The sequence below is a fragment of the Ranitomeya variabilis genome, chromosome 1 (assembly GCF_051348905.1).
Source record: "Ranitomeya variabilis isolate aRanVar5 chromosome 1, aRanVar5.hap1, whole genome shotgun sequence".
NCBI classification, from domain to species: Eukaryota; Metazoa; Chordata; class Amphibia; order Anura; family Dendrobatidae; genus Ranitomeya; species Ranitomeya variabilis.
In genome coordinates, this window is record NC_135232.1 from 745,844,017 (window position 1) to 745,965,912 (window position 121,896).

General features: G+C 45.4%; 3 protein-coding genes across 3 annotated transcripts; 1 reads left to right on the forward strand and 2 right to left on the reverse strand.

The window, feature by feature from the left end:
* Positions 1-38,309: 38,309 nt before the first annotated feature.
* CNIH1 (cornichon family member 1) lies at positions 38,310-48,858 on the reverse strand. The gene is made up of 5 exons (XM_077269840.1): positions 48,661-48,858; positions 47,604-47,672; positions 41,407-41,519; positions 40,510-40,653; positions 38,310-39,654 (listed from the first exon to the last, which is right to left on the reverse strand). Exons 1-5 carry the CDS (start codon positions 48,739-48,741, stop codon positions 39,627-39,629), a joined length of 435 nt encoding a protein of 144 aa, XP_077125955.1. The 5' UTR covers positions 48,742-48,858; the 3' UTR covers positions 38,310-39,626.
* A 16,265-nt stretch (positions 48,859-65,123) lies between these two features.
* GMFB (glia maturation factor beta) lies at positions 65,124-92,536 on the reverse strand. Its single transcript, XM_077269866.1, has 7 exons — positions 92,187-92,536; positions 80,846-80,942; positions 73,975-74,024; positions 73,512-73,561; positions 71,417-71,499; positions 70,449-70,522; positions 65,124-68,581 (listed from the first exon to the last, which is right to left on the reverse strand). Exons 1-7 carry the CDS (start codon positions 92,187-92,189, stop codon positions 68,510-68,512), a joined length of 429 nt encoding a protein of 142 aa, XP_077125981.1. The 5' UTR covers positions 92,190-92,536; the 3' UTR covers positions 65,124-68,509.
* A 79-nt stretch (positions 92,537-92,615) lies between these two features.
* CGRRF1 (cell growth regulator with ring finger domain 1) lies at positions 92,616-118,757 on the forward strand. The gene is made up of 6 exons (XM_077269854.1): positions 92,616-92,803; positions 96,295-96,434; positions 107,530-107,707; positions 112,646-112,793; positions 114,394-114,501; positions 115,370-118,757. Exons 1-6 carry the CDS (start codon positions 92,700-92,702, stop codon positions 115,667-115,669), a joined length of 978 nt encoding a protein of 325 aa, XP_077125969.1. The 5' UTR covers positions 92,616-92,699; the 3' UTR covers positions 115,670-118,757.
* Positions 118,758-121,896: the final 3,139 nt, after the last annotated feature.

A 121,896-nucleotide genomic window follows, 5' to 3' on the forward strand; every position in this document is an offset into this window, starting at 1 on the left:
ACTCACCTGTCTTCCCCGATGCTCCTCGTGGCTCCCGATGGGCGCCGCCATCTTTTTCTGGGGAGAAAATGGCGGGCGCACTGCGCCCGCTGGCACCTAGCAGATCTTTGGGGTCTCGGCTGCTGGGGGTAGCCAAGACCCCAAAGAACATGATCAGGGTTGGTTTTTACCGACCCCTGATTTGCGATCGCCGGTAATTAACCGTTTACCGGCGAACGCAAAAAAAAGCCGCGTGTCATTCTCTGTCCTCTGATATGATTGCACATCAGAGGACAGAGAAATAGGGGGATTCCCTGAGTCCTCCTGCGCCCCCTCCTGGCAGCTGGCTTCTTCCTCCGGAAAGAAAATGTCAGGCGCATGCGCAGTGCGCCCGCCGTGATGCGCCGGCCGGCAGAGGAAGATTCTTCCTCTTGTTTTATTTTGGTCACTGAGAGATCCTATCACAGTGATCAAAATAAAAAAAAAACAGTAAATAACCCCCCTTTATCACCCCCTTAGTTAGAAAAAATGATAAAAATAAAAAAAGTATGTATTTCTATTTTCCAATTAGGGTTAGGGTTAGGGCTAGGGTTAGGACTAAGGTTAGGGTTGGTGCTGAAGTTAGGGTTAGAGTTGGGGCTAAAGTTAGGGTTAGGGCTAAAGTTAGGGTTAGGGCTAAAGTTAGGGTTAGGGTTGGGGCTAAAGTTAGGGTTAGGGTTGGTGGTAAAGCTAGGGTTAGGGCTAGGGTTGGTGCTAAAGTGAGGGTTAGGGTTGGGGCTAAAGTTAGGGTTAGGGCTAGCGTTGGGGCTAAAGTTAGGGTTAGGGTTGGGACTAAAGTTAGGGTTGGTGCTAAAGCTAGGGTTAGGGCTAGGGTTAGGGTTGGTGTTAAAGTTAGGGTTAGGGTTAGGGTTGGGGCTAAAGTTAGGGTTAGGGTTGGTGCTAAAATTAGGGTTTGGGCTAGGGTTAGGGTTGGGGCTAAAGTTAGGGTTGGGGCTAAAGTTAGGGTTAGAGTTGGGATTAGGGTTAGGGTTGGGATTAAGGTTGGTATTAGGGTTAAGGTTGGCATTAGGGTTACGTTTGGGATTAGGGTTAGGTTTGGGATTAGGGTTAAGGTTAGGGTTGGGGTTAGGTTTGAGGTTAGGGATTATAGATTATGATTAGGGGTGTGTTGGGCTTAGGGATTTGATTAGGGTTAGGGTTGGGATTAGGGTTAGGGGTGTTTTGGGGTTAGGGTTTTGATTAGGGTTATGGATTGGGTTGGGATTAGCGTTACGGGTGTGTTGGGGTTATGGTTGGAGTTAGAATTGGGGGGTTTCCACTGTTTAGGTACATCAGGGGGTCTATAAACGCGACAGCCAATTTTGCGTTCAAAAAGTCAATTGGTGCTCCCTTCTGAGCTCTGCTGTGTGCCCAAACAGTGGTTTACCCCCACATATGGGGTATCAGAGTACTCAGGACTGATTGGACAACTTTTGGGGTCCAGTTTCTCCTGTTACCCTTACGAAAATAAAAAGAATTGGGGGCTAAAAAATCATTTTTGTGGGTAAAAAAATGATTTTTTATTTTCATGGCTCTGCGTCAAACTTCTGTGAAGCACTTGGGTGTTCAAAAAGCTCACCACATATCTAGATAAGTTCCTTGGGGGGTCTAGTTTCCAAAATAGGGTCAACTGTTTAGGTACATCAGGGGCTCTGAAAATGCAACATGACACCTGCAGACCATTCCATCAAAGTCTGCATTTTAAAACATCACTACTTCCCTTCCGAGCCCTGATGTGTGCCCAAACAGTAGTCTCCCCCCACATATGGGGTATCAGCGTACTCGGAACAAATTGGACAACAAATTTTGGGGTCAAATTTCTCCTGTTGCCCTTGGGAAAATAAAAAATTGGGGGATAAAAAAATCATTTTTGTGGAAATATATATATATATATATATATATATATATATATATATATATTTTCACGACTCTGCATTATAAACTTCTGTGAAGCACTTGGGCGTTCAAAGTGCTCACCACACATATAGATAAGTTCCTTGGGGGGTTTACTTTCCAAAATGGGGTCACTTGTGGGGGTTTCCATGTTTAGGCACATTAGTGGCTCTGCAAACGCAACATAAGGCCCGCAGACCATTCCATCAAAGTCTGCATTCCAAAACGGCGCTCCTTCCCTTCCAAGCTCTGCCATGCGCCCAAACAGTGGTCCCCCCCACATAAGAGGTATGAGCGTACTCAGAATAAATTGCACAATAAATTTTGGGGTCCAATTTCTCCTGTTACCCTTGTGAAAGTAAAAATCTGGGGGTGAAAACATCATTTTTGTGGAAAAAAAAATGTTTTTTTTTATTTTCATGGCTCTACATTATAAACTTCTGTGAAGCAGTTGTGGGTTCATAGTGCTCACCACACATCTAGATAAGTTCCTTGGGGGGTCTAGTTTCCAAAACGGGGTCACTTGTTGGGGGTTTCTACTGTTTAGGTTCATCAGGAGCTCTGCAAATGCAACATGACGCCCGCAGACCATTCCATCAAAGTCTGCATTTTAAAATGTCACTACTTCCCTACCGAGCCCCAATGTGTTCCCAAACAGTGGTCTCCCCCCACATATGGGGTATCAGCGTACTCAGGACAAACTGGACAACACATTTTGGGGTCCAATTTCTCCTGTTACCCTTGAGAAAATAAAAAATTGCGAGCTAAAAAATCATTTTTGAGGAAAAAAAAGGATTTTTTATTTTCACGGCTCTACGTTATAAATTTCTGTGAAGTACTTGGGGGTTCAAAGTGCTCACCACACATCTAGATAAGTTCCTTAATGGGTTTAGTTTCCAAAATGGGGTCACTTGTGGGGGGTTTCCACTGTTTAGTCACATCAGGGGCTCTCCAAACGCGACATGTCATCTGATCTCAATTCCAGCCAATTCTGCATTGAAAAATTCAAACGGCACTCCTCTTCCAAGCTCTGCGGTGCGCCCAAACAGTGGTTTACCCCCACATATGGGGTATCGGCATTTTGTTTCCAAAATTGTGCTGATGTAAAGTAGATATGTGGGAAATGTTATTTATTAACTATTTGTGTGACATATCTCTCTGATTTAAGGGCATAAAAATTCAAATTCTGAACATTGCAACATTTTAAAAATTTTCACCATATTTCCGTTTTTTTTTCATAAATAATCGCAAGTAATATCGAAGAAATGTTACCACTAACATGAAGTACAATATGTCACGAAAAAACAATCTCAGAATCAGCGGGATCCGTTAAAGCGTTCCAGAGTTATAACCTCATAAAGTGACATTGGGCAGAATTGTAAAATTTGGCTTGATCATTAAGTACCAAATTGGCTCTGTCACTAAGGGGTTAAATTGAGGCTGACAACAATTATGTTCTGTCCATTTTGGGTGTTTTGTGTGAAATTATATCCAATTTGCTTTTTACTGTTTATTCCTGGCTGGAAAGGAAATGCACACGTGTATAACAAAACATGTGTAATTGCAAGAATTTTCTGGGAGAAATACTTCATTTTCTGGAACAATATCAAGGGTGCCAATACTTTCTGCCGTGACTGTATGTACTGTATATACATACTCAAATACACACAATTTTAAAAACAAAGAAAAAGGACCTCTAGGTGTAAACAGACCCAATCCAGAGTATCTCATAATAATAATCTTTATAATAATAATCTTTATTTATGTATCGCCAACATATTCCGCAGCGCTTTACAGTTTAACAATTTCAGACACAACAGTCATAAGTAACAATGTTAGCAGTACAATAATTAAAGCACAATAAGACGACCCTGCTTGTGAGAGCTTACAATCTACAATGAGGAGGGGGAGATACAAAGTGCAGGTATTTCCAATGATGTATTTACAATGATGGTCCAGCCATCTTCAGGGGTGGGGGATAGATATCTTATAGATATCTTATATATCTTATAAGATATCTTATAGAAAATAGTAATTTTATTAAACAATTAAAATGCAATTATCAACAGCAGAGTATAGCTAACCAAGCAGGATAGGAGAGGTACACATTCACCACATGAATCACCCTAATTTGTACACACCATAAAATACCGTACTTCTGTGTGTTGACAAATCAATAATTAAAGTATAGGCTCACTATTAGAAGCCATATCAAAATATTGCAATAGTCCAACAATTAGTAAATCTATAAGTAGTCTATAACATATTAAGACTTATTGCATAATTTATTCAATACAAGTATATAAAGTGCATCTGCATGGAGGTAGTATACAACACAGCTGTTAGCGGCCAACAGGTAACCTCATATAGCCAATATGGAAGATAGTTACTGCATAGGATGTCCACAAAATCAAAGTGCAGAGAAAAACAGGGCAGGGAAAAATGGAGAGTGCAAAGCTGCATTTCGCCGATCTTCGTCAGGAGGCGTGAAACGTGCGTTGAGGCGGCAGGCTGGGGTCCAGGTCTCTGACCACATGCAAGGTACATATTTATATATATAACCTATTCTGATCATGTAACTCTGCATCAGATATGCACTTTAGCTAAACAATGCAGCTTTGCACTCTCCATTTTCCTTTGCCCTGTACTTGGTTTTTCTCTGCACTTTGAAGTACGGTATTTTATAGTGTGTACAAATTACCGTGATTCATGTGGTGAATGTGTACCTCTCCTATCCTGCTTGGTTAGCTATACTCTGCTATTGATAATTGCATTTTAATTGTTTAATAAAAGTGATGATGGGATGTGAAAATAATATAAGTTTGTAACGTCACCTGTGATTCTCAGTCAGAGGTGACCGACGCTGCTTAAAGGGGTCCTCTGGGGGCGATGGTGCTGCAGCAAACATGGTGTCGCTTCCCACAGGTGAAGCGGGGTCCCCAGGGCTCCTGATGTGTTTGGCCAGAGTGGTGTGGTGCCAGAAATAAACGGAGGACACGCGGTTAGTCTCTTTATCTGGCTTACTGGTTGTAGTAAGCCACAGTCCAGGGTACCAGCAACAGTCCTTCCGGTTCTACTGTGAGACTTGGAGTACGACACAGCCTCGGGCTTCCGGTGCCCAGTTTCTGCGGTTCAGCTCAGAGGGTGCCTGGTCACAGTTCCCCTCCAAGTTCCTTTCTTCTCCTTTGCTTCTCCCCTCAAATGCTCACTATCACTGCAACCCTTCTGGTTCTCTTCCATCCTGGAGCTGCAGCTTTACACGTGGCTGCACGGCCCCACTCTCTGCTCTCAATCCTCTCTCCTCCAACTCCTCTCAACAACTAACTCTTCTTCCAGACCAGAATATATATATCTGGGGGAAGCTCCCCTGAATCCGGGTTCAGAGCTCCCCCTTCGGGCCTGGATTCAGAATGTGTTGCATGTAGGTGCTTTACCTGGTAAAGGAAATCCTAATTGCCTCCAAACATGACATTACCCTCCCCGAAGGGAAGGCAACATCACTGTAACAACCGGTTACTTGGGTGTTGTGAATTCCATTTCTCGGACTCCCTCCTGTGGTCATGAATGGTACTTTGGTTAGTTCTGCTCTTGGACTCCCTCTGGTGGCTTTGAGCGGAACTGCTGGTCTCTGAGGTTTGCTTTCTCAGCTGCCCTCGTTTATTGTTATGCTTGCTTCCCTATTTAACTCTACTCAGATCGTTACTTCATGCCAGCTGTCAATGTTTCAGTATTGGTTCAGATCTCTCTTGGACTTCTCTGAGGACCTGTCTACTCCAGCAGAAGCTAAGTCCCTGCTAGTTCATTTGTTGTTACTGCTGCCTGAATATATTTCTTAGTACTGCTAAATTCTAGTCCAGCTTGCTATCATGATATTTCCTTGCTAGCTGGAAGCTCTGGGGGTGCAGTGTTGCACCTCCACACCGTGAGTCGGTGTGGGGGTCTTTTTGCATACTCTGCGTGGTTTTTTGTAGTTTTTTGTGCTGACCGCATAGTTTCCTTTTCTTTCCTCTGACTATTTAGTGAAGTCTGGCCTCCTTTGCTAATACCTGTTTCAATCCTGTGTTTGTGACTTTCCTCTTAATTCACAGTCAATATATGTGGGGGGCTGCCTTTACCTTTGGGGAATTTCTCTGAGGCAAGGTTAGGCTTCTATTTCTATCTTTAGGGGTAGTTAGCTCTTAGGCTGTGAAGAGGCGTCTAGGGAGAGTTAGGTACGCTCCACGGCTATTTCTAGTGTGTGTGATAGGAGTAGGGTTTGCGGTCAGCAGAGTTCCCACTTTCCCAGAGCTTGTTCCGATTACTAGTTTACTCATCAGGTCATTCCGGGTGCTCCTAACCACCAGGTCCATAACAGTACAGCTGGCCCACAAAGTGTTAATGCATCTCAAAAAAAGGATAAGAGAAGTTCTGAACCCATTTTTTTTTCTTTGCAGTGTGTTTTGTCTCTCTTTTCCCCTTAATCTCTGGGTGGTTCAGGACTCAGGTGTAGATATGGATATTCAAGGTCTGTCCTCTTGTGTGGATCAACTCGCTGCAAGGGTCCAAAGCATTCAAGGTTATATAGTTCAGAATCCGATGTTAGAGCCTAGAATTCCAATTCCTGATTTGTTTTCTGGGGATAGATCTAAGTTTCTGAATTTCAAAAATAATTGTAGACTGTTTCTTGCTTTGAAACCCCGCTCCTCTGGTGACCCCATTCAGCAAGTAAAAATTATTATTTCTTTGTTACGTGGCGACCCTCAAGACTGGGCATTCTCCCTTGCGCCAGGAGATCCTGCATTGCTTAATGTAGATGCGTTTTTTCTGGGGCTTGGATTGCTTTATGACGAACCGAATTCAGTGGATCAGGCAGAGAAAACCTTGCTGGCTTTGTGTCAGGGTCAGGATGAAGCGGAGGTATATTGTCAGAAGTTTAGAAAGTGGTCTGTGCTTACTCAATGGAATGAGTATGCCCTGGCAGCAATTTTTAGAAAGGGTCTCTCTGAGGCCCTTAAGGATGTTATGGTGGGCTTCCCCACGCCTGCTGGTCTGAATGAATCAATGTCCTTGGCCATTCAAATTGATCGGCGTTTGCACGAGCGCAAAGTTGTGCACCATTTGGCGGTGTCCTCTGAGCAGAGGCCTGAGCTTATGCAATGTGATAGAACTTTGACCAGAACTGAACGGCAAGAACACAGACGTCAGAATCGGCTGTATTTTTACTGTGGTGACCCTACTCATGCTATCTCTGATTGTCCTAAGCGCACTAAGCGGTTTGCTAGGTCTGTCACCATTGCTACTGTACAGCCTAAATTTCTTTTGTCTGTTACTTTGATTTGCTCTCTGTCGTCCTACTCGGTTATGGCATTTGTGGATTCGGGCGCTGCCCTGAATTTGATGGACTCGGAGTTTGCCAGGCGTTGTGGTTTTTTCCTGGAGCCTTTGCAGTATCCTATTCCATTAAGGGGAATTGATGCTACGCCTTTGGCCAGGAATAAACCTCAGTACTGGACTCAGTTGACCATGTGCATGGCTCCTGCACATCAGGAAGATATTCGCTTTTTGGTGTTGCATAATTTGCATGATATGGTCGTGTTGGGTTTGCCATGGCTACAGGTTCATAATCCAGTATTGGATTGGAAATCAATGTCTGTGTCTAGTTGGGGTTGTCAAGGGGTACATGGCGATGTACCGATTATGTCAATTTCTTCATCCATTCCTTCTGATGTCCCTGAGTTTCTGTCGGATTACCGGGATGTATTTGATGAGCCCAAATCCAGTATCCTACCCCCTCATAGGGATTGTGATTGTGATTGTGCTATAAATTTGATCCCTGGTAGTAAGTTTCCTAAGGGCCGACTTTTCAATTTATCCATGCCAGAACACACCGCTATGCGGAGTTATATAAAGGAGTCCTTGGAGAAAGGGCATATTCGCCCGTCTTCATCACCGTTGGGAGCAGGGTTCTTTTTTGTGGCCAAGAAGGATGGTTCTCTGAGACCCTGTATAGACTACCGCCTTCTCAATAAAATCACGGTCAAATTTCAGTACCCTTTGCCTCTGCTGTCTGATTTGTTTGCTCGGATTAAGGGGGCTAGTTGGTTCACCAAGATAGATCTTCGAGGGGCATATAACCTTGTGCGTATTAAACAGGGCGATGAATGGAAAACAGCATTTAATACGCCCGAGGGTCATTTTGAGTACCTGGTGATGCCATTCGGGCTTTCTAACGCTCCATCTGTGTTTCAGTCCTTTATGCATGACATCTTCGAAAAGTATCTGGATAGATTCATGATTGTATATTTGGATGATATTTTGGTCTTTTCAGATGATTGGGAGTCTCATGTGAAGCAGGTCAGAATGGTATTCCAGGTCCTTCGTGCTAATTCCTTGTTTTGGAAGGGGTCTAAATGTCTCTTCGGAGTTCAGAAGGTTTCCTTTTTGGGCTTCATTTTTTCCCCTTCTACTATCGAGATGGATCCTGTTAAAGTTCAGGCCATTTATGATTGGACTCAACCTACATCTGTGAAGAGTCTTCAGAAATTCCTGGGCTTTGCTAATTTTTACCGTCGCTTCATCGCTAATTTTTCTAGTGTGGTTAAACCTTTGACTGATTTGACAAAGAAAGGTGCTGATGTGGTGAATTGGTCCTCTGCGGCCGTGGAGGCTTTTCAGGAGCTGAAACGTCGTTTTTCTTCGGCCCCTGTGTTGCGTCAGCCAGATGTTTCGCTCCCTTTTCAGGTTGAGGTTGATGCTTCTGAGATTGGAGCAGGGGCTGTTTTGTCTCAAAGAAGTTCTGATGGCTCTGTGATGAAGCCATGTGCCTTCTTTTCTAGAAAATTTTCGCCTGCTGAGCGTAATTATGATGTTGGCAATCGGGAGCTGCTGGCTATGAAGTGGGCATTCGAGGAGTGGCGACATTGGCTTGAGGGAGCCAAGCACCGCGTGGTGGTCTTGACGGATCACAAGAATTTGACTTATCTCGAGTCTGCCAAGCGGTTGAATCCTAGACAGGCTCTATGGTCACTGTTTTTCTCCCGTTTCGATTTTGTGGTTTCATACCTTCCGGGTTCTAAGAATGTGAAGGCTGATGCCCTTTCTAGGAGTTTTGTGCCTGATTCTCCGGGAGTCCCTGAGCCGGCTGGTATTCTCAAAGAGGGGATAATTCTGTCTGCCATCTCCCCTGATTTGCGGCGGGTGCTGCAGGAGTTTCAGGCTGATAGACCTGACCGTTGTCCAGCGGAGAAACTGTTTGTCCCTGATAGATGGACTAGCAGAGTTATTTCTGAGGTTCATTGCTCGGTGTTGGCTGGTCATCCTGGGATTTTTGGTACCAGGGATTTGGTGGCTAGGTCCTTTTGGTGGCCTTCCTTGTCACGGGATGTGCGTTCTTTTGTGCAGTCTTGTGGGATTTGTGCTCGGGCCAAGCCCTGCTGTTCTCGTGCCAGTGGGTTGCTTTTGCCCTTGCCGGTCCCGAAAAGGCCTTGGACGCATGTTTCCATGGATTTTATTTCAGATCTTCCTGTCTCTCAAAGAATGTCTGTCATCTGGGTGGTTTGTGATCGCTTTTCTAAGATGGTCCATTTGGTACCCTTGCCTAAATTACCTTCCTCCTCTGATTTGGTGCCATTATTCTTTCAGCATGTGGTTTGTTTGCATGGCATTCCGGAGAACATTGTGTCGGACAGAGGGTCCCAGTTTGTCTCTAGGTTTTGGCGGTCCTTTTGTGCTAAGATGGGCATTGATTTGTCTTTTTCTTCGGCTTTCCATCCTCAGACAAATGGCCAAACTGAACGAACCAACCAGACTTTGGAGGCCTATCTGAGATGCTTTGTTTCTGCTGATCAGGATGATTGGGTGACCTTTTTGCCATTGGCTGAGTTCGCCCTTAATAATCGGGCTAGTTCGGCTACTTTGGTTTCGCCTTATTTTTGCAATTCTGGTTTTCATCCTCGTTTTTCTTCAGGGCAGGTTGAGCCTTCTGACTGTCCTGGTGTGGATTCTGTGGTGGACAGATTGCAGCAAATTTGGACTCACGTAGTGGACAATCTGACGTTGTCCCAGGAGAAGGCTCAACGTTTCGCTAACCGCCGTCGTTGTGTTGGTCCTCGACTTCGTGTTGGGGATTTGGTTTGGTTATCTTCTCGTTATGTTCCTATGAAGGTTTCTTCTCCTAAGTTTAAGCCTCGTTTCATTGGTCCTTATATGATTTCTGAAATTCTCAACCCTGTGTCATTTCGTTTGGTCCTTCCAGCTTCCTTTGCCATCCATAATGTGTTCCATAGGTCGTTGTTGCGGAGGTATGTGGCGCCTATGGTTCCCTCCGTTGATCCTCCTGCTCCGGTGTTGGTTGAGGGGGAGTTGGAGTATGTGGTGGAAAAAATTTTGGATTCTCGTATTTCGAGACGGAAGCTCCAGTACCTGGTAAAGTGGAAGGGCTATGGTCAGGAGGATAATTCCTGGGTTGTTGCCTCAAATGTCCATGCTGCCGATTTAGTTCGTGCCTTTCATTTGGCTCGTCCTGATCGGCCTGGGGGCCCTGGTGAGGGTTTGGTGACCCCTCCTCAAGGGGGGGGTACTGTTGTGAATTCCATTTCTCGGACTCCCTCCTGTGGTCATGAATGGTACTTTGGTTAGTTCTGCTCTTGGACTCCCTCTGGTGGCTTTGAGCGGAACTGCTGGTCTCTGAGGTTTGCTTTCTCAGCTGCCCTCGTTTATTGTTATGCTTGCTTCCCTATTTAACTCTACTCAGATCGTTACTTCATGCCAGCTGTCAATGTTTCAGTATTGGTTCAGATCTCTCTTGGACTTCTCTGAGGACCTGTCTACTCCAGCAGAAGCTAAGTCCCTGCTAGTTCATTTGTTGTTACTGCTGCCTGAATATATTTCTTAGTACTGCTAAATTCTAGTCCAGCTTGCTATCATGATATTTCCTTGCTAGCTGGAAGCTCTGGGGGTGCAGTGTTGCACCTCCACACCGTGAGTCGGTGTGGGGGTCTTTTTGCATACTCTGCGTGGTTTTTTGTAGTTTTTTGTGCTGACCGCATAGTTTCCTTTTCTTTCCTCTGACTATTTAGTGAAGTCTGGCCTCCTTTGCTAATACCTGTTTCAATCCTGTGTTTGTGACTTTCCTCTTAATTCACAGTCAATATATGTGGGGGGCTGCCTTTACCTTTGGGGAATTTCTCTGAGGCAAGGTTAGGCTTCTATTTCTATCTTTAGGGGTAGTTAGCTCTTAGGCTGTGAAGAGGCGTCTAGGGAGAGTTAGGTACGCTCCACGGCTATTTCTAGTGTGTGTGATAGGAGTAGGGTTTGCGGTCAGCAGAGTTCCCACTTTCCCAGAGCTTGTTCCGATTACTAGTTTACTCATCAGGTCATTCCGGGTGCTCCATACATAAGCTGTAGAAAATGAAAACTAGGGCTGACCAGGACCTTAGGTCACATGGTACGGTTGCTATGGTACCTACACAAGCTGTAGAAAATGAAAACTAGCGCTGACCAGGACCTTAGGTCACATGGTACGGTTGCTATGGTATCTACACAAGCTGTAGAAAATGAAAATGTGTAGAAACGGATTATAAAGAGAACGCTAGAAGGTATGAGAGAAGTAAGTGAAAAATAGGCTCACACTTGGGTACTGCCCTTGTAAGGGCGGGAGCTGATTGCAGAGGGCACGACAGGGTAAAAGAGGCCCCCGTGTTCCCCACTCCCCCCCCCCCTATGTCGTTTAATTGGTCTTGATGTCCTTTCTCCCCATCATCTGGTCTCTTGGTATATGGAGCAGTATCTGAGGGCCAGCTAACAATTTGGGTGAGATTGTGCCATTTTTTATCTAGTGCACTGTTAATCATGAGCACTTTATGTATACAATTTTGAATTATGTTTTTATTTTTAGGTGTATTAATAAATGCTAAGTTTTACTAGGATTTAAAGGGCTGACTTTGCTGTTAATTGTTTGATATTTAGTCAGAGACATTCAGAGTAGATCTTCTGGGTGATTACATTGCTTATTCTGGTAATGTGGTGGGGGCAGGATTGTGTGTGGTAATGTGGTGGGGGGGCGGGATTATGTGTGGTAATGTGGTGGGGGGGCGAGATTGTGTGTAGTAATGTGGTGAGGGGGCGGGATTATGTGTGGTAATGTGGTGGGGGTGGGATTATGTGTGGTGATGTGGGTGGGCGGAGCTATTGTGCAGGGGGCGGGATTAGCAAGTAATCACGATGCCTCTTATATATATAGATATTATATTTTTTATTTTTTATTTTCCTGTAGGCTCAGCCTAGAACCAGTAAATTATGCCTACAAAGTAGGAATCTCCGCTCCACCAGGTATGTTCATGATGCACTGGGACTTTTTAAAAAAATACATTTGATTTTTTTTTATATATATTTTTTAATGCTTGTACAATACAGAAGGTAAAAATACAGTGTGACTTTGTATTTGTGTGCGAGTTTCAGATTTAATTATGTCTTACGCTATACTCGGGTCATCAATAGGAACTCAGGTTATGAGGCGACTGAATCCTATGTTGACATCAGTCACTAGCAGGGCCGATCTAGGTCCGGCAGCGCTGCCATTTTGGGGGTGACAAATGATCATGTGACGGCTGGGATATGGCTTTCTGTATGCTGCAAAAGACAAGACAAAAAACAATAATAAATTTCTTCTGTCTTGTCACCATTGCTCTCAACTTTTTCAGCATCCGACCATAGGTTTAAATGGATTTTTCAGGCAAAGCATGTCAATCTGCTTGCTGAATCCTGACAGTATGCAAAATTTATTTTTTTATTTCAGGGTGCAAATTTAAAAACATTCAGAGAAACCTTCTACAAAATGTAGGTAAGTATATAATGGACTATTACACAAAATATCTGTTCTATAGAAGTATATTGTTGAAAAAACTTAGAACAGGTATGGATTAAAAAAATATGCTTGATTTCACCTGCCACATCACCTCACAGATGCTATTCTGGGTACTGATCACATAGGAGACACAGACTGCTGCACATACATTACATAGGAGACACTGAGACTGCTGTATATGTCACATAGGAGACACTGAGGCTGATGTACAGTATATACATCACTTTGGAGACATAGAGGCTATTGTTTGTGGTATCACTTTATAGATACTGAAGCTGCTGTATACTCATCACATAGGAGACATTGAGACTGCTGCATATGTATCACATAGAAGACAATGAGGCTGCTGTATATACGTCACATATGAGACTGATGCTGTATATTCATCACATAGCGGACTCTGAGGCTGCTGTATATACATCACATAGGAGGCACTGAGGCTGCTGTAGGTACGTCACATAGGAGACACAGAAGCTGCTGTGTATACATCACATAGGAGCCACTGAGGCTGCTGTATGTACATCACATATGAGACACTGAGGCTGCTTTATATATGTCACTTTGGAGACAGAGGCTGCTGTATATACATCACATTGGAGACACTGAGGCTGCTGTATATAAGTCACATAAGAGACACTGAGGCTGATGTATATGTCACATAGGAGACACTGTGACTGTCTTTGGTAAGGAAGATGGGCCTCAAACTGTCCCTGGAACTCTAACTATCCTTGTCCTGAATGTACTCTTGAAGGTTGAGAGGCCCGAATCTCCGACCTTACTATGCGCCTGTTAAACCCTGATCTATTCCCTCCCCAACCCCATGAGGCATGGGACAGAAATGTAAGGTAAACAAGACACAAAGACAGAACAGTAATAACAGAAAGCAGCAAACATACAAACACTCACCAAAGGTGGAGGTATATAGGAAAGGATAGGAATGTACCAACCAAATGGGAGTAGGACAATGAGGAAAGTAAACACCCCAAAACAGCACGCAACAATCTCCAGTAGTAGGGTTGAGCGACTTTCATTTTTTTAAGATCGAGTAGGGTTTTGGGAAACCCGATTTTGTCCAGAGTCGAGTCGAGTGCAGTCGGCCGATTATCGCTAAAAGTCGGGGATCGACCGAAACACGAAACCCAATGCAAGTCAATGGGGAAGCATAGTCGGCAGTGAGTGGAGGCCAGGAAAACACCTACAGTGCCCATTTTAATGCCAAAAACATCCATTCTTGTTTCTGAAGCTTGCCAATCTTAATTAACTGTATAATAATAGTTGGGCATAGGGAATTGGGGGAAAGTTGTGGGGGGAGTAGGGCTGGCTCAAGTTTTTCGTGGGCCCAGGAAATGCGGACTACGTCACGGCGGTGTTGCAGGGAAAGGTAAGTATTTAAAAGTTGCAAGTGCTGTGATCCTGAGCAAGCAGGGGGGGGCCCACTCGTTCGCATTGCCACTGGCACAGGGCCCCTCAAAGTACGGCGGTGTGTTTGCATGGCGGGGGCGCCTCCCACCAGCAGCGACACTTTTGCGTACTCTGAGGGGCCCTGTGCCAGTGACGTCGCCAACGAGTATGCCCCCCCACCTGATGAAGGAACCTGCACTTTCATCTGCACCTTCCTCTTTGTCCCTGTGTAAGGTGGTATAACATGCGGGAAGGGGAACCTTACTTTCAGCAGGGTCAGATTCTGGCTGTGTAGAGTACAAGGGGAATGTAGTGGTCTAGGTCAATGTACCAGCAGACTCATTTAGCAGTGGCTGGGCAATGGGCAGGATGAGGAGGAAACAGATATAGGGCCAAAGAATAAAGTAGGCTACATGCAGTTCAAAATTGGTAACAGGACTAAACAGGCGGCATTGCTTTGTTCAGTGGAGTAGCAAACCCAAGAGCAGCAGACACTGTTTCAAGGGCCTAACCACACTAGTAGGCCAAATGCAGTTTAATATCTGATAGTATAGGGCGAAAGCCAGAATGTGGAAGCTCAGCTTTGTTCAGTTGAGGACAACACCAGGGAGGGGCAGACACCTTTAGTAGGCCGGAAAAGCCTATTGCATTTTTTAAAATGGTAATTTGGAGCAGAAGGTTGAAGCTCAGCTTTATTTAGTTGAGGGCAACACCAGGGAGGGGCAGAAGCCGTTAGTAGGCCCTAACCACCATTTTTTTTTTTTAAAACCACTTAATGAGAGCCGGAAGGTTGAAGCTCAGCTTTATTTAGTTGAGGACAACACCAGGCAGGGGCACACAGACAGACACCTTTAGTAGGCCGGAAAAGCCTATTGCATTTTTTAAAATGGTAATTTGGAGCAGAAGGTTGAAGCTCAGCTTTATTTAGTTGAGGGCAACACCAGGCAGGGGCACACAGACAGACACCTTTAGTAGGCCGGAAAAGCCTATTGCATTTTTTAAAATGGTAATTTGGAGCAGAAGGTTGAAGCTCAGCTTTATTTAGTTGAGGACAACACCAGGCAGGGGCACACAGACAGACACCTTTAGTAGGCCGGAAAAGCCTATTGCATTTTTTAAAATGGTAATTTGGAGCAGAAGGTTGAAGCTCAGCTTTATTTAGTTGAGGGCAACACCAGGCAGGGGCACACAGACAGACACCTTTAGTAGGCCGGAAAAGCCTATTGCATTTTTTAAAATGGTAACTTGGAGCAGAAGGTTGAAGCTCAGCTTTATTTAGTTGAGGACAACACCAGGCAGGGGCACACAGACAGACACCTTTAGTAGGCCGGAAAAGCCTATTGCATTTTTTAAAATGGTAATTTGGAGCAGAAGGTTGAAGCTCAGCTTTATTTAGTTGAGGGCAACACCAGGGAGGGGCAGAAGCCGTTAGTAGGCCCTAACCACCATTTTTTTTTTTTAAAACCACTTAATGAGAGCCGGAAGGTTGAAGCTCAGCTTTATTTAGTTGAGGACAACACCAGGCAGGGGCACACAGACAGACACCTTTAGTAGGCCGGAAAAGCCTATTGCATTTTTTAAAATGGTAATTTGGAGCAGAAGGTTGAAGCTCAGCTTTATTTAGTTGAGGGCAACACCAGGGAGGGGCAGAAGCCGTTAGTAGGCCCTAACCACCATTTTTTTTTTTTAAAACCACTTAATGAGAGCCGGAAGGTTGAAGCTCAGCTTTATTTAGTTGAGGACAACACCAGGCAGGGGCACACAGACAGACACCTTTAGTAGGCCGGAAAAGCCTATTGCATTTTTTAAAATGGTAATTTGGAGCAGAAGGTTGAAGCTCAGCTTTATTTAGTTGAGGACAACACCAGGCAGGGGCACACAGACAGACACCTTTAGTAGGCCGGAAAAGCCTATTGCATTTTTTAAAATGGTAATTTGGAGCAGAAGGTTGAAGCTCAGCTTTATTTAGTTGAGGACAACACCAGGCAGGGGCACACAGACAGACACCTTTAGTAGGCCGGAAAAGCCTATTGCATTTTTTAAAATGGTAATTTGGAGCAGAAGGTTGAAGCTCAGCTTTATTTAGTTGAGGGCAACACCAGGGAGGGGCAGAAGCCGTTAGTAGGCCCTAACCACCATTTTTTTTTTTTAAAACCACTTAATGAGAGCCGGAAGGTTGAAGCTCAGCTTTATTTAGTTGAGGACAACACCAGGCAGGGGCACACAGACAGACACCTTTAGTAGGCCGGAAAAGCCTATTGCATTTTTTAAAATGGTAATTTGGAGCAGAAGGTTGAAGCTCAGCTTTATTTAGTTGAGGGCAACACCAGGCAGGGGCACACAGACAGACACCTTTAGTAGGCCGGAAAAGCCTATTGCATTTTTTAAAATGGTAATTTGGAGCAGAAGGTTGAAGCTCAGCTTTATTTAGTTGAGGACAACACCAGGCAGGGGCACACAGACAGACACCTTTAGTAGGCCGGAAAAGCCTATTGCATTTTTTAAAATGGTAATTTGGAGCAGAAGGTTGAAGCTCAGCTTTATTTAGTTGAGGGCAACACCAGGCAGGGGCACACAGACAGACACCTTTAGTAGGCCGGAAAAGCCTATTGCATTTTTTAAAATGGTAATTTGGAGCAGAAGGTTGAAGCTCAGCTTTATTTAGTTGAGGACAACACCAGGCAGGGGCACACAGACAGACACCTTTAGTAGGCCGGAAAAGCCTATTGCATTTTTTAAAATGGTAATTTGGAGCAGAAGGTTGAAGCTCAGCTTTATTTAGTTGAGGGCAACACCAGGGAGGGGCAGAAGCCGTTAGTAGGCCCTAACCACCATTTTTTTTTTTTAAAACCACTTAATGAGAGCCGGAAGGTTGAAGCTCAGCTTTATTTAGTTGAGGACAACACCAGGCAGGGGCACACAGACAGACACCTTTAGTAGGCCGGAAAAGCCTATTGCATTTTTTAAAATGGTAATTTGGAGCAGAAGGTTGAAGCTCAGCTTTATTTAGTTGAGGGCAACACCAGGGAGGGGCAGAAGCCGTTAGTAGGCCCTAACCACCATTTTTTTTTTTTAAAACCACTTAATGAGAGCCGGAAGGTTGAAGCTCAGCTTTATTTAGTTGAGGACAACACCAGGCAGGGGCACACAGACAGACACCTTTAGTAGGCCGGAAAAGCCTATTGCATTTTTTAAAATGGTAATTTGGAGCAGAAGGTTGAAGCTCAGCTTTATTTAGTTGAGGACAACACCAGGCAGGGGCACACAGACAGACACCTTTAGTAGGCCGGAAAAGCCTATTGCATTTTTTAAAATGGTAATTTGGAGCAGAAGGTTGAAGCTCAGCTTTATTTAGTTGAGGACAACACCAGGCAGGGGCACACAGACAGACACCTTTAGTAGGCCGGAAAAGCCTATTGCATTTTTTAAAATGGTAATTTGGAGCAGAAGGTTGAAGCTCAGGTTTATTTAGTTGAGGGCAACACCAGGGAGGGGCAGAAGCCGTTAGTAGGCCCTAACCACCATTTTTTTTTTTTAAAACCACTTAATGAGAGCCGGAAGGTTGAAGCTCAGCTTTATTTAGTTGAGGACAACACCAGGCAGGGGCACACAGACAGACACCTTTAGTAGGCCGGAAAAGCCTATTGCATTTTTTAAAATGGTAATTTGGAGCAGAAGGTTGAAGCTCAGCTTTATTTAGTTGAGGGCAACACCAGGCAGGGGCACACAGACAGACACCTTTAGTAGGCCGGAAAAGCCTATTGCATTTTTTAAAATGGTAATTTGGAGCAGAAGGTTGAAGCTCAGCTTTATTTAGTTGAGGGCAACACCAGGGAGGGGCAGAAGCCGTTAGTAGGCCCTAACCACCATTTTTTTTTTTTAAAACCACTTAATGAGAGCCGGAAGGTTGAAGCTCAGCTTTATTTAGTTGAGGGCAACACCAGGGAGGGGCAGAAGCCGTTAGTAGGCCCTAACCAAAGTTGAAGGCCAAATGCAGTTTAATTTCTGATACTATAGGCCGAAAGCCAGAAGGTGGAAGCTCCGATTTAGACAGTGGAGGACAATTTGAATTAGGGACTGCAGACAGACTTAGTAGGCTGTCCCCTGTGGACCATGCATCCACCACATTAACCCATTGCGCCGTAATGGACACGTAATCTTCCGTGGCCATGCCTACAGGTCCATGCGTCTGTTGTCAGGTGCACCTTTGTACTCACAGATTGCCAGAGTGCATGGACAATGCGGTCTTCTACATGCTGGTGGAGGGTTGGGATGGCTTTTCTCGCAAAAGAAGTGTCGACTGGTTAGCTTGTAGCGTGGTACAGCGTAGTCCATCATGGCCTTATTAATAGTAAATAAAATATATAACTAGGCTCTATGAACTTTTAAATAGGTTCCAGGGGTACACGGGCAGCATTGGTGTGGTCAGTGGAGGAGTATTGCAAGTAGGGGCTGCAGACAGGCTATCAAAGGCCTAAAATAACAAACAGTAGGCAGTCATGGCAGTTTTACATCGGTTACATGAATACACAGGCAGGCACTCCAGGCAGCATTGTGGTCAGTGGAGGAGTATTGCAAGTAGGGGCCGCAGACAGGCTATCAAAGGCCTAAAATAACAAACAATAGGCTCATTGCAGTTTTACAGCGGTTACATGGATAGACGGGCAGGCAGCTTGGTGGTGAGTGGAGGAGTATTTAAAGTAGGGACCGCAGACAGGCTATCAAAGGCCTAACATAACAAACAATAGGCTCATGGCAGTTTTACAGCGGTTACATGGATACACGGGCAGCTTGGTGGTGAGTGGAGGAGTAGTGCAAGGAGTGTCTGTCCCAGTACTCCTAAAATATAAATAGATGTTAATGTCTCGCAAAACAACCAAAACAAAAAAAAAGGTGGCATACTTAGGTACAGGGGTGGGCTCATCTGCTGAGTTTCTGACATAGTAATTTGGCAGTAACTATTTAATGGTGCCAATATAGGACACAGACACAGACTACTTTAAGTTGCATCGTAGATGTCTACAAATTTGTATTGTCAGTGCCAGACATTGAATGATGTCAGCGAATAGACTAAAGATTGGTGGAGCTGTGCGACATAATTTTGCATGTGGTAGAGCACATTTTGAGCTGGGGTAGGGGGGAACTCTCTAGAGGTCGGCGGGACCGCCCCAGGGCCCCTCATGTTACAACGGTGTGTCTGACGTTGGGTGTGCACCACCACCGCCAGAGACACTACATTGTACTATGAGGGACCCAGTAGCAATGCCGTCAACCAAAAGCGAGCACACCCACCTCTTCAGACAAACAGCAGTCTCACGGGTGCTTGCGCCAAGTCGCGATACCACGGCCCCGTGTGGGGAGTTTGGCCATTTAGGGAGGTGTAAACATGTCGTATGCTGTACAATCAGCTGCAGCAAATTAGACATTAGAAAAGTAATTCACAGGCAAGAGCCTTTCATAGGAAAGCTAGGTGTCGGCCGGGCAAGGTGGGGCAAAAGATTTCGAAATCCAGTTGTGGTTCATTTTAATGAATGTTAGATCGTCAACATTTTGGGTAGCCAGACGAGTCCTTTTTTCGGTTAATATTGAACCTGCAGCACTGAATACTCTTTCTGATAGGACACTTGCTGCCGGGCAAGCAAGCTCCTGCAATGCATATTCTGCCAATTCTGGCCAGGTGTCTAATTTGGAGGCCCAGTAATCAAATGGGAATGACGGTTGAGGGAGAACATCGATAAGGGATGAAAAATAGTTAGTAACCATACTGGACAAATGTTGTCTCCTGTCACTTTCAATTGATGCAGCAGTACCTGTCCTGTCTGCGGTCATAGCAAAATCACTCCACAACCTGGTCAGAAAACCCCTCTGTCCAACGCCACTTCTGATGTGTGCACCCCTAACACTCCTAGTCTGCTGCCCCCTGGAGCTCGTGTGAGAACGATCACGTGCGCTGTGTGCTGGGAATGCCTGAAGCAAACGGTCAACAAGAGTTGATTGTTTGGTTGCTAATATTAGTTCCAAGTTCTCATGTGGCATAATATTTTGCAATTTGCCTTTATAGCGTGGATCAAGGAGGCAGGCCAACCAGTAATCGTCATCGTTCATCATTTTCGTAATGCGTGTGTCCCTTTTTAGGATACGTAAGGCATAATCCGCCATGTGGGCCAAAGTTCCAGTTGTCAAATCTCCGGTTGTGATTGGTTGAGGGGCAGTTGCAGGCAAATCTACGTCACTTGTGTCCCTCAAAAAACCAGAACCCGGCCGTGACACGCAACCAATTTCCTGTGCCCCCGGGAAAGGTTCGGCATTAAAAATATACTCATCCCCATCATCCTCCTCGTCCTCCACCTCCTCTTCGCCCGCTACCTCGTCCTGTACACTGCCCTGACCAGACAATGGCTGACTGTCATCAAGGCTTTCCTCTTCCTCTGGTGCAGACGCCTGCTCCTTTATGTGCGTCAAACTTTGCATCAGCAGACGCATTAGGGGGATGCTCATGCTTATTACGGCGTTGTCTGCACTAACCAGCCGTGTGCATTCCTCAAAACACTGAAGGACTTGACACATGTCTTGTATCTTAGACCACTGCACACCTGACAACTCCATGTCTGCCATCCTACTGCCTGCCCGTGTATCCTCCCACAAATAAATAACAGCACGCCTCTGTTCGCACAGTCTCTGAAGCATGTGCAGTGTTGAGTTCCACCTTGTTGCAATGTCTATGATTAGGCGATGCTGGGGAAGGTTCAAAGACCGCTGATAGGTCTGCATACGGCTGGCGTGTACAGGCGAACGTCGGATATGTGAGCAAAGTGCACGCACTTTGAGGAGCAGGTCGGAGAACCCAGGATAAGTTTTCAATAAGCACTGCACCACCAGGTTTAAGGTGTGAGCCAGGCAAGGAATGTGTTTCAGTTGGGAAAGGGAGATGGCAGCCATGAAATTCCTTCCGTTATCACTCACTACCTTGCCTGCCTCAAGATCTACTGTGCCCAGCCACGACTGTGTTTCTTGTTGCAAGAACTCGGACAGAACTTCCGCGGTGTGTCTGTTGTCGCCCAAGCACTTCATAGCCAATACAGCCTGCTGACGCTTGGCAGTAGCTGGCCCATAATGGGACAACTGGTGTGCAACAGTGTCATCTGCCGATGGAGTGGTTGGCAGACTGCGTTCTGTGGAAGAGCTGTAGCTTCTGCAGGAGGACGAGGAGGAGGAGGAGGAGGGGGTGCGAACGCCTACAGCCAACTGTTTCCTAGACCGTGGGCTAGGCACAACTGTCCCTAAATTGATGTCGCCTGTGGACCCTGCATCCACCACATTCACCCAGTGTGCCGTGATGGACACATAACGTCCCTGGCCATGCCTACTGGTCCATGCATCTGTAGTCAGGTGCACCTTTGTACTCACAGATTGCCTGAGTGCATGGACGATGCGCTGTTTAACATGCTGGTGCAGGGCTGGGATGGCTTTTCTGGAAAAAAAGTGTCGACTGGGTAGCTCGTATCGTGGTTCAGCGTACTCCATCAGGGCTTTGAAAGCTTCGCTTTCAACTAACCGGTAGGGCATCATCTCTAACGAGATTAGTCTAGCTATGTGGGCGTTAAAACACTGTGTACGCGGATGCGAGGATAAGTACTTCCTTTTTCTAACCAGAGTCTCATGTAGGGTGAGCTGGACTGGAGAGCTGGAGATCGTGGAACTTTCGGGTGTGCCGGTGTACATGGCAGACTGAGAGACGGTTGGAGACGGTATTGTTTCCGCCGGTGCCCTAGATGCAATATTTCCTCCTACAAAACTGGTGATTCCCTGACCCTGACTGCTTTTGGCTGGCAAAGAAACCTGCACAGATACTGCCGGTGGTGCGGAAAATGGTGGCCTTACAGTGACGGAAGGGATGTTGCGTTGCTGACTAGCTTCATTGGCCGAGGGTGCTACAACCTTGAGGGACGTTTGGTAGTTAGTCCAGGCTTGAAAATGCATGGTGGTTAAGTGTCTATGCATGCAACTAGTATTTAGACTTTTCAGATTCTGACCTCTGCTTAAGCTAGTTGAACATTTTTGACAGATGACTTTGCGCTGATCAGTTGGATGTTGTTTAAAAAAATGCCAGACTGCACTCTTCCTAGACTCGGATCCCTTTTCAGGGATTGCAGACTGAGCTTTAACCGGATGGCAACGCTGTGCTCCAACAGGTTTTGGCTTTGACACGCGTTTTGGGCCAGATACGGGCCCGGCAGATGGAACCTGTTGCGATGTTGATGCCTGCTGCGGCCCCTCCTCCACCTCCGCTTCTGAACTACTGCCGCCTGCACCCTGTTCCCCCAATGGCTGCCAATCGGGGTCAATAACTGGGTCATCTATTACCTCCTCTTCGAGCTCGTGTGCAACTTCGTCTGTGTCACTGTGTCGGTCGGTGGTATAGCGTTCGTGGCGGGGCAACATAGTCTCATCAGGGTCTGATTGTGGATCTGTACCCTGAGAGGGCAATGTGGTGGTCTGAGTCAAAGGAGCAGCATAGTACTCTGGCTGTGGCTGTGCATCAGTGCACTCCATGTCAGAATATACTTGTAATGGGCATGGCCTGTTAAATGTTTCACTTTCTAAGCCAGGGACGGTATGTGTAAAGAGCTCCATGGAGTGACCCGTTGTGTCGCCTGCTGCATCCTTCTCTCTTGTTGTAGTTTTTGCTGAGGAGGACAAGGAAGCGACTTGTCCCTGACCGTGAACATCCACAAGCGACGCGCTGCTTTTACATTTACCAGTTTCGGAAGAGGAGGCAAAAGAGCTAGAGGCTGAGTCTGCAATGTAAGCCAAAACTTGCTGTTGCTGCTCCGCCTTTAAAAGCGGTTTTCCTACTCCCAGAAAAGAGAGCGTTCGAGGCCTTGTGTAGCCTGACGACGAAACTGGCTCCACAGCTCCAGACTTAGGTGGAATATTTTTATCCCCACGACCACCTGATGCTCCACTACCACTACCATCATTACCAGCTGACAATGAACGCCCACGACGACCTCTTGCACCAGACTTCCTCATTGTTTTAAAATCTTAACCAAAGTAACTTTATTTGTTGCTGTCAAACAACTTACACGGTGAGCTATAACTTCAGTATGATTTCAATATCCCTTAACAGGTTGGTGAGACCACAAGGAAAATCAGGCACAATGTTACACACTCTGTTTTCTGTGGCACAAAATCACAGAGATGACACACACGCAGGACTGTCACTCAAGCACTAATGTCAATATTAATCTCCCACCTAATTTATTTTTTTTTTTTTCTCAGGGAGACTTTAGAAACCAAATAATATTAAAAAAAAAAAAAAAAAAAAAAAAGGCTTTCTATGGCCCACAATTAGAGGGAGAGAGGTGGCACACCCAGGAGTCAAGACTGGCGCACAAGCTGAAAGGGCAATATTACTCTCCCACTGTTTTTTTAAGTTTTTTTTTTATTTCAGGGAGACTTTAGAAACCAAATAATATTAAAAAAACCAAAAAAAAAAATAGCCTTTCTATGGCCCACTGAATGAGAGACAGAGGTGGCACACCCAGGAGTCAAGACTGGCACACAAGCTGAAAGGGCAATATTACTCTCCCACTGTTTTTTTAGGTTTTTTTTTTTTTTTTCAGGGAGACTTTAGAAACCAAATAATATTAAAAAAAAAAAAAAAAAAAAATAGGCTTGCTATAGCCCACTGAATGAGAGATAGCACACACAGCAGTGGCACACAAGCCCTGACTGAGGCCAATATTTTTCTCCCACTGATTGATGTAGTGTTTTTGTGTTGAGGTAGAATTTAGAACACAAATCACGGAAAAAATAAATAGGCTTTCTATGGCCCACTCAGTGAGAGATGGCACACACAGGGATGGCACTGTAGCAGAAATGCCAATCTTAATCTCCCACAAAAAAAACAAAAAAAAAACAGGGACTGTCCTACAATTACTATCTCCCTGCAGTAATGTAAGCCAGGTATGGCAGGCAGCAATAGGAGTGGACTGATGCACAAATTAAATAAAAAGTGTGGACAAACAAAAAAGATAGCTGTGCAGAAAGGAAGGAACAAGAGGATATGTGCTTTGAAAAAAGCAGTTGGTTTCCACAGTGGCGTACACACAGCAATACAGCTATCACGGAGCCTTCTAGGGCAGCCCAATGAGCTACAGCGCTGAGGGGAAAAAAAAAAAAAAATAGCTTCCACAGTCCCTGCACACCGAAGGTGGTGTTGGACAGTGGAAATCGCTGCAGCACAAGCGGTTTGGTGGTTAGTGGACCCTGCCTAACGCTCTCCCTGCTTCTGACGAAGCGGCAGCAACCTGTCCCTAAGCTCAGATCAGCAGCAGTAAGATGGCGGTCGGCGGGAACGCCCCTTTATAGCCCCTGTGACGCCGCAGACAGCAAGCCAATCACTGCAATGCCCTTCTCTAAGATGGTGGGGACCAGGATCTATGTCATCACGCTGCCCACACTCTGCGTTCACCTTCATTGGCTGAGAAATGGCGCTTTTCGCGTCATTGAAACGCGACTTTGGCGCGAAAGTCGCGTACCGCATGGCCGACAAGCACAGGGGTCGGATCGGGTTTCATGAGACGCCGACTTAGCCAAAAGTCGGCGACTTTTGAAAATGATCGACCCGTTTCGCTCAACCCTATCCAGTAGCAACAACGATGATCTCCAATTCATTGCAGCGCCTCCAAGGAGCTAGGAAGCAAAGCTTTCAGTTGCAAGACAGAGAAGGTCTGGCCAGGTTTTCTAGGGAGAGGTAATGACCAGATCAGAAGTAGCTGAAATGGAGCTGCAAGTTTCTAACCAGCATAGAAAGGGTCATTAGCCTCTTCAGCACCAAAGGAAACCAAATCCATTTAATATGCGACACAAACAGACAAGCAAAATGGTAGATCTGCGATTCACAAAATGTAGTGATCTAACCCCAGATATCCCAGGATGACGTGACACACTAGTGACACACTGAGGCTGCTGTATATACGTCACACAGAAAACACATCACATGGGTGACATGGAGACTTTATCAGGGGACATCAGTTCTAGATCACTCATCTATCATTGCTGCAATTAGATAGGAGCAAGATCAATGGAGATGAGACTCATCATCGTGGAACATGCAGTCTGCATCTATAGCAGCAAAACTTAAACATATAGCCAAAACCTATTTTTCCTTTTGCATACGGTATTTTATTTCTTTTCCTTCTAGAGGAAATTAAGAGGCTTGACATCAAAGACGTGTTTCTATTTTGCACTACTTCCAAGCTCACATATTTATCGCACTCCCACTCTAACACAAGAATATCACAAGCAGGGCTTTGCGGTACATCACTATCCTTTCCTTGATGGAGATGTGCCAGAACGTGACACCTGCCATCAAATATTAGAAGACCTACAGACCTGCATGGACAACAGAAGGAAGACTTTAATACAGTACGTGCCAAGAGGAAATGATGACGGACAGTCTGCTACGTCTTGTCCTACCATTTGTATGCTACAATTATGTAGAGGAAATAGAGAAATTAATACCATCATCCATGGAAATACCAAATGGTACAATATTTTTTCTACATAGACAATTTGCAAAGTTTTTTTTTTTTTTTTACTTTAAAACAAAATTGGTTACATACCCATGAATTACCTGCTGAGGACAACACCTTTTTATGATACATTCACACATGCGGGTGTCACCTATGGCAGTTGAGTTGGGGTCAGGAGACTAGCAGCCGGTCCGTACCCAGGACTGTGACACCCAGATGTGTGAATTTAGCCTTAGTCTGCACTAGTTTCTCATGCATTTCCCCAAATAAAGAACTTGATTTTTCTAATACAGGAGAGAAATTGATAGCTCACGTTTGCCCCCTGCCTGCACTTGTGAGGTCCTTTGCATTAGTAACTGTTCATTTCCTGTAATCTTGGCCCCACAGTAGAGGATAATCTGATTGAATCCAGCACAATCTGGAATGATGTTTAATTCGCTGCAATGCTTCAAGTTCTAATTTTATCTAACATCTTTCCCTAGTGAAGAATATTTTTTTTTCTTAGCCCTGTGGCCCAGAGGATCTCAATTCTGCATTATCGCCTCCTCTAGAATTATTTTGTATAAATAAAATTTTCCAGAATAATGATCATTTTGCATATTGTATAACTCTACTATAATCTTAAAGAAGCAGTGACTTCTCGTTTTCTTATTAAATATACATTGAGAAAATTTGCTAAAAAAGGTTTGCGGCTTTCAGACACTTTTTGACGTTTCTTAATCCCTATCAAAATGTGTGTAAACCATGAAGTTGTAAAATATGTCAAATGTATTAAAGGGGAAATTCAGCTACGCTGACTTTCGCATCAGGAGTAAGCAGAGCAGGGTATTTCCCCTGCACGTTCGTTGCATCTTCAGAGATCTGACAGGTTGCGTGGGCGAGCAGCAGGGATCAGCACCTGTCCTCTTCACGTGAAGATACAACCCAGCAGATTTCTGTAGACGGAACTCAATTTGCATTTTAAGAAACCATGTTTATTGGGAGATCAGCTATTGGCATCCATATGTACAGTAGATGCCTAAGTATTGGCCTATTTCTAAGTAGAAATACACTACATAATGTAAATCACACTTCTGTGAAATCAACCTGTCCAGTTATGAAGCAACACTGATTGTGTATCAGGTGAATCAATTTCTCCTGCTGTTGTGCAAATGGAACAGACAATTAAATTAGAAGACATCGCACTCTAATGGTTAAGTATGGAAAAATCAGGGTAAATTTTATTTAACATGGGAGCAAAGAACAAGTATACAAGCGATCAAGGTAATGACATTATGTCACTACCTTGATCGCTTGTATACTTGTTCTTTGCTCCCATGTTTAATAAAATTTAGCCTGATTTTTGCATACTTAAATTATTAGACACCGCACACTCTAATGGTTAATTGATTGATTGGACTTTTATAGTCCATGGCACCAGCACCTCGTTCTAAATTGACCGAGTGCACACCATTGTACCCTATTTACAAATGTAACAGACAACAGGTAGAAATTATAGACAATTAGCAAGACTACCCCTATAAAGAGGGTGACCACAGCCCATTTCTCAGTTTTCATCCTTTTTGGCTGTTGTTTTTGTTAATTTTGCATTTTATTATTGCTCTCACCCCTAGAGGAACTGTACAGTAGCAAGTTGCTCAGGTAGTGCAGCTCATCCAGGATGGCACATCAGTGCAAGCTGTGGCAAGAAGGGTAGTTGTGTCTGTCAGCAGTGTCCAGAACATGGACCAGATAGCAGGAGACGGGCCAGTACACCAAGAGATGTGGAGGAGGCTGTAGGAGGGCAACAACCCAGCAGCAGAACCACTATCTCCTCCTTTGTGCAAGGAGGAGCAGAGCCAGAGCCCTGCAGAATGACCTCAGGCAGGCCACTAACATCCATACATCTTACTCTCTCTATGGAGATATCTATCAGTTGGAGAGCACATACTTCGATTTAGAAAAATACCATGACCAAGTGCGACGACACAGCATGTTATCTTAATCTATATGTTGACTTTTCAATTTGTGTTTTTTCCATCAATTGGTCAAGAGTCTGAAATGTTGACTCCTCTGATGCAAAGTAAAGCAGCCAAGAGGAGTCTAGCAAGATCCACTAAACTTATCACATGTAAATTCTATTTTAAATACTGCAAAAACGAATTGTCCCCATCTAAGAAACATTGGTCCTCTGGTGCAATTTGTTAAAAACGTTAATCAACGTTTTCTCTGCGGCTTCTGGTGTCTGGCGGTACACGTGCAGCTGACCTCATATTGGCAGCCAGTCAGTGAGCTCTGTGGCTCAGATTGGGGCACTCAGGCTACACTGGAAGAGCAGCCGAGTAGTGATAAGCGAGCACGCTCACGTGCTAAGAGAGCATCTTCGGCACGCTCTAATACTATGCTTGAGTCGCCATGGCTGCCTGTGTCGAACAGCCACGACACATGCAGCCACGTCGACTCAAATATAGAGCATCTTTGGCACACTCTAATACTATAAAACAGCCGCGAGACATGCAGCAACAGAGACTCAAACATAGGCCGGGGTCACACTTGCGAGTGCAATGCGAGAAACTCGAATGAGTCTCTTACATCAATACCCGGCACTGCCGCCGGCACTCAGGACCAGAGTGTGCGGCTGCATGTATTTCTATGCAGCCACACACTCCGGTCCTGAGTGCTGGCGACCAGTTATTGATGGAAGAGACTCGTGCGAGTTTTTCACATTGCACTCGCAAGTGTGACCCCAGAGCATCTTCGGCACGCTCTAAGGATATGTGCACAAGCTGCGGCCTGGTGTGCGGATTTTTCCGCACTGATTTTTATAAATCCGCAGGGCAAAAACACTGCATTTTTCCTGTGGATTTATCACGGATTATCCGCGGTTTTTGTGCGAATTCTACTGCGGTTTTAGACCTGCGGTTTTTTTAATATGGAGCAGGTGTAAAACCGCTGCGGATTCCACACAAAGAATTGACATGCTGCGGAAAATAAACTGCGTTTCCGCGCGCTTTTTTCTGCAGCATGTGCACAGCGGTTTTTGTTTTCCATAGGTTTACATGGTACTGTACACCGCAAGGAAAACTGCTGCGGATCCGCAGCGTCAAAAACGCTGCAGATCCGCAGTAAAAACCGCAACATGTGCACATACCCTAAGGGTATGTGTCCACGTTCAGGATTGCTTCAGGATTTGGTCAGGATTTTATGCAGGTAAAATCCTGACCAAATCTGCACCTGAGGTCACTGGCAGGTCACCTGCGTTGTCCTTGAGTTTTTTCCTGCTATGTAAGGACATGCTGCGTTCTTAAAAGACGCGCCGCATGTGAGTTTTCTCGGGTGTGCCGCATGCGTCTTTTACTGCATAGTGGAGACAGGATTTCATGAAATCCCCTCCACTATGCTGTAACATCTGGACGCTGCGTTTTTTATGCATGCTGCTCAACGCTGCGTCAAAAACGCAGCGTTTCCTGAACGTGGACACATACCCTAATACTACCAGCAGTTGAGCATGCTCGCTCATCAATGCCGCTAACTCCCCCCCCGTGATGTCAGCAGTGGAGGAGACGCATCGGTGACTAAGGCGTATAGCACTGCTTATTTTTTAGGCACCCAGCGCCAATATTTCCTGAAGGGGAACAACCCCTTTAAATAATTAGGTCAGTAATAATATTGCCTATTGTCTAAGAATAGATGTGTATGGTGTGAATGTTTAATTGCCTGATGTTGCACACAGATGCTTCCTGTAACGCACCTGTAGGAAGCAGCATCTTATCTGTACTTTTCTCCATACTAATTATTTTATTTTTGCAGCTGTTATGGTGGTCTGGGACGTTCTTGTATTAGTAAGTGCTGCTCCAGATGATGTGGTTTCACAAAATCACATCTTTTGTTTTGCATTTTCACAAACAGGTCTTCATCATGCATAGCTCGATAGTTGACTTCTGGATGCATCAACAGACATAGGCATTGGGGAGGGTTTTGCATAAAATCGGTGGTACATGAGAATAGATGTAACTTTACTAAAAGATAAGTAGAGTAGAAGTTTAACATGTCACTGCTGGTAGAGGGTAAATATCCAGAAACCTTTTCCCCACTAAATCTACCCAGACTAATACAGTAACTGTAGATGGGGATGCAGCTGTGAGCAGAAGCCCGGACTGAGCATCATATCATAAAGACACTGGTAGAACACAAGGAAACTGAGAATTCACCCTCTGCTATAGCAAAGCTGTGATCTGGTTTGTTTTCTTGCAGTTGCAGCATATCTATTTCTTCGGATGGATGAAAAAGCAATACATTTGGTTTGGGCTGCACAGGGTCCAGGAGCCATACAAACCATTAAGGTAAACCGATTCTTTGTTGCATTGCGCCATTCTCACACTTGTTAGGTTCTGTTTGTCCTAAGGGCTCATTCAGCCATCAGTGTTTCGTGTACATGCTTTATCCCTATAGTGGGTCTACGCCGGTCTGTTTTTCTTCATGTTAATATTCACTTTTGATCCAACTTGCACATAATGTGTCAGTAAAAATCGTAGTTACTTACCGATAACGGTATTTCTCTGATCCCATGATGGCACCACGGAGAGAGGGGTCCGCCCCCAGGGACAGGAAACCTACAGGTGAAAAAGGGCGTACCTCTCTCCCACATCAGTTGGTTTACAGAGCCTTATACAGAACTTCAGCTGCAACTCAACATTTGCACAAATTAAAACTTAACCAATTTAACTTAACAGAGGCACCGTGACTAAGCTAATGACTAATACATTATAGTGTGCACACCTGTGTGTGAAAAGGGAGGGAATATACAGGTGCCATAAAGTAGGTCCAGGCCTATTCCTCTCCATACTACTCCTCCCTGGGATCTAAACCTTGTTTTAAATGCTCTAACCAAACCTCCCTTTGAGCCCCTGGCAGACGCGCCTTTAAAAATTTTATCTCTAAAAACCACGCTCCTGGTAGCCCTAACCTTGGCCCGTCGCGTTAGCGATATACAAGCGCTGTCTGCATGCCCACCCTTTACTCAGATACTCGAAGATAGTCATTCTTAGGACTGACCCAGCTTACCTCCCTAAAATTTCGTCACAATTTCATAGAACCCAAGAGATCTCTTTGCCCTCCTTTTGTCCCAGCCCCAAAAATGAGGGGGAAAAAACATTGCATACCCTAGATGTAAAAAGGTGTCTGGCCCAATATCTATCAGCCACTAGGGAGTGCAGGAAGGATAGGGCTGTTTGTCTGCTTCCAGGGTCCACGGAAGGGACAGAAAGCGTCGAAAGCCACGTTGGCGAGGTGGATAAGAGACGCCATCACACTATCCTACTCATCCTGTGGGACAACCATCCCGGAGAATATAAAAGCCCATTCAAACAGAGCAGTGGCATCATCCTGGGCGGATAGAGCTGGCGCTTCAATACAACAGATATGTAGAGCTGCCACTTGGTCTTCCCAATCTACATTTTTCAAACATTACCGCTTAGACTTGACCTCCTCAGATCTCACCTTTGGGCGAAGGGTTCTAGAGGCAGTGGTCCCTCCCTAAAAAGTTACAATCTAAGCAAATCTCTCTGTGGTGCCATCATGGGGGATAGAGAAAATCGTAGTTACTTCATTACCCCATATCCCACCGCTACACGGGAGTGGGAAGAGAGTGGCCAAGTGCCAGAATAGGCGCATCTTACAGATGTGCCTTTTCTGGGGTGGCTGGGGGCAGATGTTTGTAGCCAGGGGGGCCAATAACCATGGACCCTCCCTAGGCTATTAATATCTGCCCTCAGTCATCGGCTTTACCACTCTGGCGGAGAAAATGGCGCGGGAGCCCACGCCAATTGTTTCCGCGATTTAACCCTTTAATTTCATAGCTAGAGCCCCCAAATTTGACACACAGACACTTCTTACATTAGTAAAGAGGAATATGTAATAAAAGAAGGGATATGAGATGGTTTACTGTATGTAAACCATGTCTCGTATCCTGTCGGGTTTGTGAAGGAGAGAGCAAAAGCCGGCAATTGAATTAGCGGCGTTTATGCTATCTAGCGCTGCATTAAATATACATATATAGGCGTCTCACTGACATATATATATGTATATATACACATTCTATGTGTATATATCTATTCTATTCTAACCTGTCAGTGTGATTTTACTGTACACAGCACTGATTTGCCAGCTTTTCAAAGGACACCGGTGCGTAAAAATCGGACAGCAATACGGATGTCATACGGATGTTGCGATTTAAAAAAAAAAAAAAAAAAATCGCATGACACTCGCATGATTTTACTCCGTTTTTTCGGTCCGTTAATCGGACCGTTTTGTCTCTCGCAAGTGGAAAGGGACCCTTAGAGTGCTTGTAGCTAGACCTTTTTCCAGTCCCTTCTGCAGGAACTCAAGGATTTTCTGTATTGGGATTTCCCCAGTTGGGTCTGCGCCGGATACTGACATGAACTTTTTCCACACTTTCCCATATATTTTGGTGGTTACAAGTTTCCTATTCTGTAATAGAGTGGATACTAGATTGGGGGAGAAGCCCTTATCGCTTAGTAGCTTCCTTTCAAAAGCCAAGCTGTCATGTGTAGATTCTTTACATTGGGGTGGAAAACTGGTCCCTGGGATAAAAGGTTCGGAGTGTCTGGTAGAACCCAAGGGCTTGATATGGACATTTTTCTTAGCCACGAAAACCATATTCTGCGGGGCCAGAATGGAGCTATTACTATCACTGTTGCTCCGTCCTCCCAAATCTTCCTCAGCACTAAGGGAATGAGGGATATCGGAGGGAACGCGTAAGCGAGACGATAGTTCCAGGGAATTGTGAAGGCGTCTAGAGCTACTGGCCCCCCCCCCCCCCCCCGAGGATCGATTGCGCATAATGTCTACTTTCTGGTTTGGACTGTTTGCAAACAGGTCTATTTCTGGATGCCCCCAACGTTTTATGATCTGGTTGAACACTGATTGTTTTAGCTCCCACTCCCCTTGTTTTAAGCATGTCCCGCTCAAGAAATCTGCAGTTCGGTTTTCTGAACCTTTTATGTGGAGAGCTGTCAGGGACTTTAGATTGTGTTTTGCTATGTGGAATATGGATTGGGTTACCTCCATTAATGCTCGAGACCTGGTGCCCCCTTGGTGGTTTAGGTATGCTACCACTACCTGATTGTCTGAAAAGATTTTTACGTGATGGGAGTAAATGAGCTTTAAAAAGTGCGTTAGGACCAGTTTTACCGCTAACAGTTCTTTCATGTTTGAAGAGGCTAGCTGTTGATTTTGGCCCCAATTCCCCTGTGCCACTTGATTGTCTATGTGTGCTCCCCACCCCCAGGGGCTTGCATCCGTCGTTAGGATTTTTCCGTCGGTAGTGCCCAAGGAACCCCCTTGGTTAAATTCACTGGGTCTGCCCACCATAGTAGAGTATCGTGTTTGACAAGATACTTAATCGCCCGTCTAAATTTCCGCGCAGAGACATGCTTGAATCTAATGTTTCCCATTGCAGGTCCCGGGTATGACATCGTGCCCACTGCACTGCCGGAATACAGGCTTTCATGGATCCCAGCAGGGACATTGCTTTTCTTAGAGTAGTGACCAGGAACATTGTCATCTGTAACACTATCTGTGTCATTTTTTGGATCTTCCCCTGTGGAAGATAGCATTTCTGTGTGATCGAGTCTAGGACTATCCCTAAGTACTCCTGTACCTGGGTTGGCACTATTCTGGATTTGGGTATGTTCAGTAGCCAACCTAGACTCGTCAGTGAAGCCATGACCAACTCCAACTGTTGTTTGCAATGTTGGGATGAAGTCCCTACCAACACGAGATCGTCCAGATAGGGAACTATTAGGACATTCTGTTCCCGTATGTGGGCCATTACCTCTGACATTATTTTTGTAAATACCCGTGGTGCGATGGCTAACCCGTAGGGGAGAGCCCTGAATTGGTAGTGTTTCACTTCCCCCTGGATAGTCACTGCCAGTCTGAGGTATTTTTGATGGTTCTTGTGGATAGGCACATGGTAATACGCGTCTCGTAAATCTAGAACAGTCATGAAGCACAAGGGAAAGAGCATCTTTACACAAGATTTTATTGTCTCCATTTTGAAATGTTGAATCTCGAGGAAACTCTTTAGTCTTTTGAGATTTATGATCGCCCTGCGTGATCCGTCCGGTTTCCTGCGAAGGAAGAGAGGAGAGTAGAAGGGAGAGGAGAGTAGAAGCCCATACCTTTCTCCTGGTAGGGGACTTCTTGTAACACTCCCTTCTGAATTAAGTTCAAAATCTCTTCCTGAAGAGCTGACTGTTCGTGTGATTGTCTCTGAGGTGTTACCATGAAGGAATTGCCGGGAGGGGTGCGGAATTTCAGTTTGAGACCTTCTCTTATTATGCTTAATATCTAGGGACTGTTTGAAATTTTTTCCCAGGCTGGAAGAAAACTGGTCAATCTCCCTCCGACCCGGGGAATACCTTCATTGTGATTTTTTTTTGGTGGGGGGGTTGTTGAATATGAAGCCTTTGTTCTTATTTCTTTTGTCCTCCCATCCATCTTTGTTCCCTTTTGGGGGTTTCCTCCGCATGAACTTTCTGCTCCGAAAAGGACGCCTGTAAGAAAGATTTTTTCTTATCCCCGGCTTTGTCTAGGATGTCATCCAATGTTGACCCAAATAAGAACTCGCCTTCACATGGTATTGAGCATAATTTGGTTTTGGTTTGCAAATCCCCTGGCCAGCATTTTAGCCACAGGGCACGTCTTGCGGCGTTTGAGAAGGAGGCTGACCTAGCCGCCAATCTGGCTGAATCTACCGATGCGTCAGCCAAAAAGGCTGCCGCACCTTTCATAACAGACACTGACTTTTGAATTGTCTCTCTTGAGACCTTTTCTTTTAATTGGGAATCTAAGTGCTCGAGCCATACCATTAAGGCGCGGGCAGTACAAGTGGCCGCAATGGCCGGTTTTAATCCACCTCCTGCTGCTTCCCAGGAGTTTTTTAAGAAAGTCTCAGCTTTTTTGTCCATCGGGTCCTTTAAGGTACCCATGTCTTCGAAGGGCAGGGCAAATTTTTTAGAGGCCTTTGCTATGGCCACATCCAACTTTGGCGCCTTACTCCAAGATGAGCAGGCTGGGTCGTCGAAAGGGTATTTTCTCTTGGGAGTTAAGAGAACTTTTTTGTCCGGTTTCTTCCATTCTCTTTTAATTAGAGAGTGAATTTTTTTCATTTATTGGGAACGCTCTCCTTTTCTTTTGTTCCAGACCACTGAACATTATATCCTGCGCCGTTTTTTTTAGGGCGTTCGTCTACGACCCATTATTGCCCTGACGGCTTTTACGAGGGCGTCTGTCTCTTCGATAGGGAAGCAACTGCGTTTCCCTTCTGAAGATAGCGAAGAGGACTCGGAGGCTGATGAATCACTAGAATCGGATATTTCGCTCTCTGACTCGTCCACACTGGATTCAGGGGACCTATGGCTTGATTTGCGTTTTTTCTTTGAGGTCTTAACGCCCTTAAGGGCACTCTCAACCTGGCTCCTTATTAGTGACTTTAGGTTTGAGGCAAACGCCGGGGATTCTTCCTGAATTGTTTTTTCTATGCAACTGCTGCATAGCTTTTTCTCCCATGAGGAAGGTAACTCTTCCGGGCATATAGCACCTACCCTGTGCTTTGATTTGGTTACACATTTATTTCCCTAGAAGAGTAACGCTGTATTAAACTCAGGACTTTCACGTAGATCACTCACCCTCCTGTGGACAAGATACCGTCTCGGTCCTGGGGACTATATCCACCGCTGGATTCGTCACAGGTCGCGTTGTTTTCGCAGAGGCTCGGCTGCATTGCGACCCTGAGCATCCACTGCTGCTGCGCTGCTGAGAGGAAGTGTTTCCCTTGCGCTGATGCTGTGTATGCTGGTGCCGCTGTACCTGCGCTTGCTCAGGAGATAACTGTATAATCTCCTGCGCATCCTGCTGCTCCTGGTCGCTCATAGTGGCCTCCACACTGTGATTAGTGCAAAGGAGGTTTGAATTGTCCACATTTTCCCGCCTGGAGGCGCTCCCTTTATGCTTTGCGCCGCCGGAAGTGGTGATCTGCGCATGCGCACTGCTCGTTCACATAGGGGAAGATATAAGCGGGGACGCGCTGCCGCGCAACCTTCAGCGTTGTCTGCCGGCGCCCGCCCACACACATGCTCGGAGCCCCGGCGGCGATGGCGCCGGCGTTTCAGCGGTCCCACGTGTCCGGCGCCCACATACCGGTATCTTCTGCGCCTGGGACCCCATGGGACGGCAGCCGCCGCTACCCCCATGCACCGCTGTGCAGTGGTACGGAGGCTATCTCGGTGACCACCGCCACCTGCCTCCTTCCTTTTTTTCTTGGGGAAGGCAGACCTGATCCTCTTCACTGCCCCCCCCCCCCCTCACTCATCCTCAAGGTCCGCCGACCCCAGCGGTGGTGCTTCAGGGAAGGAAAAAAGGGGGAGAGAAAAACCGCTCGACCCAGCCGTGACAGGGTGCCCCCTGCCAGGAACCGAACTGGATCAGCCCCTGGTATCCCACGAAGGATCTTCAGGTACGTGCTGTAGGTTTCCCGTCAGGGACAGGAAACCAACTGACGTGGGAGATAGGTACGCCCCTTTTCACCTGTAGGTTTCCTGTCCCTGGGGGCGGACCCCTCTCTCCGTGGTGCCATCATGGGGATAGAGAAATAAACCGTTCATGTTCGCCTTCTCTGTAGTATCATTTTTTTTTATTCCACTGTTTTCTGGGAGACATTCAACCCTTGAAGTTATACTAGGGGTGGCATCTCAATTACCGAACATGTTCTGAAGGCCTGTGTGAATGAAGCCTGAGGGTGCGTTCAAACGACCATATTTTACTTTCCATATAGCCTGACCTGAACGTGGTTATCTGGCCTGGACCTAACAGCTTCATAGCCACATATATAATTTAAAGCTTTTTGGTTCTGGTATAGACAATTGTGGTCATGCCAGGCACTGCGGCTGTAAATTTGGAACCTAAAAGTTGAGAAGACTCCTTTCTAAAGTTTAATTTGACTTTACATATAAAAAAAAATAATAATCTCACCTGATCTGAAATTGAAAGAGTGTAAGGTAGTGGTCTAGGTCGTGTGAAATATACATTTCTTTTCCTCTTCCAGCAATACAACTTTGTATACGCAGTCTGTGAGAACACGTCCCACCGTCACCCAGCACATGCGGAATCCAGACAATCCCTGCCCAGATGAAGACGGTCTGCGCTCATCCGCTTATATCCTGAATCAGAACTGTAAACTTTTACCTTCCTGTTTTGTTTCTGATTCTTTAACAGGTGGGTGCTTTCTGGTTTCCTTTCCCATTTTTGCTAATCGGTTCTTGTGTAAATTTATATTTCTCTTTTTAAGGCCGGGATCACACATATACGCGAGATACGGCAGAGTCTCACAGGTGAAAACCCAGCTCTGGCACAGGCACTCCGGTGCGGAGCGTGCAGCTCCATGTATTGCTATGCGGCTGCACGCTCCACTCCGGAGTGCCGGCGCCAGAGGAGGGATTTCACCTGCGAGACTCGGCCGTATCTCGCGTATGTGTGATCCCGGCCTAATAAGCTTGGGAAATATAAACCTGCGGGTGTCGTTGTACAGCTGCTATTCACTTACTGAAACAGACGACGTGCCCAGAAGCAATCACACTCGGATGTCATTTTCTGGTACCCTCTATGGACTAGCAAATTGTCTTTTCAGAGAGGAAGAGGACTTGAACGCTAGCGCCACCTATTGGAAATAGCAATCCTACAAGTCAATATAGACTCTTTAATGAGCCTTGTCACATGACTTGGGATAAAAGTCCGTTTCCAGTCCTTGGATATTCAGAGGAAGAAAAGTTCTTTGGTGCAGTGCCCCATCCTGTATTCTGACTGTATACAGGGCATTGTAATGATATGCACCATTACTAAACAGACAAAAACACAGCATTTTAGCGATAAGAGCAACAAAATGTGAAGTTAGTGAGAATCAAGTCTCAGGATCCGACTGGAAATCCTGAGAGCCACCTCTTACCTGACCAGCATCCTCGGCGCATCCTGTGATGAACCAGCGTGAAGCACACGAGCCACAGATACCGACAGATAAGAAGTTGTTCACTGGGCTCCCGTCACATGGCCGCAGCTCGCCAACATGGCCACTGGGCAGAGTCTTGCAAATCCATTCACACCAACTCTAAATAACTGAAATCTGTCTAATTCTGCCACTACTGCGAGCCAATTGACAGCTGCACTAGGGCGATAATAAACTGGGCTTCACGAGGCCTTATTCATACAAGCATATTTTAACAAGTACCTATTCATTTGTGGGTATTTTCTCCCATAATGACAAATCTAAATCAAAGCCAGATACGTATACAGAGAACCTAGAAAAGATAAGACGCTCATAGAAAAGAGGACTGATCTCCTATATTCATACACCCCCTTACTAATGAACTAATATCTTATGATATTGGATCTCTAGTCTGAATCGAAATATGGAAAAATATAGCACAACACTTCTTTCTTACTGGGTCCGCTCAGAAAACTCTTATCAGCTTGTATCACACACTAAGCTCTTCCTAGGATTATGCAATCCTTCACCTGCAAAAATGTGCACACACAGTAGGTAAAGTTCTCGAACAAGGTCAATGTCCAGGTCTCTCTTTTTATTGGTATATTATATTGCATTTGTTGTATTTCTCAGTACTAGAAAAAAAAAGGCATTTTGGGGTGTTGTGACATGGAAACGTGAGGCATGCATCTAAAGATATATAACTTAAAAAGATGACTAATTAAATTAGCTATACAAATCAGAACGCATCACAGCAGCCACAAAATAAGAGTTGCTTAGGAAGGTGTAGGGAACGTTTAAAAAAAAAAAAAAGACAAAAATATCTATATCCAATCTGTTGAAACCACATATGCTTGGTAGAAAGTGAGCATTGGTTAGTTATGTACAAATAGTGACGGGAGAGAAATCACTTGTAAAAAAGATGCATCCTGAAGACAAAGCAGCTGGTAGAAGCTGCAGATAGTAATGAAGAGCCACCCATGTAATACAAGCACAGACTGGGTCCGCCAACACCACAGAAAGGGTCCGCTGCTGTGTCCTAATCCGGACTACGGCAACGTGTGTTTGGTTTTCTTCATGAGATAATCCCTCTGAGATGCAATAAATGGAGACCTGACTCGTTATCAGTAGCTAATAATCCATTTACATGTACCAACCTGCGATCTTCTATAACAATCGATTGCTGAGCTTCAGATGACAGATACGGGTCTTGAAAAGCTCTGTTTGCAGCGTGTTCCCAAATTCTTTAGGTTGGAAAAAAGTATTGTTTTTTTTTCACAGGGGATTAATCAGATCCCAAAGCAGGGTAATTACTGCCAACGTCAAATTAAGACTATCACACGACCATTAATAATGTGTTGGCCCCTTATGTGGCAAAGGCTAACAGAAAAAGCTCCGAGCTTACCAGCACCCGTCAATAGTAAAAGTCCATAAACCCATATACAGTCGGGAGTGTTTCTAAACCAAACTTTAAAAAAAAAAAAATAATAATTTTTTTTTTGCAAAAGGGGAAAATTTTTAACTGAAGAATTACATTAAGCCAATTCAGTCATTAACATCAGTGCAAGACCTTTCACACAAGCAAAAATATCAGAAAAGGCTTAAAAAAAAATACAGCAACAGCTTAAAAGGAAGAGGAGGAAAGAATGATGAATATACACAATTTCTCAGTCCTTGTAAAACGAAGAATCTTCCCTCTCCAGCACGAAATGTGACTGGCTGTTTAAAAAAAAAAAAAAAAAGTTGGGAAGCCATGTTTGTCCCTTTCAAGTATATACGCAGTGTAGGGAACGCACTGGCCGCTGCGGTAGGATCTAGCCGGATCAAATGCCTATAGTGTTTACAGCTTTGCATGCAATTATCTTCAACCAGCTTCTTGTTCAGGCTTCTCTTAGGAGCTCACCAACACGTAGATCATGCTGCAAGAGAAAGACGGAAAGCGGGGATGACGATATGGTGGGCCGCCTATTGGTGGTGCTTCAACTGGGGATGCAGGTGAGAGTTTCTCTGGTAGATCTGTAACCTGTGACTCTCCAGCTGTGACTGTAGGGACATGCTGTGAGTTGTAGTATCACAAACTGGGGGACACACAGGTTGCAGATCACTGCCTAAGGACTCAGGTTTATAAAATATACACTGCACCTTATATCATCCCTCCTTAGCTTTGCTTCTTCGATTAAGTGGTCTCGTGGACCATCCTGAAGCCTCTGCCATGTGCATTAGATCTGGAGGAGACGTCAACAGGGCGTCAAATATTGGTTTGGGACTGGAAACCCCAACCCCTGGCAGCTTGTTTTACGCAGGGCTGTAGAGTCGGAGCCCATTATGATGGAGTAGGAGTCATTGAAATTGAGGAGTTGGAGGTTTGGCTTACCGACTCCACAGCCCTGGTTATACGCAGCCATTCAAGCTCAAGGCTAACTAGGTCTTACAACGTGGCATCACATTAAAGAGCAGGGAGCCAAACTCCCCACCCCCTTGTGCATTAATAAGGAACAATGGCAGGGCTTACTGTGATTATACAATCTCTCTACGTTTCTTCCAGTAATTTCCATTTGGATCCTCTCACTAACTGTATGGGAACTCCATCTGCAAGCACAGATCCATCCATAGAGAACAAGCTCCAATGTCCGTATATTGCAGACCATAATGCCCAAACTGGCCACAGGCATCTGGACCAGGACGCGACAGTCTCATGGGCGTATATGAGGCCATGGTCATGATATACGGACTGAACTCGGGGGTCTTAGGCAAGGACCAAAAACAAAACTTACCCATAAAGATAGTAGAAAAATGAGAGCAGGTAAAAAGCTAGTTTACACCATCCCTCCTTTTGACAATATGCTAGAATGTCTGCATTCATAATAGTTGTGGGGTCGTAAAGTCCGGGGCCGCTCATTACAGGCCTGCTCATGTACCTGCAAACGAGAGAGAGGACAGTGCACAGCGTCACATTAAACTGAAAATTACCAAAATAGCGAGAATAAAACCGTAACACAACATTGCACAGGATCAGACAGAAAAAAAAAAAAAAAAAAAAAGACACTGACCTAGCAAAATGCAGCTTAAAATTTGTATAAAAAGCGCTGCAAAAAAACGCAAATTGTGAACATGGCCTTCATTACCGTATTTGTTGCATATTTTGACTTCCCTATTGAACTCTAATGGAAAAAATGAACTCAAATTAAGTGGTAGAAACTGACACATTGAAACAAATATCATCCACACTGCAGAAGTTGACCTGGAGGCGAGTGGTTTTTGTATAATAAATTTGCAATCTCATGCACTTTGTTGTTACGGTTCTGTACTTTTCCACCTAAAAATCAGGGCAGAAAATCGGCAACAAGGTGAACATTAATTCTGTCATGTATTCTACAATATTAATTCCCTTCTTTGTGACACAGAAAGTGAAGTCTAGGCCAAAATCACCAAATGACTAGAGGAATTTGTCGACTTGTGAAGAAACTCCTATCTTATTTTTGCCATTGTCAGGCCCTCAGCAGTGATGGACGAGCAGAAGACAAAAAAAAAAAAAACAGGTCACGTTTACGCAATGGTTGGTAAAAATATCTACAACGCTATTGATTTTCCACATCCTCCACAAAAACAAGCATCATATTCTATCGTAGGATTGTCAGACATGTATGCAAATCAGAATTATTATACATTACCTCCAAATGTGGTACGCTAAGAGCGGCATGTTTAATCCGAGCGTTAACCACTCTGCAGCACAAAGGAACATGACACAGAAGAAGGCATGGATGAGGTACTCAGGAAGCACAAGCTGCAAGAGAAGGAACATTTCCGTCAATGCCATACTGTGCCAGGACACTGGAGCAGACCCTCGGTGCAGACCCTCAGTGCACCGCCCCTTTCGCCATCACACACTGCACCGGCCATCGACAGGTAACTAGAATGTGCCGGAAAGTAAAACTGGAGGGTAGGGGGGTGGAAATCTACCAACGCCATCATCAAAGTGGCAGTAGTACCTCCAATGTCATTGGAGGATGTTGGAGGTTTCCTTTTTATTCCCATATTTGCAAGTTACTATATACCCACAAGATATTGGATACCTCGCAGATCTCAGGGGTCCTACTGCTTCACGCTCCTCCACTCAAGATTGGGGCTCAGAGACCCCAAATGTGAGTGCACCATCGTTCCATTGATAGCACTGTCGTCAATGGGGCCAGTGGGCCACTAAACAGTGCATAAAGTCAAGACATTACCGTGCATTTATAGCTACAGTCACAAGTGCATATTACGTGGTCTGTACTCGGACCACAATGACCAGACCGACCCTGAAATAACAAATACGAGCTGGTGAGTTCAGCTCAGGAGACCCGAGGTTGGTCCGGGCATTACGGTTCGTATACAGACTAATACATTTGTGTGAACAGCGCCTGAGGCCTATTCTGACGGAACAATCATTTACGGTCCAACGAATTCTGATTAATAGATTTACTCTGTCCCCGTACAGCATCATGTATGCAGCACATGCCGCCTTCTAATCGTCTGGACCTTTAGTCCGCTGGGGGGTAAAGTGCTTATTTAGGGGGCACACTCATCCTGTGGGGTCACAGCGAGTGAGGCGATTAGGGCTTGTGCACACGGAGGGTTTACACGCTCGCATCCTGATAACCCGCCGACACTACGTGCTGTCGCTCATTCCTGCCTGCAATACGCCGGAGCGGTGGGGAAGGATGATTTCTTACTTCTGGAGAAACAATAAGTGATGGTGCCTGAAGTGGCAGAGATCTCTACAAGAACATTATGTCACTGACCGCCGAGAAGATCTGCAACGTGTTACATTATGTGGCCTCTATAGAATCACACACATTTCTCGTCTGAAAACCAGGAGACTTACAAATCTCCAATCCACCTCCAAAGAAGGCAATATAAAAGCAGCCTTATACTGCAGAGCTGCACTCGCAATTCAGCTGGCTTTAGCACTGAAATCTCACCAGTATCTGTTCTTATTTAGTCTCTGCTTGCTCTGGCGATTTGCATTATGGAAATTGTCACTAGGCACCAAATGGCAATATGACACCTGACGAGGATGATGAGGACGCGCCATTTATAGCTGCCTCAGTGCAAAAATCCTCAAATTGTGTAACTGTGTGCAAATCTGGGGCAGATGCATCCCACATAAATCAATGGATGGGGAACATGATTGGGCCTCATTCTGCGGTCAGATTCTGCACCCGTATGCAAGGTGTACGAGTACATGGACCCAGTCACTGGTCTGAGGAGGCCTTTCTTAAAGTAAAGGGTGAGTTCACACATCTGACGTGCACCGCCTGAACTCAGTTTCATACATGTATATGGGTCAGGGGAGCAATGACAGGCCCAGACATCGAGGTTTGCAACTGGACCATCATGGTCACTTAGAAGTGAGGCCAAAACATATCTTCCTTCCATTCCAATCTAGGACATTGGTGAACAAAGTCGTTTCCACTGCATGGGGATTGTAGGGCATCAATGCACTCAAACCAGGTGGAAACCCAAGTCCTGGTGGAATACCCCTTTAAATCTAGCACCAATGTAACCTCAGATGCAGGATTATCTGGTCTTGACAAGCAAATGGTTAATGATTGCAGCAGTTCATATGGGGCCCTGTAATACAGGAACAGCTGGAGAGGCGGAAAGGGCTTAATCCGGCTGCCCAGGTCCTAATCTCTGCAGATGCAACGAATGAGCTGCCATGAACATCAGGAAAGGCATCGGCCGGGATCAAGCTCATCTAAAGAGAAGGAACCATGGAAATACTTGGCGCAATCCCCGGAGTCGTGCACATTCCTGTGTTAATATCACACACGCTTTCCATGCATGTTAATAACCTCACGGTGAATAATAAGATGGTGACGTGAATGCACAAGTGACGTCAGGTCCGCATTTATAACAGGTGTGACGATGACGAGGGATCGGGACAAACTGTGAAATGCCTTCTGTAGCAATAGTGTGTGGTGTGCGGGGGGGGGGGGGGATCAGCAGGGGGCAATTTGGTCTAAAAAACAAAAAAAAAAGATGGAAAAGTAGGTCCCGGTCTATAATCTTCGTATATGGAGACTTTCTGGCGCCGTCTACTGGACTTTGCATTGCAGTTGATCATTTTTCTAAATATATGCCTGCTGTAAGTGACAATCATTGCTCAGATTCAGGGCAAAAAAAACTAAGGTTGAGCAAAAAGATTTTTCTATCAACTCTATCCAGCATTGTTCTTTCATAGTCACATACAATCAATTACTTACAGGGACATTTATTTTTTTATTTAAATCCATGCATTTTGGGTTATATTTTGCAGTTGGGGATTAAAATGTTTGGCTTTTCCAGTGTCTTTAGCTCGCTCTCTGTGTGGAGTTTCTAATTCTTTTATCTGGCTTTCACTGAGCTCTCTGCCAATTTATGACCCTATCAAACGTGCAGATAAGGCTAGTTTCACACTAGCGTTAACTGCAATACGTCGCAAATGCGTCGTTTTTGCGAAACGCCGCATCCAGCAAAAGTTTTTGCTGGATACGTTGTTTCGTCATAGAGTAACATTAGCGACGCATTTGCGACGCATTTGCGACGCATTTCAAAACGGTGAATGCGTTTGGCGGCGTTTGGGCGTATGGTAGCGGTCCGTCAGGAGAAAAAAACGTTACATGTAACGTTTTTTGCTCCCGACGGTCCGCTTTTTCCGACCGCGCATGCGCAGTCGGAACTCCGCCCCCACCTCCCCGCACATCACAATGGGGCAGCGGATGCGTGGGAAATATGCATCCGCTGCCCCCGTTGTGCGGCGGAGAACACACTAGCGTCGGGAACGTCGGCCCGACGCGCAGCGACGGGTTGTTCCCGACGCTAGTGTGAAAGTAGCCTAAGCCAATAAGTGCAAAATGTTTAATGTAACCCAACTGCAAAATTATAGTTAGCATTTAAGTAAAATAAAAAAAGTAATAATGAGCCCTTGACGGTGGCTATATCCTTTAAACATGAGCACCACATTATCTGGATAAAGGTTTTTCTTTTTTTTTTTGCTTATTAAAGGAGAACTCCGAAGGCAGATAACAGTTTTTCTTGGACGTCAGCAGGCAAAAATCAAGTTCTTCCACGTGAGAAGATGAAGAGAATGTATGGAAATCTGAGGATGCGGATGGATCAGGCACAAAAATATATAGATATGATGGAGGCAGAGGAATATCCACACACACTGGGGCCTAGAACAATGGGGGGAGGGTGTACACACCTTCAGTGCACTTTTCACTCTTTTAATCTTTTTCAGCTTTTCAAATGTCTTTGTTTGCGACAAAGTAAAAAGCAGATTGAGAGACGTTAGTGTGAGAGATTCACAGCCAGAAAACGTACTACACATCCCAGCTTATCCGCATAATACAGGACCGTCCCACTTAGCAGGAGCTGAAGACTACAAGCACAATGTATTTATTTATTTTTAAGAGGAATATTGCAGGTTCCACTTTTCAAATGTGCAATGTGATTAAACAGCTATAGACACCGCCATCCTGGTGGGAAAGAGTTATTCCAACACCAGCAGGACACGTTGCAAGTCAGACCCTTGGGACCCCACTGATCCTCAGCAGGATTTAGTGCTGCACCTCCTTCCTACGTTTTCCCTGCATTGCTGTAGATCATGTCCCCGATGCAGCACAGCTCCAGCCATGTAATGGGGCCGGGAGCAGCACCCTGGACAGGTGGTCAGCTGGCAGCATCAACGAGCAAAGAAAGGGACAGCAGAAAATTACCAATTGTTTAGGGTTTTTTGTGTCCTATCAGTTTATTAAAAATAAAAATAAGAAATCTTGCAATTTTCACACCAGCCAGGGGGATTTATTTTTAGACACATTTCCTGTACTTTCAGGAAATGCACATGTACATTAGCCACAATGATCAGACTCTGACCCCGTATTCTGCACTGAAGCATCTAAAGAGCGGGTGCAAAAAACAAAGTGATAGAAGGTGACATCAATTATGAATGGTGGATCCTGTGTTATCTACTGTATATAGAGGTGTTATCAGTCATTGTACAGGAGGAGGAGGGGGTGAGCTGTGACATCACCTATTGTGAATGGTGGATCATGTATTATCTACTGTATATAGAGGTGTTATCAGTCATTATAGAGGAGGAGAAGGGGGTGAGCTGTGACATCACCTATTGTGAATGGTGGATCCTGTGTTATCTACTGTATATAGACGTTATCAGTCATTGTACAGGAGGAGGAGAAGGTGAGCTGTGACATCACCTATTGTGAATGGTGGATCCTGTGTTATCTACTGTATATAGAGGTGATATCAGTCATTGTACAGGAGGAGAAGGGGGTGAGCTGTGACATCACCTATTGTGAATGGTGGATCATGTATTATCTACTGTATATAGACGTTATCAGTCATTGTACAGGAGGAGGAGAAGGTGAGCTGTGACATCACCTATTGTGAATGGTGGATCCTGTGTTATCTACTGTATATAGAGGTGATATCAGTCATTGTACAGGAGGAGAAGGGGGTGAGCTGTGACATCACCTATTGTGAATGGTGGATCATGTATTATCTACTGTATATAGACGTTATCAGTCATTGTACAGGAGGAGGAGAAGGTGAGCTGTGACATCACCTATTGTGAATGGTGGATCCTGTGTTATCTACTGTATATAGAGGTGATATCAGTCATTGTACAGGAGGAGGAGGTGAGCTGTGACATCACCTATTGTGGATGGTGGATCCTGTTTATTAACTACTGTATATAGAGGTGATATCAGTCATTGTACAGGAGGAGGAGGTGAGCTGTGACATCACCTATTGTGAATGGTGGATCCTGTGTTATCTACTGTATATAGAGGTGTTATCAGTCATTGTACAGGAGGAGGAGGTAAGCTGTGATATCACCTATTGTGAATGGTGGATCCTGTTTATTATCTACTGTATATAGACGTGTTATCAGTAATTGTACAGGAGGAGGAGGTGAGCTGTGACATCACCTATTGTGAATGGTGGATCCTGTGTTATCTACTGTATATAGAGGTGTTATCAGTCATTGTACAGGAGGAGGAGGTGAGCTGTGACATCACCTATTGTGAATGGTGGATCATGTGTTATCTACTGTATATAAAGGTGTTATCAGCCATTGTACAGGAGGGGAGGAGAGCTGTGACATCCCCCTATTGTGAATGGTGAATCCTGGGTTATCAGCTGTATATAAACTTGCAATCAGTCATTGTACAGGAGGAGGAAGAAGTGATATATAGATAGATAGATAAGATAGATAGATAGATAGAGAGATAGAGAGATGGAGAGAGATGGAGAGAGAGATATCTATCTCCATCTATCTATCTATATACACACACACAAAATATTTTAAAGGACATTAAACACATAAACCTGATTTAAACAATAGGTCATTTTCTGAAGGCACAGATCTCAAGGATCCTTTGCTGTTCTCAGGATGCGGGGGTCCCAAGGGTCAGACAGCAGCCGAACAGTGAGGGCACGTCTTGGAGAGATTAGAATTCCTTTTAAGCACTAAAATGTTAGGGAACTGCAATTTCAAACCTTCTGCCATTGTTAGAGGAGATTTCCTCAGCCTTCTGGGGGTGCGACTAATGTCAGGAGAACGCGAATCCCCTCAGTCCAGAGCTCAGTGTATGTAGTACCAATAATAGGGCCGGGATAGGCAGCCCCCATAAGGGTCAGTGGGGCTCCAGGTCATCCGGCTTCTCCCTTACAGACACAATGCAGGACAGAAGCGGCAGACCATACTCCACTGCTAAGAGGGACGGCTCCTCGGTCGTGACCACAACTCCCATCACTGCAAAGTGCGACTGATGACACAGACCGTCAGGACAAGAAAGGAGAACGAGCGTCGCCCGTAACTTACAGGATTGAGCGTGTTACACTGGTCTATAGGGTTCTTGTAGTCCGTCTTCAGTTCATCAAATGCAATAATCTAGGGAAAGAAATCCAAGATTAATGTACAGGAAGAAATGTGCACCTCATGGAACACATGGCCCTGTGCGGCCCATTCACACCTGTGGATGTAGGTCGCCAGATCTGCTCCAGGTCTGTGAGTGGAGCCGCCCTGCTCCTGCTTCACACATACTAATCACATCCTGACCTACATACACCGGTGTGAATGAGGCCGTGGGGTGGGGCCGTCTGCCCGTACCTCATGCAGGTGTGCACTGTTTGGTCTTAGACCCTTTATCTTTTCATCTTACGGTTTGATCATATACACAAGTTAGAGGTACATTATACTATGTGCACCATGTCTCTGGGGGGACACATTAGTGGGTTCTGCAGGATCCGTCTGGGGGTGCCAAGTCTGGATGTAACCCGCAGTACAGATCAGTCTATATAATCAGTTATACAGGGAGGACCACAAGTGCCAGGATGCAAGTAGCTGTAAGGCAGTGCCTGCAGGTCACAACAGCTGTGGACACCGGGTTATTAACATGCACAATAGCTCTCTGCGCTGACACATTGTAACAAACTATCCTGACAGCAGGAGGAGATCACTAACAGAAAGCAGAGGGAAAGGATGGGCGAGCTGCCGATTGCCCAATAATAAACCCATCAGACCGCCTGCGGAGCAGACAATAGAACTACAAGTCCCAGAATTAAATCCTATAGCTTTATTAGGATTGAACTACAAATCCCAGGATGCCAAGCTGGCAATAGACTATGAGACCAGAGCTCCATGCCTTATATTCGTATTCCATGGTCAGAGGGTGAAGAACTACAAGTCCCAGCCAGGAGTGACCGGCAGCGACGGTCATCGTTATGTAACAAGTGGACTGCGAAGTGCAAGCTCCTAGGGCATTGCATGCTGGGAGTTGTAGTTCTGAGAGCAGCAGAGAGGAAATCGAGGTGGAAGTGTGAGGCTTGTACTGGGAAGGAGGGGAGCAGCCAGCTCAGCACCGCCGCCGGATACTTACGTGCCAGATAGCGAAGAAGATGAGCGCGGCCGTGAGCAGCAGAGCCAGCATGTAGCAGAAGGCCGCGAACGTGAACGCCATGTTCCGTCCGGGGGGCGCGGGGACTGCTGGGAATAATCATTCACCGGGTGCTCTGCTGGGCGGGACCGCGCACGTAACGCCGACGGGAGAGGCGGGGCCGAGCGCGACACCAAGAGATGAAGGCGGGGCCGCGCGCTCTGCGGTCAGCTGACTGCTCGGGCGCTACCAAGTGATGGTACTGGTGGGGGGGACAGTCAGGTGACTACATGTCCGAGTATAATAATAACAATACTGGCAGTTTTTTCATTATTGGGTGGAGTTTACAGAGAAAAGTCCAGAAGACCCAAAAAAGACGCCACAAGAAGGCTAAACAGAAATCGGAAACGTCAAAAAAAAGTCTGAGGAAACAAGCAGTCATAGCTGGAAATTGTCAGACAGGTCCCGTGGCTACACACTTTTACAATTTACTGGATATTAAAATTTGCAGCTATTCTTCATGTGTTGACACTTTGTTTACAGCTTGTTGCCTAGGAAACCGACCACCACCACTGTCTAGCTTGTAAGCGCTGCTCTGAAGCACTGCTGTGGCCGGGCTTAGTCGGTAACAGTGCTCTCCGGCACTCTTTACAGAATTCAACACTGACTTACAGGCACATTAGAAGAGACTTTGTAAGCGCTGCACATGTTCTGCGTTCTAGAGCGGTGGTCGGTCTCCCAAGACAACAAGCTGTAGCCTAAAAGTGTTAATATCTTAAAAGCGGCTGAACATTTCAATAAGCAGTAAATTGCAGAATTGCTTGTCTCTACAGGCGCTAGCCGACAATAACCATTATGAGGAATAAACCCATAAAGAAGAGAATTGTGATTTATTTATCCTCCACACTGCACTAAAAAGTGATGGAGTGGCCGCATGAAGTACTGCTCTAACTGTAGAGAACCAGGTGTGTGCACTGAAAAGTGATGGAGTGACCGCAGGTAGGACTGCTCTAACTGTAGAGAACCAGGTGTGCACTGAAAAGTGATGGAGTGACCGCAGGTAGGACTGCTCTAACTGTAGAGAACCAGCTGTGTGCACTGAAAAGTGATGGAGTGACCGCAGGTAGGACTGCTCTAACTGTAGAGAACCAGGTGTGTGCACTGAAAAGTGATGGAGTGACCGCAGGTAGGACTGCTCTAACTGTAGAGAACCAGGTGTGTGCACTGAAAAGTGGTGGAGTGACCGCAGGTAGGACTGCTCTAACTGTAGAGAACCAGGTGCGTGCACTGAAAAGTGATGGAGTGACGGCAGGTAGGACTGCTCTAACTGTAGAGAACCAGGTATGTGCACTGAAAAGTGATGGAGTGACCGCAGGTAGGACTGCTCTAACTGTAGAGAACCAGGTGTGTGCACTGAAAAGTGATGGAGTGACCGCATGTAGGACTGCTCTAACTGTAGAGAACCAGGTGCGTGCAATGAAAAGTGATGGAGTGACCGCAGGTAGGACTGCTCTAACTGTAGAGAACCAGGTGCGTGCACTGAAAAGTGATGGAGTGACCGCAGGTAGGACTGCTCTAACTGTAGAGAACCAGGTGCGTGCACTGAAAAGTGATGGAGTGACCGCAGGTAGGACTGCTCTAACTGTAGAGAACCAGGTGCGTGCACTGAAAAGTGATGGAGTGACCGCAGGTAGGACTGCTCTAACTGTAGAGAACCAGGTATGTGCACTGAAAAGTGATGGAGTGACCGCAGGTAGGACTGCTCTAACTGTAGAGAACCAGGTGTGCACTGAAAAGTGATGGAGTGACCGCAGGTAGGACTGCTCTAACTGTAGAGAACCAGCTGTGTGCACTGAAAAGTGATGGAGTGACCGCAGGTAGGACTGCTCTAACTGTAGAGAACCAGGTGTGTGCACTGAAAAGTGATGGAGTGACCGCAGGTAGGACTGCTCTAACTGTAGAGAACCAGGTGTGTGCACTGAAAAGTGATGGAGTGACCGCAGGTAGGACTGCTCTAACTGTAGAGAACCAGCTGTGTGCACTGAAAAGTGATGGACTGACCGCAGGTAGGACTGCTCTAACTGTAGAGAACCAGGTGTGTGCACTGAAAAGTGATGGAGTGACCGCAGGTAGGACTGCTCTAACTGTAGAGAACCAGGTGTGTGCACTGAAAAGTGATGGAGTGACCGCAGGTAGGACTGCTCTAACTGTAGAGAACCAGGTGTGTGCACTGAAAAGTGATGGAGTGACCGCAGGTAGGACTGCTCTAACTTTAGAGAACCAGCTGTGTGCACTGAAAAGTGATGGAGTGACCGCAGGTAGGACTGCTCTAACTGTAGAGAACCAGGTGTGTGCACTGAAAAGTGGTGGAGTGACCGCATGTAGGACTGCTCTAACTGTAGAGAACCAGGTGCGTGCACTGAAAAGTGATGGAGTGACCGCAGGTAAGACTGCTCTAACTGTAGATCATCAGGACACCCACATCTCTGACCTCCGGTTCATCGTATCCGTCTCTGCCCCCTGAGGAACCGTTTAACGGGGAAACGCGTCGGGGGCGTTCTACTTACAGCTAAGTGCTCTAATTTTTGGGGAATATTTCCCATCTTTTTGCTTCTGGCTGTTTTCTTTATCATCTATGTTTATAGTCCGCTATACTGTGCGTCAGGTGTAATTTATGGTCACCTGCTACGTTCGTTTATTGGCACCTATAGTGTGTTCTGGTTTACTGTAGGTACTTATGTAATAGTGTTTACACACCCCCCTTTCTTTCAGTCATCAGAAATAATGTGTAACATTTGCTAGATGGTGTGGGTATGCACAGTCTATTATCTGGACTGAACCAGGTCATTTATATTTTATGTTCTTCCTCCTATTGTCTTTAAAAACAAAAAGATGATTTTCTTCTTTTTCCCACTAGCTATGCACAAAGTTTGTATGCCTTATCTTCTGTTTTTGGAACTGTACTGAGGACGATTGTATCAATATTTCAAACAACCCAATTGGCTATATGTCCCCAGAATACTGCATCTAGTGGGCTCTCATTAATGGAGGTTGATATTGTTTACATCTAGTGTGCACCTTAGTTTTTCTACTCCTGCTTTCTTCATATCTTTAAACCGCTTATTGTTTTCTCACCTATAGCTGGATAGTTATTTAACAGGGCCAGCAGGTTACAGCCGCCGCGGAGTGGGGGCGCCAAATACTCTATCAGGGTGCCAACCTCCACTGCTAGGCAGGGACAGCAGGATAGTGGAGGGTCATCTACTAGGTTAGGTGCACCTAGTATCTCTATATTCCATTTTTTTTATAGTTTTTCTGTTTTCACTGGGAAGTGGTATTCTTAAGATATTCTATTAAAGTTTATAAATTTTAAGGGGAATTTATGTCACACGTAGAGGAAGAAACAGACCTGGCTTACCTCTAGGGAAATACCCCAAAAGATGATAGCAGCCCCCCACATGTAATAACGGTGAATTAAGAGGAAAAGACATACACAGTATGAAAGTAGATTTAGCAAAGAGAGGTCCACTTACTAGATAGCAGAAGGATACAAAAGAGGACTTCACGGTCAACTGAAAACCCTTTCAAAAACCATCCTGAAATTACTTTAAGACTCCTGTGTCAACTCATGACACAGGAGTGGCAATTTCAGCCCGCAAGAGCTTCCAGCTACAGAGAATTACAAAAACTGCAAACTGGACAAAAGGTACAAAACAAAAGGACAAAGTCCACTTAGCTGATCAGCAGACTAGTAGCAGGAACATGCAACCGAAGGCTCTGGTTACAATGATGACCGGCAAGGAAATGACTGGAGAGCAAGGCTAAATAGGAAACTCCCAAACACTGATGGAAGCAGGTGAACAGAAGAAGAAAAGTGCAAACAAGTCACCAGTACCACCAGCAACCACCAGGGGAGCACAAAAACGGGAATACACAACAGCGACCAATCAGAAGCTGTGACGTCATGGAAGGCCGTAAACGCGCTCATTTTAAGCAAAGAAGGCTGCCGGTTACCAGCGGCGATGTCCAGGGGCCTCCGGAGAGGTGAGTATATCAATATTTTTTATTTTAATTCTTTATTTTACACTTAAATGTGGATTCCGATACATATTTCCGATATCGCAAACATATCGGAACTCGGTATCGGAATTCCGATACCAGATTCAGAAGATCGCCGACCTCATGGCCGACCCCACACAGGGGTCGGGTCGGGTTTCATGAAACCCGACTTTGCCAAAAGTCGGCGACTTCTGAAAATGGCCGACCCCTTTCGCTCAACCCTAGTCCTGAATGCTGCAGCTGAATCATATTACTCACCAACCATTACACCGATGCCTCTAGCTTGTGCCAGACATTGCACTGGTTACCCATCCACTCCAGAATTCAATATACCGTAAACCTATTACTCTCACCCACAAAGCACTCCACGGTTCAACACCACCCTACATCTCCTCCCTTGTCTCAGTCTACCACTATTCCCGTGCGCTCTGTTCTGCTAATGACATGAGCTTAACATTCTCAATAATCAGAACCTCCCTCTCCCGTCTCCAAGGCTTCTCACGTGCTGCGCCAATTCTTTGGAATGCACTACCCAGGACAATTTGATTAATCCCCAATACCCACAGTTTTAAGCGTGGCCTTAAAAACGGATTTCTTCAGACTAGTCTACTGCCTCAACATATTTAACTATCCCTGTTTTGCCCATACAAAATTTCTTCAAAATCATGACACCCAGAGCATCTGTTCACCCCCACATGCACTTAATAGCCCTCTGTACCTGCACTGTACACACACTGGCTGGTGACCAGTTTATACAGCATTATATGAATACCTATTTATTGATGTCCAGACCTTACAATACAAGCACCTTTTACCATTTACCTTTCATGTCCCTTCTATTCCTCATAGATTGTAGCTTGTAAGCATGGTCCTCCACCCTCTTGGTATCTGTTGAATTATGTGTTTACTCTGTATTGTCTGTACGAGGTCACGCTGAATTGTAAAGTGCTGTGGAACATGTTGGCGCTATAGAAATAAAAATGATTATTATATGGCCTTTAGATGACTTGTCTTATAAATGGGGTGCACAGCTATTCCCAATCCTCATCACTCACAAGCAGACTCGACTTTCCCTGAGTTTCTCATCTGTGAGTGAAAAATAAGCTGTTTCCTAGATGAGCATCCTGGAGCCAGTAATAAGAGGTGTGTATATACACATGATGTTGTGCAGTGTCTGTGTGATGACATGGTTATTGTCACACTGGTGTTGGAACTTTGGGCGCTAACCAGGTGCACACAGACAAAACTCCAGGCAACAATTTCCAAACACCAACTTCAACCATGAACTACACCTCCAACTCCCGAACCAGGCAGTAAGAACTAACACTGGCAATCCCTAAGTACCAAAGGTCAGCTTTTATAGCAGCCAACACTGAACAGCTGAGACAATCCAAGTAGGAAAGCTCCAGGAGCTTCAACTGAACTGATTAACCCTTGCACTACTAGCAAGGAAAAAACCTACATTGTCTATTAAAATGGTGGAGAGCTTTTAACAGGTGCAGGAGTACATGAAACCAAACACTGCGGTCTTCTGGTCCCTCTCTGTCGCGGTATACCCGTGACAATTAAATTTGAATAAGTGTTGATTTTGCCTTCAAGAATAAATGTGGATTGTTGTTCATTGAAAAACACAAAAAGACATCCCCAGAATATAAGCCCCAACACAAATTTCGGAGCAAAAAATTGTATAAGACCCTGTCTTATATTCAGAAACACGCTATTTAGAATGGAGACAAAGTCTGTACAAGCTGCTGTACAGGCTACATTGTTGTATATCTAAAGGAAGACACGTCCATACATACAGCACACCAAGTAACACTTCAGCATGAAATTGGCGGCGTGCAGATATATACAGTAACGTCACCATGGTCGACCATTCAACAGACGCAGGGTAAAAGTGTGTTCTTTCAGCTCCATCTGGCTGGCATTCACTTATATAACTGTAGGAAAGCGCAGAAGATTGCATTTTTCTATACAGGAGGAGAATGCAAGATGTATACCATGCAATATTCATCTTCTTACAGTGGGTCCCGATGATGGATGGATGCTTCGGGATCCATCCTGATAGTGCACCCTGATGAGCACATACAGGGCTGCCACCAGGAATTTCAAGGCCCCAGACTGGCAACATTTTCGAGCCTGCTTGAGACTCTGTCTAGGCTCCACTAGAGCTCCTCCTCCACCCCTCAAACCTTCTATTGGCCCACTGCGCACTGTTGGAAATCACTAGTGACATTATAAACATGAGCTCTGTCAGTGTACAGGTAATCCAGTCAGTGTCAGTGTACAAGTAATACAGTGACCACCAGTGATATTATACACTGGAACTCTGTATATAGTGTCAGCGTACAAGTAATACAGTGATCACCAGTGACATTATACACAGGAGCTCTGCATATAGTGTACAGGTAATACAGTGACCATCAGTGACATTATACACAGGAGCTCTGTATATAGTGTCAGTGTACAGGTAATACAGTGTTTACCGGTGACATTATACACAGGAGCTCTGCATATAGTGTCAGTGTACAGGTAATACAGTGATCACCGGTGACATTATACATAGGAGCGCTGTAAACAGCTCTGGCAAAAATTAATAGACCACTGCAAAATGTTCAATTTGTCTGATTTTTCTCTTTATAGGTATATTTTTGAGTAAAATTTAAATTGTTCTATAAACTTCTGACATGTCTCTGAATTTCCTAGCAATAAATTTTTTATTTTTTCTGAAAAAGAAAAATGGTCAAAATAAAAAAAACAAACAAAAACAGTGCTTTCAGACCCCAAATAATGCAAAGGTAAGCTCAAAATCATTTAGAAACAAAAATACTAAATGTTTTAACTCAGGAAGAGTTTAGATATCAATATTATGTGGAATAACCATGATTTTTAATCACAGCTTTTATGCGTCTTGGCATGCTTTCCACCAGTCTTTCACACTGCTTCTGGAGCAAAAATTTAAGCAGTTCTTCTTTGTTTGATGGCTTGTGACTATCCATCATCCTCTTCATTACATTCCAGAAGTTTTCAATGGGGTTCAGGTCTGGAGATTGGGCTGCCCATGACAGGGTTTTTAATGTGGTGGTCTCTTAATTTTTGCCAGAGCGGTGTAGTGTCAATGTACAGGTAATACAGTGATCACCAGTGACATTATACACAGGAGCTCTGCATATAGTGTACAGGTAATACAGTGATCACCTGTGACATTATACACAGAAGCTCTGTATATAGTGTCAGTGTACAGGTAATACAATGATCACCAGTGACATTATACAATGGAGCTCTGTATAGTGTAGTATGCAGGTAATAGTGATCAACAGTGGCATTATACACAAGAGCTCTGTATATAGTGTCATTGTACAGGTAATACCGCATTGCCGCTGTGGCGGTGGTTGCCGCACGGCTCTGCTCCGTTAGGGCGGTAGGACCCACTACGAACTACGAGGTTTGCCGTGATGTGGCAGTGGGCTTCATACAGTCTGATCAGAATGTTAAACTGAAAACCTCATGTTCAGTTATATACATTTTTGCCTAGTGGCTTTAGATCAACGTATGATTTTTGAAGGTGCGGTTCATGCTTTTTTTTTTCTTTTTGTACAAAGCATGTGCTAGTCTTTTTCTTGGACCAGCACTCCTCCCATTTGGCACAGGTCATTTTAATTATAATTAGCAGGAGACTGCAAAGTAAGGGGTCTAGCCCATTATGGCTCTCACTGAAGAGCTGGAGGAAGGTGAGTTTCAGTGCTCCTTTCATTTTGGTGCTGGTGCTGTGTGGCAGCCATTGTTGCTGTGGCTTTGTGCTGGTGGGGCGGCACGGTCTGGAGTTCTTCTTTGTTTGATGGCTTGTGACTATCCATCATCCTCTTGATTACATTTGTTTTCATTGGGGTTCAGGTCTGGAGATTGGACTGCCCATGACAGGGTTTTGATGTGGTGGTCTCTTAATTTTTGCCAGAGCGGTGTAGTGTCAATGTACAGGTAATACAGTGATCACCAGTGACATTATACACAGGAGCTCTGCATATAATGTACAGGTAATACAGTGATCACCTGTGACATTATACACAGGAGCTTTGTATATAGTGTCAGTGTACAGGTAATACAATGATCACCAGTGACATTATACAATGGAGCTCTGTATAAAGTGTGTAGTATGCAGGTAATAGTGATCATCACCAGTGGCATTATACACAAGAGCTCTGTATATAGTGTCATTGTACAGGTAATACAGAGATCACCAGTGACATACACAGCTCTGTATATAGTGCATAGGTAATATACAAGGATCACCAGTGAAATAATACACAGGAACTCTGTATATAGTGTCCATGTACAGGTAATACACGGATCACCGGTGACATTATACGTAGCTCTATACATAGTGTCAGTGTACAGGTAATACAGAGATCACCAGTGGCATTATACACAGGAGCTCTGTATATAGTGTTCATCCTGGCACCATATGTTCTCCTATCTTGGTCCCATGTATCCATTCTAGCTCCATACATTCTCCCATGCTGGTGCCATGTGTCTCCATCCTGCCCTCAGGCCCATATGATGTCCCATCCTGCCCCCATATTACATCCCATATTGGCCCTATGTGTCTCCATCCTGGCCCCATATGATGTCCCATACTGGCCCTGTGTGTCTCCATCCTACGTCCAAGATTAATATGATGTCCTTCCATCCTGTCCCCAGGTCCCACATAATGTCCCATCCTGGGCCCATATTTCTCCATCTTACCCCCTGACTCTACATGCTGTCTGATCCTGGCCCAATATGTCTCCATCTTGCCACCGGGACCCAAATGATTTCCCATCCTGGCCCCATACAAAAAAAAAAAATGAAAAAAAAATAAATAAATTTCCTTACCTGGCCTGATGTGTGTCCATTCTGCCCCCAGGCCCCACATGATGTCAGATGTGACTCCATTCTGCCCTCATATGTTCTCTCATCTTGGTCCCAAGTGTCTCTGTAACGGGGAAGCAGGGTCAGTGGGTGCTCTCGTCCGCTGGCCCGGCTGTCTTTAGCAAGACTGCATGGACCACGGCTCATACCACTGAATGCCTGCTCTATCTCCCAGTGGGCAATACACTACACAGACAACACAGGGTTAAGGTAAAACAGGGTGGCAATACTTTTTTGAACCACAGCACACAATAGCAAACAGAACATTCCCAACATGCCTGGAATTGTATGGGTACATGAGCGCATATAAAATATTACTGTGTCTCCACGTATTTCCAGTATGACACGATATCAGAGCTCCAACGCTACTCCATCTGTGGATGAACGCACAGAGAAGGGGTAACGACAAGCATAGGGAGATGACCAAGAACTGTCCATAGAGTCCATACAAGGTCCAAAGCCAGTTGACACGATGTCAGAGCTCCCAGGGTCGCTACTCCATCTGTGGATGAACGCACAGAGAAGGGGTAACCGCAAGCATAGGGAGATGACCAAGAACTGTCCATAGAGTCCATAGCCTGTGGACTGATGCATTTCACATGAAACCTATTATACATACATATACTGCATAACATATTCTTGGTGCTGGGGGGTTCTGTAACACGGCTCCCCTTTTCAGCGACGCGATCGGCATACACAGTCTGATCCTTAACGGATCGGTTTGGGGATGACCGAAGTTTATGGGGTTGGTACAAGTTCCGTTTGTCGACTTAGTCCATCGGCGTTACCGTTTTGTTTGCCGGGTCTGTAGTGGATGGTGAAGTCCAGAGGTTGTAGGGCTAAACTCCACTGCAGTAATCTGGCGTTGTCTCCGGAGACCCGATTAAGCCAGACTAGGGGATTATGGTCCGTTAGGAGGGAAAACTGTCATCCATACAAATATGGTTGTAATTTTTTGAGTGCCCATACTATTGCCAGGCACTCCTTCTCGATGGCCGCATAGCTCACTTCACGGGGCAGTAGTTTCCGACTCAGGTAAGCTACCGGGTGTTCTTGGCCGTCCGGCCCGACTTGGCTTAGTACTGCCCCCAATCCAAACATAGAAGCGTCCGTGTGAACAAGGAAACGTTTAGTTGGATCGGGTGCGGCCAATACAGGGGTATTGGTGAGGGCGTCCTTTAGCTGGCGGAAGGCTTCCTCACACTCTGAGGTCCAGGTTACCTGGCGGGGTTGGTTCTTACAGGTCAGATCAGTGAGGGGCTTGGCTACGCTGCTGTAATTGGGAACGAATTTCCTGTAATACCCCGCTGTCCCTAGAAACGCCATGACCTGGGTTTTAGTGCGTGGGGTGGGCCATTTGGCTATGGCCTCAATCTTGGCTGGTTCTGGTCTGTTTCCCACTTCCCACCCAATGCCCTAAATACTGAACCTCTGCTTTGCCCACGTGACACTTGTTTGGGTTCAGGGTGATTCCGGCCTTGTGGATCCTGTCTAATACTGTCTCTAGGTGATTTAGATGCTCTTCCCATGTCACGCTGTAGATGGCGATGTCATCCAGGTAGGCACAAGCATAGTCCTGGAGACCATCCAGAAGCCGGTCAGCAAGCCTCTGGAAGGTCGCCGGGGCAGTCTTCATCCCGAATGGCATAACTCGAAACTGGAATAAGCCGAACGGGGTGACAAATGCAGACTTGGGAATAGCGTCAGCACTAAGGGGAATCTGCCAGTAGCCTTTGCATAGATCAATGGTGGTCAAATACTTTGCCCCTGCCAGCCGGTCTAACAACTCATCCACACGCGGCATGGGATATGCATCCGTCACTGTTTTCTCATTGAGCTTACGATAGTGTACACAAAACCGTGTAGTCCCATCCTTCTTGGGCACTAACACTACGGGGGATGCCCAGGGACTATCTGACTCTTCAATGACCCCTAAACGCAACATCTCTTGTATCTCTTGTCGCATCCCTTCTCGTACAGACTCCGGGACGCGGAAGGGGGGTTGTCGCAGGGGGGGGGTCTGATCCTGGGTCTCAACCTTGTGTTGTGCCAGGCGAGTGTACCCTGGTCTCCCTGAAAACATCCTCTGTCGCTGCCTCAACAACGCCTCCGCCTGCTGTCTCTCCCGGGGGCCTAGGTCTTAACCCAAGTGTGCCTGGTCCCATGTTTTAGACTGAGTCCTTTCCCCTAAAACATCAGGCAAGGGAAGTCCAGCTAAATCCTCTGCTTCAGGTGCACAGATGGTCACTACCTCTTCAGGGCGCTCCCGGTAAGGATTCAGCATATTCACGTGGAACATGCGGATAACCCTGGGGTCGTCACAATCGGCGACATTATAGGTGGTGTCGGCTATTTTCCCCACTACCTGGTAGGGCCCCTGCCATGCAGCTTGGAACTTGTTCTGCCTAGTGGGCTCTAACACCAGGACCTTCTGTCCTATTTCCAAGGTGCGCTCTCTGGCCCTCCGATCGTACCATACGCGCTGGCGCCGCTGAGCCACCTGCATGTTCCCACGTACAGCCTGGGTCAGCTCCTGTAGGCGGTCCCGGAATTCCAGCACATAGGGTACAATAGGTACCCCTTCTACAATGCCCTCCCCTTCCCAGTGTTCTAGCACTAAGTCTAGGGGTCCCCTTACCAGTCTCCCGTATACCAGTTCGAACGGGGAGAACCCTGTGGATTCTTGGGGCACCTCCCGATAGGCAAACAGGAGGTGAGGCAAGAATTTCTCCCAGTCCCTGTAAGTCCCAATGAGTTGTTTTAACGTCCCATTAAAGCGTTCACACAACCCATTGGTTTGCGGGTGGTACGGGGAGCTTCTAATGGACTTTACGCCGCACAGCTTCCACAGTTATTTGGTTACCTCTGCTGTAAACTGGGTACCCTGGTCCGAGATAATCTCCCAGGGAAATCCAACTAGTGAGAAAATCTGGAGCAGGGCAGCCACCACCATCTCTGCCAGTATGTTAGGTAACGCAACCGCCTCTGGATACCGTGTGGCATAATCTACCACTGTCAATATATACCTTTTCCCTGACGGACTGGGTTTGGCTAACAGCCCTATCAGATCGACCGCTACTCGGCTAAATGGTTCCTCCACAATGGGGAGGGGGTGTAATTTGGCCTTGCATCGATCTCCCCTCTTGCCAATGCGCTGGCAACTGTCACAGGTCTGGCAGTACTGACGAACATCATAGGTTACCCCCGGCCACAAGAAGTTTTGTGTCAGACGATGCCTGGTGCAACTGACGCCGAAGTGCCCGGCCAAGGGTATGTCATGAGAGATTCGCAGTAACTCCTGCCTATACTTCTTGGGAACTACCAGCTGTCGTTTTATAGTGGGGCTCGTCCCTGTGTGGTGCTGCTCTGTGATCCGGTAGAGGAGTCCCTGCTTCCATATAAACTGTTCCCCTTCCAGTACCCCTCTCGTGCCTTCCTACGATATCCCTCCAATGAAGGATCCTCAAGTAACTCCCTCTTAAATTCATCTGGTGTGGCCCAAGAAATGTGCCTGGCTATGGGAATACGTGTAGGGCTGGGATGTCTTACCTGGGCCTCCTCTGAGTGTGATTTCGCCTCCGCAGCTCGAGCTTGTCTCCGGGTGGTCACAGGATATGTCTCAGCCAGAGGGGCAACCGAGAAGGCAGACATGGGCCCCAAATCATTTCCCAGCAAGACATCTGAGGGCAAATCCTCCATCAAGCCGACCTCAACAAGGCCATCCCGACTCCCCAGTTCAGGTGAATCCGGGCAGTGGGCAGTCGATGTATGGCTCCCCCTGCTACACGGACTGCCACTGTCCGGTCCATCTTCTCTTGGTCCCGGACGAGATGAGGCTTCACAAGAGTCAAAGTTGCCCCGGAATCTCTTAGTCCCTGCATACGTTTCCCATTAACCCACACGACCTGTTGATGCGGTTGTCGATTATCTGCCCAGGCTGCCTGCACGGGGTCCACTTCATGCAGCACTTCCTCCATCTCTTCCACCCCTTGGTTAGTCGTAGCCCCCAATGTCGGGTCAACTTCGCCTTGGTAGCAGTGTACAGCGGCCCGGCTGAAGGTAGCTGTTCCCGCCTTTGGCCACTGGGTATGCGGAGTCCGGTTGGGACATTGTCTTTGCAGGTGGCCCAGCTGACGGCAGGTGTGGCATCGCGCCCCAGGGTAACTGTGGTAGGCCGGGTTTCTAGCTAGTCCCCCTACAATCTTCGGTGGTTTGGGGCCCTCCAGGTTCATGGGGGACCCCTAGTGACCATCTTTGATCCGGACAACTGAGGCCTCCTGGCATCATGATGTTCATCGGCCAGACGAGCGGCTTCCTCAAGAGTCATTGGCCACCTGTCCCGAAGCCATTCCTGTGTCTCGGGGGTTAGTCCATTAAAGAATCGTTCTAACAAGACGAGCTGGAGGACGTCCTCCTTAGTGGTTGCTTGGCTCCCTTGTACCCCACTGTAGCAGTGACCGCCGTAATTTACAGGCCCATTCAGCGTGGGTATCGATTACTCGTTTTATAAGTCCGCTGAACTTTTGGCGGTATGCCTCTGGTGTCAGCGCATACCGGGCCAAGATCACTTCTTTGATCCGCTCATAGTCCATACAGTCCTCATCAGGTACCGTGCGATAGGCGTCCGCTGCCCGGCCGGTCAGCTTGCTGGCCAGAATCTGGACCCGTTCCTCCGGCTTCACTTGATGAAGGGCACACTGCCGCTCAAAGTCCTGCAGAAAGCCATCAATGTCTTCCTCTGCCTCCCCCAACTGTCAGAAGGCATTATACTGGATCTTTTTGTGGCTTACTGTTAAACGTACCTGGTCGGAGGCCAGAGCTCCCGTGGCTCGCTGACTCTCCTCTCTCCGCTCTGCCATCTCCATCTTGACTAGCTCTATCCTGGTCCGCTCGGCCATCTTTTCCTTCAGATCAGTACGCACATCAGCCATCACCTCTCGTATGATCTCTACTGCAGGGTTTGGGCCATAGAACGCCAGTCTGTTCTTTACCTCCCTCTGGAATTCAGTCTCCTCCATGTTCACATTGGGGGGCGCTGCACTGTCGTGTTCCATGATGGCTGCTATCAAATCCGCTTTTGTTTTGTTGCTGGCGATTAATCCTCGGGCTTCCACCAGATCTTTTAATGTAGTCCTCTTGAACTTCTGGTAGTTGTTTTCCATTCATTCCTTTCCTCCTGTAGAAGGGGTCTCACATCCCGCTGTCTGCCACCAGTGTAACGGGGTCTACTGTGCTGTAGTACCTCTTTAGGTACCACCCCGTGTTTCAGGAGGTCCACTCTGCCTTGGCTGGATTCTGAATGAAGGACGCTGGCTGGAATTCCTTGGTTACATGTGTGCATATAAAATATCACTGCTTCTCCACATATTTCCAGTCTAACCACACTTTATTCACAGCACACAGAATATATAACACAGATACAGAGGGCAGGCCAATAGAAAAACAGCAGGCCAGACATACATTACAACAGCCGCAGGTGGCCGGAGCCTGCCGCTATTTACTGTGGGAATTACAAAGGTGGGGGAGGTCAGAAGGAGAATATATTGTCCAGAGGCGCAGCCTGTGGACTGATGCATTTCACATGAAACCTATTATACATACATATACTGCATAACATTCTTGGTGCTGGGGTGTTCTGTAACAGTCTCCATTCTAGCTCCATACATTGCTCATCCTGCCCTAGGCCCCATATGATGTCCCATCCTGGCCCTATGTGATGTCCTATCTTGCTCCCAGGCCCCATATGATTCTCCATTCTGGCCACATACAAAAAATAAAAAAATTCTTATCTGGCTGCAGTGATGTCATATGCCGAAGATGTGCATACCGACATCAGCTGCCGGCCTCAGATTGCTGCGGGGTTCCTGCACAGCAATAGATTTTAACTGAACATGCACATGAAACAGTCCCTTTCCCTATCACTAAGCCCTCCCCTTGTGTGCTTGTCCCAGCACTTGACTACTTCTGTCCCTACAGTCTGTTGCTGGGCAGGCTTACCCTTTCACCTACATTCTATGCAAACACTACTTTATGTCCTAACCTATACTAAAACGAAATGCTGCAGACATTGCTCCATAGAGGTTGGAAGGTGACACTGCATTATCAGCTTCTTCACCATCAAGGTCTTTTTACGGTCCCCTGATGAACCCCAGTAAAAACGGATGGTGGAGGAATTCGTCGGAACAGAACATTGAGTACTGCCTATGAAAACTGCACATTAAGATAAGTGTAAAGCTATTGAACCCAATTTTACTGGTATATTTTTGTGCTATGTTAAAGGGACTGGGTCACCAGAAATAATGCTAACCTCTGGTATACGGTTAATCTGCAGGTTAACAGTTATTATGCTACCCACTGCCTGCACGCAGAGGGGAAAAAATTAACTTTATTCTCCCCATCATTTGGTTTTAGTCACCAGGAATTTTACATACTGCATAGAATATTGTGAGGGGTAAAAAAGATTGAAAATGTCACTTCTTCAAAATGACTCCTGTACACCAGCATTTATCTGTTTATACCTTAAAAAAAACAACAACTTCAAACTGCCGGTGATGCATGCCCAGTAGCATCTGTCACATTCCCATAGATGCTACTGTGCAAGCACCGCAGGCACCATTTTGCTGCGGAAATTTTTTTTTTTTTACTCCACCAAAATCGTGCTGGCAGTGGTGCTTGCACAGTAGCATCTATCAGAGCACAATAGATGCTACAGAGCATGTGCCGCTGCCATCTTGATGTTTTTTTTTTTTGTTTGTTTTTAAACCCGGCAATTTTATAGGCATAAACCGATAAATGCCAGTGCGCAGGTGCTGCCAGCGGCGTCATTATGAATTGACTTTTGTTTTTTGTTTTAAATCCCCACAATAGTATATGCAGCATGTTAAATAGAGGGCGGGTCAGTGAGTGATCAGTGACCTGTCAGAAGCCACACTGACGAATATGTAATCAGAGCACCCCGAAGCTCTGCCCACAGGCCGTCCCGGGGCACGAGCATATCATTAACTGAAAATAAAGATTAAACAACAACCACAAGACGGATTTCATCACCAGGTATCAGTGTAATCGGCGCCATTATACTGACCTGACACTGTAGACACTGAGCACAATCTAGCTGACAGAAGCATTTTAAAAGGCAGAGAGACAACTACTGTTGCTTTCTAGTGTTTCATCTTACCCCAGAGCTGGATTCACAGCTACACTGCTGTATAATGTTTTCCATACTGCTGCTGAGCATGTGCTACATAGAAACAGGAGAGCCGAAATCCCTCATGTCTGTGTGTGCCGAATATGGTAGACATCATATCAGCTAGTTTCCACCCACTAGCTCAGAGACATCTGAAAATTACGAGCCTGGAATCGGGAAAACTGGTACCCAAAAAAAAAAATGGATATGAGTCATATAATGGCCAGAAATAGTGTGATTCCTCTTTGCTTGAAGTCCTGGGTCTCCACTGTCGTCGAGCATCAACCTTCTTTTCCGTAAGTTAAGACGCACACCATTTACCATTTTCAAAATGTTTATTTAACCAAGAGAAATGAACGCACAAAACGCTGGCACTGGTAAAACACAGAGGCGGAAGGTTCTAGAACCGTCAACAGGCAGCAGCTGAGAATCCATAGTAAACAGCAACGTGTCTCATCGTATACAAAAGGCAAAAAACAGTCACGCAGTAAAATACGTTATCCAAAAGGGAGGAAATGAAACCGTGTCTGATGTGCTTCATATACAGAAGTGACCAGCAGGTTCCAGCCGCGAGCAAGTCTAACGCTCAGTGCTGGGAGCCTGGTGCCCATGGGGCTGAGAGGTCTATGGATATGTGGCCCCGACTCTTACCGAGCTCTGGGGCCACAACATTTAGTAACTGATGTTCTTGTAGTGTGCAGAGGCCCAGATGTGAGGTGGGGGCCTCAATAATAAACCTCGGGGCCTGGTATTAAGGGGTTAACTGACCCACAGTATTTATCACCTATCCAGATGGTAACTGGTGATTGATGCACATATGATCTCTGGGACCCCCACGGACCATGAGAATGGCCAGGCCTCTGCCCCCCTGTGAGTGGAATAGGTACATGCGACCACTGTCAATGAGGAAGGTGGTCTTGCATGAATACTTTAACATAGGAGATACAGCAACCCCCTCGATTTTGGAATCATGGGGGGGGTCCCAGCTGCTAGACCCCTTCATGATCATAGATGCTATTTTGTGGTTTAACCCTTTTAATGAGAGAAAACCTGTCTGCTCTACATACTTGCATTTCCCATGAGCTTTTCTTCTTAAATCTCTGCCTTGTGCTGTTCCTCTAACTATTCATGGAAATGTAGGATCCGCTGGATGTCCCTTGTAAATAAGGCACGTGTCTTCCAACTCTGACATGGTCACCTATGATTGGATAATGTGAGTAAATTAGTGCACCCGTTAACAAGGGAAGTGGCAATGCCGAGCGGGAAAGTTATCCATCCATTTCCAGGAGGAATAACAAAAGGAATAACCACAGAGTTGTGAGAAAAGGTGCTGCAGATTACTGTAGGTATCAACGATAGGATATGCATGCGGGGACAATCAGAAGAGCGTCTAGGTACTGATGAATCATTTAGCAATTTGTAGAGATTTTTCACTGCCCGGAATAAGCGCGGGTTGTAAACCTTGTTCGCGCCAAACCCTCGTCTCCGGCACAAACGAGACACAGTGTTAATAGAAAGCCATATATAAAGAGCGCACATTATACCGGCCGATGTCACAGAACGGGACACATGCAAGGCTGCTCAGAAGCAAATCCATCACGGGCTCACAGGAACCATGCAGGAATGTAAAAAAAAACAAAATATAGAACAGATTGCAAGGAATACGACAGGCGTGACCCAAAAAGACAGCATGATTTCATGGGCTAAGAATGTATTTACCCCAGAAAGCACACGCGGACGGCCCCCTCTGGGACGGGCCCCCTCTGGGACGTGCTGCCCCGGATTTCCGGGGTCCCTGAAAATGCAGGAATGTTTGAAGTGCTGGAGCCATCACTGGTCCCTGTGGCACCATGTGAAGGGGCAGGGCAGCATCCTGACGGTGCCAATTTGTGAGCGCACGTTTAGCCTCATCATGCAAGGCCCTTGTGTCACTAATGCCGGTCAATCAGAAATACTTGCTCCCGAGGAAAACCCCCCCCCCAAAAAAAAAAACAAAACATAAAATGAGCAAATAACTGGTATTCGGTTCATATTGGAGGGTCCGGCCCTGCTTGGACCACCTGAGAATGAAGTATCCCACAGCCACCAGCAAGGTCTGTCCACATATTTACAGGAGCCACTGAGAATGATCTGTGGGGTCTGCTGAAAACTGTGGTCAGTCTGACAGATTTTCAGAAAAATGGAACAGGTTTTTTTTTTTTTAAGCTGTCATCATGGAGTTAAGCGGCCCCTGTTTTTTAGGGGCAGAATCTAGTGATGGGCGGCAGTGCTTGTTCCTCGAGTGTGCCCAGGTATGTACTGTATATTGCGGGTACTCGGGTGACATGCAGGGATTGTCAGACGTATGTTTTGTGGCTGTCTAACAGCCGTGAAATATGCAGGATGGGGACTCAAACACGTCACCCCAGCACCCGTCATACTCGGCACGTACCCGAGCACCCGATGCCAACTCGAGGAACAAGCACTGGTGCTCATCACTAGCAGAAACGCTAACGGATGTTACCATACCAAGCCCATTACCAGCTACTATTAGGGCTCAGGGGTTGTCACCCAGCTTTACTAAAGTCCTTAAGGGCACATTTGACTAATCAAAGATTAAGTAACAACTGGACGCACTTGCTCCACTCCATTCAGCCTCCAAGAGTCTGATGGAGACTGTCCATTACAAAGACTCAACCAAGCGAGTGCGGCCACAAATGGGGAACATGAGACCCCAGGTCTTGAAACTAACGGCGGCATTAAAGGTCAGACCCCAACCAATCTAGAAGTTAGCACAGACTGAGAGGTTAGAGCGGGGTTCATTATATAGGATGATGCTATTAAAAATAAGACAATTTACCAATATACTATCTGCATTAATCCTCCATAGCATTTAAGATCTCTGCTTGCCTAAAGGCTGGAGCTACAGAGGGACTTTGGCCACGACAAGGCTCGCGCAGCCATAGATCGCTATATGCCCCTGCTACATCGCATGTGAATGGGTTCGCATTATGACCCCTATGGTACAAGCTTTAAAAAAAAAAAAAAACTGGGTTCCAGTTTTTCATCACTGTACCCTAGGAGGTGACAACGCCACCCCATTTACTTGCATTAATATCTTTGCAAGGTCGTTGTATTCTAGTCCCGCTCATGTGATGGATGCAGGTACACGGCTCATTACAGTCCAGATATCGAGCCATGCTCCTCTATGCACCAACGACTCTTCCTACTGACAACAAGCAGAGATCCTGGAAACCCTGCTGAATAGATACGGAACGTATATTGCTAAAAATGGTATCACTTTCCATTAGTCAAAGACACGTAATTGCTGAAAACATGATATACAACGGCCTTAGGCCAAAGTACATGTGTATATATCTCATGTGTGCCAGGTACATAACCAAGCGGGGTGTAACGGGTTATAATAAAGCCTCATCAGAGGTAGATCTGGTTAGTAAATCCAGAATAAATGCTGGTCATCCAGTGTGGTCAGGATCAGATATTCCAGTACACGTGTCTCCCACCGCACACGGCTCAAGGCAGTGAAAGAGTTAAGCCGATTAGTGTTGCTCGATATTACTAAATATATAATAATAAAAAAAAAAGACGAAAAAAACCCCTGCACATCGCTGCAGCACAGACACTTGGAGAGTGGGCGGATGTAAGATATGCGGAGTATTGAGGGAATATACTCCAGGCGAAATTCACATAGAAAAATATAGATTAGTGAAAAAATCCCAGCTTCTCGATCAGCCATTCTTCAGTCAGGTCCTCGGTGTTTCTAATCTCAAACACCTTAAAGAAAAAATAAAATGAAAAACATCTGTTAGATTCACATTTCTTCCAATACTACAACATATAAAAAGGTGTGTATGCATGTGTGTGTAAATTTATATATACACACAGTATATACCGGAGTATAAGTCGACCCGAGTATAAGCTGAGACCCCTAATTTTGCCACAAAAAACTGGGTAAGCTTATTGACTCGAGTATAAGCCAGGTATGTATTGTCCCCTCATCCCTATCCTGCTATGCATGGCTCCCCCCGTCCCATCCTAGTATGCATGGCTCCCCCCGTCCCATCCTAGTATGCATGGCTCCCCCCGTCCCATCCTAGTATGCATGGCTCCCCCCCGTCCCATCCTAGTATGCATGGCTCCCCCCCGTCCCATCCTAGTATGCATGGCTCCCCCCCGTCCCATCCTAGTATGCATGGCTCCCCCGTCCTTGTATGCACGGCTCCTCATCCCCATCCTAGTATGCATGGCTCCCCCGTCCTTGTATGCACGGCTCCTCATCCCTATCCTTGTATGCACGGCTCCTCATCCCTATCCTTGTATGCACGGCTCCTCATCCCTATCCTTGTATGCACGGCTCCTCATCCCTATCCTTGTATGCACGGCTCCTCATCCCTATCCTTGTATGCACGGCTCCTCATCCCTATCCTTGTATGCACGGCTCCTCATCCCTATCCTTGTATGCACGGCTCCTCATCCCTATCCTTGTATGCACGGCTCCTCATCCCTATCCTTGTATGCACGGCTCCTCATCCCTATCCTTGTATGCACGGCTCCTCATCCCTATCCTTGTATGCACGGCTCCTCATCCCTATCCTTGTATGCACGGCTCCTCATCCCTATCCTTGTATGCACGGCTCCTCATCCCTATCCTTGTATGCACGGCTCCTCATCCCTATCCTTGTATGCACGGCTCCTCATCCCTATCCTTGTATGCACGGCTCCTCATCCCTATCCTTGTATGCACGGCTCCTCATCCCTATCCTTGTATGCACGGCTCCTCATCCCTATCCTTGTATGCACGGCTCCTCATCCCTATCCTTGTATGCACGGCTCCTCATCCCTATCCTTGTATGCACGGCTCCTCATCCCTATCCTTGTATGCACGGCTCCTCATCCCTATCCTTGTATGCACGGCTCCTCATCCCTATCCTTGTATGCACGGCTCCTCATCCCTATCCTTGTATGCACGGCTCCTCATCCCTATCCTTGTATGCACGGCTCCTCATCCCTATCCTTGTATGCATGGCTCCTCATCCCTATCCTTGTATGTATAGCTCCTCATCCCTATCCTTGCATGCATGGCTCCTTATCCCTTATTCTTGTATGCATGGCTCTGATTAAAAAAAAAAAAAAAAAACCCATCCTACTTACCCTTCCTGTGCGCCCTCGCTGCATCTTGTTCCAATGCCAACAGCTCTTTTGCCCGAGCGATCACGTGTCATTGCTCATTAAGGTAATGAATATTCACTCCATGCCTGTGGAAGTGGAGAGGCGTGAATATTGATTACCTTAATGAACGGAGCCACGTGATCGCTCAGCCGGAAGGAAGAGCTGCTTGCGCCAGAATGAGATGCAGTGAGGACATGAAGAGAAAGTACGTAGGAGGTGTGCTGGAAGCCGGTGGCTGCAACTGTGCGCGCTATAAGAGAAATGAGTATTAATTGCCAGCGCAGTGAATATTCAATTCTCTTTAGCCGCAGCAGCCGGCTCCTGCCTCTGTGACTGGCAAGAAGCCGAACTGGAGCAATGCTGTATATACCATGCAGAGCTATGTGTCTCCGTGGCAGTAACATTTATTATATCCAAATGTTTACCACTGTCAAAACAAACCAGTAACGTACGAACATAATTAAATAATCACCTTTGTGAGTTCGGCTTTCTGGACGAGTTTATTTTTGCTTCCAGCGTACATCATCTGCTGTTCTGGTTTACACCCTAGAAAAGCGAGTAAAATTCTGGTGATGTAAAGATGGAGAAGTAGGAAAACAACAAAATAACGGCAAAAAAAAAAAGTGGCGATGTCTGACCCTACTAAGAGAAAAAAAATGAAGAGGAATTAAAGGAGATGAGCCCATTGTAGCAGAGGAGACCCGTGCAGAGCACTGCTCCCGCTGTCGGGGGGCCCCGATACAACCATGTATTACATGATCAGGCAGTCATGTGAATGATCGCCATATAATATTACACTAGTCTCTGGGAATCGGAAAAATCTGATCGGCAACGATCAAATGATTATTCTAAAGTTGCCTATTCATTTTTAAAAAAGTTATGTCATCAAGTGGGGGGATAGTCTGGGGGTCTTTCTCTCATCGGAAGATTCAACCATGTACGAGCAAGCCTTTAGAAAAACTGGACCTGCAGTGATCAGGTGATCATTAAAGGCGTTGTCCATTACTGGAGAGCGCCTTCTTAACCACCTCCTGTGATGTCGGCGCAGACTCTCTCGTCCCGGTGGTCACTTGACATTATTATATTAAGTGACCGCTGCAGCTGATCAGTAGTTATGCGGCATAACATTGACTGCAGAGGTCTCATCACATAAGGACTCCAACATGGCAGGAACGACCCCACTGCAGGAGGAGAGTATGGAGGGATTTTATACAGGACACTGACTGGATTAAGAATTGATTATCCAGTGGCGGACAACCCCTTTAAGGCGGTGTATTCTAAAGCTGGCCATAGCTGTCAGCCAACAGTAATTCCTCCCGACCCCTCCATTTAAATAGACCCTCAACTTCGGCGAGCGGGAATGTGCTCTAAGTGGGAAGAGAGGAGCAGGCGGCTGTCAGGAAGAAGGGTATGACACCCACGAGTAAGGGCCGCACTTACCTACAGGGCTGGAGAAAATAAAGCACAATGGATAAGACACTCTCCCGTCCTCGTGCTGGTACTTATAGCTGTACACTATGAATGTAAGGTGAAGTTAAAGAAAATAACAGCTTGGCCGAGGATACACACACAATCTGGTTTCAGATGGTGCAATTACCTTTGGGCCCCCCTCACTGTTCACTTCTGCTGAGAAAGCGAGCGGCATTGGAAATGGTTGAAACGCCAGGAGTAATATTACTAGGGAGCGTGGATAGGAAGCTCCCACACCTACAGTGCTGGCAGAATGCTGAAGAGGAATCGGCTACTCTCAAAGAGATGGCAATTTACAGTGCATGAGAACTGGCACAGCTCCTGAACATACAGGTCCTTCTCAAAAAATTAGCATATAGTGTTAAATTTCATTATTTACCATAATGTAATGATTACAATTAAACTTTCATATATTATAGATTCATTATCCACCAACTGAAATTTATCAGGTCTTTTATTGTTTTAATACTGATGATTTTGGCATACAACTCCTGATAACCCAAAAAACCTGTCTCAATAAATTAGCATATTTCACCCGACCAATCAAATAAAAGTGTTTTTTAATACCAAACAAAAAAACCATCAAATAATAATGTTCAGTTATGCACTCAATACTTGGTCGGGAATCCTTTGGCAGAAATGACTGCTTCAATGCGGCGTGGCATGGAGGCAATCAGCCTGTGACACTGCTGAGATGTTATGGAGGCCCAGGATGCTTCAATAGCGGCCTTAGGCTCATCCAGAGTGTTGGGTCTTGCGTCTCTCAACTTTCTCTTCACAATATCCCACAGATTCTCTATGGGGTTCAGGTCAGGAGAGTTGGCAGGCCAATTGAGCACAGTAATACCATGGTCAGTAAACCATTTACCAGTGGTTTTGGCACTGTGAGCAGGTGCCAGGTCGTGCTGAAAAATGAAATCTTCATCTCCATAAAGCATTTCAGCCGATGGAAGCATGAAGTGCTCCAAAATCTCCTGATAGCTAGCTGCATTGACCCTGCCCTTGATGAAACACAGTGGACCAACACCAGCAGCTGACATGGCACCCCACACCATCACTGACTGTGGGTACTTGACACTGGACTTCAGGCATTTTGGCATTTCCTTCTCCCCAGTCTTCCTCCAGACTCTGGCACCTTGATTTCCGAATGACATGCAAAATTTGCTTTCATCAGAAAAAAGTACTTGGGACCACTTAGCAACAGTCCAGTGCTGCTTCTCTGTAGCCCAGGTCAGGCGCTTCTGCCGCTGTTTATGGTTCAAAAGTGGCTTTACCTGGGGAATGCGGCACCTGTAGCCCATTTCCTGCACACGCCTGTGCACGGTGGCTCTGGATGTTTCCACACCAGACTCAGTCCACTGCTTCCTCAGGTTCCCCAAGGTCTGGAATCGGTCCTTCTCCACAATCTTCCTCAGGGTCCGGTCACCTCTTCTCGTTGTACAGCGTTTTCTGCCACATTGTTTCCTTCCAACAGACTTACCATTGAGGTGCCTTGATACAGCACTCTGGGAACAGCCTATTTGTTGAGAAATTTCTTTCTGGGTCTTACCCTCTTGCTTGAGGGTGTCAATGATGGCCTTCTTGACATCTGTCAGGTCGCTAGTCTTACCCATGATGGGGGTTTTGAGTAATGAACCAGGCAGGGAGTTTTTAAAAGCCTCAGGTATCTTTTGCATGTGTTTAGAGTTAATTAGTTGATTCAGAAGATTAGGGTAATAGGTCGTTTAGAGAACCTTTTCTTGATATGCTAATTTATTGAGACAGGTTTTTTGGGTTATCAGGAGTTGTATGCCAAAATCATCAGTATTAAAACAATAAAAGACCTGACAAATTTCAGTTGGTGGATAATGAATCTATAATATATGAAAGTTTAATTGTAATCATTACATTATGGTAAATAATGAAATTTAACACTATATGCTAATTTTTTGAGAAGGACCTGTATTAGATGATTTAATGTCTTGTGGGGGACAAGATGGTGCTTTTCTGCAGGTTTTATGTGACAGCAAGAGGTGTAGCAGGCATCACTGAGTGCGCCCGTCATCAGCCATATATGAAAGGATATCTGGGCTGCCTCTCTGGAAGTTCATCCTTGAGTTCATCAGGAGAAATGCCCTGCACAGAAGAGAGAAGCAGCAATTAATAGGACAGGAGCCGTGGGAGCCATAATTGCAGAACGTGCAGAGCCATAATTGCAGAGCCGTGGGGCCGCGCCTGGCAGCGCACAAGGATTTAATCACAGTGGTAATTGCACATCACCACGGAGTGGTGAACGTTCAGTACCAGCTGCAGAGCCGCTCTGCCCACACAGGCATTATATTCTGAGGCCACAATACCCGTCTGTCATGTAATCAGTGACCTGAAACGTGGCAGCACAACTGCAGCAAGACTACTGTCGGCCGTCAGGGCTTGCTGGAACTTGTACTTCTGCAACAAACAGAAGCTGACTTTGTGATCTAATGATTGGCTCAGCTTGTGGAGTGTATGTGGGTCCAGTATATAAAGAATAAAGACCATGTTGTACTGACCTCGTGTTCCTCCTCTAGGACAACCAGACGTCTATCCTTGTCTATTTTCACTACAGAAGAAGAAAAACAAAAAAAATAGAAACAAGCAAATTAATTTACAGCTTCTGGCGCCCACATCAGTGGTCTGTGGCCGTCTGACGGGAGCCCCAAGGGCGTCACACTGGCATCGTCCCCCTCTCATATGTAATGAACTCTGGAGGCAGATTCTCGCAGAGATCTATGTCCGATCCATAGATCTTAGCAGCTCATTTACATATTCAGACATTAAGGTTTCTCTAGAATAAGATGTCGGATCGCTGATACCAAGGTGTCATTTTATTCAGCTTCCTAAGACCTGCAGCCCATGTAGACTGCTCAGAAGGGTCTGACAGATGCCCTATAAAACAGGGCTGTGAAGTCGGAGTCGTGGAGTCGGAGTCAGAGCCCATTTTGGTGGAGTCGGTATAAAATTGACCGACTCCTAAAATATATAATAAATTGGGTACAGTAGTTCAATGCAGTTTGTGGGGAATATTTTTTTCATATGAATTTCGGAAACTTAGGAAATGTCTGTCCTATTCCTGATCTAAGGTCTAAACTTTTAGCGGAGATGAATCTGTGCTGCAGTTTATGTTCATAAGTAGTGAAAAAATAAACACACAGGGAAGGAGTGTCTGCATTCATCTCAGAACTTCTGGAGTGAACAGGAACGCATGATTAAGCCAAGTATTTCTTAAATCACTAGATCACTGTTCCCAAACTACGATCCCCAAGAGACACCAACAGGTCATGTTTTCAGGATGTTCTTAGTATTACACAGGTGATAATTGCGTCACCTGCACAGGCAATAATTCCATCACCTGTGCAATACTAAGGAAATCCTGAAAACATAACCTGTTGGTGGCTCTTGAGGACCGGAGTTGGAGACCACTGCACTAGATGGAGGCCAGATGCTATCACATCGGAAGGGTGGTAATGGGGGCAGGCATGCGGCGCTGTTGTTGCCTAATGGCATCCTGTGATAATCTAATGACTTTTGCATCAGGGGACTCATGTGCTTGATGCCTACGCTTATATGCATTGTTTTTGTCCCAGCGATGCTGTTGCTCTTTAAGAGTCTCATTTGCCCTTTGTGGTCTTCGACGTTGTGCCTTTGCTGCTTTCCTTTCATTGTCATTGGCGTACATTTTATGAGGAGCCATGTTGGCGTTGATATTTGCTTTTTAACCCCTTTACCCCCAAGGGTGGTTTGCACGTTAATGACCAGGCCAATTTTTACAATTCTGACCACTGTCCCTTTATGAGGTTATAACTCTGGAACGCTTCAACGGATCCCGGTGATTCTCACATTGTTTTCTCGTGACATATTGTACTTCATGATAGTGGTAAAATTTATTTGATATTACCTGCATTTATTTGTGAAAAAAAAACTGAAATTTGGCGAAAATGTAGAAAATTTCGCAATTTTCCAACTTTGAATTTTTATGCAATTAAATCAGAGATATGTCACACAAAATACTTAACAAGTAACATTTCCCACATGTCTACTTTACATCAGCACAATTTTGGATCCAAATTTTTTATTTTGTTAGGGAGTTATAAGGGTTAAAAGTTGACCAGCAATTTCTCATTTTTACAACACCATTTTTTTTTTTTTTTTTTTTTAGGGACCACATCTCATTTGAAGTCATTTTGAGGGGTCTATATGACAGAAAATAACCAAGTGTGACACCATTCGAAAAACTGCACCCCTCAAGGTGCTCAAAACCACATTCAAGAAGTTTATTAAACCTTCAGGTGTTTCACAGGAATTTTCGGAATGTTTAAATAAAAAATAAACATTTAACTTTTTTTTTTTTTTTTTTCACAAAAATTTTTTACTTCAGCTCCAATTTGTTTTATTTTACCAAGGGTAACAGGAGAAAATGGACCCCAAAAGTTGTTTTACAATTTGTCCTGAGTACGCCGATACCCCATATGTGGGGGTAAACCACTGTTTGGGCGCATGGGAGTGCTCGGAAGGGAAGGAGCGCCGTTTGACTTTTCAATGCAAAATTGACAGGAATTGAGATGGGACGCCATGTTGCGTTTGGAGAGCCACTGATGTGCCTAAACATTGAAACCCCCCACAAGTGACACCATTTTGGAAAGTAGACCCCCTAAGGAACTCATCTAGATGTGTTGTGAGAGCTTTGAACCCCCAAGTCTTTCACTACAGTTTATAACGCAGAGCCGTGAAAATAATTTTTGTGGTTTAATAAAAAAAAAAATAAAAAAAAAAAAATTATTTTTTAGCCCCCAGTTTTGTATTTTCCCAAGGGTAACAGGAGAAATTGGACCCCAAAAGTTGTTGTCCAATGTGTCGTGAGTACGCTGATACCCCATATGTTGGGGTAAACCCGTTTGGGCGCATGGGAGAGCTGTTTTACTTTTTCAGCGCAGAATTGGCTGAAATTGAGATCGGACGCTATGTCGCGTTTGGAGAGCCCCTGATGTGCCTAAACAGTGGAAACCCCCAATTATAACTGAAACCCTATTCCAAACACACCCCTAACCCTAATCCCAACGGAAACCCTAACCACACCCCTAACCCTGACACACCCCTAACCCTAATCCCAACCCTATTCCCAACCGTAAATGTAATCCAAACCCTAGCCCTAACTTTAGCCCCAACCCTAACTGTAGCCTTAACCCTAGCCCCAACCCTAACCCCCTAGCCCTAACCCTAATGGGAAAATGGAAATAAATACATTTTTTTAATTTTTCCCTAATTAAGGGGGTGATGAAGGGGGGGTTTGATTTACTATTATAGCGGGTTTTTTAGCAGATTTTTATGATTGGCAGCCGTCACACACTGAAAGATGCTTTTTATTGCAAAAAATATTTTTTGCGTTACCACATTTTGAGAGCTATAATTTTTCCATATTTTGGTCCACAGAGTCATGTGAGGTCTTGTTTTTTGCGGGACAAGTTGACGTTTTTATTGGTAACATTTTCGGGCACGTGACATTTTTTGATCGCTTTTTATTCCGATTTTTGTGAGGCAGAATGACCAAAAACCAGCTATTCATGAATTTCTTTTGGGGGGGGCGTTTATACCGTTCCGCGTTTGGTAAAATGGATAAAGCAGTTTTATTCTTCGGGTCAGTGCGATTACAGCGATACCTCATTTAGATCATTTTTTTATGTTTTGGCGCTTTTAAACTTTTATAGAAAAAATAATTATTTTTGCATCGCTTTATTCTGAGGACTATAACTTTATTTTTTCTTTGACTCTGTATGGCGGCTCGTTTTTTGTGGGACAAGATGACGTTTTCAGTGGTACCATTGGTTATTTATATCCGTCTTTTTGATCGCGTGTTATTCCACTTTTCGTTTGGCGGTATGATAATAAAGCGTTGTTTTTTGCCTCTTTTTTTCCGGTGTTCATTAGTGGGACAGTTTTATAGGTCGGGTCGTTACGGACGCGGCGATACTAAATGTGTACTTTTATTGTTTTTTTATTATTTAGATAAAGAAATGTATTTATAAGGAACAATATATATATATATATATATATATATATATATATATATATATATATATATATATATATATATATATATATATACTCACCGGCCACTTTATTAGGTACACCTGTCCAACTTCTTGTTAACACTTAATTTCTAATCAGCCAATCACATGGCGGCAACTCAGTGCATTTAGGCATGTAGACATGGTCAAGACAATCTCCTGCAGTTCAAACCGAGCATCAGTATGGGGAAGAAAGGTGATTTGAGTGCCTTTGAACGTGGCATGGTTGTTGGTGCCAGAAGGGCTGGTCTGAGTATTTCAGAAACTGCTGATCTACTGGGATTTTCACGCACAACCATCTCTAGGGTTTACAGAGAATGGTCCGAAAAAGAAAAAAAATCCAGTGAGCGGCAGTTCTGTGGGCGGAAATGCCTTGTTGATGCCAGAGGTCAGAGGAGAATGGGCAGACTGGTTCGAGCTGATAGAAAGGCAACAGTGACTCAAATCGCCACCCGTTACAACCAAGGTAGGCCTAAGAGCATCTCTGAACGCACAGTGCATCGAACTTTGAGGCAGATGGGCTACAGCAGCAGAAGACCACACCGGGTACCACTCCTTTCAGCTAAGAACAGGAAACTGAGGCTACAATTTGTACAAGCTCATCGAAATTGGACAGTAGAAGATTGGAAAAACGTTGCTTGGTCTGATGAGTCTCGATTTCTGCTGCGACATTCGGATGGTAGGGTCAGAATTTGGCGTAAACAACATGAAAGCATGGATCCATCCTGCCTTGTATGGAGCATCTTTGGGATGTGCAGCCGACAAATCTGCGGCAACTGTGTGATGCCATCATGTCAATATGGACCAAAATCTCTGAGGAATGCTTCCAGCACCTTGTTGAATCTATGCCACGAAGAATTGAGGCAGTTCTGAAGGCAAAAGGGGGTCCAACCCGTTACTAGCATGGTGTACCTAATAAAGTGGCCAGTGAGTGAGTGAGTGAGTGAGTGAGTGAGTATGTATGTGTATATATATATATATATATATATATATATATATATATATATATATATATATATATATATATATATATATATATATATATATATATATATATATATATATATATATATATATATATATTATACATACACACACTGGGGGGGCATGATGTTATAGTGTAAGCCACCTCCCTGCAGGACCCGGATGCAGCGGCCATTTTGGATCCGGGCCTGCTGCAGGGAGGAGGAGGTAAGAGACCCTCGGAGCAACGCGATCACATTGCGTTGCTCCGGGGGTCTCAGGGAAGCAAGCAGGGAACCCCCTCCCTGCACGATGCTTCCCTATACCGCCGGAACACTGTGATCATGTTTGATCGCAGCGTGCCGGGGGTTAATGTGCCGGGGGCGGTCCGTCACCGCTCTTGGCACATAGTGCCAGATGTCAGCTGCGATAGTCAGCTGACACCCGGCCGCAATCGGCCGCGCTCCCCCCCGTGAGCGCGGCCGATCGCATATGACGTACTATCCCGTCGGTGGTCATACGGGCCCACCCCACCTCGAAAGGATAGTACGTCTAATGTCAGAAAGGGGTTTTCCCACGAACAAAAGTTAATTTTAAAAATGATCTGTGTCTGACCGTGTACTGAACATACCACACGTATCTGGGATACGGTGACATCTGGACAGGACAGGAAATGAAAACATTACAAGGCAATTATATTAAATAGATATCTAAACTTTTCAATAAACTGCATAAATCAATAGTCCAGTATATGTTGTCTCTGTATGCTTGATGTTTTAGTTTGTTTTTCCCCCTAGGTCGTGTTTGGAGAAATGAGATGCTCTGATAACTTATATACACTATACATAAAATATAAGGGGAAAAACTGTTTTCTAACATCTCAAATTCGGAAATACAGTAACAGGATCGATGAAGACATATAGTGTGTGTGTGTGTGTGTGTGTGTGTGTGTGTGTGTGTGTGTGTGTGTGTGTGTGTGTGTGTGTGTGTGTGTGTGTGTGTTCTGGAATGTGATTCAGCACAAACATGCTCCCTCCCTCCTCCCCTCTTCATAGACTGTGAAGAAATATGATGTGAAGCATTTTTACAAACTTTACTTATCATCTGTCCTATTGATTTATGCAAATATTGTTTTATTTCTATCCTAAATTATACAGTGCATGATTCCTTATTCTTACAAGAATTACAATATACCATTTTTTTAAATTTTTTACAGGACCCAGATGAAAACAAATGCTGTGATGCCAAAATCAGTGTATGCTCAGGCAGAGATAAAAAAAAGCTCCTTTAAGAGCATTGCACAGACTTGAAGTGGAAGCACTGCAAGTCTACACAATTAATTCTGTCATGGTGCGTCCTGAGTTTTTCTGTGACATTAAGGGGGCAATCTGACAAAGACTTCTCCTGTTCATATAACAAGCAGCTGGGACAACCCCTTTAAGAAAAGATAATATATGACTGCGAGATGTCCGACCACTGGGATATCCCATAATACCGAGAGCAGAGATCCCACGTCCCCTTCTCAAGTCACCGCCGCCAGGCGGTACACAGCCCACCTCCAGCCGCCACCACCGCCAGGCGGTGCACAGCCCCTCCTCCAGCCACCACAGCCGCCAGGCGGTGCACAGCCCCTCCTCCAGCCACCACCAGGCAGTGCACAGCCCCTCCTCCAGCCATCACCGCCGCCAGGCGGTGCACAGCCCCCTCCTCCAGCCGCTGCCACTAGGCGGACCACAGCCTTCCCTCTAGCCACAGCCGCCTGGCGGAGCATAGCCCCTTCTCTAGCAACAGCCGCCAGGTGGAGCACAGCCCCTCCTCTAGCCACAGCCGCCAGGTGGAGCACAGCCCCTCCTCTAGCCACAGCTGCCAGGCAGAGCACAGCCCCCTCCGCTAGTCACCCCCCACCAGGTGGTGCACAGCCCCTTCTCTAGCAACTGACGTCAGGCCGAGCATAGCCCCTTCTCTAGCCACAGCCGCCAGATGGTGCACAGCCCCTCCTCTAGCCACCAAAGCAAGGCGGAGCACAGCCCCTTCTTTAGCCACAGCTGCCAGGTGGTGCACAGCCCCTTCTCTTGCCACCGACGCCAGGCAGAGCACAGCCTCTAGACAAAGAAGCAACAAAGTATTGCAGCAATATGACACACAACCTGGGGGCAGGTGTGGCGCCATTTCTGGAAAAATGCACCCATGTTTTTGTAATTCTGGACAACTTTATAAGATAGAAGTTTAAAAAATATTTTTAAGGACAAGAAAGTTTGGGGAGCACCCAAAGACCCTCCTGTAAGTACACTAGGACACCCAACAGCAGTCAGTGATGTACAGAGTATCTCATCGCTGGCACTGACTCATTACTCACTGATAATTGCAGCATTGCTGGTCTCCTTGCGGAATCGAAACTTCTTCAGCTTATCCACCAGTTGCTCCTCCACTTCACATACAACCAGGGACTCGCTCTACAAAAGAAGAAAATTACCCAGTAAATCACCCAGAATATTACAAGTCGTCTGGAATCAGGATGGTTAATAAAGCCCCTGTTAGGGGGTCTTTTGCGGTAGTGACTTCATGGTAATTTCTCCTCACTTCCGCTTATAGAGATCTGGACTTGTACTAAATGCTATTCAGGGACCCTGCGGGGATCTTACCATTGAGGAGACGCGGATTCTCTATATATAATGTTGTCATTACTACAAGGAGCGGATTATTTCCCTAAATAATGTCATAGTAAAATGAAGCGGAACGAGAGGACATGAGATATCAATTATCTGCATCACCGGAGCTTCTGCTCTACAACCAGCCCAAGTGTCAACTGTTGTTTATAGAGTCTCATGCATGTATTTAATAAAGATATAGGTTTTTTCAAACAGGTTGATTAGAGTCATTTCCATAAATCGGTTTGTGACTTAACTCAACTATATTTCAGACCATATACAGTTATGGCTGAAAGTGTTGGCACTAAACATGCCAGTCCTCCTCTGACCAGCTACCATGGGCGACTGCACCGCTGTGCACGCTGTGGGAGCCAGGCGTCTCAGCTCCCCTGGCTGCTTGGCTCCGCTTGCCTGTGTTGCCTAACACAGGAGCTCTGCAGAGCCGACTTCTCTGCGCTCTAGCATACACCAGACTAAGGCCGGCCTCACACTAGCGAGTTTTACGGACGTAAGAGCGCAGAAATTACGTCCGTAAAACTCGCAAAATAAACGGCACAATTATTCTCAATGGGGCTGCTCCTATTAGCCGTATATTACGGTTCAGTATTATACGGCTTTCTACGGCCGTACAAAATCGCAGCATGCTGCGTTTGTCAGCGTATTGCGCAAAAAAAATCGCTAATGAAAGTCTATTGGGGCGAGAAAAATACGGATTCCACACGGACCAGCAGTGTGACTTGCGAGAAATAAGCAGCGGTGTTAGTGAAAAGTCGGTAATTCAATTGCCGGCTTTTCATTTCTCCTGCACAAACCCGACAGGATATGAGACATGGTTTACATACAGTAAACCATCTCATATCCCCTTTTTTTTTGCATATTCCACACTACTAATGTTAGTAGTGTGTATGTGCAAAATTTCAGCGCTGTAGCTGCTAAAATAAAGGGTTAAATGGCGGAAAAAATTGGCGTGGGCTCCCGCGCAATTTTCTCCGCCAGAATGGTAAAGCCAGTGACTGAGGGCAGATATTAATAGCCAGGAGAGGGTCCATGGTTATTGGCCCCCCCTGGCTACAAACATCTGCCCCCAGCCACCCCAGAAAAGGCACATCTGGAAGATGCGCCTATTCTGGCACTTGGCCACTCTCTTCCCACTCCCTGTAGCGGTGGGCTATGGGGTAATGAAGGGTTAATGCCACCTTGCTATTGGAAGGTGACATTAAGCCAGATTAATAATGGAGAGGCGTCAATTATGTCACCTATCCATTATTAATCCAATTGTTGGAAAGGGTTAAAAAACACACACACACACATGATTTAAAAGTAGTTTAATGAAATAAACACAGCGGTTGTTGTAATAATTTATTGTTCTCTCAATCCATCAGGAACACCCTCGCTTGGAAAAATAATAAACGCACAAGATACATACCTTCTGCTGAAACGTCACGTCCCACGAGGTAATCCATCTGAAGGGGTTAACTAATATTACAGGCACGAGCTGCGATAAACCACTCGCTCGTGCCTGTAATCCCCGGGTGCTGAAAGGAAAGCAGAGTGATCTGTACTTACATTGAGTCGCGGTGAGGCGCCCTCTGGTGGATGTTCTCATGAACTGCAGCCTGGGAACTTTTTCCCACGCTCCAGGTCATATGAGGACATCCACCAGGGGGCGCATCACCGCGACTGAAGGAAATTAGGTCATTGACCTACATTTCATTCATTCGCCGGGGAATTACAAGCACGAGCGAGTGCATTAGCAGGGCTCCTGCCTGTAATATTAGTTAACCCCTTCAGATGGATTACTTCGTGGGACGAGACGGTTCACCAGAAGGTATGTATCTTGTGCGTTTATTATTTTTCCAAGCGAGGGTGTTCCTGATGGATTGAGAGAACAATAAATTATTACAACAACCGCTGTGTTTATTTCATTAAACTACTTTTAAATCATGTGTGTGTGTGTTTTTTAACCCTTTCCAACAATTGGATTAATAATGGATAGGTGACATAATTGACGCCTCTCCATTATTAATCTGGCTTAATGTCACCTTCCAATAGCAAGGTGGCATTAACCCTTCATTACCCCATATCCCACCGCTACAGGGAGTGGGAAGAGAGTGGCCAAGTGCCAGAATAGGCACATCTGGAAGATGGGGTGGCTGGGGGAAGATGTTTTTAGCCACGGGGGGCCATCGGGTATTCTAGAATATGCATGTCCACGTAGTATACAGTACAGAGCCACATAGTATACAGCACAGAGCCACATAGTATACAGCACAGAGCCACATAGTATACAGCACAGAGCCACATAGTATACAGCACAGAGCCACATAGTATACAGCACAGAGCCACATAGTATACAGCACAGAGCCACATAGTATACAGCACAGAGCCACATAGTATACAGCACAGAGCCACATAGTATACAGCACAGAGCCACATAGTATGTAGTATATTGCCCAGCCACGTAGTATATTGCCCAGCCACGTAGTATATTGCACAGCCAGGTAGTATACAGCACAGAGCCACGTAGTATACAGCACAGAGCCACGTAGTATACAGCACAGAGCCACGTAGTATACAGCACAGAGCCACGTAGTATGTAGTATATTGCCCAGTGACGTAAAATAAAAAATAAACATATACTCACCTTCCGAAGGCCCCTTGAAGTCCTGTCGCCTGTGTGAGGTGCAAGCGGCAGCTTCCGGTCCCAGGGTTGGTATGAGCGCAGGACCTGTGATGACGTCGCGGTCACATGACCGTGACGTCATGGCAGGTCCTTCTCGCATAGCATCCTTGGCACCGGAACCTGCCGCTTGCACTGCCGAGGACAGCGCGCCACGTCGGAGGGTGAGAATAACTTTTTTTTTTTATTATTATTATTATTTGTAACATTAGATCTTTTTACTGCACACGCAGCATGAATAGTAAGAAGTTGGTTACACAGGGTTAATAGCTGCATTACCGGAGTGCATAACACCGCGCTCCGGTAACGCTGGCATTAACCCTGTGTGAGGGCTGACTGGAGGGGAGTACGGAGCGGGCACTGACTGCAGGGAGGAAAGAGCGGCCATTTTGCCGCCGGACTGTGCCCGTCGCTGATTGGTCGTGGCAATGGTCGTGGGCAGTTTGCCACGACCAATCAGCGACTTGGATTCCATGACAGATAGAGGCCGCAACCAATGAATATTCGTGACAGACAGAAAGAAAGACAGAAGGACAGACAAAGACGGAAGTGACCCTTAGACAATTATATAGTAGATGCCCAGTACAAACCACATTGGTTTTGATTCTGTTGGTGGTCACCACTGATCTTTAAGTAAAGATGTTGATCATTCATGCAACCACTGCAGTCAACCACTGACCTCAGAAATGAAGTTTCCTCGTATAGCAAAATACTGGACAACTCCCCATGTAAATATTCATACCAAATAACATCTGCTCCAGAGCTGCGCTCACCGTGTGCATATATTACCGATCCTTAGTTACGTCCTGTATTATACTTCAGAGCTGCACTCACTATTCTGCTGGTGCAGTAAGTGTGTACATACCGTACTTTACATTACTGATCCTGTACGGATCCCGAGTTACTTCCTGAAGTATACTCCAGAGCTGTACTCACTATTCTCCTGGTGCAGTCACTGAGTACATACATTACTGATCCTGAGTTACATCCTGTATTATACACCTGAGCTGCACTCACTATTCTGCTGGTGCAGTCACTGTGTACATACATTACATTACTGATCCTGTACTGATCCTGAGTTACCTCCTGTATTATACCCCAGAGCTGCACTCACTATTCTGCTGGTGAAGTCACTGTGTACATACATTACATTACTGACCCTGAGTTACATCCTGTATTATACTCCAGAGCTGCACTCACTATTCTGCTGGTGGAGTCGCTGTGTACATACATTACTGATCCTGAGTTACATCCTGTATTATACCCCAGAGCTGCGCTCACTATTCTGCTGGTACAGTCACTGTGTACATACATTACTGATCCCGAGTTACCTCCTGTATTATACCCTAGAGCTGCGCTCACTATTCTGCTGGAGCAGTCACTGTGTACATACATTACTGATCCGGAGTTACCTCCTGTATTATATCCTAGAGCTGCACTCACTATTCTGCTGGAGCAGTCACTGTGTACATACATTTTATTACTGATCCTGAGTTACATCCTGTATTATACCCAGAGCTGCACTCACTATTCTGCTGGTGCAGTCACTGTGTACATTGTTGTGAATCCTGCTTTTGGGCTCCCTCCGGTGGTTGTAGGTGGTAATGCAGTTGCCCCTGAGTTGCAGTCCTGGTCAGGTGTATCTGCTGATTGCAGTTCTGACTGGGGTATTTAGGCGTGCAGGATTCATTAGTCCTTGCCAGTTGTCAATTGTTGTTGGGAGGTGTTGGACCTCTGCTTGTTCCTCCTGCCTTTCTGCCAAATCAGCAAAGATAAGTGTCCGTTTTTTTTTTCCTGTGGCACACATGCTATGTGCTTCACAATTCAGTGCTATTCTTTGTGTTTTCTTGTCCAGCTTAGATTGTGTCAGTATTTTCTCAGTCTTGCTGGATTCTCTGGAGTGGCAGATATACATTCCATGTCTTTAGTTAGATTGTGGAACTTTTTGTATTATCTGCTGTGGATATTTTTGGAAGGGTTTTAATACTGACCGCCTAGTATTCTGTCCTATCCTTTCCTATTTAGCTAAAGTGGCCTCTTTTCCTAAATCCTGTTTTCTACCTGCGTGTGTCTATTCTTATCCTACTCACAGTCATTATTCGTGGGGGCTGCCTATCCTTTGGGGGTCTGCTCTGAGGCAAGGTAGCATTCCTATTTCCATCTATAGGGGTATTTAGTCCTCCGGCTGTGTCGAGGTGTCTAGGGTTTGTTAGGCACACCCCACGGCTACTTCTAGTTGCGGTGTTAGTTCAGGATTTGCGGTCAGTACAGGTTCCACCGACTCCAGAGAAAGTTTCATGCGGCTCCAAGGTCACCAGATCATAACAGTACATACATTACATTACTGATCCTGAGTTACCTCCTGTACTATACCCCAGAGCTGCGCTCACTATTCTACTGGTGCAGTCACTGTGTACATACATTACAATACTGATCCGGAGTTACATCCTGTATTATACTCCAGAGCTGCACTCACTATTCTGCTGGTGCAGTCACTGTGTACATACATTACAATACTGATTCCTGAGTTACATGCTGTATTATACCCCAGAGCTGCACTCACTATTCTGCTGGTGCAGTCACTGTGTACATACATTACTGACCCTGAGTTACATCCTGTATTATACTCCAGAGCTGCGCTCACTATTCTGCTGGTGCAGTCACTGTGTACATACATTACATTACTGATCCTGAGTTACCTCCTGTATTATACCCCAGAGCTGCACTCACTGTTCTGCTGGTGCAGTCACTGTGTACATACATTACAATACTGATTCCTGAGTTACATGCTGTATTATACCCCAGAGCTGCACTCACTATTCTGCTGGTGCAGTCACTGTGTACATACATTACTGACCCTGAGTTACATCCTGTATTATACTCCAGAGCTGCGCTCACTATTCTGCAGGTGCAGTCACTGTGTACATACATTACTGACCCTGAGTTACATCCTGTACTATACTCCAGAGCTGCGCTCACTATTCTGCTGGAGCAGTCACTGTGTACATACATTACATTACTGATCCTGAGTTACCTCCTGTATTATACCCTAGAGCTGCACTCACTATTCTGCTGGAGCAGTCACTGTGTACATACATTACATTACTGATCCTGAGTTACATCCTGTATTATACTCCAGAGCTGCACTCACTATTGTGCTGGTGCAGTCACTGTGTACATACATTACTGATCCTGAGTTACCGTACATCCTGTATTATACTCCAGAGCTGCACTCACTATTCTCCTGGTGCAGTCACTGTGTACATACATTACATTACTGGTCCTGAGATATACATCCTGTATTATACCCCAGAGCTGCACTCATTATTCTGCTGGTGGAGTCGCTGTGTACATACATTACATTACTGACCCTGAGTTACATCCTGTATTATACTCCAGAGCTGCACTCACTATTCTGCTGGGGCAGTCACTGTGTACATACATTACAATACTGATCCTGAGTTACATCCTGTATTATACTCCAGAGCTGCACTCACTATTCTGCTGGTGCAGTCACTGTGCACATACATTACTGATACTGAGTTACCTCCTGTATTATACCCCAGAGCTGCGCTCACTATTCTGCTGGTGCAGTCACTGTGTACATACATTACATTACTGATCCTGAGTTACATCCTGTATTATACCCAGAGCTGCGCTCACTATTCTGCTGGTGCAGTCACTGTGTACATACATTACATTACTGATCCTGAGTTACATCCTGTATTATACCCAGAGCTGCACTCACTATTCTGCTGGTGCAGTCACTGTGTACATACATTACATTACTGATCCTGAGTTACCTCCTGTATTATACCCCAGAGCTGCGCTCACTATTCTCCTGGTGCAGTCACTGTGTACATTCAGGATCAGTAATGTATGTATACAGTGACTGCACCAGCAGAATAGTGAGTGCAGCTCTGGAGTATAATACAGGATGTAACTCAGGATCAGTAATGTAATGTGTTACATCCTGTATTATACTCCAGAGCTGCACTCACTATTCTGCTGGTGCAGTCACTGTGTACATACATTACTGATCCGGAGTTACCTCCTGTATTATACCCCAGAGCTGCACTCACTATTCTCCTGGTGCAGTCACTGTGTTCATACATTACATTACTGATCCTAAGTTACATCCTGTATTATACACCAGAGCTGCACTCACTATTCTACTGGTACAGTCACTGTGTACATACATTACATTACTGATCCTGAGTTACCTCCTGTATTACACCCCAGAGCTGCGCTCACTATTCTGCTGGTGCAGTCAGTGTACATACATTACATAACTGATCCTGAGTTACATCCTGTATTACACCCCAGAGCTGCGCTCACTATTCTGCTGGTGCAGTCACTGTGTACATACATTACATTACTGATCCTGAGTTACATCCTGTATTACACCCCAGAGCTGCGCTCACTATTCTGCTGGTGCAGTCACTGTGTACATACATTACATTACTGATCCTGAGTTACATCCTGTATTATACCCAGAGCTGCACTCACTATTCTGCTGGTGCAGTCACTGTGTACATACATTACATTACTGATCCTGAGTTACATCCTGTATTATACCCCAGAGCTGCACTCACTATTCTGCTGGTGCAGTCACTGTGTACATACATTACATTACTGATCCTGAGTTACATCCTGTATTATACCCCAGAGCTGCACTCACTATTCTGCTGGTACAGTCACTGTGTACATACATTACATTACTGATCCTGAGTTACATCCTGTATTATACTCCAGAGCTGCGCTCACTATTCTGCTGGTGCAGTCACTGTGTACATACATTACATTACTGATCCTGAGTTACATCCTGTATTATACCCCAGAGCTGCACTCACTATTCTGCTGGTGCAGTCACTGTGTACATACATTACATTACTGATCCTGAGTTACCTCCTGTATTATACCCCAGAGCTGCGCTCACTATTCTGCTGGTGCAGTCACTGTGTACATACATTACTGATCCGGAGTTACCTCCTGTATTATACCCCAGAGCTGCACTCACTATTCTGCTGGTGCAGTCACTGTGTACACACATTACATTACTGATCCTGAGTTACATCCTGTATTATACTCCAGAGCTGCACTCACTATTCTGCTGCTGCAGTCACTGTGTACATACATTACTGATCCTGAGTTACATCCTGTATTATACTCCAGAGCTGCAGTCACTATTCTGCTGGAGCAGTCACTGTGTACATACATTACATTACTGATCCTGAGTTACATCCTGTATTATACTCCAGAGCTGCACTCACTATTCTGCTGGAGCAGTCACTGTGTACATACATTACATTACTGATCCTGAGTTACCTCCTGTATTATACCCCAGAGCTGCACTCACTATTCTGCTGGAGCAGTCACTGTGTACACACATTACATTGCTGATCCTGAGTTACCTCCTGTATTATACCCTACAGCTGCACTCACTATTCTGCTGGTACAGTCACTGTGTACATACATTACATTGCTGATCCTGAGTTACCTCCTGTATTATACTCCAGAGCTGCACTCACTATTCTGCTGGTGTAGTCACTGTGTACATACATTACATTACTGATCCTGAGTTACATCCTGTATTATACTCCAGAGCTGCACTCACTATTCTGCTGGTGTAGTCACTGTGTACATACATTACATTACTGATCCTGAGTTACATCCTGTATTATACTCCAGAGCTGCACTCACTATTCTGCTGGAGCAGTCACTGTGTACATACATTACATTACTGATCCTGGGTTACATCCTGTATTATACCCCAGAGCTGTGCTCACTATTCTGCTGGTGCAGTCACTGTGTACATACATTACATTACTGATCCTGAGTTACATCCTGTATTATACCCAGAGCTGCACTCACTATTCTGCTGGTGCAGTCACTGTGTACATACATTACATTACTGATCCTGAGTTACCTCCTGTATTATACCCCAGAGCTGCGCTCACTATTCTCCTGGTGCAGTCACTGTGTACATTCAGGATCAGTAATGTATGTATACAGTGACTGCACCAGCAGAATAGTGAGTGCAGCTCTGGAGTATAATACAGGATGTAACTCAGGATCAGTAATGTAATGTGTTACATCCTGTATTATACTCCAGAGCTGCACTCACTATTCTGCTGGTGCAGTCACTGTGTACATACATTACTGATCCGGAGTTACCTCCTGTATTATACCCCAGAGCTGCACTCACTATTCTCCTGGTGCAGTCACTGTGTTCATACATTACATTACTGATCCTAAGTTACATCCTGTATTATACACCAGAGCTGCACTCACTATTCTACTGGTACAGTCACTGTGTACATACATTACATTACTGATCCTGAGTTACCTCCTGTATTACACCCCAGAGCTGCGCTCACTATTCTGCTGGTGCAGTCAGTGTACATACATTACATAACTGATCCTGAGTTACATCCTGTATTACACCCCAGAGCTGCGCTCACTATTCTGCTGGTGCAGTCACTGTGTACATACATTACATTACTGATCCTGAGTTACATCCTGTATTACACCCCAGAGCTGCGCTCACTATTCTGCTGGTGCAGTCACTGTGTACATACATTACATTACTGATCCTGAGTTACATCCTGTATTATACCCAGAGCTGCACTCACTATTCTGCTGGTGCAGTCACTGTGTACATACATTACATTACTGATCCTGAGTTACATCCTGTATTATACCCCAGAGCTGCACTCACTATTCTGCTGGTGCAGTCACTGTGTACATACATTACATTACTGATCCTGAGTTACATCCTGTATTATACCCCAGAGCTGCACTCACTATTCTGCTGGTACAGTCACTGTGTACATACATTACATTACTGATCCTGAGTTACATCCTGTATTATACTCCAGAGCTGCGCTCACTATTCTGCTGGTGCAGTCACTGTGTACATACATTACATTACTGATCCTGAGTTACATCCTGTATTATACCCCAGAGCTGCACTCACTATTCTGCTGGTGCAGTCACTGTGTACATACATTACATTACTGATCCTGAGTTACCTCCTGTATTATACCCCAGAGCTGCGCTCACTATTCTGCTGGTGCAGTCACTGTGTACATACATTACTGATCCGGAGTTACCTCCTGTATTATACCCCAGAGCTGCACTCACTATTCTGCTGGTGCAGTCACTGTGTACACACATTACATTACTGATCCTGAGTTACATCCTGTATTATACTCCAGAGCTGCACTCACTATTCTGCTGCTGCAGTCACTGTGTACATACATTACTGATCCTGAGTTACATCCTGTATTATACTCCAGAGCTGCAGTCACTATTCTGCTGGAGCAGTCACTGTGTACATACATTACATTACTGATCCTGAGTTACATCCTGTATTATACTCCAGAGCTGCACTCACTATTCTGCTGGAGCAGTCACTGTGTACATACATTACATTACTGATCCTGAGTTACCTCCTGTATTATACCCCAGAGCTGCACTCACTATTCTGCTGGAGCAGTCACTGTGTACACACATTACATTGCTGATCCTGAGTTACCTCCTGTATTATACCCTACAGCTGCACTCACTATTCTGCTGGTACAGTCACTGTGTACATACATTACATTGCTGATCCTGAGTTACCTCCTGTATTATACTCCAGAGCTGCACTCACTATTCTGCTGGTGTAGTCACTGTGTACATACATTACATTACTGATCCTGAGTTACATCCTGTATTATACTCCAGAGCTGCACTCACTATTCTGCTGGTGTAGTCACTGTGTACATACATTACATTACTGATCCTGAGTTACATCCTGTATTATACTCCAGAGCTGCACTCACTATTCTGCTGGAGCAGTCACTGTGTACATACATTACATTACTGATCCTGGGTTACATCCTGTATTATACCCCAGAGCTGTGCTCACTATTCTGCTGGTGCAGTCACTGTGTACATACATTACATTACTGATCCTGGGTTACATCCTGTATTATACCCCAGAGCTGCGCTCACTATTCTGCTGGTGCAGTCGTCCTGTACATAGTGACAGATTACAGGGGGCAGCACAACAGCAGCTGCAGGATGATTGGTCCATAGATCTGGGGTATACTGATACATCAGTGATCAGTTTTCCACAGTGACAGCGGCGCCCCCTGCCGTCTACCCCCGGTAGCACAATGCACTGTAGCGATAACTCCCACTGGTGACGGTGCCGCCGAAACTGCAGAGGGAAAAGCTGCCGTGAAGTTTCCAGCCCTCAGGCTGCATTTCCTGTGCGGTGAGAGGGGAGTCTCCCGGGAATGAAGGGGAGGGAGGAGGCTGCCGCATCTCCCGTCAGTCACACCGGCGACCCCTCCGTTCTGTCCCCGCTGCCCACTCACCATCTCCGCGCCCCGGCTGACAACACTACGCGGTAATAGCTCCGGCTCTGTCTGGATTACTGAACCGCCACCCGGTGTATGAAGGGGGAGGGGTAAAATAAGCCAAACGTCACGTGTCTGTGGAGCAGCCCAATCAGAAAGCCAACCTTCCAACAATGGGCGTGCCCTGCGACAGAACCAAAGCGAGCTGTCATCTCCGCAGAGGACAAGCTCGTCCGTTATTGTCTCCGTTCTCCGATCTCTCGTGCTCGTTGTATCAGTCTCGCAGCGTTTACAACGTCCTCTGTTCTATAATTTATGCAAAGCGAATAAGTCCAGAGCCCAAAACAAAAATGGCCGATATCATAATCATGGCATTAGGTCATGTGATGCGTGACGTCACAAAAGTTGACCAATGAGCAATGCAGGAAGGATGACAGCTAGTGCCTACGGCACAACAGCTAGGAAAAAATTGTTCGAGAAGCGTTTTGTTTTTTTCTATTGCGGATGGAGCCAGGTTGAAGGACAGCTGCGATGCCAGCGATATTCCTGGCCACGCTATACGAATATTCTCCTCTCTTCTACATTGCAGTGGTGTCTATCTGCTTTGTAGTGACTTGTGGGATAGTACTGGGATGGTGAGTGACTTTCTGGGCATTGCTATGGGGGTCTGCCATTTGTTTCCTTTATTTCCATTCTCTTGCAGCTCTCCACAGTGGTGAGGTAAAATTGGAGCAGTTGTCTGTAGCAGCCAATCGGATTCCAGCTCTCATTTCTCTAAAGCTTTTTGGGAATTTAAAGCAGCAATCTGATTGGTTGCTAATCAGTGCAAGTGCTCCACTGTACCCTACCAACAGTAGATGTCTTGACACCGCAACGCGTTTTCATTTTTGCTCTGTTTTTTCTTCCCCTTCTTCCAAGAGCCAGAACTTTATCTGTCTCCCTACTTGTATGACAAGTTTGTTTTTTTGCTGGCTTATTAAAGATAATAATCTTTATTTATTTAGCACGAACGTATTCTGCAGAAAGTTCCGGGGCTATTCTGGATCTCCCTGTCACTGGTATATCGCATGCGGAATTGGCATGCGTATTCCCGCTAAATACTAGCGTTTTCCAAGCGATCTGTAGCATCGCTTGGAAAACTGATTGACAGGTTGGTCACACTTGTCAAACATCGTGTTTGACAAGTGTGACCAACTTTTTACTATACTATTGATGCTGCCTATGGAGCATCAATAGTAAAAAGATATAATGTTAAAAATGATAAAAAAAATAAAAAATCGTGATATTCTCACCTTCCGGCGGCCCCCGCAGCCTTCTCGCTCCTGGCGATGCTCTCGGCAGCTCCCGTTCCCAGTGATGCCTCGCGGCAATGACCCCAGATGACGTAGCATCACACGAGACCGCTACGTCATCACAGGTCATTCTCGCAATGCATTACTGGGAACGGGAGCATCACGAGGAGTGGGAAGGCTGTGGGGGCCGCCGGAAGGTGAGAATATCACGATTTTTTATTTTAATTCTTTTTTTTACAAGTATATGGTTCCCAGGGCCTGGAGGAGAGTCTCCTCTCCTCCACCCTGGATACCATCCGCACATGATCCGCTTACTAAGTAACTTAGTAAGCGGATCAATGCATTCCTATGTGTGCGGAATCCCCGCGATTCACAAAGAATAAACATGCTGCATTTTTTTCCGGAATGCGATTCCGCCGTGGAAAAAAAACGCAGCATGTGCACAAAAAATGCATTAAAAGGGATGGAATGCTTATGTAAGCGTGTTTTTAGCGTTTTTTTGGCCGAAAAAACGCTAAAAATCATGAACGTGTGCACATAGCCTTACAGTTCAACACTTCATATACAAGTCATAAGTACCAACGTCAAAGATAATACAATACTGGCGACCCTGCCCATAAGAGCTTACTATCTACAATGAGGTGGGATAGACACAAAATACAGGGGCTTATGTACAATGATGGTCCGGCCATCTTGAGAGAATGGTGGATAGATAACGGCTGCATGAGCTGGTCACCAGCCAGTATTTGTGGTGCTTTTGGGTGCGGTGGAGTTTGATGGACGGTTGTTCTCAGATAGATAGTGAATGGGCTATACAGTGGGGCAAAAAAGTATTTAGTCAGTCAGCAATAGTGCAAGTTCCACCACTTAAAAAGATGAGAGGCGTCTCTCACCACTTGATTGTTTGTTTCTGACCAAATACTTATTTTCCACCATAATATGCAAATAAAACGATAAAAAAACAGACAATGTGATTTTCTGGATTTTTTTTTCTCAGTTTGTCTCCCATAGTTGAGGTCTACCTATGATGTAAATTACAGACGCCTCTCATCTTTTTAAGTGGTGGAACTTGCACTATTGCTGACAGACTAAATACTTTTTTGCCCCACTGTATATAACAGAACTTTGATTAGGGAACGTGATCGACCGCCCTAAACCGATGTGTTTTCAGGGAGCGCCTAAAACTGTATAAGTTTGTGGTCAGTACAAATTTCTTGGGGTGGAGCATTCCAGAGGATTGGTGCAATTCGTGAGAAGTCGGGAGTGGGAGGTACGGATTAGTGTGGATATTAGTCGACAGTTGCATGCGAAGCATAACAAGCATGTAGGCCAATAAACAGAAACGAGGGAGGAAATGTAGGGGGGCTGCACTGTGGAGAGGATGGGTAGGGTGACACAGAAATGGGGAGATGTAGGGGGTACCGCACTGTGGAGAGGATGGGTAGGTGATAGACAGAAATGGGGGAGGGGGTACTATGGAGAGGACGAGTAGGGTGGCAGAAATGAGAGAAGAGATGTAGGGGGCCGCACTGTGGAGAGGACAGGTACGGTGATAGACAGAAATGAGGGAGGAGATATACTTGCGAGTGTGATGCGAGTCTCGCGCATCAATACCCGGCACAGCCGTCGGGACCAGAGCGTGCGCTGCATGTATTTCTAAGCAGCTGAATACTGCGGTCCGAGTGCCGGCGGCAGTGCCGGGTATTGATGCACAAGTTTCTCACATCACACTCGCAAGTGTGACCCCTGCCTAATGGGTTTAATTTTTACAAAATTTATTGTGTTGTAAAAATGACCTGGTAATATTATTCTCCTTGTCAGTACGATTATGGTGATACCAAATTTGTGCAATTATTATTATTATTTTTTTTAATGGCAAAAAAATGTGGAAGTTTCTAAAAAAAAAAAAAAAAAATCAATTGTGTCGCCATTAGTTTTTTCCCAGTAATGTAGTTGCGTTTTTTTTTGCCAGCAGAGTAGTTTTTATTGCCATCATTCTGGTGGTGTATGACATCTTGATTTTGAGCGGTGACCGACAAACATCTATTTTAGTGGTTTAGTTTTACATTTTTAGTCCAATATTTCTTTATTTTGATGGTTTGGACTTATGAGGGTATGTGTCCACTGTCCGGATTACATCCGGATTAGCTGCGGATTGAACGCTGCATACAACCGCAGCGTGCAATCCGCAGCGTCCAGCTGTTACCGCATAGTGGAGGGGATTTTATGAAATCCCGTCTCCACTATGCGTGCGAACACGCACCCGGCGGCCCTGCGATTCCGGACATGCGGCGCGTCTTTTAGATTGCAGCAGGTCCGTTTACCTTGCGGCGATGCTCCATTGCTGCAAGGTAAATCACAGGGCCCTATGAATGGGGTGCGGAGATTCCGGATGTGTGCAATGAACACATCCGGAATCACCGCGCGTATAGAAGGGGGCGGAGCTTTGGGCGGAGCAAGTTTTCCGCTCTGTCCAAAGCACCGGCAATCTGGAATGTGGAACCTTACCCTAAGGATGCCCCAATACTGAATGTGATTAATTTTTGTTTTCTGTATTGTTGGATGGGGCGGTGATTCAAAGTTATGTTTTTTTATTATTTTCATATTTTTAAAACATTCTTTGTTTTTTTTTAATTAGTTAAATATGGCAGATTTAATAATGCTGAGCGCTGCAATATTAATGTGAAATATTGGTGTAAAGTAAACCAATCTGTAAATGGTATAACACTAGGATGAAGCACCAAAATTATCCACTGGCGTATACCGCTGCGATAAATCCCCCGTGTGAATATGCCCTAATAATAAATGCATCACATTTTTTTTGGCTGTTGCAGGCGAGGCCTGGATGTTCCCGTTATACTGAGAAACTCAGAAGAGAGGACATCCAATACCTTCATGTGTAAGAAGCAGATGAAAGAAGTCAGGAATCCTTTTGGCTTGGAAATAGTTAATCCAGATATCGCTACAATAGAGAGTAAGTTGTTCAATTCACTGCAGGAAATCGGGGGATAAAAGTGGTCTTTCCAACAAATGGAGCATGGTCCCCCCATACATATATTTAATAGGCTGATCATTTAATTGTTGGACGTTCCAGGGGCGCTGTGTGTAGCTACCCCCCACTCCACACTTGGCAATAGGTTAGAATGCAAAGTAAAAGACCCCCAGTGGTTCCTGAAGTGGGCAACCTCCTACTGTAAATTTCCCTTATTAATAAAATATAATGAAACGCAATGTAACATTGTAACTTTTCAGTTATTGACTGTATTAAAGATCTCTGCTTGCTGTCATTTAATGAGGACATTCTTTAGGGAATTGTCCAGGACTATTTTTACTTTTTTTACTATAAGCCTAAAAATTAACAGGAGGTAGTTGCTAACTACCTGCCTGTTGTACCTGGCACTAACTGTTCCTGCTGGTGATTCATCTGCTCCATGTCAACAGTGCAGCTCTTCTTACGGGGTGCTCTGTCAACAGGACATGACTGCCGACATCAGCAGAAGTCTCTCAATCACCGGCAGGAGCGCTCTGTGCCAGCAGAGATCAGCGCCGGGCACAACAGGCAGGTAGTTGGCAACTGTCGTATCATCCATGTGTAAGAACTATGCCTTAGTCTCAAATGCTTAGGAAAAAGCTCAAACAACTTCTTTCTCACCCCACAATGGGGGTGGTCTTTGTTGTCCTTTCTCATTCTCGGGTTCTACCAGAGGCCTGGGAGTTTGAGGGTTCTGCGCAGGACCTTAGTTGTTCCCAGCATTGGACAGAGAGCTCAGATGTTGCTCCTGAGATCTGTTGTAGCCATTTTCTCAAGTTAGGGGTCACTGCTCCAAGTGCTCCTATCACTACTGGAATCACTTTTGCCTTCACCTTCCACATCTTCTCCAGTTCTCCTTTGAGGCCCTGGTATTTCTCCAGCTTCTCATATTCCTTCTTTTTGATGTCTCTGTCACTTGGCACTGCCACAGCTATTATCATTGCTGTATTCTGATCCTTATCTACTATAATAATAATCATTATTTTTATATAGCGCTAACATTTTCCGCAGCACTTTACAGTTTTGCACACATTATCCTCGCTGTCCCCGATGGGGCTCACAACTTAAATTCTCTATCAGTATGTCATTGGAATGTGGGAGGAAACCCACGCAAACACGGGGAGAACATACAAACTCCTTGCCGATGTTGTTCTTGATGGGACTTGAACTCAGGACTCCAGCGCTGCAGTGCTAACCACTGAGCCACCGTGCTGCATCTACTATCATCACAATGTCTGGTTGGTTAGCCAACACCTGCTTATCCGCCTGGATCTTGAAGTCCCACAGGATTTTATCCCTTTCATTCTCCACCACTTTTCTGGGGTCTCCCACCTGGACTTAGGGGGACTTAGCCCATATGCTGTGCAGATATTCCTGTATACAACCCCCGCTACTTGGTTGTGGCGTTTGGTATACGCTGTTCCTGCTTGCATTTTGCATCCTGCCACTTTGTGTTGGATGGTTTCTGAGCATAGTTTGCACTTGGGTCTTGCCTTGTGTGGTAGATTCCTGCTTCTATGGATCTGGTACTTAGTGCTTGCTCTTGTGCCGCTACGATTAGTGCTTCTGTGCTGTCTCGGAGTTCTGCTTTCTCCAGCCAGTGGTAGGATTTCTCCATGTCAGCCACCTCCATTATCTGTCAATGGTACGTCCCATGCAGCGGCTTGTCTTGCCATGACGCTTCATGTTCCTGTTCTTCCTTCCAGATCTGTTGTTGTTGCTGCCTTAGGCTTTCTCCCAGCATCTCATCTTTTGTTGCCATTTTTCTGATATATTCCTGTATACTCCTTGTTTCATCCGTGATGGTGGCTTGGATGCTTATCAAGCCTTGACCACTCTCCTTTCTGCTGGTATACAATCTGTGGGTGTTAAACTTAGGGTGGAGACCTCCATGCATTGTGAGGAACTTTTGTGTCTTCACATCTGCAGCTTCCATCTCTTATTTTGGCCAGCACACTATCCCAGCAGGGTATCTGATAACTGGCTTGGCATATGTATTGATGGCGCGGATTTTATTCTACCCATTGAGCTTGCTCTTCAGGACCTGTCTTACCCTTTGATGGTATTTGGATGTTGCTGCTTTCCTTGCCTCCTCATCATGGTTACCGTATCCCTGTGGGATGCTGAGGTATTTGTAGCTTGTCTGTACATCTTCTATATTCCCTGCTGGTAATTCCACTCCATCAGTCTTGACTACCTTGCCTCTCTTTATTACCAACCGGCCGCCCTTCTCCAGTCCGAAGGAGATCCCAATGTCTTCACTGTAGATCTTTGTCAGGTGGATCAGTGAGTTGATATCTCGTTCATTTTTCGCATCCAGCTTGATGTCATCCATGTAGAGAAGGTGGTTGATGGTGCTTCCACTCTTGAACTTGTATCCATAGCCAGACTCTGTAATTATCTGACTGAGGGGTTCAAGCCTATGCAGAACAGCAATGGGGACAGTGCATCACCTTGGTATATGCTGCATTTGATGGTAACTGGTGCTAATTGTTTTGAGTTGACTTCCAATGTTGTTGTCCACTGCCCCATTGAGTTTCTGAGGAAGGTTCTTAATTTCCTGTTGGCATTGTAGAGAGCCAAGCATTCACAGATCCATGTGTGCGGCATTGAGTCATAGGCTTTCCCGTAGTCCAGGCTGTGCTGAAATTGGTCTGTCTGGATCTTGAGTCTTGAGCAATTGCTCTATGTACTAGGAGCTGGTGCTTAGAGCCTCTGGTGTTGGTCCCAACTTTCTGAGCTGGATTCATGTACTGGTTCATATGGTTATGTAGCTTGGTGGTTATGATGCCTGACAGGAGTTTCCATGTTGTTGTAAGGCAGGTTATTGGGCGGTAATTGGCTGGAACTGTTCCTTTGTGAGGATCCTTCATGATTAGCACTGTTCTTCCTTGTGCTAGACAATCTGGGTGGTAGCCAGCTTCTAGCAGTTGGTTTATCTGCTTTGTCATGCGTTCATGTACCACTGTTAATTTCTTTAGCCAGTAGGTGTGGATCATGTCTGGGCCAGGTGCTGTCCAGCTCTTCATGTTCTTGACCTGCTGTTGGATGTCTGCTTCTGTAATGATTCTGAGAAGAGAGTATTGGCCTGCAGTTTGTCCAGTGGTGAGGTGCCGGTGTAACGGGCCGATAGACCACTAGTCCATTTAGTTAGAATTCACTGCATTGTAATGGTGACTGGTTCTTGCTCTAGTCAGTGTTTCATTCTCAGATCTTGCAGCCACATTGCACTGGTGTTGTTTTTTTTTTTTCAGTCTCTGCTATTGGTGGAGTTGCTGCCTTTGTGCTGTTACTCTGTAGCTGGGAGTACAACGTGGATGGTTCTTCCCTTCGTGTCACCTTGATCTTTGTCTCCATTCTTCTTTTCCAAGGGGGGCACGTACTTCTGTTGTTCTTGCTGGTTGTATAGCCAACTATTTCCATGATTGCTGAGGCAGTAACATAGATTAGTTTGAGTTATGGTGGTGGTAGGTATTAATGCAAGTGCTCTATTGGCATCTTCTAGCATACCGTCTGGTGGTGTTTCTTTGCTGAGCTTTAGCAGTTGATCTCTGGAATTGATGGTATTGAGTTTATCTAAGATCTTCTGTTTCAGAGCAGCTGCAGTGCTTTCTAGTTGTAGGATTGGATCAGGCTCTTCAGGGGGTTGCACATGTTCTTCCAGGTCTTCTTGTGGGGCGGATCTGCAGTGAAGTTGATCCATCTCAAGTTGTGATGATAGCTTTCTCTTTATGATATTGAAATATTGGGTGACTAGTTGTTACTCACTCAATGGACATGCAGGTCTTGTATCCATCCAGAGTTTCCTCATACGCTTCATATATCCTCTCTCATTTGGTCTGCTGTTACAGTAGCATTCATCAAAAAAAATGTTCTCTTGCCTTGTTCCAGTAGCCCATTTATCATCAGATTGTCCTGGTTCCTCGACATCTGACACAAACCTTGTTAATCCAGGTGACGTCCGAGCCGGCATGACTCTTTGGTTGTGACACTCTCATGTTTATTGAGGTAGGCACTATAGTGTTAGTAGTCTTGCCCAAGGACCACTACTGGTTTATTATTTGCAACAGGGCAGAGCCAGGATATGAACCCCAGTCTCCCACATTCATTTCGTCTAAATTGAAGTTAAGATCTTTCACATTATTCATCCACAAGACGGTTGGATTCTCCATGTTTTCTTCGTTTGTTACTAACAAGCAGGAACGTTTTTTCAACTTCAATTTGTGTGAGCTGGATAGTATTTTTCCTTTGTAGTTAGCAAATACCTTCCTGTTTAGTTTTTAGGTCTGTAGTAGACAAATAATACATAGTCCTGAACAACCCCTTTAATTGCACTCATTAGCTGAAAACTCTTCTCTCCTGATATTTTGCTAGAAATTAGATAAGATGTCTCAGTCTGGAGGAGTCTGTGTGGTTCGGCTCTGAGAGGTTTGGATACAATTGTTGATAAAGTTTTTCTGCCAATGGTTAGAAACGAGAATGTTTTCACGCACTGACAGCAAGCAGAGATTTTTTTAAAAAATGCTGACAAATTGCGATTAACACCTTGGAGATGGGAATAACACTTTAGGAATGGGATAATGTGGGGTCGCACTTGGCATTTACATTGAGCAGAAGAGTGGGTGTTCATGCTGCCCGATGCAAAGTGTTGGCGGCAGGGCTACAGACCATGAAGAACAGCCATGGAGCCCTAATTTAGGGAGGACGGCCACCATGACAAGATAGAGGCTGGGAGTTAGCGGGTTAACAGGGGACGCAGAAGTGTAGTGTGGCCAGTGGGGTAGGGCCAATGGATGTGTTTGGTTACAGGGTTGGGGAATTTGGGGATGGGTCAGAGGACCTTTATAAGGTGTGAGGGGATGCAATTTACCTCATCTTTGTTCTGGTCAGCGAGAAACACAAGACAGGACACAACACAGGAAGCTGTTGCAGGGTTGGGAGTAATGGCACATCTAGCAGAGCTGATGGAGCTGGTGCGGGCGGCGTTGGCGGTCCATGGATCAAACATCGTACAGGAGCAGCTATGCGCGGCCTGCAGGGACCCTCCTGGAGCTGCGGTAACTCCTGACCACCTGGCAGCGCGTGCTCGTCGGTCACAGCCACCAAAGCATTATGCACCTCAGGAAGCCCGGAGTAGCAGGAAAAGATCTAGGAGTCCCTTTTTGGGACCCTCTGGGGTTAGAGGAAATGGCCACACGCTCTCCCCCGGGCCACCGGGAGGATTCCTCCCCAGAGACTCAGCGTTTCAGAAGTGGGCGTGGCCGAGATGCGGACTATATCCGGTTCGCAGACTACAGGGATCCGGAGCAGAGGCACGGTGGCCTCCAGTGATGGACAGGCGGGGGGCCAATTGCAGCAAAAAAGCCCTCCCTTGGCCGTATTCATGTTTCCTTCAATGGCAACCAGTCGTCCTGTCCCTGCAGCTGAAAAACACCTCCATAGCATGATGCTGCTACCACCATGTTTCACTGTTGGGATTGTATTGGGCAGGTGTTGAGCAGTGCCTGGTTTTCTCCACACATACAGCCTAGAATTACCATCAAAAAGGTCCATCTTTGTCTCATCAGACCAGAGAGTCTTATTTCTCAAAGTCTAGGTGTCCTTCATGTGTTTTTTAGCAAACTATGCGGGCTTTCATATGTCTTGCACTGATGAGAAGTTTCTGTCGGGTCCTCTGCCGTAAAGACGCGACTGGTGGAGGGCTGCAGTGATAGCTGACTGTGTGGAACTTTCTCTCATCTCCCTACTGCATCTCTGGAGCTCAGCCACAGTGATCTTGGGGTTCTTTACCTCCCTCACCAAGGCTCTTCTCCCACTATTGCTCTGTTTGGCTGGATGGCCAGGTTTAGGAAGACTTCTGGTGGTCCCAAACTTATTACATTTAAGGATTATGGAAGCCACTGTGCTCCTATGAATCTTGAGTACTGCAGAAATTCTGTTGTAACCTTGGCCAGATCTGTGCGTTGCCACAATTCTGTCTCTGAGCTCCTTGGCCAGTTCCTTTGACCTCATGATTCTCATTTGGTCTGACATGCACTGTGAGCTGTGAGGTCTTATATAGACAGGTGTGTGCCTTTCCAACTCAAGTCCTATCAGTTTAATTAAACACAGCTGGACTCCAATGAAGTAGTAGAACCATCTCAATGAGGATAACAAGGAAATGAACAGCATGTGACTTAAATATGAGTGTCTGAGCAAAGGGTCTGAATACTTATGACCATGTGATATTTCAGTTTTTCATTTTTAATAAATTTGCAAAAATTTCTACATTTCTATTTTTTTTTTCAGTCAAGATGGGGTGCAGAGTGTACATTAATGAGAAAAAAATGAACTGTTTTTGAATTTACCAAATGGCTGCAAAGAAACAAAGAGTGAAAAATTGAAAGGGGTCTGAATACTTTCTGTACCCACTGTAGGCTTCCTGAGGAGAAGCTGGTGGATCTGAGGTTAACAGTTGTAGCATTGAAGCCGGCTTTGGAGTTGAATGGAGTTGAATGTGCGCGTGTGGTGGCAAAATATGTTCCTGGGGTGAATAACGAAGTAGCTGATGCACTATCCCGTTTTCAGTTCGTCAGGTTTTGGGATTTGGTTCCGTGGGCAGACATTGTGGCATTAGAGTGTCCCAATTGGTTGTGTACTCTGGTAACAGTGTAGTTTTGGACTTGATTAAATGTTCAGTGACAGCGGTGACATGGGCCCAGTATCAGTGATTATGGCAAGAGTGGGAGTGTTACAGTGTTAATTCAGGGTTGGGTCCGTCATCTGAAAATCAGTTGTTTTTGGTTTTGCTCATGATCTATCAGGATTTTGTTGAAAGAAAATTGGCTTCGGCCATAACGCAGAACTAGCGTTCTTGTTCAAACTACAGGGTGTAAGGGATGTGACAAAAGATTTTTTTGGTGAGACAGGCATTAAGGGGTTTCCAGAAGGGAGCATGTAAACGCGACTGGAGGAGGCCAGTCTCATTTAAGCTAATGGAGGGGTTTTTATCCTGTTTAAGTAATATATGTAACTGATTATGAGGTGTCGTTGTTCTGAGCTGCTTTCACTTTAGCCTTTTATGGCGAGTTTAGGATAAGCGAGTTGGTAAGTTCCTCTAGAAAAGCCCAGGAAGGTTGCAAGTCAGGGAAGTGAGTTTACTGGATAACAGAGTGGAGCTCTGATCAATTTGGGCGGGGTAAGTTGATAGTGTTATATGGTAAACGGGTCATAGGTGTTGTCCGGTAAAACTGGTGGCTAATGTTTTGCGCATAAGAGGGGGCTTCCTGGGTTCTTTGCTATGGCATGTAGATGGTTCAGCTTTATCCAGATTTCAGTTTGTTGCAATATTTCAGGAGTGTTTCACACATTTGGGAGAAAGGTCCGATGAACATGGGTGGCACTCTTTTCGAATCGGAGCGGCGACAGAGGCGTCACGCTGGAGGTTGAGTGAGGAGTTGGTGCGGCGCATTGGGTGCTGGGAGTCAACTAGGTTTAGAACTTATGTTTGTCCTTCTTTAATTACTTGGTGAAGTATAGGAGTGTGTTGTCTGTTTTATGTGCCTTCTGATGGAATTGGTTGTTTTATCGTAGGTCTGTGCCTGGTTTGGATTCTCGGTCACTTGTTTGTTTTCTGGGGGCGTTGCGAGCTGATGTTCGCCCTAACGGTCGGCAGCTCGGGTAGGTTAGATCGGCAGCGTCAATGAGGTGGTTGGGAATTCGCGGCATGACATGGGTGTTGCCTGAATTTTCGTACAGTCGGGTGGATCGGCCTCCGGAATTTTTCTTGTTGCACGTTGGTGAGAATAACATTGGCGTGAGATCTTCCCGAGAAATAATTTGAGATATTAAATTTGATATTTTGCATCTATGGTCTTCATATTCGGGGATCGTGGTGGTATTGTCAGACATTGTCTCGAGGCAAAAATGGCGATATGCAAGGTCTGTGGACAGTCTTAATAAGACTAGGATTAAGGTTAATAAATCAGTGGCTCGGTTCGTGGTTAGGAATAGTGGAATCGTGGTACGTCAATACTACAATGTCTGCCCACGGAACCAAATCCAAAAACCGGACAAACTGAAAACGGGATAATGCGTCAACTACTTCGTTATTCAACCCAAGCACATGTTTTGCCACCACATGCACACATTCAACTCCAAGCAGCGCAATACCAAATGGCGCAAGTATGCTACCACTGGCAAAGATTTTTCAGAGAGATAATTGATCGCTTGACCCACGGGCAGGTTATCGTAATGAAAACACACTTTCTTGTTCTTAAATTGCAACCCCCAAAGTTCCACCGCCACCATATTGGAAAGATTTCCAACAATGACAAATTTTTTACCAATGCCGACTCTCACCAAGTCACTGGTCAATGGCCAGCACACCGGTGACCCTGAAAAAATACCCCAAAACCAAATGCTCCCGCTGCATCAGTATACAAGGGATCTTTTCCATTTGCGAGAAACACGTCCGTGTCTCGCATGTGAAAACCAAGCTCTGGCGCTGGCACTCCAGAGCGGAGAGTGCGGCTGCATAGCAACACATGGAGCTGCACGCTCCGCTCCAAAGTGCCGGCGCCAGAGCTTGGTTTTCACATGCGAGACACGGACGTATTTCTCGCAAAAGGAAAAGAGCCCTAAGGCTGAATTCAAGACCACTTTCTCCATCTACAGAGAATCCATTGTACCTTGATAAAAAGAACTCCCCTACTGCCATGTCATCTTTTACTTCCCAACCGATTCTCACAAAATGCCCTGTGGACTCTATCCCCGCTGTTGCAACCGCCAAACGCCTAGAAAAAAATCAGCCCATGGGCATAATATGGCAAGCAAAATTGAGTTTCCCCAATAACGACTAAACCTCTCCAAACGCACTTTTTTAGCCGGCTTCAATGCTACAACCGCTAACCTGAGATCCATCAGCTTCTCCTCAGGAAGCCTACAGTGGATACGGAAAGTATTCAGATCCCCTTCAATTTTTCACTCTGTTTCATTGCAGCCATTTGGTAAATTCAAAAAAGTTCATTTTTTTCTCATTAATGTACACTCTGCACCCCATCTTGACTGAAAAAAAAAACAGAAATGTAGAAATTTTTCCAAATTTATTAAAAAAGAAAAACCAAAATATCACATGGTCATAAGTGTTCAGACCCTTTGCTCAGACACTCGTATTTATGTCACATGCTGTCCAGTTCCTTGTGATGCTCCTTGAGATGGTTCTTCTCCTTCATTGGAGTCCAGCTGTGTTTAATTAAACTGATAGGACTTGGTTTGGTAAGGCACACACCTGTCTATATAAGACCTCACAGCTCACAGTGCATGTCAGACCAAATGAGAATCATGAGGTCAAAGAACTGGCCAAGGAGCTCAGAGACAGAATTGTGGCAAGGCACAGATCTGGCCAAGGTTACAAAAATTTCTGCAGTACTCAAGGTTCCTAAGAGCAGAGTGGCCTCCATAATCCTTAAATGGAAGAAGTTTGGGACCACCAGAAGTCTTCCTAGACCTGGCCATCGAGCCAAACTGAGCAATCGTGGGAGAAGAGCCTTGGTGAGAGAGGTAAAGAAGAACCCCAAGATCACTGTGGCTGAGCTCTAGAGATGTAATAGGGAGATGGGAGAAAGTTCTACAAAGTCAACTCTCAATGCAGCCCTCCACCAGTCGGGCGTTTATGGCAGAGTGGCTCGACGGAAGCCTTTCCTCATTCCAAGACATATGAAAGCCTGCATAGAGTTTACTAAAAAATACATGAAGGGCTCCCAGTCTGTGAGAAATAAGATTCTCTGGACTGATGAGATGAAGAGAGACCTTTTTGGTGATAATTCAAAGGAGTATGTGTGGAGAAAACCAGGCACTGCTCATCACCTGCCCAATACAATGCCAACAGTGAAACATGGTGGTGGCAGCATCATGCTATAGGGGTGTTTTTCAGCTGCAGGGACAGGATGACTGGTTGTCATTGAAGGAAACATGAATGCGGCCAAATATAGAGATATCCTGGATGAAAACCTCTTCCAGAGTGCTCTGGACCTCAGACTTGGCCGATCGGTTCCCCTTCCAAGAAGACAATGACCCTAAGCACACAGCTAAAATAACAAAGGAGTGGCTTCAGAACAACTCTGTGACCATTCTTGACTGGCCCAGCCAGAGCCCTGACCTAAACCCAAGTGAGCATCTCTGGAGAGACCTGAAAATGGCTGTCCACCAACATTCACCATCCAACCAGGAGGAACAGGAGAGGATCTGCAAGGAATAATGGCAGAGGATCCCCAAATCCAGGTGTGAAAAACTTGTTCCATCATTCCCAAGAAGACTCATGGCTGTACTAGCTCAAAAGGTGCTTCTACTCACTACTGAGCAAAGGGTCTGAACACTTATGACCATGTGATATTTCTTCAGTTTTTCTTTTTTAATAAATTTGCAAAAATTTCTACATTTGTTTTTTTTCAGTCAAGATGGTGTGCAGAGTGTACAGTAATGTGAAAAATGAACTTTTTAAATTTACCAAATGGCTGCAATGAAACAAAGTGTGAAAAATGTAAAGGGGTCTGAATAATTTCCGTACCCACTGTATTAGCCTGTATGTAAATGTAAATAAATATTTACTGTATTTATTTGTTGTGAGTCACCATTTGTTGCCCGCATCCCTGTTTGGTTATGCACATATTTAATAAAAGTCCCGTAGAATGTAAGTCCACAAGGACAGGGTCCTCTTCCCTCTGTTCCAGTCTGTCATTGTAAATTTGTTTACTGTAAGTGATATCTATAACCCTGTATGTAACCCCTTCTCATGTACAGCACCATGGAATTAATGGTGCTATATAAATATTATTATTATTATTATTAATAAAAGTCTGCTGTGGCCATTTAATCCAAGCCGCAAGCAGTCCTGTGTCTTATTTCCGCGTGTAGTGGGATAGGGGGGAGCGTGTTTATGGGTGGACGGTATAATGAGGAGGACCAAATACCTCTTAACTTGTCATGCCGGTTTCCTATTAGGTACCATAGTGGGAGAGCAGCAGTGGGTCTAATCCTCTTATTTGCTTTCTTTGCACAGAGGGGGTTACATTGAGACCAAACTGTCTGGAGAAATGTATCCTGTCCTGTTTCTGGGGCTGCAGTGTACAGAAAGTGCAGGAGGCTCTGCAGAAGCATGTGTATTGCTGCCAGATACGGACCCCAGGAGTATTGGAAGACGCCCTGTATAGTGAGTACTTCTACAAGGAGCAGCATGTGTATCCTTTTCTAACTACCGCTATTAGTGAGCACAGCTCTGGAGTATAATACAGGATGTAACTCAGGATCAGTAATGTAATGTATGTACACAGTGACTGCACCAGCAGAATAGTGAGTGCAGCTCTGGAGTATAATACAGGATGTAACTCAAAATCGGTAATGTAATGTATGTACACAGTGACTGCACCAGTAGAATAGTGAGTGCAGCTCTGGGGTATAATACAGGATGTAACTCAGGATCAGTAATGTAATGTATGTGCACAGTGACTGCACCAGCAGAATAGTGAGTGCAGCTCTGGACTATAACACAGGATGTAACTCAGGATCAGTAATGTAATGTATGTACACAGTGACTGCACCAGCAGAATAGTGAGTGCAGCTCTGGAGTATAATACAGGATGTAACTCAGGATCAGTAATGTAATGTATGTACACAGTGACTGCACCAGCAGAATAGTGAGTGCAGCTCTGGAGTATAATACAGGATGTAACTCAAAATCGGTAATGTAATGTATGTACACAGTGACTGCACCAGCAGAATAGTGAGTGCAGCTCTGGGGTATAATACAGGATGTAACTCAGGATCAGTAATGTAATGTATGTGCGCAGTGACTGCACCAGCAGAATAGTGAGTGCAGCTCTGGACTATAACACAGGATGTAACTCAGGATCAGTAATGTAATGTATGTACACAGTGACTGCACCAGCAGAATAGTGAGTGCAGCTCTGGAGTATAATACAGGATGTAACTCAAAATCGGTAATGTAATGTATGTACACAGTGACTGCACCAGCAGAATAGTGAGTGCAGCTCTGGAGTATAATACAGGATGTAACTCAAAATCGGTAATGTAATGTATGTGCACAGTGACTGCACCAGCAGAATAGTGAGTGCAGCTCTGGGGTATAATACAGGATGTAACTCAGGATCAGTAATGTAATGTATGTGCACAGTGACTGCACCAGCAGAATAGTGAGTGCAGCTCTGGACTATAACACAGGATGTAACTCAGGATCAGTAATGTAATGTATGTACACAGTGACTGCACCAGCAGAATAGTGAGTGCAGCTCTGGAGTATAATACAGGATGTAACTCAGGATCAGTAATGTAATGTATGTACACAGTGACTGCACCAGCAGAATAGTGAGTGCAGCTCTGGAGTATAATACAGGATGTAACTCAAAATCGGTAATGTAATGTATGTACACAGTGACTGCACCAGCAGAATAGTGAGTGCAGCTCTGGGGTATAATACAGGATGTAACTCAGGATCAGTAATGTAATGTATGTGCGCAGTGACTGCACCAGCAGAATAGTGAGTGCAGCTCTGGACTATAACACAGGATGTAACTCAGGATCAGTAATGTAATGTATGTACACAGTGACTGCACCAGCAGAATAGTGAGTGCAGCTCTGGAGTATAATACAGGATGTAACTCAAAATCGGTAATGTAATGTATGTACACAGTGACTGCACCAGCAGAATAGTGAGTGCAGCTCTGGAGTATAATACAGGATGTAACTCAAAATCGGTAATGTAATGTATGTGCACAGTGACTGCACCAGCAGAATAGTGAGTGCAGCTCTGGGGTATAATACAGGATGTAACTCAGGATCAGTAATGTAATGTATGTGCACAGTGACTGCACCAGCAGAATAGTGAGTGCAGCTCTGGACTATAACACAGGATGTAACTCAGGATCAGTAATGTATGTATGTACACAGTGACTGCACCAACAGAATAGTGAGTGCAGCTCTGGAGTATAACACAGGATGTAACTCAGGATCAGTAATGTAATGTATGTACACAGTGACTGCAACAGCAGAATAGTGAGTGCAGCTCTGGAGTATAATACAGGATGTAACTCAGGATCAGTAATGTAATGTATGTACACAGTGACTGCACCAGCAGAATAGTTAGTGCAGCTCTGGAGTATAAAACAGGATGTAACTCAGGATCAGTACAGGATCAGTAATGTATTGTATGTACACAGTGACTGCACCAACAGAATAGTGAGTGCAGCTCTGGAGTATAATACAGGATGTAACTCACGATCAGTAATGTATGTACACAGTGACTACACCAGCCGAAAGGTGAGTGCAGCTCTGGAGTATAATACAGGATGTAACTCAAAATCGGTAATGTAATGTATGTACACAGTGACTGCACCAGCAGAATAGTGAGTGCAGCTCTGGAGTATAATACAGGATGTAACTCAAAATTGGTAATGTAATGTATGTACACAGTGACTGCACCAGCAGAATAGTGAGTGCAGCTCTGGGGTATAATACAGGATGTAACTCAGGATCAGTAATGTAATGTATGTGCACAGTGACTGCACCAGCAGAATAGTGAGTGCAGCTCTGAAGTATAACACAGGATGTAACTCAGGATCAGTAATGTATGTACACAGTGACTGCACCAGCAGAATAGTGAGTGCAGCTCTGGAGTATAAAACAGGATGTAACTCAGGATCAGTACAGGATCAGTAATGTATTGTATGTACACAGTGACTGCACCAACAGAACAGTGAGTGCAGCTCTGGAATATAATACAGGATGTAACTCAGGATCAGTAATGTAATGTATGTACACAGTGACTGCACCAACAGAATAGTGAGTGCAGCTCTGGAATATAATACAGGATGTAACTCAGGATCAGTAATGTAATGTATGTACACAGTTACTGCACCAGCAGAATAGTGAGTGCAGCTCTGGAGTATAACACAGAATGTAACTCACGATCAGTAATGTAATGTATGTGCACAGTGACTGCACCAAGCAGAATTGTGAGTGCAGCTCTGGGGTATAATACAGGATGTAACTCAGGATCAGTAATGTAATGTATGGATGCATTATTGTGCAATATTTATGCTGCTGTGATACAATATAGAAATCATGATATTTTGTAAGATTTCTGCTTTTCCACCGTTTGGCCACTAAGTGGCGCTGTTTGGCAGCTAGTTGAACACAGTGTGTGAATGGCTTTTAGAGATTGCTGTGTAGATCACTTGGACCTTATAACACGTCTATGTGGTTTTTGTCAATAAAACATAGTCAGTGTATATTGAAAAAACTGAATATTTTTAATTTTGCTTCTTTTTTAAGCCTCAACTTCTCTTCTTGCTGTCAGTGAATAGAGAGATGATTTTTTTTTTTTTTAAAACGTGGCTTTGATTCCTTACAAGTAAATGTTTGTTTTCTGCATTGTTGTCTCGGCTTGTGTCCTTTAACCATTTGCGGCCTCATTATTTGGGTGATGACTGCTGAGAGTATGATCATGACTCAGCAGTGACTGTATCATGGGAGGAACGGCTTATTTATGGGGAAACTGGACAAAAGAGAGTCCCTGACATTCACCCTTTACTGGAAAAATGCGTGTAATCCAGGCATTGCTGAGCTGAGGACATTTTGGACAGTATGGTTGTTTTTGATGATATTTTGTAAGAGATGTTTGATGGCTCGCGTTGCATCGGTACTATATTATATGGAAAGATCTCTGCTTGCTGTTAGTAACAGTGAACATCCGTGTCTCCATCCAGAGACTGTACATACCCAGGAATAGGTGAAGGTTTATTATAAGAGTATGCGGTATAGACAAACCTCCATGAGATAAAAGCATTTGCGGCACAACATCACATCATCTGCTGTAGTGACTGTTTGCTACAATGTGTCAGTGCAGGTAAAATGTAGCAGTCATTGTCACAGGTACAGTTATAGCTGTTGATCTGTGCAGGTTTTCAGCCAGTATGTTTTCATTCACTAACAGCAAGCAGAAATGATAAAAAATGGCAGTGTACAAAGTATGTCAAATAGTTGCAGAACTTTTCAGTCTACAATACTTACATTTTAAACTGGTAACCTTGGGTACAAAAGTCATGGATGGTGACAGGTTGTCATTGGAGAAACTTTACTGAAATGAGCGGCGCCAAACGGTTGAGCAACAAACACATCCATTATTTTGGTAATAGTGGGTAACATTATGTTTTGATACGGGTGAAGATATATGTAGTTACTGTTCCCCTTTAAGATTGAAAATACTATACTTGTTCTCAGGTGAATTAAAATAAAGGAGTCCGGTGTGCGTACATGAGGAATAACACTATTTCTGGCCATTATATGACTCGTATTTTGCATTTTTCTCCTCTTTTCCCTTCTTTCTCTAATATTCACTTGTCTCTGAACTAGTAGGTGGAGCCTACCTGTTCTTATATCCACCATACATGGCACATAGAGGCGTGAGGGATTCCTGGAGGACATTATACAGCATTACTGAGCAGTGTAGCTGTGAATCCAGGTATGGATGAGATAAAACACTTATTAAAAAAGCTGCAATCTGATCCGTCTTTGATGGGCCAGTCAGTATTGGACACATATAACCACAGACATGAGTACTCCTGTCTTCATGTAGCCTGTGTACAACAGCAACAGCAAGGACATTATCCAGCAGTACTGAGCAGTGTTACTAGTAATCCAGCTCTGGGGGTGGAATAAACACTTACTAGAAAGCATGAGCACAATCTCTGCCTGTTTTCTGTGAGCTGTAATCTGATTCCTCAGTGAACTGGTAGTCCCTCCTGGTAAGATTTTTTTTTTCAGAGCCAATGATGAGTTCAGAAGAAAGGAGAAGCAGTTCAGAGGTGGAGAATGAAGCAGAATTCTCTGATACAATTTTACAAAGTCTTATATTTGCTTGTACTATTTGATTTTCTTGAAAGTTTATTGAAGCAACAGTGACCATTTAACCTTTACAAAAAAACTTGGATGCACACTAGGCCCCCAGGAATTCAGGGAGCACATCAGTCACTGAGCCACGTATTGCACTAACCACTGTTTCTTTGTGTCAGCATTGTGGTGCAGTGAGTAAGACCACCCTCTCTTAATCACCATCTGCCGCTAACGTGGTGAACGCAGCATTTTCCTGAACAATGATTCAGCGTGCAGAAACAAAGCAAGGAGGATATATTAATTCAGCTGGCAGGGGACAACAAGATGGAAGATTTTGGCCCGGTGCCCCGGACTCGTTATCCTCTCGTAGTCCTGCTGACAATGTCTGATGTGGATGACCGGGAGTTATACCCCATTGTAAGTCTGCCCTCATGCACACACACATGATTGATGATTGCATATGGCCGCCCTCCGCTCTGAGATTTCCTCCTTGTTTTTACTGGATGAAGATCAGTAAGTTGTGGTTTGTTGCTCTCGGGTCACATTTCATCATGGTGATATAAAGGGAAGCCCCGGAGTTAATGATTTTCATATTTTCACCTCCATTATAGAAAGTCCCTGTCTTTCCTCCTCTGACTGACCGGCTTGTTTTGATGCCTCACCTGTTGTGTGAATCTCAATGTTAATGCTTCTCACAGCTGAGGGTTTGCTACAGTTGTTTCCAGGCTATCCAGTCCATTATGAGCTTTGCGTTCTGCACCGATACATTGTAGCAAGACATAAATGTGCTGCTGATGTGCAGGATTGTCTATACTGGATGCTAGGATTCGGTCTGTATAGAATTCTGTGTGCAAATCTCGACGTTTCCATTTTCTCACAGCAAACTGAGATCTTGCAACCAAATTTCCAGGCAGGTTTCCATTGTCGGGTTCAACTTCTCACAGCTGAGGGTTTGCTACATTTGTATCCAGGCTATATGACCTCATGATGTTTCAAGATAGAAGGGAGGATCGCCTAGACTGGATGCAATTGTCGCGCACCTTCAGCTGTGACAAGTATTACATCCGTCCAGATTTTCAGCGTCTGGATGTTTCTACTCGCAGACAGTCGGATCACTAGGCAGGTTTCAAGCTCCATCTTCAACCTAACACTTCTCACAGCTGGGCATTTGTTACAGCTGCATCCAGGTTATACAATCCTCTGTGAGCTCATCACCCTCCAGGACAAAAGGCAGGCATTGATACTGATACATGTATTCATCCTGAGCCGCCTGATTCATGAACAGATTGCACAGATTTAGTTCTACATAACATTGGGGAGGGATAAAGTGGGGTGACAACCCCTATGATCACTGTCATGACTGCCATGGAGGGTTGTCACCCCAGCTGGAGGAAGTTAGCAGACTGTGTGTGATTTTTACCCTAACGATCCATCACACCTCTACGTTTTTGGACTTGTTCTCCTGAAATCTGAGCTGTAGGAGACAATAGTGGAATTTGGCATTGTGCTGACACAGCCGTTTCCAGATGAGCGGCAGGAGCTTGGGTGGAGCAGCGTCTATTAAACACCACGTGGAGGTGATTTCCAGCTTCCCTTTATTGCTGGCTGCTTTATTCCACGTTTTCTAGCAGATTTGTTTGGAGTCTAAACTTAACCCTGAAGCTGAATACTCAATTTTTCGGGTTCTGAAAAGTTCTGCAACTTTCTAGTGAACTTTACATTTTCACTTTTTTTTTAGCCAGATCCCTGTTGTCAAAGAAAGGAAACATTGTGTTACAGGAAAGTTATATTCCAAGCTTATTACTCATTACTGTACACCTAAAAGCTAAAAATAAAACCTGTCCAGGCCAAGTCCTGCTCACACAGCTGCAGTTTGTTACAGTGTATCACCTAGAGATAATAATCCATGAGCTATAACAAAGGGCAGTTTTCTTTGTCTTCCATAATGTTGGACACATGACATATTACCCAATGTACTCCTATAAGTGAAGTGTTTATACTGGTCATCTTCTTACAGGTGGCCATGCTCACCATCATTCATGTCCCGGACAGAAGTTATAGGATGCCCTGCAGGATAATGTACCAGTATCTGCTGACTGCACAAGGTCAATTCTATGACCTAAAGGTAAGGATATTTCAGGCTTGGTGGTAGTCACTTGGCTTTGCAGAGTTTAAGGAATCCCTGGTCTTCACCCTTGGACTGCAAGGCAAGGGCCCCTGGGTTATGTCTGTGGTGTAGCTGCTTACTGGGGGAGGGAGCTGAGCACTGGAGTGGTGTAGTGTCAGTTCATCTGCTGATTGGAGCTGTGGGATTAAACTTGGCAAGTCAGGTCCGAACCCGAGAGGTAGAGTCAAGGACAAAGTCCCATCCCAGTGCGTAGTCAGCCTAGGGCTGTCAAACTTTTTTTCTGGTTTGCTGATCAGCTATTGTGCCTGGCCAGTTACCCAGACCACCAGAATGGTTTCTGGAGCTGTCCTCCATACTGATGGTCTCTTAGAAATAAGTGGCGGTACCTGACAGGTTCAGTGCAGAAATGGGTGTAGGTATGTGCAATGCCACAGAGCTGACTTTGTCACAGAGTCCAGTGCAGAGCTGGCAGCTGTACGGCAGGCTTGACTCGGCGATATAGCAGAGCTGAGTTTGTCATAGAGTCCAATCCAGGGCTAACATCGGCATAACTGGGTCATCCAACAAAGTAATAAAAGTAGTAGAGCTTGGTTTGTCACAGAATCCAAGGCAGAACTGGCCATCAAAATAGCGGAGCTACCCAGCAATGTAGCAGAGCTGGGTTTGTCACAAGGCAAAATTGGACAGGGTACAGCAGAAATGGGTTTGTCTGGAGGTTAATGACTTAGGAAATCAGTGCACGATAGCACATATATATATATATATATATATATATATATATATATAACACAGACCCTTTATTCTAATTTTGGACATTACCTTTTAGAGCAGAATTTGCTATGACCTGTATATTTTTTACTTCTAGCAACTTTACATGTCTGTGAGTGATCAAGCAGCGGAGACCGCAGAGGCCGGGGCGGAGGACATCTCTAGAGATAAAGAACTGCTGGAGAAGTTGGGGATATCCGAGGAGGAGCTGCAGGGGAACAACGCCAAAGACTGTGTTGTGTGCCAGAACGACTCTGTCAATTGGGTACTGTTACCGTGTCGGCACGTGTGCCTGTGTGATGGCTGCCTACTGCGCTTCCAGCATTGCCCAATATGCCGGCAGTTTGTTCAAGAAACGTTCCCTTTACGTAGCGAGACAGATCCAACTGAGTCATAAACTGTAAGCAGCAAGACCACATACAGTGCACACTTCCTAATGACAAATATTCCTCACTGGCCACCTGTGAATGTCATTTTTTTTAAAAAATCATTCCAAAATTCGGTGCGGATTTCTTTATCATGGCCGAAATCCTTCTGTCTGATACAGAGCTGAAATCCGCTTCACAGGTAAATGGTAAAATTGTAGCTGTCTGCAGCTGCCGCTAGGGGAGCTCTCTGCAAACCGTTTACATGTGGTTCTAAGGGATTCTATGATGTTTGCCGGCAGTGTGATAACATAATAAATTAAACATAATTCACCTTTTTAAATCATCCACTGTTCCAGTGCTGCGTATACTCTAGTCCTCACAGGTCCATGTTTTTGTAATTGCTGCAGCCAATCACTGGCCTCAGAGGTGATGCTTGCAAGGTTTGCATGAGACTTTGGAGACCAGTGATTGGCTGCAGCGGTCGAGTGAAGGATGTATGGCACGTAACCAGCTTCAGGATCCACGGGGACGTCAGGAGCAAGGGATAGGTGTTAAGTTGCTGATTGTTGGGTTGTGGACCTGCACTGATCCTGAGAATGGGGTTCTGGAGTACTCCATTGGAATATTGCAAGTATGCACGTCACCGCTCCATTCATTGACTATGGGAGTGATAGCAGAGAACAGAGCTTCTGTATCTCCATAAGCCACATGTACATGCAGTGGTGGTGCGCATGCTTACATTACTCCAATGCAGACTCCAGTGGTCTGACACCCAGCATTCAGAAAATTATCACTATATGGATGGACTAGATGGTGGCCCAATTCTAACGCATCGGATATTCTAGAATATGTATGTCCACGTAGTATATTGCCCAGCCACGTAGTATATTGCTCAGTGACGTAGTATATTGCCCAGCCACGTAGTATATTGCCCAGTGACGTAGTATATTGCCCAGCCACGTAGTATATTGCCCAGCGACATAGTATATTGCCCAGTGACGTAGTATATTGCCCAGTGACGTAGTATACAGCACAGAGCCACGTAGTATATTGCCCAGCCACATAGTATATTGCCCAGCGACGTAGTATATTGCCCAGCGACGTAGTATATTGCCCAGCGACGTAGTATATTGCCCAGCGACGTAGTATATTGCCCAGTGACGTAGTATACAGCACAGAGCCACGTAGCATATTGGCCAGCCACGTAGTATATTGCCCAGCCACGTAGTATATTGCCCAGCCACGTAGTATATTGCCCAGCCACGTAGTATATTGCCCAGTGACGTAGTATATTGCCCAGCGACGTAGTATGTTGCCCAGCGACGTAGTATATTGCCCAGTTACGTAGTATACAGCAGAGAGCCATGTAGTATATTGCCCAGTGACGTACTATATTGCCCAGCCACGTAGCATATTGGCCAGTCACGTAGTATATTGCCCAGCCATGTAGTATATTGCCCAGTGATGTAGTATATTGCCCAGCGATGTAGTATATTGCCCAGCCACGTAGTATATTGCCCAGTGACGTAGTATATTGCCCAGCGACGTAGTATATTGCCCAGCCACGTAGTATATTGCCTAGTGACGTAGTATACAGCACAGTGCCACGTAGTATATTGCCCAGTTACGTAGTATACAGCACAGAGCCACGCAGTATATTGCCCAGTGACGTAGTATACAGCACAGAGCCACGTAGTATATTGCCCAGTGACGTAGTATATTGCACAGCGACGTAGTATACAGCACAGAGCCACGTAGTATATTGCCCAGCCACGTAGTATATTGGGCAGTCACGTAGTATATTGCTCAGCTACGTAGTATATTGCCCAGCCACGTATGTCACAGGTTAAAAAAAATAAATAAATAAATAAACATATACTCACCTTCCGCAGGCGCATTGTAGTTCTGTCGCCTGTGTGGGGTGCAGGCGGCAGCTTCCGGTCCCAGGGTGTGATGATCTCGCGGTCACGTGACCGTGACGTCATGGCAGGTCCTTTTCGCGCAGGACCTGTGATGACGTCGCGGTCACATGACCGTGTCGCGGTCACATGACAGTGTCGCGGTCACATCACCGTGACGTCACAGCAGGTCCTTCTCGCGCAGGCCTTGTGATGACGTTGCGGTCACATGACTGTGACATCATGGCAGGTCCTTCTCCCAGACCATCCTTGCCACCAGAACGTGCCGCTTGCATGGACCGGCCGGAGCATCGCAAGGAGCGGGAAAGGCGGCGGAAGGTGAGTATCTAATGATTTTTTTTTTTTTATTATTTTTAACATTAGATGTTTTTACTATTGACGCTGCATAGGCTGCGTCAATAGTAAAAACTTGGTCACACAGGGTTAATAGCGGCGGTAACGGAGTGCGTTACCCGCGGCATAACACGGTCCGTTACCGCCGGCATTAACCCTGTGTGAGCGGTGACCGGAGGGGTGTATGCGGGTGCCGGGCATTGAGTGCGGGGAGTAAGGAGCGGCCATTTTCTTCCGGATTGTGCGCGTCGCTGATTGGTCGTGGGTGTTTTGCCACGACCAATCAGCGACTTGGATTCCATGACAGACAGAGGCCGCGACCAGTGAATATCCGTGACAGACAGACAGACAGAAGGACGGAAGTGACCCTTAGACAATTATATAGTAGATGAGATTACCCTTTTAAACTGGATAGTAAAGCCGTATGCAGTGAGCTCCCTCTAGTGGTGGCTGTAGGCATCTTGGAATTTTATTTTTAAACTGTATCAGAAAAAGAGAATTCTGGGCACTAAGAAGATATATTAAGAAATGAATTGGCGTGGAATGACTGATAATCTCTGATGGGGACAAGTCCAGGACTCAGGAGGAAGTGTGTAATATGCACAAGATTTACTCCTTAGAATAGAGGAACTTCTGGTTTGTGCAGTAGCATCTTATGGACGAGTCAGCATCACTATGGCATGGGCACTAACCATATTTATTTAGCAAGATTTTATTCCATATTATTCCTTACATGTTGCACAGTGTGCATGGAAGCCTATGCTGCTCGTTAGAGTGTAAGCTCCTTGTGTAAGGGCAGATACTAAGTGACACATTCCCTGTGCTTCCGGCCATGATGTCGTGCAATAAAGATCACTGTGTTTGCTCTCTTGCCTTTTATTGTGAAAAAAAGGAAACAAAATCACTTCCCACTTATATCTATATAGAAACCATATATTTAATGAAGTCTGTCAGGCTCACATTGCCTTATATTTAGGGAAAAAACATTAACCAACGTTCTACTATTTTATCGATATAAAAATAAAAAAATCTCCAACTTTCCAATATAATTTGTGGTTCCATTCCCCCACCATTTGAAAGACCTCTGCTTGCCGTCAGTAACATTCTGGTTTACATCCAGAGGCTGAAGACATGTACAGACCTTTTCATTACAATTTTGCAAAAATTGCATCTGCCTCGTCAATCTTCTTTTGTGGGCAGAAACAGCCCTACCGAATGGAAAAAATTCTATACAAAAAAAAATTGTGAAATTATTCCTTAAAGGGGTTATTGAGGATTAGAAAAAGCTGTTTCCAAAAAACAGCGCCACCCGTTTACAGGTAATGTCTGACATTGCAGCTGGGATTTATTTTATTGAATTGTGTAAAGTTGTATTACCATGCTCATCCTGTATACAGGGGTGGCGCTCTTTTTGAACAAAGGCAGCAATGTTTTTGTAATCCAGGACGACCCCTTTAATAAATCAAAGCCCCCACTTCTTTCAGGAAGAGACTGGTAGAAGTGGTGCTGTCCTGTGCGCCCGTCGTTCATCTCTGTTGTGTCGGCCCCTCCGAGACTTTAGGTTTCACATGATTGACCATCACTTAGGCTACGTTCACATTAGCGTTAAGCTAATGTGCGTCGGATTTGCGTCGGCGACGCAGCGGCGACGCATGCGTCATGCGCCCCCTATACTTAACATGGGGGACGCATGCGTTTTTTTTTGTTGCGTTGTGCCACACATGCGTCTTTTTTGCCGCAAGCGTCGGACCAAGAAAACGCAACAAGTTGCATTTTTCTTGCGTCCGATTTTCGGCAAAAACCGACGCATGTGTCGCAAAACGCAGCGTTTTTGCGTGCGTTTTGCCGCGTTTTTGCGTGCGTTGTGCGTTGCGTCGCCGACGCAGCGGCGCACAACGCTAGTGTGAACGTAGCCTAATTGAAGGTAATTAAATCCACTTTTAGGCAGATGATCGAACAGCAAGCTTTTGTGTCAGGCAACTGGAATTTTCAGCTGTCCGGGAAGATATTGAGTTGCTTCATGTGGTCAGCGAAACGATGTAAAAGCGAAATTATCCCAAATTAATCCAGCAATTTTTTTTTTCTCGTAAAACAGCATTGCATTGTGCCCGATTGTATCCGTCACCAGGGTAAAGGGCACTGTGCAGGCATCGGGGTCGTTAATTTAATGTTGCTTTTACTTCCATATCATGGACTACAACCCTCATCCTCTGCTGATTTTTGTATGGCGGAAGCTGCAAGGGTGTGGTGCAAGTGTTCGCTCCTTTCTTCAGAGACCGGCCACCTCTGACAGACTGCAGAGGTGGCTGGTAACCTACAGTTTGCCCAATTCTGTTGCTCAGGACAGTGTCCATCTGGCGTGACCTCCATGTAGCACTATTCGCGCTGTGCATGGTCACTGTATGTATTGCGGTATAGTAGGAGGACAAGGCAGAGGGTAAAATATTAGCTGACCCGAGTTACTTGTGGATATAATTTGACTTCCTAATGTCTTTGTGAACCGCACGGATGAATAGGGGTCTTTATTCTGCGGAGGGCTCCATACCATGTCAGCATTTGGTTCACACTTGTGCCAGCTCCATAGAGGGGAAATTGGACAGCTGCACATTTGCACTCGGCTCCATGCTGAGACATGCACTGATGTATACTTTATATATAAGCGGCATCCTCTCCAGATATATAATATGCACTGTACATCTGCCTTGCTTCATTTACAATTACAATGTAGCGCCAGCAAAAAAATGTACGGTATATCATATTAGATAATTGTTATTTATATACATATTTAGATATATCTGTTATATAAGGTCATTGTTCAGACTAATCTGTTGTGTGTGTACATGAGGAATAACTATTTCTGTCCATTATATTTTTTGTAGCCTGCATTTTTCACCAGTTTCCCTCTATGCAGGCTATATCTCCCATTTTTAGTAGTCTCTGAGCTACTTCGCGCGGACACAGAGGTTCCCAGGTCTCATACAGACCTAAACCCAGACCGAGGTCATTTGGATCTAAGGGATCCAGATCCTTTAGACCTTCCACTCAATGACTCGTTGCAACATCCGGGGGACATCGACCAAGTAGGCGGCCGTTTACTTTCGTTCCGCCAAGCCTGGCTCTCGGACGTCCACGACGAGTGGGTCAGAGAACTGGTGACCTCCGGATACAAAATAGAGTCGTCCGTCCCCCCCCCCCCCCCCAACACGTTTCTTTCAGTCGTGTCCCCCCGAAACAAAGACAACGGCTTGTCTTCAGGCCATAAAGGAAATACAAGGGGGCGGAGTCATCATTCCTGTGCTTCTGAACCACTTTGTAAAAATTTGGCGCTTCAGAATGGAATCCCTTCGCTCTGTCGTCGCATCCATGGAAAAGGGAGAGCTCCTAGCATCCATAGACATCAAGGATGCTTACCTCCACATCCCAATTTTTCCCCCTCATCAACAGTTCCTTCACTTCACTTTTCGCAAGGAACACTTCCAGTTTGAGGCCTTACCTTTTGGCCTCGCCACCGCTCCCAGAGTTTTCACCAAAGTCATGGCAGCCGTCATGGCTATCCTTCATGCTCGGGGAGTGGTGGTACTTCCGTACCTGGATGACCTGCTGATAAAAGGGCCATCATATCCAGCCTGCGAGGAGTCCGTCAACATCACGGTGGATACTCTTTCTCGCCTGGGTTGGAAGATAAACTTCGAAAAATCTTCCCCGGTTCCAGCTCAGCGGATTTCCTTTTTGGGAATGACCCTGGACACTTCCCGCGGCTTGGGATTCTCCCTCCAGAAAAGGCCTCGGCCTTGCAGCAGAGAGCACGGAGTCTCTCCCGCCCAGTCTCTCACTCCATTCATTTCAGCATGCGCATTCTTGGCAAAATGGTAGCTGCCATGGAAGCGGTTCCATTTGTGCAGTTCCATCTCCGTCCCTTACAACATGCGCTGCTGTTGGCTTGGAACGGGAACCCGTCTTCTCTCGACCGTCGCTTCCGTCTGTCTTGGCAGGTCAGGCAGACC

What these genes read in the sequence shown, in the direction of transcription:
- CNIH1 (XM_077269840.1), bottom strand. Translation starts at nt 48,741, where the DNA reads ATGGCGTTCACGTTCGCGGCCTTCTGCTACATGCTGGCTCTGCTGCTC. An exon ending in TCTTCTTCGCTATCTGGCAC is followed by an intron (nt 47,673 to 48,660) that starts GTAAGTATCCGG and finishes TTCTTTCCCTAG; the next exon opens with ATTATTGCATTTGATGAACT. An exon ending in TTTTTCTACTATCTTTATGG is followed by an intron (nt 39,655 to 40,509) that starts GTAAGTTTTGTT and finishes TTTCTCTTGCAG; the next exon opens with CATGATCTACGTGTTGGTGA.
- GMFB (XM_077269866.1), bottom strand. An exon ending in CAGCAATGCTGCAATTATCA is followed by an intron (nt 74,025 to 80,845) that starts GTGAGTAATGAG and finishes CTTCTTCTGTAG; the next exon opens with TGAAAATAGACAAGGATAGA. An exon ending in CTTCCAGAGAGGCAGCCCAG is followed by an intron (nt 71,500 to 73,511) that starts ATATCCTTTCAT and finishes ACTTCACCTTAC; the next exon opens with ATTCATAGTGTACAGCTATA.
- CGRRF1 (XM_077269854.1), top strand. Translation starts at nt 92,700, where the DNA reads ATGCCAGCGATATTCCTGGCCACGCTATACGAATATTCTCCTCTCTTC. An exon ending in TTCTACAAGGAGCAGCATGT is followed by an intron (nt 107,708 to 112,645) that starts GTATCCTTTTCT and finishes ACAATGATTCAG; the next exon opens with CGTGCAGAAACAAAGCAAGG. An exon ending in ACCGGGAGTTATACCCCATT is followed by an intron (nt 112,794 to 114,393) that starts GTAAGTCTGCCC and finishes ATCTTCTTACAG; the next exon opens with GTGGCCATGCTCACCATCAT.